At 43.7% G+C, this 121,896-nt stretch overlaps 1 protein-coding gene across 1 annotated transcript; it reads left to right on the forward strand.

Moving 5' to 3' along the window:
- The first annotated feature begins 4,094 nt into the window (after positions 1-4,094).
- On the forward strand, positions 4,095-120,500 carry snrkb (SNF related kinase b). The gene is made up of 6 exons (XM_078544114.1): positions 4,095-4,463; positions 4,897-5,601; positions 85,627-85,768; positions 111,605-111,817; positions 116,182-116,325; positions 118,708-120,500. Exons 2-6 carry the CDS (start codon positions 5,013-5,015, stop codon positions 119,795-119,797), a joined length of 2,178 nt encoding a protein of 725 aa, XP_078400240.1. The 5' UTR covers positions 4,095-4,463; positions 4,897-5,012; the 3' UTR covers positions 119,798-120,500.
- Positions 120,501-121,896: the final 1,396 nt, after the last annotated feature.

Here is a 121,896-nt window from a genome sequence, read left to right on the forward strand (position 1 = left end):
ACGCCATATTGTCCCATTTCCGGTGTGCCCGTCTCATTAATAATTCATTCGCGGGAAACATGCCGGGCCGCTGGCGGGGCCGCCTCTGATTCCCCCACACCACCGTCACCTCAGCCCTTCAGTAAACCGGGCGCCATATTTGAAGGCCACCCCTGCAAAGAGCTAGCACTCTTCAAGGGATAGGAAGATGCTGGGAACTGATGGCTGCCAAATGGAGGAAACATGCTGCCCCCAGATTTAGCAGTGCCTCCCTTGAGCACCTACTGGATGCAGTGGAGGCCACCACAATGTCCTCCACCCCCACTCTGGGCAAGGCCAGCTAGCAAGGACGTGGACCGTGCATGTGGTAAAAGTGAGGTCAGTGGCGAACACCGACGTGAGGATCTTGCACCACGTCATCCTTCTCTCAATGCAGCTGTGAGTGCTCTCTCTCCTGCTTTGACCCTGCTGCTATGCACTAATTATTTCTACTTTGGTTCACAGGGAGCTCTGCCAACACCCTCAGCCAGCCAGTCCCTCAGCTCCACCAGGTCCCCATCTCCAGCCAAGGGGACACTTCCAGTGAAGAGCTGGAAATAAGCAGCCAGGAAGACCTGTCACAGCGCTTACCCACACCCTCCTCCAGCGCAGAGACACACACCACGGTGGGACTTAGATCTAGAGCAGGCTTGAGTTCACAATCTGGTGGTCACCGCACAGACATATGTCCACAGCAGCAGGAGGCAGGTGCCGCCGAGCTCCCCGGCACTCGGAGGACTGCTGGAGAAGAGGCATCTGTGAGGTCCGAGTCAGATGACGAGCCTTTGGATTCAGCCTTCCAACTCATCCTGGAGAGTAAGCAGGAGGCGGCGGAACATCACGCAGAGCTGTTGGAAACCCTCAGAGTGGCACGCAAGTCGGAAGAGTGCGTCTGCCTGCTCTCTGATGAAGTGGCCCATCTGTGCACGTATGGAGATCTCCATGGGGAAGATAGCGGTTGCCATGGAGACCCTGGCAGACCTGCACTCCATCGTGGGAGCCAAGGATGAGTTCCTGCAATGGCAACACAAGAGGGAAACGGGGCACCTCGACGTCCCTCCAGGTGCTCTTTCCCCTCAAAGAGTCAGGCCGGGGCCCTCAGGCATTTGAAGGGAGGAGCAGCAGCAGCAGCTGGACACTCCTGGGTCATCCACTCAGGAATCTCAGAGGCTGCCCGCACCCTCAGAGTCCCCTTTGCCTGTGATCCCCTCAACCTCATCCTCTGTCACCACAAAGGCAGTAGCTGGCCCACAGGAGGAGAGCCAAAGCAAGCCGGGGCCCCTAAGGCTTCAGCTCTCCAGAGGACGCATGCTGAAGTCATCAGAGGTAAAAGGGGAAACCATTGCACAGGCTGTCTCCACCCCTGCTGCGGATGTCAGGGCAGCACCTAGAAGATGTGGTAGGCCTAGAAAAGGTAAGAAATTCTGATCTCAAGTGGTTGCACGGGTGAACATATTTTGTCACTTTATAACCTGAAAATGTATTAACTTTCACTGAATAATGTGGAATGGTGTCTTTCAGCATCATTCACAGACTTCGCGAATCCTCGCCCTACATCCCCTCCCCCACCACGAGCAGTTCAGCTGCACACAGCCGGACCATGAGTGACTCTGGAGGGAGAAGCAAATGTGTGGCAGGGCGTTTGGAGCCTCATATAAGCATTCTTCCACAAACGTGGAGCCTTCCTCCATCACACTCATCTCAATGTCCCGAGCATTTTCAATGCTGCCTGCTGGGGTTCTCTTTCAGTTGTCCATCTGAGCTGACCTGCATCTCCACCCACCCACTGATCACACTCCCATGCAGCACCCATGCCCGTCCAACACAAGGCTCTGCTTACTTTCGATTTCAGAAGCATGGTTGTTGTAAGGTTTGTTTTCAGCTTCCCTGTCCTTCCCCTCCCCCATATTCTTTCCCCCATCACTGCCGACCCCCCGCCATTACCTTTCACCTCCCCACTGTCACCAACCAACCAGAACACTTTTCTTTCCAGGATGTCCAGGTGAATGTGCACCTTCCCTACCTTCCTGAAAATCCCACCCCCATCCACATTTACCTCCCTGACCCACTCCTTCTCACCCCCACAGTCCCTGTCTGCATCAAAGTCCCTGCTGTCCCTTCTACCGATACCATTGCACCCTCACCCTCCCACCCTACCGGCTCACTCTGTCCTCTCTCATTCTCACCATTCCCTCCTACCACACCCGCCCTCATTTTGCTCCCCAGGAGGCAGTCATTGAGTCCACAGACCCCTCCCTTGCATGTTCAAATGGACATTCCCACTCTTACTCCCTCCTCCACCTGAACTCCCTCCCCCCTCTGGATTCCTTCCTCCCCCTGGACTCCTGACACCCTCCAAACTCCTCCCCTTACACCTACCTCCCCAGTTGCCGCATTCTCCCCCATTACACCCTCCTCTTCCCGTGCTCCCTCCCTCCCTCCCTCCCTCCCAACCTCACATCCCCTTCCCCAGTACACCTTCCTCTTCCACTCACAGCTGGACCTTCCCCTCCCCACCCTTGAAGATCCTCCGTTACAGACCATGGCCAAGACATTGATAACCCAAGGCAGACCCCAGACATCAATGGTGCCCTCCCACCTTCCATGAGCTGCTTCACAGTGGTTCCATGTCCAAAAGAATCCACCCAGCATGCGATGGACGTTCCTCCAGGATCCCATTGCTGTAGGACTCCAGCGTCTTCTTCTCCTCAGATGTCCATGATGTGAAGAAGGCCCTAACGGTAAGGTTTGACTTCTGTATGCCACACTTGTCAGGATGTGTTCTGGGCCATTGTGTTTTCCTGCCAATGTGGGCAGTAAATTTGGTGTTGTGGGGTGGCAGGGGGGATGGTGGGGGGGTGGTGTTGGTGGGGATGATTCTGGTGAGTAGGGCTTATAATTATATGCAGATGTATTAAAATAACATTCCTGATGCACAGTGGCGGGAAACGCGGCCCGCCATTGACGGGTACAGCGGATGATCGCAAACTATTTTTGGCCTTCTCACCATATTGTCTGCTCACACCCACCATCGATGGGGATGGAAAATTCCAGCCAACATCTCTAGCAGTGCAGCACTCCCACAGAATACTCCACACTGGAGTATTAGCCTTGACTTTTTTTGTAGGCAGTTGTCTGGAGTGGGTCTTGAACTCACAGCCTTCTGATTCAGACTCACTGAGCCACAAGGAAATATAAATGCCAAGTGGTGACCAAAAGCTTGATCACAGAGGTGGGCTTTGAGGCCAGCATTAAAGCAAGGATGTCAAGCAATGGCATTGTTTCCTTTGTACAGCAAAGCATACAGGCAGCTAAGGGCAACAGGCAAGCTAGAAAAACTGGGCAGTCCCATCAAAAGCAGACAATTCACCTCTCCTTCAATGTGGAAAGCCATTTGGGTCTGCAATCGAGCTCCACAGCCATGTTAGAATGAACAAAAAAACCGAAATAACGAAAAGGAACCTTGACAATGACTAAAGCGAGGAATTTCAGAGTGTAGAGCCAAGACATCTAGGAATGGTGAAGTGAAAGTTAAGACTGGAAAAGGCTTCAGAGATAGGGCGGGGTGGGGGGGGGGGGGGTGGGGGGTGTAGGGGGAGAAATGAAGGAAGTTTAACGAGGGGAAAAGGATTTACAAGGTGAGGAATTAATGAAGCAATGCATGCCCACGCGAAGGGCGAGTGGGACTCAGAATCATAAACTGATACAGCACAGTAGGAAGCCATTCGGCCCATCGTGCCTGTGCTGGGTCTCTGAAAGAGCTATCCAATTAATCCCACACGCCTGCTCTTTATCCGTGCCTGTACCAATGTTTTCTCTTCTTGGATTGGATACGGGCAGCAGAGTTTAAGATGAGCTGATATACACACACATCTGTGCACCACAAGGCTATAATAACACACGGCTTGCAGTTGGCCTGTCGCCTCTCCAGCAGTGGATATATCCCTGTAATGCAGCAGCTTTGGATGTGCCGCTGTGTGTGTGTGTGTGTGAATGTCACCTCCTGTCACGTACGGGTGGGGAGTGTAGAGGATGAGTGTTACCTTCTTGCCTCTCTGACAGGCAGCACCAGTGCTCTCGGCGAGGCTGTGTTCATGCAGTGTGCGGCTCGGAGAGCTGCTCCAACGCTAGTGGTCATTATCTTTGACGTCAATAGGGAGACGCAGATGTGGGGCTCGGATTTCCGCAAAGCAGCAAGAGAGAGGAGCTAGAGAGAGAGAGCTCTGCAGAGAGACAGCTCAATCCATAGGTTTGCTGTAGTTTAAGTAAATCACAGTCATGGCTAGAAGGAGTACGGGCTGAAACTCCCCCCTCCTCTGACTTCTTCGCAACTATCCGGAGCTCCTCTCACTGAATGTGAAAGCAGAGAAACACAGCGAGCTGCTGGGGGGGGGGGGGCGGGGGGAGAGACCCGAGAGCGACCAGTACCGAGCACCGCACTGCAGGTGAGTTGGGCTTTCACTTTTACATGATGTTCCTCTCATTACTGCTATTTTCACATCGGCATCTCCTCGTCTGCCCCTTTAAATTTGCAGCACCCACCAGAAGCCGGCTTGTTCCCCCTGCTTGTAAATATTGTCATATTTACACCCCGGTTCAAATTTCCGGAATGCATGTTTTGAAAAAAGTTACTTATTGCTCTAATGGGGAAGGGGAGGTTGGGGGGCACTGAGCCTGATGACGGAGCAGGTCTTAAGGAACGAGCTGCTTGGATTTAAATCCATGACATTGACCTGAAAAATGACAAACAGATTCCTAAGATAAGGCAGATAGTTCAGCCCTTTCAACCATCAGAGGAGGGCGGGCTGGGCTGGGCTGCATTTCGACATGTCACAGGGCTGCACACAAGTCTCTTTACATTTGCTGCATTCCCTTTAGATCCTGGGAAGGTGATTCTCCAGCTCTCTGTCCACTTCCTGCCATCTCCACGGATGATCAGAAACGCTCCTGCCGTGTGCGCTGTGCGAGCAGAATAAGAAACACCATCAACAAACATGGCAGGGCTGAGACACTGCTACGACGGCAAGATTGCCGGTCTTTACGACCTGGATAAGACCCTGGGGAAAGGCCACTATGCCGTGGTGAAGTTGGCCCGACACGTCTTCACCGGGGAGAAAGTTGCCGTCAAAGTGATCGACAAGACCAAGCTGGACAAGTCGGCCACTGGCCACCTGCTGCAGGAGGTAAGGTGCATGAAACTGGTCCAGCACCCGAACGTGGTGAGGCTGTACGAGGTGATCGACACCCAGACCAAACTCTACCTGATCCTGGAACTTGGGGACGGGGGCGACATGTTCGACTACATCATGAACCACGAGAAGGGGCTGTCCGAGGACCAAGCCAAGATCTACTTTGCCCAGATCGTGCATGCCATCTCCTACTGCCACAAGCTGCATGTGGTGCACCGGGACCTGAAGCCGGAGAATGTGGTGTTCTTCAAGGAGCAAGGGGTCGTCAAGTTGACCGACTTTGGGTTTAGTAACCGATTCCAACCCGGGAAGATGCTGACCACCAGCTGCGGCTCTCTGGCTTATTCAGCACCTGAGATCTTACTGGGAGACGAATATGATGCACCTGCAGTGGGTGAGTAAACACACCTGGCATTGCTAAGATTTGTTGCTGGAGGCCGTTTCGAATTGTATATTTTCGATAGCCTGGAAATTCGCATTTGTTCCGGAAATGTTTTTAAATTCCTTTAGAAAAGTGTGCAGGCGCAGCAGTGTTTGCTTGAAACACACCACAACCGGTTAACTATCAATATACAAACTTGATAACTGGTATGCAAACTGTGTACGTCTCAGTCACTTGGCGATGGTAACTCTTTAAAGCAGGCTGCTTAAATTAACCTAGCTACTCAAGAGCTGGAGTTGGAGCACGCAGAACCTAGATTTGCTCAGTGAGCATTCCTTTAATGACACACACAGGAATGTAGAAATATGAATGGGAAGCCATCTGCCAATCAGGTTTAACCAATCAAGAAACTGTATCCTTTGTAGTAAAATTGGAAGTTGAATGAAAATTCTGAACTGCTAGGCATTCGTTCTATGTGGGCTGATTAGCACTGGAGTGAAGAATGAAGGGGTTTCATGTCCCCTGAGGTGTCAGCTGTGGCTCAGTTCATAGCACCCTCGCCTTTGAATCAGAGGGTTGTGGGTTCATGTCCCACTCCCGGAAACCAAGAACTGTGATTGTACTCGAAAGAGTTGCAATCTGTGACTGTTGATATCTCGAAAGAGTTTCATGTCCCCTGATCTATTTTTGATATCGCACTTTTCAAGCAAACCTCCAGTCATCACATTTAAAAGGGACAACACCATCTTGAAAGAGTGCTTAGTGAAGCTTTTTCCCTTCATTTTACAGACACGTGACTGTAAGTTGCATCACTTTAGCATGCAATTGACATGAAAGTAATATCGGTATTCTGTTGTCTTCAACCCTCCAGCAAAGCAGCCCACTTTTCACAAAGCTGGTGTCTCTCTTAAAAAGTGCTGGTGAATATTTTGACATATCTGCTCCGATTGCAATGAGCTCCTTGACGAATGAGCATAGGTGCAACCCAGCTTTGTGCATGAGCAGCACTTCAGGGATAAGTGTTGAGAATCATGCAAGATTCCTCTTCATCCTTTCCATGCCCCTAATATGTAAGCATATTTAATGATGATCTTCAAGATTTTGTGCTGGTGGCCATTTACAGGCCTTTACTGAAACTTAGCGTAGAATCATATAATGCAGGAGGAGGTCATTTGGCCCATGGTACCTGTGCCAGAAAGAGCTATCCAATTAGTCCCACTCTCTGCTCTTCCTCTATTTAGCAGGTCATAGGAATTCCTAGTAAATTACTGTAAGTGGACTGACCAGCTGCAATAACACATAGGCTGGTGAAGCAAGGTCGCCGATTATGGTAGCATTTCCCTATGCATCATAATTTATTCACATTAATGGATAAGGATATATTTCTGTGCTGTACTTAAGAGATAATTACCTGACTTGGATTTTTCCCACTTGGATTTAGAAGATGCTGTATTATTATGCATTTATTTAATATCTGTAGCACAATTAATACATGGCAAAAGAGAAATTTCTTCTATGATGTGTTATGTCAAAAACAAATAATATGGAGTAACAGTCTGCAGTTGGAGATTGCAGTTTTCCTTTAGTACTGAGCAGCACTACATATGCTTTCATGCAGTGCATTCATAAAGTGCAAAAACTAGCTCTGCCTTGACACTCATGGGCTATGTTCATGCAGAAAGACCCTGGTGTGAAACAATCAAAGTAACACTGATGCATTCGGGGATATGTTAAGCGTACCTCTCTGAGGTTGGGACTAAGACATCATTTCTTGATCATCCTATACCTGCCCCTGAGAATACTGAATGCTCATTCTCAGTACAGTACCAGAAATAGGAAAGTGGGCCCTGACGCAGCTTGAACATCCCATAATTTGAACAGAAAATCTATCAAAAGCCAAATTTAGTAACAAAGTTGACGAATTGCCTATCTGTCAGTCTTTGTTCTTGATATCCTGCTTGGGAAATGACCATGAGCCCTACATCCCATGAGTCTATGGGCCAGGCTCCAACTGTTTAAATGCCTCTGACCGGCTGAGTCACTTCTCAGAAAATTCATCATTTTCAATTAGGGTTTTCTATAAATTTGTTATAAATTAGATTATTATAGACAATTCAGAAATCTTAAAACATTGGCATGCATGCAAATAAATACAAGGCTATACTTCTGATAAGTGCGACCTTCTTAACTGAGGGTTATTAAATGGCAGCAGGATGTCAGACAGGAAGATTTTATTCCCGTTCACAGGTTCAGGACATGCATCGTGACAGTCAGGAAGAGTGTCATTCTAATTTGATATTATTGTGTTGGCTTGAACCAGTATTAATAACATTACATAAAATAATTCTGAACTTATTACATATAAATGTACTTAATGGAAATTGTTATTTACATACAGAAATGATAAGGTTCCTAATTGTCCAAATAGAAAACATTGGAAATACTCAGCAGGTTAGACAGTATCTGTGGAGGCAGAAACAGAGTTTACCGTTCAGGCTCAATGACCTTTTGTCACAGCATCAGTCATCGACCTGAAATATTAACTCTGCTTCTCTCTTCACAGATGCAGCCTGGCCTGCTAAGGATTTCCAGCACTTTTTGGTTTTATTTCAGATTTCCAGCATCAACAGCATTTTGGATCTGGGTGTCCTCGTGCATGAATCTCAAAAAGCTAGTATGCAGGTATAGCAAGTCATTACGAAAGCTAATAGAAAGTTATCGTATCGTATATTGTGAGGGGAACCAATTACAGAAGTAGGAAGGTTGCACTTCAGTTGTCCAGGGCGCTGGCGAGACCACATCTGGAGTACTGTGTACTGTATTGGTCACCTTATTTAAGAAAAGATGTAAATGTGTTAGAAGCAGTTCATAGAAGGTTTACTAGACTAATACCAGGAATGGGCGGGTTGCCTTATGAAAAAAGAGTGGACAGATTAGGCTTGTATCCACTGGAGTTTAGAAGAGTAAGAAGTGACTTGATCAAAACTTTTAAGATTCTGAGGGCTCTTGACAGGGTGGATGTGGAGGGGATGTTTCCTCTTGTGGGAGAACCTAGAACTAGGGTTTACAGTTTAAAAATAAAGGGTTGCTCGTTTAAGATAGAGGTGAGGAGAATTTTTATCTCAGAGGGTCGTTAGTCTTTGGAACTCTTCCTCAAATGGCAGTAGAAGCAGAGTCTTTGAATATTTTTAAAGCAGAGCTAGATAGAATCTTGATTAACAAGGCGATGAAAGGCATGCGGGGGTAGGCAGGAATGTGGAGTTGAGGTTACAATCAGATCAGCCATGATCTTATTGAATGGCGGAGCAGGTTTGAAGGACCAAGTGACCTACTCCTGCTCCATGTTTATATGTTCGTAATTATCTACAAGATTTTACAAACTGGATCATTGCCTTTTAGGTGAACATGTGATTAGGCACTAAGGTTCACTCATTTTCTGCATGCGTCAAAATAGATAACGCTGAACTGTTGATGAATGTTACCTGCAGTAGTTTCTTTGGTGTTTACCATCAACCTGAACTGAGCTGGTTCAGCAATAGGGAAGGGGAGGGGTGGAAGGGAGTTTAATGCAGGCCCATAACAGAAGAGTCTGTGGCACTATCCCAGTGTCTCGTGGAGACAAATTAAATGCTTCCTTGTTGAACTGAGGATTCTGTGGCTAGCGGCTGCTCAATTTTACAATGCTCCCTGTTGTAGCTGCACAGCATGTACATGTGTTTTCTCCTCTCCTTTTAATTTTGAATTCCAGTCTATGGATGTATAAACATAACCTTGAGCTCATCCCAAACTCCACTACCCACATCCTAACTCGCACCAAGTCCCACTCACCCACCACCCCTATGCTCACTGACATACATGGCTCCCAGTCCGCCAGCACTTCAAATTTGAAATTCTCAGTCTTATGTTCAAATTCACTCCGTGGCCTTGCCCTTCCCAATCTCTGTAACTTCTTACAACCCTCCAATTCTGGCCTCTTGTGCATCGCAAATACTTTCATCCCAACATTGGTAGCTGCGCCTTAAGTTGTCTAGGTCCTAAGCTCCAGCGTTCCCTCCATAAACCTCTCCACCACTCCCTCCTTCTTTAAGAAATTCCTTGGTACCTACCTCTTTGACAAAGCTTTTGGTCACCAATCCTGATGCCTCCCTTTATGAATTGGTATTTTTTTTTTGACTGATTATGTTTCTGTCAAGCACCTTGTGACATTTTACCATGTTAAAGCTGCTACTTAAATGCTGCTTATTGGTGTTGTATAAGGTGATCTGAAACAGAGCAGCATTGTTTTGCAGGCTTATGCTGTATTTGCATGGAAACAGCTCTGCTAGAATCCAGTAGACTCATTTCTTTCTCAAGCGACGGGCAGTTATGTAATCAGCAATCTGGACTGGAGCCAGATTGTGGTGAGGCCTGGCTCACAATAGCTGCAAGTCTCTGTCCTCCTTTGTGCTGGATGCATAGTAATGATACCAATTACTTCCGCAACCTCCTTCAGTGTGATCACCATCTCTTTGTACTGCTGCTGAAATGCTTCTCACCTCCATACTTCTCCGCTAAGCCAATTTATCAGTGATCAGATGTAGTTCTAAAGTCCATATGACAAAAGCAATTGACTTACAGATCTATTTCTTTCAGAAGAATTGCCTTTTTCCTAGTCGGCCAGCTTGGAAATGATTTGGCCACTATGGACTTCGTTTTGACGTCTCCCATCTTCCATGTTTGATTTTGGTTTGTCTCAATGCACCATGAGGTGTGGTATTGTATTTTCTAGGATTCATTTTTCCTTAATATAGATGAGGCAGATGCATGAAGGTCAGCTTTGCTTTTTAGCTTTGTTAAAATTATCTCTGATGTGTGAAAGGAAACCATGAAACACACAGAACATTGAGAAGCATCAGCAAAAAAATTCAGCTCTGATTTCTCCCAGGCCTTGGCCTCATCCTGAGCTCAACCAGCTGACTCTGTGTCTTAGTGTAGTGTGGTGCCCAGCTGGGCTTCAGAGTGAGCGAGTGACATTTCTAAAAAAGAAACCAGGAAATAAATGACTATTGTGGCCTAAGCGGTAAATGCGTATACAAAAGCTATAGTGTGTCTGCATGTCACTCATACCACTCATGCTATGTACTTTAGTAATCACATAAGTGGTTGCAAGGCCCAGATTGTTTGACAGTAGTAAGCACATTCCTGTCTGCCTCACCCTAGGGTAGAGTGGCTGTCAGTGTTGTAAGCTTCCTTAGAAAGACTTACATTTCTATAGTGCTTTTCACAACTTCAGGATGCTCGATAGCCCTTATGGCCAATGAAGTATTTTTGAAGTGTAGTCACTGTTGTAACCCGAGCGTGGTTAGAATATGGAGCTTGCACAAGGAGTAGTTGAGGCATGACTGTATTTAAGAATTTAAATGTCTGCGTTAAAGAAGAAGCTACGTGAAGGAGAAAGGAATAGAAGGATATTCTGATAGGTTTAGATGAAGTAGGGTGAGAGGAAGCTCATGTGGAGCATAAACCATTTGGGCCACTCATCTGTTTCTGTGCCATAAATTCCATGTAAAACCCACAGGAGACAAGATGCGCCCCTTTCATCTGCTGAGTTTGTAAATATCTCATGTACTGTGTTGGTTTAAAGGGCAGTGCTGCCATATTAGAGAAAGCCCTGCTTAAGCCTTCCTGAGTTAACTGCATCTGCTTTGAGAAAGCAGTGATCAGGTTATTGCTGAGTAAGTGCCACTTGTTAACACTGTTGACAACTTCTCCCATCACTTCATGGTGCTGAGCCAATGTACCTGCTTTGTGCTGCATTGGCTGATTTAAGCCAAAGTGGCAAAAGAGGGTGATATAATTGGATGCCAATATTTCAGGGCTGGCGTGAAGAAAATAAAGTCAGAGCTCCTGCTGCTCACTATCCAGTGACACCTGCTAGAAAGTACACGTTGAGTGAAAATCAAATTGGGCTCTGCTGCCAAGAACTGCTAGTTGAAAGTTACTGTAGTTTCCGGCTTGCCGATTGAGGAAGTGCAAGGCCACTGGCGACTGAACTCCAGGGTGTTCATGAAAAGATGGGGGAAGCAGGTTCAATCATGGCTTTCAAAAGGGAATTGGATAAGCTCCTGAAGAGTAAGTGTTTGCAGGGCTGATGGGAAAGGGTGGGGGAGTGACTTGTTGTTGCAGAGCTAGTTCAGGCTTGATGGACTGAATGGTTACAGCACAGAAGCAGACCATTCTATGATTCCATAGGGAGCAGGAAAGCATAGGAAGAGGGAAAGGGTATTCAGTTCCAATTCCTAATTCAACCAGGGGATGGATTGCAACTCTGCTGCAATATTTTGACTTATACCATTTTGAAGAGTTTAATAGGTGAGGCATTTTTTTCCCAAGCATTTGACAATCTCCAATATCTTTTTCCCTTCAGGCAAATGATATGAAAATTGCAGTCAGTCTGACTATAGGGACTGTGCTTTGTATAACCAGGTGTTTTTTTATCACAATATCATTGCACCTCATTTCACTAAATTTCCATATCACTCTTTTCCAGTGGGCGTGAGTCCACACTTTGGAACAAATTGGGACTAAACTGGAAACTTGATTCCCAGTCCATAAGAGTGGCTGGTGTGGGAGATGGAAAATGCCTCACTGGTGCTACAAAGTTACCAATGAGTCATATTGTGCATCAGAAGTGAGGCAAAAGTTTTCTGCATCCAGCTATATTGTTCTGGACCTGAGAAATTGTGATTTGATGTTTAATGCATAAAGTCATATGATTTGTAAATTACATTTTGGAATCAATGTTTCACTGTGCTGAATGACCCTTGTTGCTTTTTTATGCTGATAGACACTAACGGTTGTTCAGTGTACGTCCTTTAAGTTCCAACTGATGAAACAATACTTTGATAGGGAGGGGTGGAGGGGTGTTAAATATTTACAGTGTCTACTGCTCTATTACAGCAATTGAGGCATCTCTACACTTGCCCAAGAAACAGACTGTGGCTTGGAGGTTTTGGCAATTGTGGGCACTTCAGTTCATTGACTTGCAGATATGTGGAGCTGCGAGTTCATTGATTGGCTGCTGGTTAGGTTTGGTTGACCCCTGATACAATGCTTATGCAGAAAATGCTAAAAAAAAATATTCAAACAGATGTCATTTTTGACTACCAGCGGAACTAAGACACTAACCATCTGGCTTATTCTCTTATCTATGCTTAACCACACTCTATTTTTTAACAATTTCCGCTTTAGTTCATGGTGCATTTCCACAGTTTTGCTATCTGAGAACACTGGCACATTTTAAGCCACAGTGCCCCATAGAATGTAAAATGATCTCCGGTTGTTGATACACAACGGTGGGAAGGATGTTCTGCATTCAGGATAAAGTGAACCAATAAAACTGGGATGCCACAATTGCTAGGATGGTTAACATTCATTGTTACGTGCATCAAATTATGTGCAATAATTCATCATTAGACTTGTCAGAAATGATCAGCTCCTCCAATGGAGTTGGTAATGATTTGTGACATTACAGATCTCAGTACCAGAGATTGAGCAAGGTATCCAAAGATAAACCCTACAGCTTGGTGCGACTGGATTTTTTTCTGATTTATTGCTCTTTCAAACACTTCCCACTCCACATTGTTTTAAATTTGTAAAAAATGTTCAGAATTTAGGAACAACAAGATTGCTATCTTTCAGCATGCACTGTCAAAGCCCTCAAGCAGATGTTAATGTTCTTGTAAAGTCTAAACAAGAGGTTGCCAAACTTCTTTTTTTTTCAAAGGATGTATATCTGTAGTGAATACATTTTTTTTTGATTTCTCTCTTTCTAGGCCTCCTTGGGTCAGCTTTTTCTTTTCTAAAGGAGTGTTGGACAGTTTAGGCAGCAAGCACCTCCATAGATGCTTATCTTTCCCTATGGATTAACCTCCAGGGGTAGATAGACCTTTTCTGTTACAACCAGCATTATACTCTCAAACTGAGCTCCTTGGACTACCCGGGATGAGAAAGTTCTTCGGTCAATACAGGGGGGAGCTCAGTAGGGTAAATATTAAAATATGATTTGACACTGTCAATGTGGCATTTCACACCTTGAGCACCACACACAATTGTCCACTTACAGCAGTCCCATGAAATCTAGAAATGTTCAACTCAAAACACGGGATCCTAACAATTAGCTCACAGCAGGAAGGACTTAGTGTCTAGTGCCAGTAGAATGGGAGTACCACCAAATGTGGGCAAGGAGTTTCCAAAGTGTTAGGCGGCTAATACACTGGGCATCTCATAACATTGATTGGAATCTGAAAGGGCTGGGAAAATGTGTGAAAAGTGGCTTTGCAAGCAAATAATCAAAACAATATATAAGTGCTGTCTGCGTTGAGTGATAACCTTGTAATGTCTGGATCATATCTCTCTCGCTCATGAGTGCAAACAAGTGCAAAGAATTCATAACAGTGAAGGGCATTCAGGTGACTGTTCTTCCTCTGCCAGCATCCCCTTTTTTCACTGATTTGTGAAGGGCGGGTGCAGGAAGCATCAATGCCCTAACCTTCTTGGGTGAGGTCGGATTCCATGCCCAGCTTGGCTTGATGATGCCCAGTGTTTTCTGCACAACGTGTAAACATGGCAGCTTTGAGCTATATGGTGGGTCTGATTCACACCCGCTCCTACAGGCCTGTTTGGTTTTTGCTTTACCTGCTGCAGCTTTTGGTGAACCCAACTGAGGCTGTGACTACTGTCACAATAGGCAAAAGGTAAAGCACCATCCACAAAGACGCTGAGTCTTATCTGCAATAATCCCTTTCCCTTGACTTTTGGAAGCTGTCCAGCAGCAGAATTACTGTAGTCAGGCAGGCTTCTGTCTAGCATTCCAAAATAAAATTGAGGGGAGGAGAACAGATGTAAAATTTCTTGAGCATGAGGTTTCAGTGTGAGTTAATTTTATTAGCTAGGTGATATTTATCCAAATTCTGGATGCCTGAAAAATCTTTTATAGTTTCTCTAACTGCTGCATTTGATTTTTGACTTCTTGATTATTAACTTTTTGCCCATTCCAGCTAACTGAAGTAACTGAAGTTTTACAGTATTTGTCAACAGTTCCAGTGTTTGACCTGAACATCATTGACTGGGGACCATTATATTGACATTTTCTGTGGTTAGTAAATGGTAGTTAATGTCAGGGAGTGGATGCGATCCCTTTGCTGGCTTTGATTGACTCCTTACCTTGCAGCTGTATTTAACAAAAAAGTTAATAAGTGCTCTTAATGGCAAAACTTGAACCAAATACCGGCTGAGAGTACACAAGACCATGATTTTTGCCTTCTCATGTCAGAGCACCTTTGGCATCATGTTCGTTTGGAGTACAGGAAAATTTACATGAATTAAATCTCACAGGTTTGGTTGAAGAGGCTGTGAGGATCCAGCTTGGGGTTCAATACTGAGCTTTTCACGCAGCACTGGGCCATTTATTAAGAGCCAAGATATCTTCTCACTGTGGGTTTCAGGTCCCTTATTCTACATTTCAGACTGTTGGACTATTTTGAGACACTTTCCCATCCCACTTCATTCTGCTGAAACGAGTATTGTCAGAAGCTGAGAATGATAAAAGTCATGAAAAAGAGGTTTTCTTCTTATGAGAAGAGGGAAGCAAAAAAATTGGCATTACCATAGTGTGCAGCTCCTGTTTGGTTACTTGAGTTGACTGAAAGACTAAGCGATGTATTTCTTTACTTGGAGCCTCGTTCACTTAGTGATACTAGATCCTGCTGAGAAGTGTCTGAGCAGTCCTCAGACTTCTGTTTCTTACTTTCCTGTTTGCCCAATTGCCATTTGTTTCAGGCAATATAAGGTGATTTTTGTTTCATTCTCTCACGGGATGTGGGTGCCGCTGGCTGGGCCAGCATTTTTATTGCCCATCCTTAATTGCCCTTGAGAAGGTAGTGGTGAGCCACCGCCTTGAGCCACTACAGTCCATGTGGTGTAGGTACCCACAGTGCTGCTAGGAAGGGAGTTCCAGGATTTTGATCCAGCGACAGTGGAACGGCGATATATTTCCAAGTCAGGACGGTGAGTGGCTGGATGTCTGGTGATGACAACTTTGTGCTTATGTTGTGTTTTTGTAGGGTGCAATTCACCTGAACAGCTGTTCAAAAGTGACCATTTTGTTTTGCAGCTATCTGTAAAGTGTGAGTCAGGTTGACAAACTTGCATTAGTTGCTTTGATCCAGGCAGACATTCCAACTGTTGGTGTAACTCAGATCAGTCATTCTACTGGCGCCAGTTGTCCCACAACCTTAAACAGTGCTAGATGTCTGACCTTTCTTTGCCCATGTGCATATATATGCAATTCCATGCCGTCACTCGGATGTGTATCTGATCATGGGCACTTCCTGCTAAACAGGTTAAGAACAACATAGCAAGGGATCAAAGGACTGTGCTACTTAGGGCACTGCATCTTGTCACCCACAGCCTGAAAATCCCTCAAATTAGTCTCCAGTGGCTGTGGCCTGGACAGCTGGAGGCTGGGATGTCTGGCGAGCAGACTTAAGTTCGTTTTGTCTCTCACGAGTTTAGTTGGATATGAGATAGTACGCAGCTGTCTTTTAGTTGTTGCTTTGAATTGAACCTTGGCAATCCGTGCCCTCCTCTCTGTGCACCCGCTCTGCTAATATGTTTCACACATAAAGGTTGGTGTTTGGAGTTTATATTTTAAGTATAACTTTTCTTTTCAAGAACAAACTTTAAATTGTCATGATAGGAACTGGATAAGTAATATTTTCTTTTTCTTGATGAATTGGGTCAAAGCTCAGGTTGAGGGGATTTTCCTCCGAGGCACTCACAAAATGATATTCCTGACCCCAGTCACAATAGGATCATTGTTTAACACTGTAAGGCCATGCTAACCTCTATCTTTGTAGAACTTGATGCAGATGGGGGAGTTCTGGGTTCTGATGTTAAATGAGTCCACGGGAGGGAAAATATTTTGATGAGAGCTCACTGCCTTTCCACTGCAACCAACCCTACCAGCCCCATCTCCCAGGGGTCCCACAACCCCCAGTCTCCCGAAGGCGGTGATTCCTGATGGGATATATCTCCAAGCGCAGCCCTCCAGTACCCCACCCCAGTTGGTCTCCTTTATGCATGAGCTTTAGTGGCAGCTACGGCTCATTATTTGCTCTCTCCTCTAAGTAGGAAGATTGTGGGTTCAAGTCCCACTCCAGAGACTTGAGCACTTATTCTAGATGGGCATTGTTGGTTAGTGATCAGTTTAGTTACTTGATTTCCTCCTCGCAGACCAGGGATTCTGAGGTCTGTCTTATTTTTTCCAGTTACTGAGCTGAGATCAGATTGAAGTTGCTTACTTCTCCTGGTGAATATATTGTTATGGACATTGTGCTATCATTTGATACGATTCTGTTCGAATTCAACAGGTGGCTTTGTGTTCCTATATCATCTCATCTTAGTAATATCAAATGGAGGCAAATGAAACCATTTAATAAAAGAAGTCCTTAGTGATTGGATGTAAGCTCACAAATATGACTTCTGTAACTTTTTCCAAAATCCTGTGTTTATTTTCCATAACAAAGCCCTAAAGTCCAACAAAGCTCTGTCTATTTATAATATGTGTCACTGCCAGCTTCTCCTTGTATAACGAACAATCTGCTCATGACATAGGCCCTTATTGTACCTCCCATCCTTACTGCAGCTGTCCCTGACATGCTTCTCTGTGGTAGTTTAACCAATTCGGTCATGTTTCCCTGATTGTGACAGAGGGGTCTTTGTAAAATTATCGACCACATGTTCTCTCACACGGGTCAGCCTTGCTGTCCTGCTGATTGTTTAGTAAATGCTCCTTTGTCAAATCAAGGCCACAAGCATCGATTGGTGTTGAACTCTTGTTTTTTTCCTCTCATGAATCAACAAAGTTGTAGCACCATGTACAGAGGAGCGATATCTCTCTGTGTGCCAGTTAGCTGATCTATTGCTGCCAGCCTGATTAGTTACAGTGGTAACAAAATGTTATAAAATGTCCCCTTATATGTGTCACAGAGCAATGTGAAAAGTTTGGGCTGTAATGAAAGACGCTGATAATTTGTATTTATTTATTTTTATTCATTCACAGGTTGCGGGAGAAGCTGGCAAGGTCAGCATTTATTATCTACCCCTAACTGTCCTTAAGAAGGTGGTCGTGAGCCACCTTCTTAAACCACTCCAGTTTGTGTGGTGAAAGTATTCTCAGAGAGTTCCAGGATTTTGACCCAGCAATGAAGGAATGGTGATATATTCCCAAGTCAGGATGGTGTGTAACTTGGTGGTGGTGGTGGTACTTCCATACATTTGCTGCCCTTGTTCTTCTAGGCAGTAGAGGTTGTAGATTAGGAGGTGCTATCGAAGAAGCCTTGGTGAGTTGCTTCAATGTATCTTGTAGATGACACACACTGCTCACACACTGCTTTCATTGTGCACCAGTGGTAGAGGGAATGACTGTTTAAAGTGGTGGGTGGAATGTCAGCCAAACTATTTGCTTTGTCCTGGTGTCAAGCTTCTTGTGTGTTGATGGACCTGCAGTTGTCCAGACAAATGCTGAGTGTTCCATCATACTCTTAACTTGTGCCTTGTAGATAGTGCAAAAGTTCTGGGAAACAATACCCAGCTTCTGACCTGCTCCTGCAATCACAATCATTATGTGGTTTGCCCAGTTAGATCTCTGGTCAGTGGTAAGTCCCCAGGACGCTGATGGTGGGGGAATTCAACATTGAAGTTGAAGGGGTTGTTGTTGTTTTTGGTAATGTCTTTCTACCTCAGCACCTACCAAATAATTTTACAGCCAATTAAGTACCTATTGAAATGTAGCTGCTGTTATCATGTAGGGAACGTGGCAACCACTTTGTGCACAGCAACATACACAAACAGCAAGGAAACAAATGACCAGATAATCTATTTTTGATTATTTGTTTGAGGGATAAATATTGGCCAGGATATGGGGAAGGACTCCTCTGCTCTTCTTTACAAAGTGCCAGGGACCTGGGTGTCCTTGTTCATGAGTCACTAAAAGCAGGCATGCAGGTGCAGTAAGCAATTCAGAAGGCAAATAGTATGCTGGCCTTCATTGCAAAGGGAATTTGAGTACAGGATTAAAAATGTCTTGCTGCGGTTATATAGAGCCTTGGTGAGACCTCACCTGGAGTATTTTGTACAGCTTTGGTTTCCTTAGCTAAGGAGGGATATACTTGCCATAGGAGGTGTGCAATGGTGGTTCACCAGATTAATCCCTGGGATGGTGGGATTATTTTATGAGGAGAGAGTGGGGAGACTGGCTCTGTATTCCCTAGAGTTTTGAAGAATGAGGGGTGACTTCATTGAAACTTACAAAATTCTTACAGGACATGACAGGGTGGATGTGGATAGGATGTTTCCCCTGGCTGGTGAGTCTAAAACCAGGGGACATAATCTCAGGACAAGGGGCAGGCCATTTAAGGTGAGAAGGAATTTCTTCACTCAGAGGGTGGTGAATCTTTGAAATTGTCTACCCCAGGGGGCTGTGGAAGCTCAATCATTGAGCATGTTTAAGACAGAAATCGATAGATTTCTGGAGACCAGCGACATCAAGGGATGTGGAGGTAGTGCAGGAAAGTGGTGTTGAGGTAAATGATCAGCCATGATCAGATTGACTGGCAGAGCAAGCTCGACAGACTGAATGGCCCACTCCTATTACTATGTTCAACTGAGAAGGTAGATGGGGCCTCAGTTTAGTGTCTCATGGATGACAGCACTCCCAACAGAGTAGCACTACCTCTGTATGACATAAAATGTCAGCCTAGGTTATCTGCTCAAGCCTTTGAAGTGGGGCTTCATGCATCGTCTTTGCTCAGAGGTTAGACTGCTACTACTGAGCCAAGGCTGATATTGTTGAATCTGAAGTGGAGCTGTGAAAAAATGGGCAAACCGTAGACAGATGTACATGCACATATACCCCTATACAAATGAACATGAGTGCTTCAGGCCTGTAACATGCTCTTGGGTTTGAATGACACCCACTCCTTGACCTTTATTAGCTTGTAATGCACTGCCATTTTTTAATAATTGAGGCCTATATTGCGGAACACCAGCTTACTTTTCAGGTACACAACCTCTCTAACTATCTTGAAGTTTACTTCTCATTTTATTTTTAAATGTTTCTTGCAAGCACTCTTTAGATAATACAAATTATACCCTTGTACCCAAAGGATAACAATCTTGTTTTTAGTTTAGCATGCATTTAAATTGACTCTATAAAATTAGTGGGTTTAACATGCATTATCTGTGACCTCAACTGTGTTGAATTTGTTCCATCTCTGAATTATTTATATCTTTGGCAGCGGAAAGCCTGTCTTCGTAATACTTCTAATGACTGTGTGTTACACAACCCTATAATACTGATGAACAACATCCTGGGGGTTTATCATTGACCAGAAACTGAACTGGACTAGTAATCTGAATATTGTGGCTACAAGAGCAGGTCAGAGGCTAGGAAACCTGTGGAGAGTAACTCACCACCTGACTCCCCAAAGGCTGTCCACCATGTACAAGGCACAAGTCAGGAATGTGATGGAATACTCCCCAATTGTCTGGATGAGTGCAGCTCCCACAACACTCAAGAAGCTCAGCACCACCCAGGTCAAAGCAGCCCACTTGATTGACAGCCCTTCTACAAACATTCACTCCCTCCACCACTGACAGATAGTGACAGCAGTTTGTACCATCAACAAGATGCACTGCAGGAATTCACCAAGGCTCCTTAGGCTGCACTTTACAAACCCACGACTGCTACCATCTAGAAGGACAAGGGCAGCAAATAGATGGGAACACCAATACCTGGGAAATCCCCTCGAAGCCACTCACCATCCTGACTTAGAAATATATCGCCGTTCCTTCACTGTCATTGAGTCAAAATCCTGGAACTCCCTTCCTAACAGCACTGTGGGTGTACCTACACCACAGGTACTGCAGCGGTTCAAGAAGGCAGCTCACCACCACCTTCTCAAGGGCAACTAGGGATGGGTAATAAATGCTGGCTCAGCCAGCAAAGCCCATATCCTGTAAATGAATTTTTAAAAAAACATTCTAAGGTTCAGCTTCTCTAATACTAGCTGTGGGAAGCACAAGATTCGAGTCTGTGTGGGGAATTGGTGAGCGCTCGAAATAGAGTTGCTGTGCACTTGAACTCTCAGCAAAGGTGGTTGATGGGCGAGGCCTGAGCGAACAGGAGATTGGGATCATTTTACTGTAGCAGCCTGATGCTAATCCCTTGCTTGGCAACCCCAAGCCATCTCCATTTTCCTTCTTTGTTGATATGTGTGGGAGTCTCTGCGTTAATCTGAGCCGCTGCAATCAGAGCACAAACACTTCGACAACATTCGCACATGACTGTTTAGTGCTTATTGGCTCTAGGTTTGCATGTGTGAACCTGTCGGAGTTTGATCCAGCAAGTGTGAGGATCAGCCACTGCTGGGAGAGTAAGCACGGCTCTGTCAGCTCCACACAGTTTTAGACAGGATCAGTTGTTGTGTTGCAACCAAATCCCAATCAATGTCCAAGTAATTGGTTAAATCAATTGTTAAAACAAATGCTTTCAACAGGACTGGAACAATCGCATGCCCAAAGTTTCTTTTCAGATGTCTAGCTATTGAATGGGCTTCCTAATGTAAACCTTCCATTTCTTAAAATAGGAGTTTTTACAGCATCATTAATATTATCAGAGCAAAACAAACCCCAGGACTGTGATCATGCCCACCTGTACTGGTACTGTTGTGTTTCTTATCTGGTTTTAAATGTTATAGAACATGTTAACCCCAGTGCAGCTCCCAGTGCCCAAATGCTCCACTGAAAGCAGCAAATGTTACGGGAAAGCAGGACAACCCAGGGGAAAGTGACAAAATGAGTTGCAAAGCCTCAACATGGAGGAAGCAAGAGCTCCCATTAAAAGAATTAAAGAAAGACATGCATTTAATGTCATGGCCTCAGGACATCCCAAAGCGCTTTAGAACCAATGAAGTGCTTTTGTGGTATAGTGACTATTGTAATGCAGGAAACATGAGAGCCAATTTTACACGTGGCTAGGATCCACTAACAGCAATGAGATAATGACCGGATGATCAATTTAAATGATAATACAGGAATAAATAATGGCCAGGACACCAGGAGAACCCTTGCCCTTCTTCAGATAGTGCTATATGGGATCCTTTATATCCACCTGAGAAGGCAGATAGGGCCTTGGCTTAACATCTGAAGGGCATCTCTCTCAGTAAAGTGCTGGAGGTTCAGCCTAGATTTTGCGCTCAAGTCTCTGGAGTTGGGGAGCTAGTCACTTTTGGGAATAGCATTTTTCTGTTACTTTTAAACTAAATACAGGCCTATCCAGAATCTACTGTACACATTATCTAAGCAGTTTGCTTGAATATGTGAGGATTTGAGAAGACAAAGTAACACCGGGTTTACAATATACCATCCTGTTTCAGACAGAACCAGCACTGTTTCTCTTGTAGCTTGAAGTGAATTCCGCAGCACAGCATAAAAAGATCAACAGTGTTGCCTTTTGAAAGCCATGACTATCAACTTACCTTCTGGCCTCCAGACCGTTCCCCACAGACAATGCAACAATTGTCCTTGGATAATATAAATTGGTGATAGGTTAGATAGTTGCACTGGTTGCGCTGCATCTGCAAAACCAGGTCTCCTGGTGATTCTCTGCTCCTCATGTGGCTGAAGTGACAGGCTGCCTATTGTTGCCAAGGTGTCCTCTGCAAAGTTATACACCTTTCTAAAATAATTGCTTTGTTATATCCCTTTAATTTCTCCGCATTCTCAGGACTCTGAGAAACATCCTCAATTGCTCGGTGAGAAGGTGAAAGCTGCTTTCAGTCCCATCTTATTGCTGCTGAATAACCACTTATTCTCTGCTGCTGTCTTCGTCAATATTTTTCCTACAACTAATACAACAAAAAACAGGTTAACTTGTTAATCATCGCCTTGCTGCTTGTGGGATCTTGCTGTGTACAAAATGTTTGCTTCCTTAGCAACAGTCTCTGGATTCCAGAGTATTTTATTGCATGTGACAAAGCTTTGCGATGCTTCTCGGATATGATAAGGCACTACATAGACTTTTCTGTCTTCGGATTTTTACTTGGCAATTTGTGCCGGAGAGCTGCTGTGCAGACCAGACTCTGTGTGTAGAGAATGGACAGTCTCTGGGATAGCACATTAGCTTCAATTTATCTAGTGCTTTTTGTGACCTCGGGACATTCCAAAGCACTCCATAGCAAATGAAGCATAGTCATTGATTTAAAGTAGGAAATTCTGAACATGTTTGTGCACAGCAAGATCCCATAAAAGCACAGAGATGATGCCCAGGAAATAAAAATGGGTGCGAAGTCAAGGTGCACGATTAACCTGTGTGTGTTGATTGCAATGCAGACAACATGTCAACTTTATACTGCCTGCTCATTTCAATGATCTGAGCATCCAGCCAGTGTTAACCATGTTGTTTATTGGCTGGGTGCATCATCAGGGGACCAATATCATCAGTGGCTAGCAGCACCTAAAGCTGGCTGCAGCTCTTAAAGGGATGATACATTGTGGCTGGAGCAGGTGCTGGCCGAAGTCATGGTTGAAGAGAATCTAACCTGGGGAAGAGTGAAGAATGGCACAACTAGGAAGACAACAGGCTCTTAGCTTTTCAGATGCTGCAGGAGAGATCTTGGTGCAGTTGGAGGTGGAAAAGAGGAGAGCTGTCCTGTATGCACAGGAGGTCAGAGGCCCTCCAGACAAAGAGTCAAAAGGTAATGCGAGCACATAGCCATGGAGGTTAATGCCATAAAGGTAGGACCCTCAGAGCTGGGTGCAGTATCCCAATAAGTTCCATAACCTCACACAAATTGTCAAGGTCATGAATGTATCTTCAATCACTATATCCTACCAACTGCAGCACTAACCCTAGGCACAGCTCAACTAGCCAGAGCCCCATCACTCAGTTCTTCCTTCGTATGGCTGGGTATAGAGCAACAACTATGATTTTACATCAAGGTGGTCAAGCCAGAGTATTACGTTAGGAGTGGTGGTGTGTATCGCTGGAATAACTCCTTCATATTTGAGTCGGACATTGAGTAGTTATGTATTCCATGATCTGTTCTGGCTGACCATAGTCTCGCACAGGAGAGTTTTTAATTTTCCATTTGAGCATCAGGTATCTGCATCTGCCATGGTTTGTACAGATGTGGTTAAGGGTCACTCACTTACCAACAATCTCTATCAATCAGAACTCAGACCTCACATTCATATCTTTACCCCACCTTCACACACTTAGCACTGCTGCAAACCTCACACCCACATCTCACAAGTTGCACACAATCCCAACTATTCAACCATGATGGCCATATTACCCATATATATTGCCAAGCAGACACTTACTGACACACCGCCCTTTCTCTCTTGCAGCCCAAGGTGGTGCACAGACAGAGGTGGTGCACAGACAGAGGCAGTAGGAACTAAGTGGAGGGGACAGCTGTGCCTGCATGTCCTAACCCCCATGGCCCGCCACTAATGGAACAACCATTGTTGAGGCTGTGGCCAGCGGCGGGCCTGAAACTATCAGAGATGACAGTCTCCTTATACCTAACCCTCCTTCTCACATCCCACTTCCCCCACCTCGTCCCACACTCATGGACAATTCAGGCAGAAAGGGATGGTCTTGGTTGCTGCCACATGTACCTGCTCGTTGTACAGCTGGTGGCATGGTCTGTCTTCTCATAAAAGTTCTGCATGCAGCAGATCGCCATGAATCTTGATGCCCACTCTGCAGGGCTCCTCCAGAACTGTGCATGTAGGCAACAGAAGCTTTATTTCAGCATGTCAATGGTCTATTCTATCATGTTTGTGTGGCAGCACAGCTTTCATTGTATGTGTGCTGGCCACTGGTGTGTGGATTGCACACAGGAATCATCGGCCATGTTGCCAGCGGATAGTTCTTGTCACCCTCTGGTTTGTAATGGTGGCTGAAAAGCAGCTGGCACAGTTGACTGCTGCAGGATGAAGAATCATGACTGCCCAGTATCCTGGCAGCAATGATGCACATAATTTGCTGTCTATGGTCATATACCAATTGGATGTTGAGGGGGTGAAATCCTTTTCAGTTCCAGTGTAGAGGTGGAGGTGATGCGCAGTGCCCGGAAAGCAATGGGCATGCAGTCAATGGCAGCCTGCACCATGGTGAAGCCTGCAATTGCACAAAGCTGTTTGCTTGCTCCACCTGCTTGTCTCTGGTAAGATAGAATGAAATGAAGTTAGCTCTCTGAATAGAGAACTTCTGTGACCTTCTTTGGACCACAGTCAATGGCAAATTATGAGGTATTATAAATATCTCCAGCTGCACCTAGAGGGAACAAGATGCATGAAAGTTCATCGCCAGAGTCACCTTCACAGCCACTGGCAGTGTGGCCCTTGCCCTACTTGATTGTGGCTGCAGCAAGTGGCAGATTTCAGTGTGGAGATCCTTATGTAAGTGCAGACATCTCACACACATTTCCCCAAGTGCCCTTGGTGGATATGCTGAGAGCCTTTTTCCCCTCCTCCTCTCATCCATCTTCTAGCAGCTTGTCCTGCTCTGTGTGACCTCTGTTCATTCTCCAGTCATACTGTATTCTAAGGGAAATGCCTTCTAGTGCCCGTATGCCTGGGAGCAACTGGTTTGTGTAGAAGCTATGAAGTCAGCAACAAGCCCTTCAGCATCTGCCACGCCACACTCGACTGACTTTTCCACTTGAAACAACTATAGAAAGCGCCAAGCACTCATAGAATCAAAGCAACGGCCAGAAAAATCAACCAGCAAGTAACCTATAAATAGTTGATGATCACTTTAATGGCACTGGTTTGGTGGGGATGTGTACCTTCCTGCTGCTAAACATGAGCTCAGCTATGTGAGGTTAAGAGAGGGCATTGGCTGGAGCATTAAGCTCCAAATGACAGTGCTGGCATCAAATCAACATTGCACACTGGTGGACATCATGATCTGCCTGCTCTGCATACATCCTGCAGGAGTTCACTGTGTGTACATAATCACCTGCACCAATATGGCACCTGGCTTGATTTACTCCGCAAGTTTGCGCATGCCCTGGATGCCGTTTTGAAGGGTCTCGAAAGGCTGTCATAGCACACAAAAAACAGAAACTGGTGAGCCTGACTTCTCACAGAATGTGCTGTTCGTGATGTTGGTTGAGCGATTAAATATTGGTCAGTACGCCAGAAAAGCTTCCCTGCTCTTCTTCAGAATAGTGCTATGGGATCTTTAACATCGACCTGAGAGAAAAGACTGAGCCTTATTTTAACGTCTCATCTGAAACCCTGCTCCTCCTATTAACACTCACTCGTCACTGCACTGGAGTACCAGCCAAGATTAGGTGCCCAAATCTCTGCCTGTGCTGACTTCTTTTGACTCAAAAACTAGAGTTCTACCCAACTGAGCCACATCTTGGATTTACCTCAAGTAAATGTCTCCACTTCCATAGTACATAGAACATAAACTTTCTTCTTTGCATCTTTTCATGGAAATAGAATCTGGAAAAGGATGGGCCAGCTGACAGACCTTTATGATGACCAATTGCCAACAACTTCTGGAGTCAGTCAAATGAAAGGGAAGTTGCAAAACTATTTAAGTTAAGCATGAAAATACATGCATGTCTCCTTGCATTACACCGGCTATATTTATGATCTTTCCAGGTTTTTAAGGCCTTTGTGTCATTGATGTATCAGCAACTCTGTTGTGTTTGGCCCTCAAGTGCTTTATAGTGTTATCCTGATGGTCTTTTGCTAAGGTTAATAACTTAATATAATGGCAAGCCTATTACAGCGACTTGCATCTCAGAAATTACAGCTGGACATCAGAGAGATTTTATTAGTATTTGTACACAATGCACTTGAACTGATTTAAAGCAGTTCCCCTTTATGAAGAACAGGTTTTGTAACACAGGCAGTGACGTACACACTTAGGGCTGAATCTTCGGCTCGGCGAGTGGAGGCGGGGCCCACTCGCCGAGGCGTAAAATGACGCGTGGTGACATTGGGCGTGCGTCCTGATGTCACAGCGCATCATTCAGACTTTCAGTTCGGCGGGCATGCACTGAAATCGGCTGCGCGTGGGTCGAACTGCCAAAGGCCTATTGAGGCCATTTAACTCTCAATTAGAATAATTAACATAGCTGCCCTTCCAACCTTAAGGTTGGCGGGCCAGGTGAAGAGCCCAGGCGGCCTTCGCATTTTTCATGGAGCCTCATCCACTGGTGGGATGAGGTTCCATGAATGATTTTAAATTTTGACAAAAATTTTTATTGAAATTAATGCACATGTCCCAGCTCATGTGACAGTTTCACATGAGGGGACATGTCATAAAAATTTCCTCGCCACTTTATTAAACTTTTTGGACATAAAACTAATCTTCCTGAAGCACAGAGGTGCTTCAGGGAGATTTCTGCGCTCTTTTGCGCACATTCACGAAAGAGCGCACTCCCAACTCAGGCAAACCCCACCCCGTCCGCACAGGGAGAGCACAGCGCATCCGGGCATGTGTCACACTGGGCGAGTCTTAATTGGCCCGCCCACATAAAATGGCGACACAGACCCAATTGGGGACACCGATCAGGTCCGCGCTCGCCTGCGTCCACGCCCGCAAAACGCCCCCAATGGGGAGAAAATTCTGCCCTTAATTTATTATACAACAGTAGCCATATCTATATAAACATTGCAGTTAGCAGCTCTTGTGTGTAAAAGGACAACTTTTTTTCAAATCACCATTTGTCTGTACTTGTAAAATGTGTTTCTTGGCTCATTTTCTTGTTGTGTTGTCCATCTTTCTCAAGAAACCTTACTAGCTTGGGTCTCATTCTTGGTTTTGTTTTCTCCAGACAGTTTTCATGTAATCCATGAGGAGATTTTATGTTTAAGCAGTGAGTTATGATGATCTAGAATGCAAAACCTGAAAGTGCTCTCATTTGTTGGCTTTCAAAATGGAATTGGATAAATACTTAAAAGAGAAAACAATTGCAGGGCTAAGAGGAAAAAGCAATGGTGTGGAATGAATTGGATGACTGTTCCAAAGAGCTGTCACATGGCATCCTTTTATGTCGTAACGTTCCATGATTCTTTGGGTCCTGGGCCACCTTGTCCTTACACTGACACCCCACCATTTCACAACATTGTGATCTTCTTCAACACAAAAACAGAAAATGCTGGAAAAACTCAGCAGGTCTGACAGCATCTGTGAAGAGAAAGACAGAGGTAACGTTTTGAGTCCGTGTTTCAGATTTCCAGCATCCGCAGTATTTTGCCTTTATATTGTGATCTTCTTCATCTGACTGAGAGTTTTCTGATTGAATAATTTCAATATTGAGAATTGTAGAAATTATTGATTTAACTTTTAAACATCTTTATGCCACGGAATGGCAAAGCCATGACATTGTTCACAGGTAGAGTTCTGGAGTGGGGTCATGATTGTTAACCTTGATCCCAGCCTGTCCTTTAAATATCACAGTCTAGGGATACCCTGAGATTATCTGGTGGGGGAGGATGAAAGCTGCTTGTAAGTGCCTGGCTCAGGGAGAGGAAGAGGGAGGGGCCTATTTATCTAGGTCATGAAAAGCCAGAGGAAATTTGGTCCTTCCTTTTATCCAAGAATACTGCTCTGCTTCTCAGTATTTACAGTTGGAGAGATTTTATTAGTGTTTGAACACAAAGCACTCAAACTGCTTTCCCCTGTGTGAAGAATAGGTTTGAAATACTTAATGCATACACTTAATTTCTTATGCAACACTAGCCACCTCTATATAAAGGTTTACAGAGGTGTATAAAGGAATGTACAATGTTTGAAGCTTATTAGAGTAAAGTAATGATTATTTACCCAGTGATATACGAATTGACACTTCAGGTAATGGGCCCTTTTAGCATCTCTTTAGGAAAACAAAGCTAACACACAGGACTGTAGTTTAGCAATGTTGCTGTTAATTTTAAGGTCTGGTGGCACAAAGCCCAGCTGCCCTTTGTCTCACTTGTACTTTCCGAAGAGCATCAATCCTCGACAAACCCAGTGTTGAAGGCACAATAAGTTCCTGATGTGTGACAGCGGAAGTCATCTGTCATCCAAACTCTTCGTCCAAATGTCCCATTGAATTAAGACCTGATTACTATCCAATCTCTGTTTTTGTTGCTAAGTGTGACTTTTTTTTTGTTGCCTTGCTTGCTGTAGAGATATGGTTGAAAGACTTGTCGTCCGGAGCAATCCATTAACCACTGACACAAAGTGCTGAAGTAATTTGTTTAGTTGAGACATCAGAGGGATCCAAGTTCTTCAGTGAGTTTTAAGTTGTGATTTAGTTTTAAACTTTCAGCTGGTGAGCATTTATGTGATTGTAGTAGCTTCTATCATAAGAACTGTATTGTACAAAGCAGAGCATTACTGGAAGGATTGCAATGGCTTTCCTCTTCTCTTGACACCTGGGATGCTGTAAGACTGTTGGCTGTTGCTGTAACTCCTTGTTTTGACCTCTCAGCCAAAAAATTGCACTGCTGGAATGCAAAATTGAAGCCCCCTGGAATGGGGCTTGAACACACAACCCACTGACTCCAAGAGGCTGAAGTGCTACTTACTGAGCCACATCTGACATCGGATGAGAACAGCATTGGCCTCCATGATCAAATATTCTGCCTAAGCCCACAGATGATAAATGATCACTTTGGATAAAATAGTGATGGACTATGGAACTTGTACCCCCGGACTGCTTTCAGCAAAGAAAAGAGAGAGGAACAATTGCTTTAAGATATGATTTGCTTTGCAGTCCATTGTTTGCAAAGTTGCTTGAGATTTGTGTATTCACATAACAATTGCTGGGTTTGGTGTCTAGTGAACATGCTACATGTGCTACACCTTAAAGTACTGTGCTTTTCTCTTTAATTTATACGTTACTATTTACTGAGCTGGAATACTATTCAGGTAAATCATGGGGCTGCGAGGTAAACAGCGAGTGGTCTTTGACCCTGGGAAGTCTTCAGTTCACACAGAATTGCAGGTTTTGAGATTCATTTGAGAAAGCCCAGTAAGAGAATGCTTACAGAAAAAAATCCATGTTTCTTCAGTCTTTTCACCCTTTGTTAAGCTGTCCTTACTTAGATTCAGCAGGAGTTTTTACTTCTGAGATTCTACTGAAGTGGGATCTGATTTGAATGGGAACTAGCTAAATTAAGTTCTTACACTGGAGTTTATTGATAAGGGCATTGACAATTTTTTTCTATTGGTGATAATTAAATTAGACAGACAGTGCGTCAGGGAGCTCTTCTGGCTCACGTCCTTTGTGTATAACCTACCTCTTGAGCTGTTCAAATCTGCATAAGAAGCAATCACATGATGTACTTATCAGGATGATGTTCTTTATACTATACAAAATAAAAACAGAATTACCTGGAAAAACTCAGCAAGTCTGGCAGCATCGGCGGAGAAGAAATCAGTCAACGTTTCGAGCCCTCATGGCCCTTCAGCAGAACTGAAGCATAGTTTCAACAAGGGAGAAATATAAATTGGTTTAAGGTGGGTGGGGGGGAAGAGACACATTGAGGGTGTGGTGTGAGCAGATAATCAAAAGATGTCAGAGACAAAAGGGTCAAAGAGGTGTTGAAGGTGGCGGTCTTTGTCTGAGAAAAGTGCTAATTAAGAATGCAAGACAGGATATTCAAAGTACAGCTCTAGTGGGGGTGGGGTGGAAGGACTAAAGGTTTTAGTTTTAGATTTAAAAATAATGGAAATAGGTGGGGAAAGAAGAATCTATATAAATTATTGAAAAAAAAGGCGGGTGGGGGGGGAAAAGAAACGGGGTGGGGATGGGGGGAGGGGGGTTTAAGATCTAAAGTTGTTGAATTCAATATTCAGCCCAGAAGGCTGTAAAGTGCCTAGTCGGAAGATGAGGTGCTGTTCCTCCAGTTTGCGTTGGGCTTCACTGGAACAATGCAGCAAGCCAAGGACAGACATGTGGGCAAGAGAACAGGGTGGAGTGTTAAAATGGCAAGCGACAGGGAGGTTTGGGTCTTTTTTGCGGACAGACCGCAGGTGTTCCGCAAAACGGTCGCCCAGTTTGCGTTTGGTCTCTCCAATGTAGAGGAGACCGCATTGGGAGCAACGAATGCAGTAGACTAAGTTAGGGGAAATGCAAGTGAAATGCTGCTTCACTTGAAAGGAGTGTTTGGGCCCTTGGACGGTGAGGAGAGAGGAAGTGAAGGGGCAGGTGTTGCATCTTCTGCGTGGGCATGGGGAGGTGCCATAAGTGGGGGTTGAGGAGTAGGGGGTGATGGAGGAGTGGACCAGGGTGTCCCGGAGGGAACGATCCCTACGGAATGCCGTCAAGGGGGGTGAAGGGAAGATGTGTTTGGTGGTGGCATCATGCTGGAGTTGGCGGAAATGGCGGAGGATGATCCTTTGAATGCGGAGGCTGGTGGGGTGATAAGTGAGGACAAGGGGGACCCTATCATGTTTCTGGGAAGGAGGAGAAGGCGTGAGGGAGGATGCGCGGGATATGGGCCGGACACGGTTGAGGGCCCTGTCAACGACCGTGGATTTCACTTGCATTTCCCCTAACTTAGTCTACTGCATTCGTTGCTCCCAATGCGGTCTCCTCTACATTGGAGAGACCAAACGCAAACTGGGCGACCGTTTTGCGGAACACCTGCGGTCTGTCCGCAAAAAAGACCCAAACCTCCCTGTCGCTTGCCATTTTAACACTCCACCCTGTTCTCTTGCCCACATGTCTGTCCTTGGCTTGCTGCATTGTTCCAGTGAAGCCCAACGCAAACTGGAGGAACAGCACCTCATCTTCCGACTAGGCACTTTACAGCCTTCTGGGCTGAATATTGAATTCAACAACTTTAGATCTTAAACCCCCCTCCCCCCATCCCCACCCCGTTTCTTTTCCCCCCCCACCCGCCTTTTTTTTCAATAATTTATATAGATTCTTCTTTCCCCACCTATTTCCATTATTTTTAAATCTAAAACTAAAACCTTTAGTCCTTCCACCCCACCCCCACTAGAGCTGTACTTTGAATATCCTGTCTTGCATTCTTAATTAGCACTTTTCTCAGACAAAGACCGCCACCTTCAACACCTCTTTGACCCTTTTGTCTCTGACATCTTTTGATTATCTGCTCACACCACACCCTCAATGTGTCTCTTCCCCCCCACCCACCTTAAACCAATTTATATTTCTCCCTTGTTGAAACTATGCTTCAGTTCTGCTGAAGGGCCATGAGGGCTCGAAACGTTGACTGATTTCTTCTCCGCCGATGCTGCCAGACTTGCTGAGTTTTTCCAGGTAATTCTGTTTTTATTTTGTTTTGGATTTCCAGCATCCGCAGTAGCTTTTAGCTTTTTGTTTTTTTCTTTATACTATACTCCGTTGACAATACTAACAATAAGAAGTGGGGGAAGGATCTGCCCATATTGCAAATGTTTGTGTTTAATACTGTGCAATTTCATCTAAGTTGACCGCTTTGATACAACAGGCCGTGGATAGAAATTATAAAATGGTTCCTGTGCAAGTAAGATGTTAAAAATAGCATGAAAACAACCTGCCCGTTAGAAAAATAAACATCTATTGCCCTTCAAGTATTACCAGAGCTATTTCTGAACTTTGTATTTATGCCTAGCACTCTGCAGAAATGACTTTAACAAGCTGTAGTCACCTGCACTCAGAAGGACAAGAACAACAGGTGCTTAGGAGCACCATCACCTCCAAGTCCCCTCCAAGTCTCTCTCAATCCTGACTTAGATATATATCCTTCGTTGATGCTGACATAAAGTCCTATAATTCCTTACTTAACAGCACTGTAGGAATAGCTTCAACACGTGCTGCTGCAGTGGTTCAAGAAAAGAGCCAACCACTACCTTCTTGAGGGCAACTTAAGTTCTGGGCATTAAATGCCAGCCTTGTCCACAACATTCATGTATCTAGAGAATAAATTTTTTAGAAAATCTTTTAAATCTATTGCTTTCTATCCAAGCCTCGGTGTCCAACAATTGAATGTGATTCAAAGGAGCAACTCTTAGCTAACTGAATAGTCTTGAGAATATTTTTCAGTATCCTTCTCAGTAGCCCATGTTGAATTGGCACGAAAAATACATTGCATTGATTTTGAAAAGTCTTTGTGTCTCAATTCAAACGAAGGCTGCTTTAATTTTTGTTCTGGGATTGTTTCCAGTGTGCGCTAGGGATATTGTAACCTGAGCAACACAAGCCGATATGGTTCACATAAGTTTGGTTCCTCCCTCTGCCATCTAAATACATCTGTCTCAACTTTATTAACCTGTTTAATCTGCTGAGGTTGTGTTGGTTGCGGCCAATAGTAAGAAAGAAATGCGATTCATTGCAGAGAGGAAAACCTGGTGATGGGGTTAACATACCTCGAACAGTACCCACCAGATTCTACCTACATTGAAATCAACGGAAGCAAAATCCAGAGCCTTCCACCATGGGGTTAGAATCCTTCCTATTGGGTTTTCCTCTCTTGCACTCCAACCCGGCAATATTTAAAGAGCAGACAGTAAAGATAAAAATCCACACATAAATGTTACAGGGTAATTTGATCTGTTGCACAGGAGTGAGAAACTTGTTTCAATTAAAATAAATTCATATTAGTGCGTCATGCTGAAGTGAGTGGTCACCCACCTGTAGCCAGACTTTGGGGGCTGAACCTAGTTCTGGCGGGGTTCCATCTCATTTTATTCTTTTTGTTTCAGCCATTACCTCAGTTGGTGGATCTTCCGCCCAAGCTCCCTTACATCAAAGGGACGTGTCTGCTCGGGGTGGGGAAGTGGTTCTCCCCAGGCCATCCCAGAAACTTTTCCCAGTACACATTTTATAAGGCCTCTTGTTAGTTGTGAGTTGGCCTGAGCCTGAGCTTTTGAAAGGCCCAAACCTTCCTAGGAAGGGCTCAATGGCCTGAAGCAGGTGCTCCCACTGGCTCCATTGGCAGGCCATTGCATACCCTGTCCATTTTCTTTTCCATTGAATTAAATAGGGTGTAGAATGGGCTTTGAATTTGCTATTGCCTGATTTGTACATACCAGCTGCAACCAATCTTGACGTGCATATGTCTCTGATTTGTTTGTGACAATGTGCTTTTTTTTGGGTAGATTATTTACAGTCATGGATTTCTGGCTTGCAAAGCATAACTTCTTAACTTTAACCAAACCTATTGCAGTGTTTGCAGTGGTGATATTTTTAAACTTTCTTCAACTAGCACAATCCTCAAATAGACACAAATAGGTAGATGACATTGGGGCCGGATTTTCACGGAGTTGGGAAGACTTGTAGGACCTATAAAAACAGCAGGCTGAACCCAGATGCGGAAATCCCACCTCCATTTCCAACAGATCCAACTTTTGCCAGTGGGGGAAGTGGGTGAGACATGATTCACACTAGCAGGAAGGCCTAACTCAGCAGGACCATTTGAATTTAATGCTGTGTTCAGACAGACCTCCATTTTGACTGTTGCAAGAACATTAACCAATTATGTGGGAGTCACGATTTGAAGGAGTGGACATTAGGTGCTCTTGAAGAGTGGATAATGTCGGTATGACTGTCATGATGTGAAGTTTTTTAAATACCCTGCTCTTCAAACTTTTTTGAAAAAAAACAGGCTGCAGCTGTCACTGAGAGTTTAAAAAAAATCCCTCTACTGGACTGCTTTGATAGACAAGCCAGCTGGTGCAGGTTAAAAAAAAGTCGCATCTGGTCATGCAGTTTCAGGAGAATTCTTTGATATTTCCCCATGAGCTATTATTATGTCATTATGAGTGCTTGGCTGAGTTTTAAAAGCTACAATTAACTCAGCAGGGCGAGTTCTGAGTTTACAGTTTGATTGAAAGTTTAAAGAGGTTACTAAAGGGTTATCTGTCTTTGTGGAGCCTGAATAGAAGTTTGTTTTATAAGAGATTAACCATTAACAACTTGAGACTTAAAAGCTTTGAATGGGTTCTATGAATAGGACTTTTTTCACTATAAAATGTGTTAGAGAGAGAGCTGTATTAGATTGTTAGAAGTTTCTTTTTTCATCTCCACATAGCTCCTGAGGTTTGCCCATGGTGGCTATTGGGTGAGCGGTTATGGAAGCGGCATGGATGATATGGGGACCATGGGGGTTTGGGTGGGGGAGTATGAGTTGGCATGGAGGGCATGAGGGGCCTGGGAGGTTATGAATGAGGGGCAATAAGGGGTGGGTGAGGGGGCATGAGAGGTGAGGACTAGTGAGCCTAATAGTGTCTGAAACAACTGGGGCAAAATCCCAGAGAACCAGTGCAGGCCTTTTAATCAGCCCACCTGTCCCCGTGGCCGCCTATGTTCTGCATCTGGGGTTGGTGGACTAGGTTACTCTCTACTGCACCTGCAGTACCCCTGGAGCAAAAAACACGTGATTGGGGTACCTTTTACTGGGGTGGATCAGGTGAGTCAGCGCTACCTGCCTCGGGAGTGAAAATCCAGTGCTAGGTTTCAAAGAGAGGATTTGGCTCCTCTCACTCTGCCAGGAGATTATACTTGCATTTAAGGAGTTATATGAATGCAAGTTGTTGTTGACTTGACACTCGTAAAACTGGGGACCAGGGACTTTCTTCCTGGCAGTTTATGGAGATTATGAGATCAATAGACAGGAAGAAACTAGCTAGCTCATCCAGCCTTCCCATACTTATGATGGCCAGAGCGTTGCAATTAAACACTTCCTCCCTCCCTCCCTCCTCCGCGCTCTCCCCCCCCCCCCCCCCCCCCCCCCCCCCCCCCCCCCCCACCCCCACTGTCCCACTGTCACTGTGTAAAGCTCCTGGGAGAGACAGAAAAAACAAACAAAGGCCAATAAGGGAAAAAAAAGGGAAAATTCCTCTCTGGCCCCAGGCACTCTTAACCAATCCCGGAGGTCACAAATTTCACTGTAGAGGACAACTATTTATGTTTATACAGTGCCTTTCAAAGTGAAGAACTCCCAGTGATCTTCATAAGTGGGCATATGGAAAACAGACACTGAGACAAGGGAGGGGATAGAAAGGATTACTGAAAGCTTTCAAAGAGATCTTCAGAGACCTTTAAAGGAGAGAGACACAAAGAGAGGGGGGGGTGGTTTAGGGAGGGAATCTCTGTAAATAGGGCCCCGGATGGCTGAAAACTGTATCACCAATAGAGAGTGAAAGGGGGGACTGCCCAAAGAATGGGGAATCAGAGGAATGCAGTTTGTGTGGGGCGAGAATGTTGCTATAGTGCTGGAGAAAAGTGAGATATAGGGTCCCAGATTTACAGATTTAAGTGCGGTAGCAGGTGGGTAAAATGTTTTACCCGCCAGCTGTAATGGCGACCTTTCACGCTGTATCATCCCAAACCCGCTGCATTCCCGGGAAACACATCCGTTTCCATGGCGGGCGGGCTCTCATTCGCCATCACCTCACTCCTTTGTCACGTCGGGCACCACATTTAATCCAGCTGCGTGCACACCTCCTCAATGCCTCCAGCCCAGGACAGCTGCACGGAAGGCAGGATGGCTCCAAAAGGCAAAAAGACTGCAGTGCCCAGGTCCAGTGATGCGTCCCTTGAGCGCCTTTTGGACACCATGGAGGCCCACTGTGATGTCCTCTACTCCCACTCTGGCCGCAGGAGGGACAGTGGCATCACCAATCCAGTATGAGAGGTGGTGGCAGCTGTGGCCAGTGCCAATGCGCTGCAAAAGAGGACAGCCACCCAATGCTGCTACGGGATGAATGGTTTCACCTGTTCTGCCGAGGTAACTCGCACTTCTCATCACTCTTAACTCTCACACTCTCAAACCCATCACACATCTACAGGGATCTCACACCTCAAGGGACAACACCACTAACTCTCACACACACCCTCACACCTCCATCAGGCTCATATCCTCATCCTGTCCATGTCTCCGCTCACCACACAAACATTCCAGGCAGTGCCATGGGTCCTGCTCACACTCTTGCCATCTGTCTTCATGCAGGAGAAGCCTGCTCACATTAGCAAGGAGAGGTCCCAGACAGGGGGTGGAGTGGCCCACATTAGGCCCCTCACTCACTTTAAGGAGCATGCCATCATGCTGACTGGTAAGGACGTGGACCATGCTTGCGGTGACGGTGAGGTCGGCGGCGAACACCCACGTGAGGATCCTGCACCACATCATCCTTCGCTCAATGCAAATGTGGGTGCTCTCTCTCCTGCTTTTGACTGTGCTGCCATGCACTAATTATCTTTACTTTGGTTCACAGGGAGCTCTGCCAATGGACCGACACCCTCAACCAGCCAATCCCTCAGCTCCATTTAGGTCCTCACCTCCAGCCAAGAGGACACCTCATCCATTGAAGAGCTGGAAATAAGCAGCCTGGGAGACCCATCACAGCGCTTACCCACACCCTGCACCAGCGCAGAGATACACACCTCAGTGGGACCTAGGCTCGGGTTCACAATCTGCTGGTCACCGCATGGACACGTGTCTACAGCAGGAGGAAGCAGGTGCAGCCGAGCTCCCTGGCACTCCGAGGACTGCTGGGTAAGAAGCATCTGTGAGGTCCAAGTCTGGTGACAAACCTCTTGGTTAGGGCTTCAAACTCATCGTGAAGAGTCAGCAGCAGGCGGGGGAACATCACGCAGAGCTGTTGAAGCCCTCAACATAGTGGCATGTGAGTCGGAGGAGTGCGTCCACCTGCCCTCTGATTAAGTGGAGCCCACATGTGCGTGTATGGAATTCTCCATGGGGATGATGGTGGATCCAATGTAGACCCTGGCAGAATGCGGAGGTGCATGCAGACCTGCACTCCATCATGGGAGCCATGGGTGAGTTCCTGCAGTGGCAACATGAGAGGGAAACAGGGCACCTTGACTTACCCCCAAGTGCTCCTTCCCCTCAAGGCTGGGGCCCCCGGGCACCTGAAGGAAGGAGGAGCAGGAGCTGGACACCGCTGGGCCATCCACTCAGGAATCTCAGAGGCTGTCCTCTCCCTCCGAGTCCCCTTTGCCTGCGACCCCCTCAGCCTCATCCTCTGTCACCGCAGGGAGAGCAGCTGGCTCACAGGTGATTCTGGATGGAGAATGTGTGTGGCAGGACCTTTCGGAGCCTTGTGCAAGCACTCTCACACACACACAGATCCTTCCTCCATCACACTCATCTCAATGTCCTGAGCATTTTTATTGCTGCCTGCTGGGGTTCACTTTCAGTTGTGCATCTGAGCAGACCTGAATCTCCGCCCACCCAAAGTTCACACTTCCAAGCAGCACCTGATCTCGCCCACCATGACTCTCGCTTCACTTTCGATTTGGACAGCATGGTACTAATTTGGTGTTACTTTCACTCCCCCATCCTTTGCCCTCTCCCAGTCACCCATTTCCTTTCCCCCATCACAGTTGACCCCCATCATCACCTTTCACCTCCCCTCCGTTACCTTCCAGCCACAACCTTTTTCCGTCGGGCATGCCCTGGCGAACGTGCATGTTCCCTTCCTTCCCAAAAATCCCAATCCCATCCACTTTAACCTCCCTGACCTCCTCCTTCCCACCCCCAGGGTCCGTGTCTGCCTCCGAGTCCCCACCAACTACCCTCGCCATCCCTTCTACCACCACCCTTACCCTTCCACCTTACTGCCTCACTCTGCCCTCAGTCATTCTCACTATTCTCTCATACCACGCCCACCCTCAGTTCACTCACTAAGAGGCAGTCATTGTCCCATCAGACCCCTCCCTTGCACGTTCACCTGTCCCCCTGTACTCCCTCCCCCATCCCAACCTCACATCCTGCTGACACTTTCATTCTCCCCCTCCCAACCTCATCCCCCCCATAACACGTCTTCCTCTCCCAGTCGATCCTAGACCTTCCTCTCCTACCCCCTCGACCATCATCCATTGTGAGCATCAACAATGACTATCCAACTGCCGTGAGCTGCTTCTCAGCAGAGCCTTGTCCATGAGAAACCACCCAGCATGCCATGGATGTTCCTTCAGGGTCCCGTTGCTGTCAGACTCCAGCGTCTTCTGCTCCTTGGATGTGATGTGAGCAAGGCCCTGGCGGTAAGTCCCGACTTCTGCACGTCACACTTGTCAAGACGTGTTCTGCTCTGGCGTGTTTTCCCACCAATGTGGGCGGAGAATCTAGCAGGGGAGGATGAGTCCAGCAGGCTGGCCTTATAATGACATGCTGATGTATTACAATGAGGTTCTCAATGTCCGATGGCGGAGAATGCCAAATGGAATTCACGACGTTGTGAAACCGATTTTTGGCCTTCTCGTCATATTGTCCGCTCATGCTACCGAACACACCCGACGCCAGTGGGCACGGATGATTCTGCCCACAGGCTGAGATGAGACCATGGAGGGAACTTATAGACAAGCATCGTAAATTTAAGGTCTCTGAAGAACATCCCAATTGCAGGGGAAGGAAATTGGCGGAAACCAGTGCTTTTCCACGGTTTTTCCCCTGTTGGTACCTTTCAAGTTATAACAAAAAAAACAAATGCTTGAGTTATAATTTGTAGGTAAGTGGCAGAGCCATGGTGACATTGTTTGATTTGATAGTTGACAATGTTGCCTCAAATGCGGAATTGAGCGTGAAGCTTCCTGTCCAACATTGTCACTCTGATAATCAGCTGTCTTGCTGCATTAGTTACCTTTTGACGGCTGACTTTTCCGATCTAATTTAGGATATTGGCAGGAAAACTTCCCACTCTCACTCTCTTCACATTTATGGGCAGCCTCACCTTTACAACATCAAATAAACTGGCAGCTCTGGAGATCCAACCTCCATAAATACGTGTATTTTTATAAAAGTAATTAAGGGCGTCAGAAAGACTGACAGAATTGGACACGTATGTGTGAAAGTGCTTCCAGGCATGTCCCTTTTCTGTTTAAGATGACTTCAAACTGTTACTGAAGAAGTTTCTACCACCGAAATCCCAATGCCCATGAGAGAGAAATCCACCTATCTCACTTCTTCTCAGAGATATCAGATGTTCAGATGCCTGGGCAGCACATTATGTACGTCAGATACACTCTTCAATGACCTTGACACTATATTGTATTCTCTGCTGCTTCTCTCAGATGCCATTTCACATTTCCCTTGCTTGTTTGCTGTGTGAAAGGTTGGCACTCCTGGTTGCCGTCCCTTTTTGCCTTCCTCATCAATTAGGGATTTCAAACAGAATCACCTTCCAGGAAGCAGTGCTGTCAGCTCTTGTTTTATCAGGTGCACGGCTATTGGTTTAACCCTGACTCCAGTAGCAAGGCTGGTATTTTATTTCCGTACTTTATTTTCAGCTTATTTCTAAGCCCTTTTGCTCATTTTCTTTTACATTAACTCGCAGGCTGAATGCCGGTTGGGTAAGTGGTTGAAAAGCTCCCTGTAGATTGAGTTGAGCATAATTAATATGAAAATAAATTAATATTTATGTATATATAAAGCAGAAACAATTGGACAAGGAATGAATTCATTGGCATAAGGGTACAGCAGCAAGCTGGATAAATGATTAGGAAGGGTAATGAGGAGTGATGGGTGAAAGTTCACTTAACTACCTGAACCCACAAGGTTTGTATAACTTGACCTTTATCATGCTGAGTATCATGGAAGGAACATAAAGATGAGCATTTTAAATTTAAGGTCTCTAGAGGCCATGACAATTGGAGGGTGTTGAAAGAAATTAGCACTTTTCCACAACCATGTTCCCCTATTAATGTCTTTTAATAATGATTTTAAAAATTACAAATAATTGTGTGGTGACACTTAACCATGCTGCGTTACTGGGAATATTGTACCATTATTATCACGGATATGGGAACTGGCATCTTTATTGCTGTTTTAAGGAATTTGCTTACTATGACTTGTGCAGATTGTAACTTTAAGCTATTCTGAAAAATGTTCCACACTTCCTCGAACACACTGAGTGGTAACTGGACAGCTGCACAGTGCAGTTTGAGGTTGCCTGGTATCTTTGGCTGTACATAACCATGAACTGCATTGTGTAACACAGCTCTGCCTCAGGCAAATTCATGCTTGTATTGACGGACGGTGAGAGGTCGGTCAGGACAGCATTAGAGTAATGTCTGGAGGTGACAATGATATGGATGAGGGCTTCAGTAGTAGAAGAGTTGAGGTGGGGTGGAGATGCGTGAAATTAGAGATGGAAGTAGGCAGATTATTGGGTCAGAAGCTAAGTTCAGGGTTGAGTATGCCAAGATTAGGAATACTCTGCTTCAGCCTGTAGGAATGGTTGGACGGGATAGGGAGCCTATTTTCAGGGCATGGACTCTGTGGCAGCCACTAAAGACAAGGACATTAGTCTTCCCAATGTATGGCTGGAGGAAACTGGAGCTCCTCCAAAACTAGATGTTGGCTTGTATAAAGGCAGTGAATGGGTCGAAAGAGATGGTGGAAAGTAAAGGTAGATGCAAGCAGAGTAACTGTGGATGCTGCTCCCCATGTCTTCTCAGGTCACCAAGGCAAAGTAGTTGAACTGAGGAAGGGGCTGAGAATGGATCCTTTGCGGACTCCTGAAGAAATTACATTGGAATTGAATGCCCTAGTTATATAGGTGATGGGGAAACTAAACAAGGGCAGTTTCTCCCTCCCCCCTCCTCAAGTTGGACAGCAGAACAGGGGCATTGCAGGAGGAATGCATACTCAACTGTGCTTAAGGCCATAAAGAAGACAAGGAAGTTTTATAAGAGACAGTGGCTGGGAGTGCTGTTCGTCACTTTGGTTGGCGCCATTTTGATGCTGTGAGAGAGGCAGCAGCCTGATTGGAGGGATTCAAACAGGGAATGATGGGAAGAGATCTAGGAGGTGCCATCACATTCAAGGACTTTGGAGAACAAAGGAAGGTTAGAGTTCGAATGATAGTTAACCAGGGCACTAGGTTTGAAGGTGGTGACAGTGATTTTAAAAAGGAAGTGGAGAGTACTTGAAGAGAGGGAAACATTTGTAGTGTCAGCTAGTTTGGAGACCAAGAAGGGATGTCAGGTGTTAAGACAGCATTTCACCTAACTTACTGTAAACAACATCACAGGAGATCCACTGTCTATATCTAGCATGTAAAAATTAGTTTTCAGAATGTTTGAGTGTCACACTTAGTGCCAGGCGACCTTGAAGTGTTTGATGCTTCTCACTACAACCTTAAACCAACCAACCCATTGTGATCTGTGAAATTCTTCATCAAATAATTAAACTCTGAGTGGCCTAAGGCTGTTTTCACATGGACTTTCTAGCCTTAATGGGATAGAGAAGCTTAAGCACATAAGCAGCAGAATAAAATATTGTACCTTAGGAAGTATAACACTGCAGGCCTTTTAAAACATCTAATTTCCCATTAGCAAAGCCAGGGGATATCTGCTACAATATAGATAAAAGCACTGAGTCCAGCCTATATCCATCGCGCTTCAATTTCCTGAAAGTGCACAAAAAAATGAGAAATAAAGCCAGTTGTTCCCTATTGATTTATCTGGCTTTAATAACCCAGCTTCTCCCCAAAACCAGGAGACAGGAATTGAAGACCAGCCACCAACATGGAGACATTTCCCTCACTAAGTATTTGTGACTGAGCGCAGGCTCTGCTTATTTGGATTACCTCCATACAGGGCACTCCCTGACCACTTAAACACTGCTTTATCTCAGTAACTAATTATTAATTAAGGTGCTAGCTATGCCTCTGTTGGTATCACTCTCATTTCAGAGTCAGAAGCCTGCGGGTTCCAGCCCCAAGCTAGAGACTTTCAAACACACCTTCTAGGCTGACACTACAGTGCAATACTGGGGGAGTGCTGCAAGTCTGGAGGTGCCATCTTTCAGATGTGACATTAAACTGAGGTCTTGCCTGCCCTCTCAGTCGATCCAATGGCACTATTCTGAAGGAGAACAGGGGAGTTCTCTCTCCTAGTCAATACTTATCCCTTAAACAACATCGCTAAAACAGATTATCTGGTTATTTTCACTTTGCTGTTTGTGGGAGCGTGCTGTAAGCAAATTGGCTGCCTCATTTCCTACATTACACCAATGAACACACTTCAAAAGTACTTCATTGGCGGCAAACTTTTTCAAATGTCATGAGATTGTGAAAGGCAGTATATAAATGCAAGTTCTTTCTGTCCTAAAACCACACTACCCATGACTAATGTCATTGAAGGCAGGCTGGTTAATGACGTACAATGTTACTCACATATGTGTTAAAGTATTTTTTAATAACTTTTTTATCCTTGAAAACTGCCTTTATTGCAACGCTCCTCCTCTGACTTATAAATCCTAACAGTTGTAAACAGTATAAAAGATGATGTATTTCCACAGGCTATTACCAAGTTTCGGTGCCTCTGTTCTTCCTACCAGTATGCAGCTACACATAACAATAAATGAGGAATGGAGCCAAGATTTTCTTGAGAAGATAGAATTTGCCAAATGAATCATGAATGGGGCTTAACCAGCTTGAATTAATTAGTGTTTACTCCAAGGCTTAAACAGATCCAGTTGTTAATTCCAATCTGCTTAATCCAAGGAGAAAAATATAACAAGAGTTTAGCTGCATGGAAGTCTGATGAACATTGTAGTCCATGTCATAGACCATGGACTATAAACTTTAAAGTTTAGTTTTGTTATTTACAAATGACAACAAAAAGTTCCTCCTGTAGATCATTCAGACAATAAGTTCAATATCAAAATGTACTCGTTGGGTTTATTGCACATGGGAAGTAGGGTAGGAACAGAAGCAGGCCATTCAGTCCCTTTATCCTGTTCCACCATTAAGTTAGATCATGGCTGAACTGTACCTCAATTCCATTTACCCACTTTGGCTCCATATCCCCTGACATTTCTACTTAACAAAACTCTATCCGTCTCAGTTTGAAATTTTCAACTGAATGTGAGTCTTAACATCTTTTTGAGGGAGAGAGATTTCATTACCCTTTAGACAGCAAAAAAAAAATGCTTTGTAACATCACCCCTTAATGATTTAGCTCCAATTTTTAAGGTTAAATCCCTGTGTTTGACCAGATGTAGCCTTAAGGTGAAGCGGGTTTATAAGAAAGTGCATCATTTGACTGGAGACAGCAGATAGATTTCAGTTTCCATTTCAATGCCATGCATTGTATTTTTGTTAACAAACTGTATTTACCCTCCTGCTACAGCACCCCCACTGGTAGAAGGGTGTACTTATAGCATGTCAAGTTTACTTCCGTAATTTAAGTTATAAAAATACCCAAAGGAATTTGCAGTGGAAAATTTGCCGGTAAGTTTTTGCAAATGTAAGATTTGTAACATATTAATCGATTATGCATTTTTTTTTTGCTTTAGTACAACAGTCATGATGGAGAAAAATAAAATTCACATGAATTTGTAAGAGAGAATTATTTTAGGAATCTTGGAGCTTACAGGGGTTCAAAAGTTTAAGGTGGTGAAAATAATGGCATAACAATGCTAAAATAAACATAGTGTTGACCAGTGCAAGTTCCACAGACTAGTTGGTGGCAGCTTTTGGTTTCCACTGAACAAGTGGGTTATATCTATCTGTTGTAGTTACTGGGATGGGACAGTGTTTAACAATGTGTCATTGTAACAGCTCCCTGTGATTCTACACTTGCAGTAAATACTGATTAACCTTGACCCTGTCATTAAAACTTTGTTTGGGAAAAGGAAAGTCTCCCTTATCTACTTGGGAATTACAGAAATAATTAAATGTATCAAGGTCACGAAAGTTCCAATTTCTTCCCACCCTTCCCTGTTTACAGCAATATAGTTTATTTGGTTTAGTGTGTTTAGTGTAACAGAAAAAAAAGTTAGGTAGAAAGAGAGACAAACAAGAAAGCCATGCTCATTCTTAAGCTTGTTTATAATGTGTGTGCATGGATAAGGTTATTTTCAATGTGCCCTGTTGTTCATCATATGAAACAGTATTTAATTCAGGTGAGAAATGGTCACAGAATCTTAGTTTTTACACAAAAAGAGTAGTTTTTTATCGGTATTTCCTTTATGCAACTACATTGTAGCCAGGTGCCATGCCTGCTGAAATGATGAGTACTCGCCACATGCTGTTGATTTGGATGGGTTCGGCTTGTAGATTATTTGTGTGCTAAGCAGCAATCTACTTCCAAACAGGGTCACTCTGGCATTATAAAATGGCATTATGCTGGTAGATGAGCAAATTTGCATCCATATTCTGATTTCTGTGCAGTGAGTAATTACCTTTTAGCAAGCAGGCATTGTGCGTGTATGTTTTGTCTAATATCCTTTTAGGGTAGTGATTTAGGCCCTCTGTCCATATACCCATGAGACAAGCATGTAAGTGTAGCCTGCTTGGCAGGAACAGGTAACTTTGGACCTATGGTTCCCAGAACTCTTCACTGGGATTTTCCTTGCTTCATGTCTGGGCCTAGTTGTAGACTAAATTGATAGATTGGTTGCTATGATTATTCAACAACTCCACTATTGTTCTATCATACAGCTACAAGGATGGTAAAAAAAACAAATTAACAGCTTGAGCCTTGGAAAGAGACTGACACATGCACCCGTTGGCTAATAATTTAAGTTCAACAGTCCAAGCTGGGACACTGACCGTTGAGAGCCTCATTGAAATGCATGGCCCTCTCCTCATTAGCAGCTTTCTACAAGATCATCTGAAGCGTGGGGGACAAGGAAGGAGCAGAAGATGTTTTTGTAATGACCATCCCATTGTCAGACATCTGAGGAAATGAGGTGGTGAAGTCAGTGACCAAAAAAAAGCTCTCTTAGATGTCAGCTGTGGTTCAATGATAGTCCTCTTACTTCAGATTCAGAAGTTTAAGTCCAACTCCAGAGACTTGAGTGCATAATGTAGGCTGATACATCAGTTAAGCACTGAAGGAGTGCTGCTGTGTCCCGGGGGGAAACCAAGGCCCTAATGGCCCTCTTAGATTTTCCACAAACATTCACTCCCTCCACTACCGATACACAGTGACAACAGTGTGTACCATCTACAAAATGCACTGAAGGAACTCACCAAGGCTCCTTGTACAGCACTTTCCAAACCCACGACCACTACCATCTAGAAGGACACGGGCAGCAGACACATGGGAACACCACCAGCTGGAAATTCCCCTCCAAGCCACTCACCATCCTGACTTGGAAATATATATTCACTGTCACTGGGTCAAAACCCTGGAACTCCCTTCCTAACAGCATTGTGGGTGTACCTATGCCACAGGGACTGCAGCAGTTCAAGAAGGCAGCTCACCACCACCTTCTCAAGGGCAATTAAGGGTGAACAATAAATGCTGGTCCAGCCAGTGAAGCACACATCCCATAAATGAATAAAACAATAATAAAAGACTGCATAGCATTGTTTGAAGATGATGCTTCTTCCTGGTCAATATTTGTCCCACAGCCAACATGACTAAAACAGATTATTTGGATATGATCTCCTTGCTATTTTTGTACTCTTGATGTGCAAAAGATTGATTGCCACATTTCCCTAATATTACAATAGTAACTATATTTCAAGGTAACCTCATTGACTGCAAAGTGCTGTGGTCATGGAAGGCTCTATAAACATGTAAGTTCTTTCTGCCTTAACCTCTTTCAAGCTTTTCCTATATCCCTAGTGATATCCATCAAAATCAGAATTGGACAATGGATCTATAATTGTACTGCTTGGTTTTTCTCACAGTTCATGTCGACACACAACAAAACTTTCACACGCTTAGCATAGTGTGCTACTGAATTTCTCCAGCCAATCCTGCACTCTCATACACCCCTGTACTGTATATCCAGAGGGTGAGGGAACAGTCGAAGGTGCTGGAGACATTGCAGCTTTTACTATGCCAAAAGTAATTTTACAGGTAAATTCTTGGGTTTGAGAACATTAAGGGCTGTTCACTGTACTTCAAGTTTAGATGGCCTGTATTTTTGATGCTAATTTGGGAGTGTAGTACTTTTAGATGGTTTTAATGAATGTTGGGTGTAACTTAGAACATCTGAAGCAATTCAGAAAATTGCTCAGCAGTCCGACCTGATCAATTAGTTCAACTGAGCTCCTTCAGACAGATGTACACCCATGGGAATCCTCTTATATTTCACATTTCAAAATCTATTTCTTTAAATCCCTGTGTTGGTGAGGTGGGCGTGTATCTTGATGTGATTATTTTTGACTGAACGGTCAATTCCCTGACATTACAGTCTTGGCTACACTTCAAAAGTAGCTCATTGGGTGTAAAAGACTTTGGGCCATCGCGAATGTTGTTGTATAAATGCAAGTTCTCTTTTTAGTTTCTCCAATTTTAGTGAAGTAATTCTTGTTATATCTGCTGGTGATGGCTTGTAGCTTACCTGATCATAAGCATTTCCACACTTGTTTGTGTCTTTATCTCTTTAGTCACAGCCTCTGCCTTGCTCCAGGTCATTGCCAGAGCTTTTCCCTTTCCCTTTCCTGCTGTCTGGGAAAACAATTCAGGATGATGTTTATTAAAATGCTCAGCATTCCCAGCATGCAAAGACCAAGAACAACAACTTGTATTTATATAGCGCCAAGGTGCTTCCCAGGACAAATACATTGGCACCAAGTCACATAAGGAGCTAGCAGGACAGGTGACTAAATGCTTGGTCAGAAAGATAGATTTTAAGGAGCATCCTTAAAGGAGGAGAAAGAGGTTTAGGGAAGGAATTGCAGAGTTTAGGAGCTAGGCAGCTGAAGGCATGCTGTCAAAGGTGGGATGGAAGAACTGGGGGAATGTACAAGCTGTCAGAATTGAAGGAACGTAGAGTTGCTGAGGGGTTGTACGACTGCATGGAGGAAGTTGCAGAGATAGGGGGCAGAATTTTCTGTTCCAGAGATGGAATCGTCCCAGAAATGTTTTACCCGCAGGCCACAATGGTGGGTTTTCGTGCTGTATCATCCCCTTCCCACCTCATTACATATGCAGCTACAGGAAACATGCCATCTCACTGGCAAGTGGCCTCTGAATCGCCCGCCATGCCGTTACCTCACTGTTTCTTCACTCCGGGTGCCATATCTAAACTGCAGCCATGCACACAGTTCTCAATGCTTGCAGCCCAGGGCTCCTTCAGTGAAGACATGGCCCCGAAAGCCAAGAAGAATTCAGTGACCCGCCACTGGAATGTATTTTGAAGGCCCACCGTAATGTACTGCACCCCAGCTCTGTCCACAGGAGGTCCAACAATCTCACCACTCTGGCTTGGACACAGTGGCAGACGTGGTCAGTGCCAACGTTGCACAGAAGAGATTGGCCATTCAGTGTAGAAAGAGGATGAATGACCTTATCTGTGCTGCCAGGGTAAGGCAACCATCTCATCACTCTAGACTCACAGACTCACAAGCCCATCACACATTCACTGGCATCTCACTCACTGCCAGCTCAAGGGACATCACCACTCACTCTCTCACACTCACCCTCACGTCACCATCTGGCTTCATCTTCTCTGGAGACTGCCTCCAGCCCTCACCATCTTGAGGCCACTTGCACAGATCAACATGTGCCCCCACACATGCCCTGGAATACTCCCCTTCCCCAGTACAGCCCTCGTCCTGCAGCCTCTTCCCTTGCCTGAGGCCACTTCTCCCCCTTCGTCAAGCAAGCCCTAGCCCCGCAGCCATTAAAAAGCCACCCCCACCTTGCGGCTGGCCTGCTAGTTAGAGACCTGCCCTTGAGCCCCCCTAAAAGTGATGTCGTGCTGCCTGTGAAGCCTGGTGCTGGTGACTGTGAGTGCTGCCCGAAGCAATTTGACAACCGCACCTCAAAGTCCCGAGCAAAGTGCAGCTCGCCAGGTGCACATCACTTATGTACAGTTGCGAAACACGTTGGTGTGCAATCACGTCAATGTGCCTGGATGATCCGGCGTGGGGGGATGTTTCCGGCGAGCAGGGCTTATAATGAGATGCTAAAGTATTGGTAGAGCAGATGATCTCAAACTGGTTTCATGACGGTGTAAACCTGATTTTTGGCCTTCTTGCCATATTGCCTGCTCTCTCCGCCAAACACGCCTGCTGCCAACGAGAGCGGAAAATTTCGCCCAGTGGCGGAAGCAAAAGTCGGAGTGACTTCCTCTAGAGAGCAGGGCAACTGGACACAAGATTTGCACTGTTTAGCTCATTAACTATGCCGCTGCAAGGAGCATGTTGAATCTTGTGGTGGGATGGGCAGGAAGTGGCCACCACCCCCCCCCCGCCATTACCCCCATAGGCTCCAAGCTCGGGGCGCCATATTTGAACGGCACCTGGACAGCCATTCACTCTTCCACTCTGCTCCTTGACTCCCACCCCAGTCCTGCCTCGATCTCACCCTTCCCCAGTGCCAAGACTTGGCACAGTGCGTGTGACAGGCAGCTGGTGTCCCTCAGTGATGGTGTGAAAGGAAGGCAAAATCAGAGTCTACTGACCTGAAAGCCCAGGAAGAAGCCTACCTCGCCAGGTGCATGCCATTTATGTACAGTTGTGAAAAAGAATGTTCTGAATTCCCGCTGGCGGGGTACTAAATTTGGAGTAGGGAGAAGACTCTGATGTGTTGGGCTTTTAATGGGTATTCGTGAGGTGCAAGTGGGGTTCCCAACATAGATCAGTGGGGCACTCAACCCACCTGTAACTCGCCATGAAAGTCGGGAGAACAATGTTCTTAACTAATTTCCCGATGTCTGGAAATTGATTTTTGACCACCTTCCAAACCTTGCCTCCCCCGCCCGCCATGATTCCTGTTGGCCTGGGGCTTGAGCAATACTGCCCAGGGAGTGGGTAAGGTTATGGAGGGATTTGAAAACAAAGAAGAGAATTTTAAATTTGAGTCATTGGTGAACTGGGAGCCAATGTAGCTCAGCAAGCACAGTGGTGATGGGTGAATACGACTTGGTGTGAGTTTGGATAGGCACAGTAGAGTTTTAAAGACCAAGCAAAAAATATCAACAGCCCTCTTAATATAGAGCAATCTAATAGGACAATCATTTGTTAGCTTTCTGCTCATGGGTAAACGCTACCGCTCCAGTTTGTAGCTGTCCGTAGGAGCTTACAGTGTAGGGATTCAGTCATGGGGCAGAACATGTCTCTTTGGATTGGTTTTCCATGAACTTAATGGTAATGATCAGCACTGGAGCAGCAACCATTTAAAGGGAATGGTAATTTTTAAAAATTGCAAATAATAACTTCTGTAAAAAAAAACCTCAGTAAGTTTCTAAAGGATATTTTATATACAAAGAGTGCCTTTGAGGTCCGTGTGCATTGTAAAGCAACTCACCAGTACAATTCTATTCTGTACGGTGGAAGGGAGGAGTGTTGCAGGGATTTCAGAAGGGAAGCTGGAATCACTGGTGCCTTTGCAAGAATTAGTTTGTACATTTATATGCTCTGCAGCTTTCCATCAGAGCCTGGTTTATTCAGACTTTAAGCTGGCCCCATTTGAATCGCACAAACATCTCAACTGAAGTTAAACTGAATACTCTTCACACGGTTAGGAAAACAAAAACCAGATACTGTACTCAAACCATACTTTCACTGCACTTGTGATGCAAATTGAAAGTTTTTTTAATATATACATATATATTGTCAGGTGCAGCAGAATTGAGGATTTCCTGAGAATGTGGTTCTTGTCTCTCTGACATGTACACATTCACTGCTGATCTCTAATCAGATAAACATTGTCACCATTTATATCAAAAGCAGATGTGTTGTCTGAGACAAACTGAGGAACTGCATGTGGGACAAGTTCATTTAGCTCCATCACTCTGCCTTTGCCAACCTGAGGCCGAGTTCTAACTTCAAAGCAGAAGCCATATCATACTGTGCAATGAAATGAAACTATAGCTGGTGAGGATTGGCTCTGCATGGTAATGACGTTCTGGCCTTTCTCATTTGATTCAAGGTTGTGAAACTCAAGAGGAAGATCAAAATAAATTCAGATAGCTCTGATTGAGACAAAACTGAAGTATCAACAATAGTACAACTCTGTCCAAATAACTGCATGACCAGCTCAGAAAGAACTAGTAATGGGATCAATGTTGAATTAGAAGTGCCAAAATTTGTGGCATAAATAAAAACTAATCATTGCACACCAAGTGATTCCTTCACATAGTGAAAAATTTACCGTTATTAACAAAAATGTGCACTTTTACACAACAATGATTTGATATTTAAAATGTGTTTTTTTTTGTCTGGAGCATGTTGGACAGGTTATTGACCAGATTTAACTCAGAATATAACGCAGTAGATAGATGAAGACCATATTCTTGGATCACAAAGCATGCACAATGGGAAGCAGCTTGGTCTATTGGAGTGGTATCCAATTAGAATGAGGGGAAGAGATTCAGTCCATTGGAATGTTATCCAGTTAAAATGAACGAGAAGTGATTTTGTCCAAATGGATGTTCATGTTTGGGATCAAATCTTGTGGAAGTCAACTATGGTGAGTTATTGTAGGCTTTGTGAATGTTACATAAAAATAAAGCAATAACTTATCAGTAAGGGAATCAAGGGTTATGGGGACAAGAGAGGAAAGTGGAGTTGAGGATTATCAGATCAGCCATGATTTCATTGAATGGCAGAGCAGACTCAATGGGCCGAATGGCCTACTTTTGCTCCTACGTCTTATACTTCATAATTCATATCAATGTATTTGTATCAGAAAGTATCATGGTATCAAAATATCATGAATGAGCAAATTACTGCATGAAGCTTCTTATCACTTAACAGAGTGGAGCTTGCTTCTAATGACACAACATCTAACAACTTAAAGTGCCTTAATTAATTTGTTAAGAATGGAATAATGCCCCTGATGGTCCAGTGAAATTGCTATCTCCATATGGTGATTTAGCAGAAATTCTGCACTGTATTTTGTGTCTTGTAGATCAGTGAAAGTTGGAACCTCATTTCTGCATACTAAAGTGACTCTCTTAATTATATCCTCCAAAATCATTCATTCCAGTTCAGCTCCAGGAAGCTGTCAGTGTCCCATTACAGTTCTTTCTGCAAAGTGCATAGTCGATGTTGATTGGGATGATGAGCTGAAAAATTCAGGAATGCAGCGGTTTTGTTGAATTAGCAAGTTTTTGACTGAATGTTGGGAAGACTGAACCTACTGTTTACTAATGACTCAGTTTCCCCATTTCTTCAAGTTGTCTGTAATTGGCAGTTATAGAAATGACAGCTATGTCAAATCTCCTGACGTAGCAAGACTATTTGTGCACAGGTTAGGTTTTGCTATAAAAGAACTCAGCTGCACATCACAGACCCATGATTAATGCAATTGCTCACTAATGACCTTGATTATGATTTTGTTTGAGCACCGACAATCAAGCATTACCAGAAGAAGCGTTGTTTAGTAATATGATTAGAAAAGCAATAAATATAAGCACAATAAAGGACTTGTGTCATCCATGTACCATTTAGTGAGTGCCATTCATTTGTAAAGTACGGGTTGGTATCAGAATAAAACATTAATGTTGGCAGCAGATCTGTTTCAGACCGTTCCCAGATTCAAGCCAGTGACCTGAAAATCGTGATGTTGGAGCATTGGGTGGTGGAGGGTGAATTGTCAGAAAAATAAAATCATTTTGACTGATGCTTTTTGTAGGACGGTTTAACCTTTTTTTCTAGCCTGAGCTAATTAAGAGGAAGGAGAGCAGAGTTGCCTTGTCCATGCTTGAGCATAATCTTGGGTGCAGCCATAGCTGAGTTAGCAACATTCTCACCTCTGAATCAGAAAGTTGCAGGTTCAAGTCCAACTCTAGAGATATGAGCACATAATCTAGGCTGACACACCAGTGCAGTGCAGAGGGCATGCTAAACCTTTGGGCATTCCATCTTTTAGATGAGATGTTAAACAAAAGCCTATACCTGCTTAGGTGAATGGCACTACTTGAAGAGCAAGAGTTCCTCTGTATGTGGCCAATATTTATCTCTCAGCCAACATCATTAAAAAACAGATTATCTGATCATTATTTCTTTGTTATTTTTATGGGTGCTTTCTGGTCTACAGTTTAGCTGCTGCATTTCTGATATTGCAGTGATAACTACACTTCAAATGGACTTCATTAAGTGCAAAATGCTTTGAGTGTCCTGATACTGGGAAAAGCACCATATAAATACAAGCCTCGCTTCCTCTCCTTTCTTTCTCTCTCGCCTTCTTTGCTTTCTCTTTCTATTTTCCTCCCTCTCTTTTGCAGTTTATCTCCTTGACTGTACCTTCAGTCCACAAATGTAAATTCCTCCACTTCCTGCTTCCCATTTATGTCCTTTGAGATGTTCTATAATATTGCACTTCTTATATAAAATGGAAGGTATTTCAGCTGTGAACAAGTGCTGTGATTAGTGACGATCATGAATCTGACTGAAGAAGAAGGAAGGTGTGATATGTATGTGGGGTAATGGGAATAAAACTGGGTTTTAATATTTCATCTTTAGCGGGCCTGAGAGTGCTGACATCAATTCCCACCATCTTCCCTTTGCTTTATTATTTATTAATGTTGGAATTCACTCAGCATAAAAGGGAAACAAAAAAAAGGGAAAGTGGTGTTTTCCAAAGTTAGTTTGTGTAGTGCATAGTTCACAAGAAACAGTCCAAACCAAACATAAAATGTTTGTTGTTCTAAGATGAAAGTCAGATCCAAGCAAAGGCTTCTGTCAGTGCTTGTATTCACTGCTGGATGAATCAAGCAGCGAAAGAATGTAAAGCACACATTTCTATAACTCTTTTCAATGCCCATAACTTGCCAAAGTGTTTTACAGCCAAGGAAGCATTTTTTGAAGTGTACTCACTTGTTGTAATATAGGAAACATGGCAAGCTCCCACAAACAGCAATGCGACAATGGCCAGGCCATCTGCTTTATTGGTTATTAGTACCCCTTAAAACATTGTGTTCACAATTACAGCCCCACAATTAAATGATACCACCATGCTCCAAGCCTTCATAGCTCACGAGCAAGTTCTGGTTCCAGCAATCCTGCACAACTGGACATGAGCACGCCATGATTGGAGCTTTCCCATTAGCTAAAAGAAGTTCAATTAAATAAAAAATGTAATACCCAAGGCAGTTCCTCATGTCAGAGCTCTGACACATCGTTCCCCGAAGGGATAGAAAGTGAATCAACTCCGCACCCTGCCCATCCCTGAACTGAGCCACGGTAGGTTGGGTTAAGTAGGATGTGTAGTTACCCATAGCAAGGGGCAAGATAGTGTCTGAATGATGGAGATGGGTGATATAGGGGTTAACTAATAGCAATTTCTTTTCTGCCAAATGAAACCCAGTGTGGAATACCTTTCCTGTTACCCTTTCCCCTCCCCTTTTTGAATATTGAATAGTCGCTATCTGACTTTTAAAACAAGCCTGACTATACATGAGACCCACTTTTGACTTTTAAGATTAGCATTTGATTCACAGTGTTAAACAATCTAGCAGAATCTTATTTGATTCCTCCACCCCTCCCCCCAACACCAACCTATATTTTGTAGGTCCTCAGTGTTTTATGGTTGTTTCCCACAACTACTCCCTTGCCATGAGGTTGGCAACTGCCAGCAATATCGCGAAGGTGTCTGTGAGATCAGACAGAGATTGACTCTGACTCTAACCGGGGACTGCCCACACTGGTGCTCTTCACAGGTGTACAAGATTCCAGGTTTGTACAGAAAGCATCATTTCAAAAGTTGCATTGCCAAATGAAGCTTGGACAGCTTGACCAGGAAATGAAGTGAGTCGTAAGATATCATTAAAATGATGGTTTAGTAATACTCTTTGGATAAGTGGCCTCACACAAGTAAAGATTCACATTGCCAATCTGCACAGAGGCTGCTCATTGCACTTTTAATTAAAAATATAAAGGATATGATTATGACCACATTGGTGTTATATGCTCTACATGGTTAGAATCCAAATTTTAAATGAGAAATGGAAGGGAAACAGTCCATTATCTTCCTCTGTGGCTTGTAGTAGATTTTCCAGATTTTTTTTTCTCAGCAAGAGATTCTCTTTTATTGAAGTAAACAGTGATCTTCCAATTCAAGTTAATTGCTTTCCTCTCTCCCTATCCCCCTCTCTATCTTTCTTAATCCATCTCTGTCACTCAACCTTTCTCTCACTCTCTCTCTTCAGGTCTCTTTGTTAAAATTAATTCTTGAGACGTGGACATTGCTGGCGAGACTGACATTTATTGACCATCCTTAGTTACTCTGAGTCACGGTTTGATACAACTGTTTGGCTTCCTAGGCCATTTCAGAGGACAGTTAAGAGTCAATCACATTAGTATGAGACTGGAATCACATATAAACCAGACCATGCAGCACACTAAACACTGGCCATCCAAGTGGTGGCCAGCACTCTCTGCGTTGCGTTAAGGAGCCTTCAGACTTAATCAAGACAGGTTCTTAGTACACCCATGCTAACCCTGCAGGAGGAGTACATCAGGAGCATGGAGCCTGGTGACCTAGCTGTCTGCCTCATGGCTTACAAAGAGCGAAGATGACGGAGAAGACAGCGACCGAGGCTCCTGGCTGTGGAAAGGGAGGAGCAGCACCCTCAGGAAGAAGGGGCAGCTGGGGCTTCTGCGCATGCTGCTGAAGAGCCACAGTGAGCCGTCGCTGGTCGGTGCCTAGCTAGACCCAGGGTCTATAGACACCGCCTTTCATTCCTGCAGATGATCGAGAACCAGTGTCACTGAAGACTGCGCATGTCTAGGGAACTGTTTGGCCACATCTGCCAGTTACTGCAGGATTTGGCGCCATGGAGGCACCGTGATGCTCAATTTCTATGCAATTGGCTCCATTCAAGGCTCCACAGGCGACCTCTGTGGGATATCGCAATTGTCCACCCACAAATGCATCCATGGTGTCACGGATGCCATCTTCCCGAGGGCACACAACTTTGTGCATTTCACCCGGGACCAGGACAGCCAGGATGCAAGAGCGATTGGATTCGCTCAAATCTCGGGTTTCCCATAGGTGCAGGGTGCCATCAACTGCACTCACGTGGCGCCCAGATCTCCGTCACAACATACGGTCAACTATGTCAACTACAAGAGATCCCATTCGCTGAATGTACAGCTGGTGTGCGACCACCACAAACGCATCCTGCAGGTGTGCGCATGGTTTCCAGGGAGTGTCCATGACTCCTACATTCTCAGTCAGTCACAGATCCCTGACGTCTTCCAGGGTCCACAGAAGTTGTAGGGATGGCTCCTCGGGGGCAAGGGCTACCCGCAGAGGACGTGGCTGATGACTCCCATGCAGCGGCCTCAGACTGCAGCAGAGCGATGATATAATGAGGCTCATGCTGCAACTCGCAACTTGGTGGAGCAAACCGTCATTGAAGATGAGGCTCCGGCGCCTGCACCAGACTGGTGGCTGCAATACAGTCCACAGAGGCTGTCACGCAACGTCGGCATCTGCGCCCTTTACAACCTGGCGCTGCAACAGGGAGACGAGCTGGCTGAGGAGGAGATGGAGGAACTGGAGGCCTCCTCTGATAAGGAGGACGCTGATGGGGATGAGGTTGAGGAGGCCCTCGAAGGCAACGATGATGAGGATGAGGCCTTCACACTGGCCAGACGAGGCAGGCATGCATGGGAGGCCCTCATAGTTGCTAGATTTGTGGAGGATGATGATGACATGCAGTGAGGAGACACCATAGATCGTCACAGTGCCTCTGTGAACGTTTGACTCCAGTCTGGCTTATGGCAGTGCATATACCCTCTGTGATAATTCTCCTGTCATGGAGACGCAGTGGATGCCCTAACAGTTGCAGGATCACAGGAAGATGATGACGACATGCACCTTAAAGATGCTGAGAGCATGGGGAGAATGACAGTACTCTTTGAGGCCTGCCCACAACATTCTGGCACCAATGACAAGCACCAGTAAGCTGCAGCCATCAGTAATGTGTCCAGGGAGTGTGAGGCTGGACCATCTCTGTGGTCTGAAGGCTGCACAGAGCACAGGGAAGAGGCCCTGGACTGAGACACCTGCCTTTATCTTGTGCAGAAAGGTTTCACATCTGAGTGACACGAACACTGCTCATCAGAACAAGGAGCCATAGGCAGGGAGACGTCCTTGGGAGTTTATTTACAATAATGAACAGTATGTACAAGTGATTAACACCCCGGCCCAGGCAACTACATCTTAACTTTCCTAACCCTGCTGCTATGTCTTGGTGCTCCCCTACCACCCACAGCGGAGATGGAGGCAGCCTGCTGACTGCTAAGCCCTATCTGTGATGACCTTGGCAGACGTCCTCTGGAGGGCCATGAACTGGAGTGCTTCGGTCTGCTTTTGGGATCCAATTGTGTGGCAGCGGTACCCTCCTCGGCCTGTGGAGCTAGAGCTCCTGAGGTCACAGGACGAGGGGATTCGGATGGGCCAGACACTCCTGGAGTCACCTGGATGAATGGGCCTGGAGTGTGCACCTGCTGATTTTCCTCCCTATGGGTGCCTGAGGGCCCCTGGCTGACTCCTTGAGGAAAAGGGATAGCTGGAGTGAGATCAAGCTGCCCCACACCCCTCTCGCGTACACACTGTTGGAGGCTCTTCAGAGGTTTCTTTGGGGCTTTATTGGAGGGTCTGGGCCATGGACTCCATCAGCTGTTTCCTAGACGTGCCTGATGAAGCAAGGGGAGAAAATTAGTGCATGGCAGTGGCCTGTGAAAGAGGACACATCACTCACAGCATGGTTGTCTGATGGATGTTGCACTGCTGGTCCTCACTTGACAGAGCAGCGCCGATCTCACCATTATCACAGGACCCATCCAGATCCTCGCTGGCCAGCAAGATGGCTCTGTTTTCAAAGTCTATGAGGACCTCGATTTCAGGCATTCCTCCACTTGTGACCTCTCCCTGTTGTTGTGTGCCAGCTTGTCCTGCATGAATAGAGATGGAGCGAGTGTGAGCAGGACGCCTGCCAGGCCAGATGATAAGTATGCCTGGCCTGTGTGGGTGGTAAATGGTCCCATGGACAGGATGAGCACAATGAAGGTGTGTGTGAGAGAGGGAATGGTTATGTCCCTTGAGCTGGCAGGAAGTCAGGGCCCTGTGGATCTGTGATGGGTTTGTGAGTGAGAGTTGAGAGTGGTGCAAAGAGTGACTTACCCTGGCGGAACGGAAGAGATCATTCATCCTCTTGCAGCACTGGGTGGCTGTCCTCTTTTGAAGGGCGTTGGCACTAACCACTGCTGTCACTGCCTCCTAAGCCAGATTAGTGAGGTTACTGCCCATCCTGGCGCCAGAATGGGGGTTGAGGACTTCACAGCGAACCTCCACTGCATCCAAAAGGCACTTGAGGGCCATGTCATTGAACCTAGGGGTTGCAGTCTTTTTTGCCTTTTAGGACCGTGTCTTCTTTGCAGCAGGCGTGGGCTAGAAGCACCGAGAGGCGTGCGTGCGGCTGCACTTTAAATTTGGTCCCCGGCATGATGAAGTGGCGAGGTGATGGCATGGCAGGCGAATGAGGGCCAGCCCGCCTGCAACAGCACTTAGTGCAAATCTGGGACAATACCATCCTTCACTTTTTGCAACTGCACAAAAATATATTCATTATTTAAGAAAAGATGCACACTCCCACTATCTTAGATGCTGTGAATTACTTCAATAACATGAAAGGATCCTGTCTTTTTAAGATGAGCCTTTCTCCTCTTAAAGTTGATCACCATGAGGTAAAGATGCATAAATATTTGCAGTGGCCTTCCGGACAGAAATTGGTTCCAATGCCTGTTTCATGAAGCGTGTCCCTTGAATGTTTATGAAAAGAAATAAACTTTCAAACTACAGTTGCCCATTTCTGAAGTTCATGTGGAACTCTATCCAGTGAATTATATGTGGAGGAAATTTCCTATGTTGCTTCAAGCATTTAAGCAGCTTATCCTAGCAATTTGCTTTTGGTATAAGCAACCATGAAAATGGATTAAATAATTCTCATGCAACAATGCTCCACTATTTTAAAGTTCTACACTGTCTGGGGTCAGCCAGAGGAAGTGTGTCTGTGTAAATAATGAAGTTATTAATCGGTTTCTGATCATTTGGTTTCCAATATGATTAATTATTTTTGTGTTTCTTCCTGTTTGGCTCTTTTCCCCTCTAGTTTGACTCATTTAGTTCTGAGAAAGTTTGCAGAGTGCTGGGATTTTAATTTTTATTTCTTGAACAAAAACATTGAACATTTTTGGAACATTTTTGTAGCTCTTACAAAAATAAGACGTACAATTGTTAAATTCTTGACCCATCCAGGAGATTCCATCTGGATTTCCTCTTCTTTGGGTCATGTTCCAGTTGCAGATGTTTGAAGGCCCTGTATGAGTTTGTTCTTTGTTAGTGTCGATCTGTGCCTCTGTCACACAATAAAAAAACCCATCAGATTGAAGAAGGAAGAACGTTCAGAGTATTGCCGAAAGAAGATTTTTTTTGTCGAAGCATGCATTCTTCATGGCAACGCCTCTACCAATCAGAGTCCACTTGCCAACCATTTAGCACCCTCTCTCATGCAGTATAAATTGTTCTTCCCTTTACATTTGATATTCTTGCGAATTGCCCTGATGAGTGCAAGACGAAAAGCGTTGACAAAAATAGTCTCTTTTTTCAGCAGTACTCAAGTTCTGTACTACCAAACAACAAAAGTTTAGAGTCTTATTTAGGCTCAATGGTTGAAAGAGGGGCTTCACCTCATTTCAGGACATTCTTGGAGTCAGTTTGTCACTTTTCCAGCTGTAATCCCAATTCCCATCTTCTTCTGCAACGACGTCTGTGTGGGTTAGGCTAACAAAGGAATATTTAATTGGTTGGATCTTCCTGGTAGTCTTCTCTATGGGCAGAGACAAATCTAGCTTGTGACTCCTTTAGATCCTTCAAAAGGGATTATACTAGTTGCTGTTATACAATTGAAGATTAACGTAGAGGACAAGCCATTGACAGATGTGCATTTACTAATCTCATATTTACAATACCAAAATTAAAAAGCAGAGCACAGAAGCTGCTCCACTGCTTCACGACTTGCGATTAGAATACTGAAGGGGTGGAGATGTGTTAGTTTAAGAATATATCTCCAGTCATGCAGTCAAATTTAGCTAGAGTAGACTCCGATGGAGAGAAGTCCTGAAATGAGAGTTGCAGGATGTTCTGGTTTGAGGGACAAGAGGTGGTAAGAATCCAAACTTTTGGAGCATATTCTGAAATGGTTGGTTCTAAATACACACTCTTTAAATGTCCATCGGCTAAGAGTGTGTGATGAGCAGATATTAGGCCAGTCTGGCTAAAATTTGAACACTAGATTTTACTTGATCATTATGTGTGAAAAGGGGATGTCATGTCCCCATGTGTACTCCTGACAAAGAGCTTGGAATTGTGTAGTCATGTTGTGAGATCAGAGAGGATAGGCCAGGAAATGACTCCCTTCTGAATGGATAGAGGGGTGGGGATGTATTAAAATGAGGTTTGTAAGCAGCTATCTCAATTTCATCTATTTTTTGTTACTGTACAGTCCACATATATAATGAAGTGAAGTGCCCTTAATCCATAGTTGTGGTGTTCAGGTAATTATTGGACGTCTAGTTAACCAGCTCATCTGGTACAAAGTGCAGGAAATACTAGGCAACTTTATGAGAGTAGATAATCCCAGGTGGCCCTGTTACTTCTCTGTTGGGCAATTTGTAGTGAAAGTGTACATCACGTGTTGCTGAAAAACTCTGTGGCAGCTCTAGATTGGTCGCAGCGTCTTGAAAACCAGCACTTAAGTCAATGCTTCGGTTATTGGGTGAGCTCAATTCTTGACTGTAACAGCCTTTAGGTGAAGAGAAAGTTGAATGTGTTTTCACCTTTGAGCAGTTTGCCAAAGAACGGGTTGATTGTAAATATCTTTCAATTACAAGCCTGTGGAGAGAATGGCAGATAGATGGACAAGCAAAGCCTGATTACAGATATATATCAACTGTTAAATGGTATAGAAAAGGGTAAGCTGAGAGCAAAGCTTCAAATTAAACTAAAGTCAACCATGAAGCAGAAGGTCAAATCAGTAAAAGACTGAATTAGGAGTGATGTCAGGAAGGTCTTTCTCACACAATGACAATGCAGCACATGAAAGGAATTGCAGGGAAGGGGAGGGTTGTGAAATTAAGTTAAAAATTCTGGAAGTTATTTAACAAACAATTGAATGCTCTGACTAGGAGACTGAGGGTCCTCCTAGATAAATTGGCCCAATGATTCTCCACCTTTGTCTGACACAAAATCGTAGAATTGAAACAATCTAAAAACATATGTACTCCAGAACAGGAATATATACCCTGCTGATTTAACAGTCAGTATTTTTACATCTTTGAGAGCAGCGATTCTTTCTGGGTACAGTTTTGCAAAGCCTCTTTGAGTGGATGTTGCTGGCGTATGTTGGTAAACTATTTGTTCATGTAAGATCTCACAGCTGAGCCTGATCCTACACTCATTTGATATCTACGTGCATGCACTCTCCAGTTAGGGTCACTAACTAACTAGCTAACCTGCATGTAAGGATTAGTAGAAATCTGGAATTCTCTTTCCTGGAAGGCTAAAGCAATGGAGCTTTCAAGGCTGAGATCAATAGACCTCTGGTGAGACTATAGAGGGATTTAGAGTAAAGGTGGGAAAACAGTGTTGAAGTGAAGATCAGTCACGATCTAATTGAATGGTGGAGCAGGCTTGAGGGGCTGAATGGCCCACTCCTGCTTCAATGCATCCTTACTCCTACCAGCTAACTTGGTAGAGTCCACTTTCTTGGCTGATGTGACTCTGTTCTGCATCGGGCAACAGGGACTTAATTGTGCTGTTGGAGAAATAGCAAACCTTTAGTTTTAATCACATTTTTGCACTTATGGTCAGAATTATACTTCAAGAATGTTCAAATTGAGATGTTTAGAGAAATTAATACTAAAGCTCATTAAGGCATATATTTTAAAAAGCGAAAAGGACATTTTCTGCTTAGAGGGTGAAACATAAATGCATTTTATTGTGGTTGGTCATTTTTTAACAGGCGACTGTTAGCAATGTTTTGATTCAGTTTTGCTTCGTAACAGTGCCCCAATAAAATTAAAACTATATCTGCCTGAACAATCTTTATTATGAATAGAGCAGTGTCTGAAGTAGGCTTTTGATCTAGGGGAATTGGGCCTTGAAACCACAACATGCAATATTTCATGTTCTATATAAAGCTAAATAAATATTAATCTATGCTGTCCAAATGTTTTATAGTGATAGGGAATGGCAGCCTGCTTTTGTGTTTGCGTTATTTCCTTTCTGAGAATGTGCAGACTTAAACTCTGTCAGAGACTTCACAATGTAAACATAAACCAGAGTGGAAGCCTGAGCTAGAATATACTGGAATGTTTTTAAAAACTGATCTTCTTAAATATTGTAGGAATGAAAGCCTGAGAGGGGAAAGTAAGCAGTTCTCATTTAAAACACTATTTATAGAATGTACATGCACTGGGTAGAGCCATTCCTTAGAAGGACGTGACCCAATTGTAATGTGCAGACAAAAGGCTTTTGGGATTAGCAGACTACAGGAGGTATCAGTTAATAGACACAAAAGTTAATTGGAGCATCCTTCTAAAAGGAACAGTTTCCAAGCACTAATTCATTCTCTCTGCATTCCAAAAGGAAAATAACCTACTGGTTTGTAATAAAATAAAATTGTAATGAACAAAATATTCTTGTTAACCCTTGGCAAAAATGAGGCATGGGAATACTGAGGAATGTAAACTGTTCCATGTGGATTTGTGCTTGTAAATGGATCAGCCTTGACTGTCAATTTCATGCCAAGTATTCTGTGATCTTCTTCCTCCCCACATCTTCAATATGTTAGATCCATTAGACCATCTCCCGCCCTAACTCATTTCCTCAGGATCTTAAGGTTTCAGTGCAACTCACGTCCCTCAGCCTCCGCCATTCTTCTTCCAATCTTTAGGCTTTTAAAATGTAGCCACCACTTGGGTGACCTCACTTCGGTGATGTGCTGCACAATGGCCCTTAGCCCAATTGCTGGGTACAAGCTTCATAGTCGCTTGATTTGAATGTGGAAATGTGCTGCGCAGGTGGGGTAAAGACCTTTTTGTAACTAGCATTTTGTCAGTGGATCTTTGCAGCTTTAGATTTTGAGGTGGCTATCCAAACTTACCCATCATGCTGTGCTCTTCAAAATGTGCTTTTTCAATGGGCCCCCTGTGATTTCTGTTTATAAAAGAAAAAAATAAACTCGACGTGGTGGAACTTCTCTCTCTCAGAGCTGTGGTGATTGTAACTAGTTTCTATTTCAGCACATTTGTCCAACTGAACTCATGTAAGTAATGATGTGGGTCTCATGTATTTGGATATTCTTCTTTGGCTGTGGCCTCCTTGGCAGGTAGCTAATTGAAATTGGAAACTAGTTCAAGGTATTGGTGATCAAAGCTAAGTTACTCCATAAATTACAACCCATTGGACTATTGAACTCCCAGCAGAAGAAAAAATAACAATTTTGAGAGAAAATTTTGAAATAATGAAACAGAAAAGCTCTTTATTCAGTCCTCATGGATTATGCTTTCCTTGGCAATAGGAGACCACGTCTGTTTGAGGTAGATGAGGAAGTTGGCTGAGGAGATCTTCTGTTGAAGGTTAATTTTAAACTCTGCATTTTTCTAAACTGGAACCTGTAGCTCCTTCATCCTTCCTTGTCTCCATGTGCAAGGATCAGCTAGTGATTCCAGCCAAAGCCAAGGAAGGTGCACACAAATGTTTCGGATGAGACTCCTTCGTGTAGCACACTAATACCCTCAAGAAGTCACCTGTAGTACAGATTCTTAACATTAAACCAAAAAGATTTATTGTAGCATCCTTGAACTACTGTTTTTTTCCTTTCATAGGATTTGGGTGTTGCTGGCAAGGCCAGTGATTGTTGCCTATCCTTAATTGCCCTTGAACTAAGTGGCTTGCTAGGCCATTTCAGAGTTAACCACATTGCTTTGGGTCTGGAGTTCAGTGTAGGCTAGAAGATGTCCTTTCCTAAAGTGAACCAGACAGGCTTTTACAACAATCAACGATGGTTTCTAATGCATCTACAATTATCATTGATGGCTAGCTTTATATTCCAGATGTATTAATTAAATTTAAATTCCACTAGCTGCTGTGGTGAGATTTGAAGCTCTGTCCCCTGAGCATTAGCCTGGGCATCTGGGTTACTAATCCAGCGACATTACCACTACACCACTATCTCCCCCGTAAGATGCCTCTGCCAGATGATACTACTAGATACATCTGATTGAATTAGTAGCAGGAGTAGGCCACGCGGCCCTTTGAGCCTGCTCTGCCTTTCAATAAGATAATTACTGACCTGATTGTAACCTCAACCCCACATTCCTGCCTACCCCCGATAACCTTATTAAGAATCGATTTACCTCTGCCTTAAAAATATTTAAAGACTCTGCTTCCACTGCCTTTTGAGTAAGAGTGTTCCAAAGACTCACTACCCTTTGAGAGAAAAAAATTTCTCCTCATTTCTGTTTTAAATGAGCAACCCCTTATTTTTAAATAGTGACCCCTAGTTCTAGATTCTTTCACAAGAGGAAACATCCTCTCCACATTCGCCCTGTCAAGACCCCTCAGGATCTAAAAGTTTCAATCAAGTTGCCTCTTACTCTTTTAAACTCCAGTGGGTACAAACCTAACCTGTCCAACCTTTCCTCATAAGACAACCCGCCCAATCCTGTTGTTAATTTAGTAAACCTTCTCGGAACTGCTTCTAATGCATCTACATACTTTCTTAAATAAGGAGACCAATATGTCTCCAACACGTCAAAAAGTATTCCTTGTAGAAACTGGCACCAACTAGTGGTAGAAAATATGTGCATAATTATTCTAGCAAAAGCCAAAGGAAATCTCTCTAGATCCAATCCTGCTTAAGGTCAGCTTTCATCTCAGTTGGAATCGGTCCTTGGGGAGAGTTTTCATGCTGTATTTGGAATTCATACCATTTTTTGAAGGTTATCCCATCCATACACTTTGCATCAGGCGAGAGATTGATTAAAAAAATATGTCCAGGATGGTTGGTTGTTTTGTGTGCTATCTCTGGACACTTATAAAGGTAATTTTAATGACCCATTAAATAAAAACCATGGAGGGGCTGGTCTGATGTAGCGATAATCTTCCCTTGTTACTTCCACTGTGTTGCTGACTCACTAAAACAAGCTAAAAATTGGTTGAACGTGCCATCAGCTTGTATCCTTGCTCAGATTAGAGAGCTAGGCCAGGTGACTGTGCTCACAGACTAAGCAAGACTGGGCAATTAATGCGGAGGAATAATAGTCGGCTATTTATAGGGCTTTTAACTGTTACTAATGTTTGATCTACAAAAAAATTAATGAGAGAATACATTAGCTCGAGAGTGCTGCAGTGCACTCACTTTACCTTGTGAAAGTGATGTGCTGTGATGGATAGCTTTGTTGGCAAACATTAATTAGATCTATTGCATTGATGCTTTTAAAATGCAACACGACACGCCACTACAGCTCTGCTCATCCAGTCAAAATTGAGCCTTTGGACCACCTGTAGGGGCAGAAAGTATTAGCCCTGCAAAAGAAAAGCTAAAGGTGGAGCATTTCTTTTCTCCACTGGAGAGCTTTTTGAAATCCACCCCCTGTGGATGAGATAAAATTGTCCTCTCTCTGCTGACTCAGTAAGCTCTACATGGCATGAATTTCCAAAATGTCAAACAAGCTCCTTGAGGTTAATAGTCCGCAGCAGTAAAGTGGCCATAATTTTGGCACAAATTAGCACCAAATTGGTAATCAGGCTCGAGAGCGGGTAGTAGATGAATTGGGGGTTTTTCACAGTTCAGTGGAGCAGCATGTTTTTCTAATGTTAGGACTAAAGTACATTGACGTGCAAGGTGTTTTCTCCTCCTTTGTTAATGCTTGGGGAAGGGTGTGCTGATACTGCATCCATGGATTGAGTATACGTTCCACCTCTCAACATCCCTGACCTGCTGAGCAGACAAATTAACCTCCAATAAAGCAAGCAAGCAAAGCTGGATCTGAATTCTTGATCTGGTCACTTCAATGCTTGGAGAGCTTATAGTGGTCTTTATTCAAAGTGGACAAAACCAGAACCATCTCCTATAACAGAACTCAAAACCTACAATCTCTAACTTCCTATTATCTCTTCAAATCTCTGGAATGAAGGAATTCACATTTTAGAAGATCAAAATATGATAATTGCATGCTTCAGCTTGGCTTGATTGGTGAATTCTGATTCTGAAGCAACACTTTGGAACTGGAGCATTTAGCCAAGACACAATATTGGGGCTAAAAGAGTTAAATTCTAAGCACAGATTTCATAGACTAGACTTATCTTTCCTTCTGTATAGAAGATTAAGGAGTGATTTAATTGAGATGCTTAAGATGATTAAAGGATTTGATATGGTAGATAAGAGAGAAGCTATTTACTCTGGTGGGCGAGCCTAGAACCAGGAGACATAACTTTAAAATCAAGGTGAGGAAGCATTGCTTCATTTAAAAAGGGTGGTGGAAATTCCCTGCCTGCCCAAAAGAAAAGCTGATGAGGCTGGATCAATTGAAAATTTCAAAACTGAGATTAATGAATTTTTGTTAAACAAGGTTAATAGGATTTAAAAAAACCTTATTAATTCATGGATTTTTGTCCATCCTTAATTGTCCTTGAGAGAGTGGCAAGCTGTATAGGATTTGTCCTGCATTTTGTGGACAGGACACACATGGGCAATTTTCCACATTGTCAGGTAGATGCCAGTATTGTAGCTGTACTGGAACAGCTTGGCTAAGGCTGCAGCAAGTTCTGGAGCCAGGCTGATGTTGGGGCTCATAGACTTTGCTGTATCCAGTGTGCTCCATTAGCTCCCTACTTGAACTGCTACAGTCTGTGTGCTGAAGGTATTACCTCAGTGCTGTTAGGGAGTTCCAGGATTTTGACCTTGCCCTTCTAGGTGGTAGAGGTGGTGGGTTTGGGAGATGTTGAGGAAGCCTTGGCTGGTGCTGCAGTGCCTTTTGTAGATGGCGGCCATCGTGCATTGGTAGCCGAAGTAGTTTATATTTAAGGAGGTGGATGGGGCGCTGATCACTTTGTCCTAGATGATGTTAAGCTTTTGAATGTTGTTGGAGCTGCATTCAACCAGGCAAGTGGAGAATATTCCACCACACTCCTAACTTGTGCCTTGTAGATGGTGGACAGGCTTTAAGGAGTCAGGAGATGAGCCACTTGCAGCAGAACACCCAGCCCTTAATGCACTCTTATAGCCACAGTAATTGAATACCAAGGATAGCCTTAAGGGACTGAATGGCCTACATCAGTTCCTATGTTCCGATTAGTGCTACATTGTGGGAGATGTTAAAATGAGACCCATCCTATTTGTTCCATCGGTTCAGATGGACACTAAAGGATCCATTGTACGATTCAAAGAAGAGCAGTGAGTTCTACTATGTGTTACCAACATGTCTCCCTTGACCAACACTGTCAATATAAACATCGAATCCATTATGGTTTGTGGGATCTGGTTACCTGCCTACATAACAGCAGTCACTGTAGTCCAAAGTGATTAATTGTCTATGAATGGCTTTGAGATGAGTTTGAGAGACATGATAAGGGGTTATTTAATATGTCCTTTGGTTGACGGGACTAGGGTGTTGTATAGATCGGGGTGGAATCAGTGGACAAGGTACATCTTTGTCAGGTATGAAATAAGGCAGGCTTTGGGAATGAAATGTCTATTGGAGATACAAGGAGTTATATTTTAACTGAATCTGCCTGGTGGGAAACTAGCAATAGCAGGTCACTTCCACCCCAGTAATTTCTGACCCTGATTTCATGCCTCATTCAAAACCAAATAACCACATGGTTGATATGTGAATTTCTGAAAGAGGAACTTAGATTGACAGCAGAGTCTTCAGCGGGCTTCTGCAAAGCCACATTACCTTTTACATACAGCTACCTGAATGATTCTGACCTTCAGCTTTGCAAACATTCAGCAACGTTCTTGTTTTCCATTGATTGCTTCTCAAATCTAATGACTGGTTGTGTGGTGAGGGTTGGAGGGTGGGGGGCAGTGAGCGGAGCAGAACAGTCTAATCATTATTCTTTTGGAGGGAAATTTTCCATTGCATTGTTGAATCTTTCCTGTAACTGCTAATGCACAGGCAGAGTGCCCGCACCAGACTATTTTTAGCTGTGTTCCTGCAGGCTGCATTTGCAGAGGCAGTTCAAAACTATCATTAATTGATTCCTGATGCACTTGCAACCCTGAAATGTGGAACAAAGCACGACTCCATTGGGATGTGGCTATCCCAGAATGTGTCCCCATTACCTCAAACTCCTTATTTCAGCAATCTTGCCCAATCTTTGTCAAATTGTTTTATAATTATCAATTTAAATTCTCTTCTCTGCAATATTGTCATTCTTTTCCCATTTTTCCCATCAAACGCATCTGGCAGGGCAAGATGATAGGCTTTTAAATGGTCTATTTTAACTGCATCAATGCACTCTTCTGCATCATCACAAAATAATAAATTCTCCAGGATCACATGGCCCACTGGAAGTTTCCAGAATTTACAGGGACATTATCTTATGGAAGATGCTAATTGGTATGAGTTGGCTGCGACAGGTCACAGTTGTTCATGTAACTTCGTGGCCAGCTTCAAAGTGACACCTTTGCAGTGAAGGGAATGACTTTGGCATCCCGTAGCAACACCACCTGGTGGACGGATCTGAATTTTGCAGATGACATTGCCTTGCTAGCCAAAGAATTGCGAGCTCCATGGTATGACCACCAGTCTTGATAATAGCAGTGCAAAGGTTGGTCTACGCATCAGCTGCGAGAAGACCAAGACAGTGACAGCGACAAGGCTATCCCATCACCACTGGGAGACAGAGCATCAAGGATGTCAACTACTTCCCCTACCTAGGAAGCAACATCTCCAGGGAGGGCGATGTAGAGATCGACATTCAAACAAGAATTGGCAAAGCAGCATAGATCTTCCAGCGGCTCCACATAATCTAGACATCCAACACCATCAACACGCCCATGAAACTGTGACTCCACATGTCCATAGCAGTACCAACTCCAATCTGTGCCAGTGAGACGTGGAAAAGAACAGCAAAGGTGTCACATAAGTTGGATATCTTTCACCAGCGCTGCCTACATAAGATCCTGAACTTCACTTGTAGAGACAACATCACCAAATAAAAAGTGCTACAGAGGACAGGTCTGAGGCGTCTGCAGGATATTGGGGTACAGTGACGACTGATGCTGGCAGGCACATCCTTCTCCTTCCAGGCGTACACTCTGCCAGAGTGGCAATAGAGTGGACACCACCAGATGGATGGAGAAGACAGGGCCAACCAAAGAAGACCTGGTGAAGTACATTTAAGGAGGACTTTCAAGAGCAGGACACCACCTTGGAGTGAAGGAGATAGCAACAGACCAGGGCTGGGTGGTGGAGTCTTGCTGGCTGTTGTCCCACCTGGGACTGGAGGATCTAAATCTAAAACTATCTCAAGACTCACGACCTGATTTCCAAGATGTCAGTCTTGGTTCAGTGAAGCACTCTTGTCTCTGAGTTGAAGATCGTGGCTCTAAGTTCCACTTTAGAAACTTGACACATTATCTAGGTTGGCACTAAACAGTGCTACACTGGTGGTGCTGTCTTACAGATGGGACATTAAACTGAGGTCCCATCTGGTATCTTGGCTGGAAATAAAAGATCCCATGGCACTAATCAAAGAAGAGCAGGGGAGTTCTCCCATTGTCCTTGGCAATATTTATCCCTCAACCAAAACCTAAATCTTATAATGTGGTCGTTTACTTCATTGCTGTTTGTGAGATCTTGCTGTGCAAAAATCGGCTGCTGTGTTTCTTACATTACAACCATGATTACAGTCAACAGTACATCGTTGGCTGTAAAACACTTTAAACATGCTAAGCTCCTGGAAAATGCTAAATAAATGCAACTTCTTGCTTTAAACAAAGTTGATACCTGCTCAGTCTGCTGGTATAAGCAAGTTTGTGGTCTGTATGCCATAACCTGGAATTCAATCGCTAAACCTCTGCATCTCTCTCCTCCTTTAAGACACTCCTTAAAACCTAGGATAAAAGCAAAATACTGCAGATGCTAGAGATCTAAAATTAAAAACAGAAAATGCTAGAAAAACTCAGCAGGTCTGAGAGCATCTGTGGAGAGAGAAACAGAGTTAATGTTTTGAGTCTGTGCGACCCTTCTTCAGAGCTAAAGAAAAGTAGAAATGTGATTAAATTTATACTGTTTAAGGGGTGTGGAGCGGGATAGAAGGCCAACTTCTACTTCTCTTTAGCTCTGAAGGTGGGTCATACAGACTCAAAATGTTAACTCTGTTCCTCGCTCTACAGTTGCTGAGTTTTTCCAGCATTTTCTGTCTTTATTGCTCCTTAAAACCTACCTCTTTGACCCAGCCTTTGATCATCTGTCCTAATATCTATGTGGTAATGTGGTTTGGTGTCAAATTTAGTTTGATTACATTCCTATGAAGTTTCTTGGGATGCTTTACTACATTAAGGAGGGTATATGAATGCAAGTTTATGTTGCCAAGTAGTGGCTCCTCAACTTGAGGAAAGCATGAAAAATTGCAATTTAACCATAAGCTGCCAAAATTAATTCACAAATTATTATTTACTCAGTAAACCTAGATTAGAATAATAAAGAGAAACATTTTCTAACAATGTTAAATAATGTAACAATAATTGCTGGGGAACTTGCTTTGCTTCTCTTAAATTAAATGGAAAAGTGGCAAATACTAGACAGCTGAAATTTTAAAAAAACCTAACCACCAGGCTCCTCCTCTTACAGATACTGGCTGAATCGCTTTGTATTTTCAATGGTTTCATTTCTTAATTTCCTCTCCTGACTGTTGAATATCAAATCCAACTTTATTAGGAACTAATATTCAAATGGAATAAGTTCAAAACTTAAATATGTGTGGCACAAATAAACAAAAACTTCGGTCTTTCTGTCTAGTAACCTTTAAAGCCACCAGCCAGCCCTTGGAAAAGCACCAAATTTTTCTTTGCTTTGGATGATCCTCAATGTGTGCTTTTCTTCTTCAAAGTAAGGTCCTGTGCACTCTTCCATTTTCCAGTATCTTTGCTGTGTTGAAGTCACAACGCTCCACAGTGTTTATTCCTCTAGCGAGTACTCCTTAAATTGAGGAACCCTTTCTCTTGTTTTCCTTTCCATCCTACAGGCTTGTGAAACCCAAATTTGGTGTAATCTAACCACTTCTTTCTGATTTACTTTGTCTTCCCTCCTTTTGACCTTTTTGCTCTCCAGTACCATGAGCCTTTGTCCATCACTCAGATTTCCAAATAAATAAAGAAAAGTTCATCCCCTACAACAAAATGTCGGCTAAGAATCTTGTTGGCTCTTAAAATATGGTGTATGCAGTAGTCCACAGAGGTACACTGGAATAGATTGACACCATCTCCTAAATATTGGGGGATGACATTTCCCAAATTGGGTTTGGTTCAGTTTGAAGGAAAGAAGATGGCAACAGTAGCTAAGGGATGTCAATAACTCAAACAGCAAAGGGCTTAGGCAGAAGCTGATGGTGGCTGGAGGGAATTTGGCAGTGATACAGCTACCTTGCGTAAATCGCAGAGGAATCCAGCAGCAGAGTGGTAGCTGTGAGTTCCAGCCATATGCAACACTGCCCCCCAAATCAATAAAATTCAGACTTTTTACATGGTCATTCAGTGCATGCAAATCAGGATGTAATAATGACAACAAAGAAAGCTTTTTTTGGAATTTGATGAGTGTTATTTCTCCAGATGGTGTTGGCAGCAAACAGTCAAAATCTTTTGACCACCCGATGGGTTAAGAGTAATTATCATTAGGAGCTAACGTGAAAGCAGTGTTGATTGAAAGATACACAGGCTGCTACGAGTAAATCGCCATTTGTGCATTCATCATCAAAATCATTAGACATTTCTGCATTCAAATTTTTTTTTCTGGAAATACTAATACGCAGTATTGGAAATTAGGTGACTGGAAATGACCCACTGGGACTCAGAATTGGAGTTTGAACTAGACTTGGCATTGGCATCCATCATTATTCCAGTTGGAATAATTGGAACCTAGGATTGCCAGCTGTAGCAGCATGAATAATCGCCTGATCTGCAAAATCTTTGATTATTCTTGTGCATTTTGATATTATTAAAGGTTTATTTTACATTATGTAACTCCATCAAAATGACTGTTAATCGCAGGTGCTGCATCTTACTGTGAAGTTTATCAGTGAAGATCTTTAAAGTGCGTTGAAGATCAAGGATGAGGGCTCAGATTCGTTCAGGTTTTTGGCTCCCCATTTTGCTCCTGTGGCAAAAAAATTGATGGAATGGCATTGGATCAGAAGTAAATAAAAGCTGAAAAGATGAGAAGAGAACTAGAGGGAATCATGGAGGAAACCATTTCCTCAGATGGGATTCCTCCTTCCTTTAAAAAATGCTTCAACATTTGTCATACTAATGTGAGTCTGTCTATGGAGCTATCGTAGTAGAACTGGACATTTTTTTTTAGGATGAGTCAATTTGGACATGATGCCAATTTGGAGCAGATCCAGGTGGGCACTCATTGCATCTTACAAACTTGGGCTGTGAAAACTCCTGTGAGGTGACGAGCCTCAAGTGCAGTAAACAACTGAATGAAAGGAGTTGTAGTTTCAGCTCCCTGATGTTTACAGTGCACTGGTAGCAGGTGGCTGATCCAAAGTAAGTAACTGCTGTAACATTGCAAATGTGGTGCTGAGGATTTCTTTAGTAATAAAATTATGCAGAGTTCCACTGAGTAATTGTCCCAGTTTCATCCGGATATGCATAACTTTGACGCAGTCATTATGGGACATAACATAAAAGGAAAGACTTGCATTTATTTAGCCCCTTTCACAACCTCAGGATGTTTCAAAGTGCTTTACAGCCAATGAAGTATTTTTGACCTGTAGTCGCTGTTGTAATGTAGGAAACGAGGTAGCCAGAATTGTGCACAGGAGGCATCAACAAGCATCATTGTAATAATAGCTAAATAATTTGTTTTATTGAATGCCGGTAGGAGAATGAATGCTGATCTCCACATCCCAAATGATTTCAGTACATGCGTTGTGCATAAAAAGCACAGAATGATCAACAAGCTGCTTTACAAAGGAAAATTCCATTTCTCCATCTTTTGCCTGTCCAGGTTTCAGCAGCGGAGTAGGGCCTGTGTACCTCAAAAAGTTTTGCTCCTTATTATCAGATTCAGTTCTCAAAGTGAACAGTTTATCCAGCTCATGTGGTTTTAAAAATTTATCACTTGGCAACATTTCCACATTAAATAGGGCAAAGGTTTATTTTTAAAAATAATTCTGCAGACAGTGCTGGTAAATAATTTTCTTTATTTTACTGCATTATTTGAAGTTGAATGTTGTAGCTAATTGGCAAACCCATGGAGACCGGATGCTGCTGTTCCTGGGCTTGGTGCCAGCTTTACATTTCTCATGCACACCCACGGTCTGAACTGATTGACTCGCTGGTACAGATAGAAACCCCTGTTCTAACACAGGAAGACTTTTGCTGCTCTTCGTGACAACTGGGCTCATTGGAACTGGGTTTGACCCTGTGTTACTGACTGATGCAAGGAACTGATTGGATTTAAATATTTTCACTGAGCTCTCTGTTTGGCCCCATTTGAAGTAATTTGTATTTATGTGATGTCCTCTAATAAATGGCAGAACTGAGGCACAAACCATCTTGGCATTTTGGCCACTGTTATTGCACCAAAACACTACTATTAACCCAAGAGGTGGGAGAAGGGTACATGGAAGATTGGCTCTGAACCTTATGTATCTAAATTATTAAAAAAGAATGTGTGCATAGTTTTGCTATTTGTAGAAAACCAGGGCAAATGTTCCCATCTGTTTGCTGCATGTGTGTTACAGAGCCACTTCATGTAGAAGTAGCTTGTTGTGGAGTTCACAGCACCGATATCAATAGACAAATGATTGCGTGTACCATCAGATGAAAATGATAGATAGTAAAAGACCTACTGGTCCGTCTAGCCTGTCCCATATAGTTGTGCTCCTTTGTGCATGTACAAGTTTTGTTTGTGTGTGCTTGTTTCTAGGCTTGAATGTGGCTCTTCATCAGACTTTACCTAATGGCTGAGGAGAGTCCGAGGGGGTCAGTGAGTGATGGAAAATTTGCATTGCTGGTCTGTGTGGAAGGGCTGATTGCTCAGACTGCCCGTGACTGGGGCAGGTTAGCATTCACATTGAATGACTTCAGAAACCGCAGGAGAAGCGCAGTCCTCTGGGGCTTGGGAGGTGGGATGGGGCAACCTCTGCACTTCCAGAGGCAGTAAAATTTTGTGTTTCTAGCCCAGCGTGAGAATGACAAGTCAACCTCTGCTGATCAAATACAACCCGTAGCTGCTGGAGTTGAGACTTGCTGACAGCTGATTTACCGTATTACTTAATGCATTTAATCAGTGGAGGTTTTGCTGGTAAGTATCCACTTCCCTTGACCGACAGGTTGGGCATGTAGCTGAATTCCAAGGATCAAGGATTAGGGAATGTGCATTCAATTTCCTGGGTCATTGGTGCACTTGAGAAGGATTAAAGCAACAAATCATCAGAAATTTATTGGGTGCGTGAGGAGATGCTGATTCTTGCAAATCTAATGCTAGTGTGGAGAAAATAATTAACATTTGAACTCCACTCCTCCACCACCAGCACCAACACCCCCCGCCCCCTGCCCTCACACCCACCCCCCACCCACCCCCGCTGGCGATCTTGTTGGGTATGTATGTGATCCCTGGCAGTAACTATATTCCAGCTATTCTAGTGGGGAGCTTTAGTTGGAGAGAAGGGTGGAATATAACACTTACATTCCTTGTACTCTGATACTTTGAAAAACTAGATGTGGTTTGGAACATTTGCCACAAGACCCTGTTTACAGTTCCATGGGCAGTTTTTAAAAAGGCTAGTTCTCTGCTTAAAATGAGTGTTGTTAAAGTGAGTTTCTTACCCACTCAAAATGTGCAGTACAGACGAATGTGTAGAGAAATTGCTGAAAATTGATTACAACACAGTTAAGAGGAATGCAGCGCACAGGGAACTGTGCCAAGGACCAAAACTTTGGAATGTGTCCATGAATTCTTTCAGCTGGAGAATGAGATTTGAGTGAAATACATAAAGGAAATGTAGAAAAAAGAGAAAAATTAATGAAGGATTTGATATAAAATCAGTTCTTGCACCTGATATCCCATTAGGTTGTGCAGATTAGTTTCATGTATTACATCTTTTCCCTGTTTCAGTGGCTAAACTGTGACATTTTCTCCACAGTGGCTACTATTCAGAGTCTCTGTGTGTATGTGTGTGTATATGCAGCATCTGTTTCCTATTAAACAGCCTTTTAGTTTCTGAATGCTGGAAAAGAGAGTGGATTATGTGAATGGAAACCAAAGCTCTCTTTGTGATATTTATCTAGCTGCACCACACTCTCATTCCAGCAAAGTGGGGTGGGGAGTTAGATAGTCCAGTCACACGCAAGCCTCCGTGAGATAAGTGAATGGCTGGCAGATGTCTTGGCGCCACCAGGCAGGATGACAGACGTATGGCAGAAAGAAGCACGAAGCGAGATGTGTTAAATGGTTCAGATTAAAATGCAAAGGGTCCTCAGTCTTGGTCAGAACAATCTGTCAGCTCCCAGGGCAGTATGTTGTGATTAAGGGCTTTACTTGTATCGATCTTTTCATTGGGAAGATGGGTTGTGTGGCCACGTACAGAACATTCAACCTTTCCAGTTTGGTTGTGGGAAATTATTTTTCCATCCAATGGACCCTTGAGTGAGCAGTTTCCACTTCATTCTAATAGCTAAAGTGTTATTTTGTGACTAGGTTTGAAATGATGCATGTCGAACACATTAACATATAGAGCATCTTATATGTTTTCCTTCTTAGAAATTACAATTAATGACGACCCTCATGGAATTGAGCTTTTATTTAAATAAGATTTGAACTACCAATCTAACCTCTATGGCTGAGATTGGTTTGAAACCCATTGGATATCGTAAAGAAAGAAAAAACTTGCATTTATACAGTGCCTTTAACAAACTTAGAACATCCTAGAGTGCTTTACAATCAGTGTAGTATGTTTGCTGAAGTGTAGCCAATATTATAACGTGGGAAACGCAGCAGCCAATTTGTACACAGTAAGCTCCCACAAACGGCAATGTGATAATGACCAGATAATCTATTTTAGTGATGCTGATAGAAGGGTAAATATTGGCCATGACACTGGGGCTAACTTCCCTGCTCGTCTTCAAAATAGTGCCACGTGATCTTTACGTCTGCTAGAGAGGGCAGGTGGGACTGTGGTTTAATGTCTCATTTGCAAAATGGCATCTTCAACAGTGCAGCGCCCCTTTCATACTGCCCTCCCATGCTCCCTACCATTCCTCCCCGCCCCCCCTCTCAAAATTTGTCAGACCTGCCTGACATCTGCTCCCCAGCCACTTTACTACCCGACAGGCAGTTAGCTCATCAAACTGTCAGACGGGTAACCTATTGAAAACATTTAAACGATGTCCTGCGATTTAATTAATTTCTGTAGGACATCCAGGAGGAAACCCTTACAGCCGGGATTGCTGTCAGAAAAGTCTCCCCAGCCCCACTTTCTTCCTGGCTCTAAGTAAATAGCGGGACCTTGACTATAGTCACCATGACGAAGACCAGTTTTTTTATTTCAGGTTTTATTTCATGAATTGAATTTAAATTCCGCAGTTGTTGTGATGGGACTTGAACCCCTATTTCTGGATCAAGCCTCTAGAGTACTCGTCCAGTAACAAAAAGGATTGTAAAGGAGTAAGATTTCCGTTGAGTCAGATCTTGGGAATAATGGATGCGAAACTGGACCTGGGCCATTCTGTGGCAAAGAATGAAAGCACCTTAACAGACCGGGGAATGGCTCAGCTCTTTGGATCTTTTAGATAACAGGGGCAAGTCAGCACTAAAACAGCGCAATGGGACAATGCATTTTATTTTCCATTTGAGAATATTGCAAGTTCAGAAAAAGTCAACCCTTTTTGTTGTTTTATTTCAGATGAATTACTTAGCGATATTCCCCAGAAGGTAAAATGCTTTTTTTTGTTGCAGATATCCCCAGCATGGAGACAGTGAATGTTTTCCAAGCTATGTAGGCTATCTGTTCAAAGTGAGAAATGCAGAAGAGGGAATTTCCTGAAGCCTTAGAGAGGAAGTTGCCATAGCACTGGTTTGGGAATTTAATTTTAATGTTTAATGTAATCAGAGTTTTTGAGCTATGAAATAAAAATATGCATATGGAATACAAAGGGAAGGGAAGTACCCCAACCCCCAACTTTACAAGGCATCAAGTTAATCATTGGCTAAACTGGAAATCATTTGGTACTACTACAGATTGCTGCAGTTGTGGATTTTATTCCTATTCTGATCCACGCTTTAATCTAATCTGTCAAACAGAGGTTAGTTTTTGCTTGAGGTGAGGGAAAAGAGAGCAATCTCATTCATGAATGAGCTGCTAGGAGTAACATTGAACCTCCCCATTTATTCAATGGATGGTTAACAATCCTGTAGGACTTTGGAAAGCATTTAGGAGACTCAACTGCTTTATATTATTAAAATTAACTTTGCTTAGGGAATGCACTTCCTGTCCACAGACCTTTGATTTCTGTTGCCTAAAGCCTGTCACGCACTTGTATCACTGTTTACCATCATAAACTGTTAAGTCAACATTTCCTACTCCGTTTTGTTATTCCAACTGTCATTTTATTTTTATTATTCTTTCACGCGATGTGGCGTTCGCTGGCAATGCCAGCATTTTATTGCCCATCTCTAATTGCCCTTGAGAAGGTGGTGAACTGCCTTTTTGAATACAACCGAGTGGTTTGCTAGGCTATTTAGATGGCAGTTAAGGATCAACTGCATTGCTGTGGATCTGGAACCACATGTAGATCAGACTGGGTCAAGATGGCAGCTTTCCTTCATTTGAAAGACATTAGGAACCAGACGTGTTTTACAATAATCCAGTAGCTTTATGGTCACGAGTACAGGTAGTAGTTTTTTTATTGCAGGTTTACTAATTAATTGAATTTAAATTCTCCATCTCCCATGGTGGGATTTGAACTGCCCTCTGAAATGACCCAGCAAGCTCTTCAGTCATCTGAATTAATAGTCCAGTAACATAGGCCAGAATTTTACGCTCCCCACTTTTTAGGCGGGGTGGGGGGGAGCGTGAAATTGTAGGGACGGATTCCCTCTGGGTTCCTGCCCGCGCCATCTACACAGCGATTTTACGCTGGGGCGGGCAAGGTCTCAGACGGGAATTCCGTCCTTGCCCCAATCGAGGCCCTTAACCCTGCCATCCGAAAAATTCAGGCCATAATCACATGACCATATCCTGTTTCATAACATGATGTTGTTGTAGGCTTTGGCCACTCGGAGGCTTTACAAAGCAAGTTTCTGCAGTATCTCTTCCAACTCCTTCAATTACCATTTTGTTTACTTAAAAAAAAGTTCAACAGTCCATAGGGAATTTATAGGAATACATGTGAGAACATAAGAAATAAGAGCTAGAGTAGGCCATTTGTCCCTTCAAGCCTGTCCACCATTCAATAAGCTCATGTATCTCCACTTTCCCACACTATCTCATATCCCTTAATTCTCTTAGTATCCAAAAATCTATCGACCACTGTCTCAAAAATGCTGAATGACTGAACAACCACAGCTCTCTGAGGTAGAAAATTCCAAAGAATTCTAACCTTTTGAGTGAAGAAATTTCTCCTCATCTCAATCCTAAATGGTTGACCCCGTATTCAAGACTCCCCAACCAGGGGAAACATTTTCTCATCATCTGCCCTGTCAAGCTCTTAATAATTTTATATGTTTCAATTAGACCATCTTTCACTCTTCTAAACTACAGGGAAATGGGCCTAGTCTACTCAATCTCTCCTCACAAGACAAATCCTTCATCCCAGGAACGAGTTTTGGGATCTTTCATTGCACTGCTTCTGGGGGAAATATGTCCTTCCTTAGGTAAGGGGATCAAAACTGTACACAGTACTCCGGGTGTACCTCATCAATGCCCTGTACAATTGTAGTAAAACTTTCTTTTGTGCTCTAATCCCTTTGTAATGTAAGCTAACATACCATTTGCCTTCGTAAATGCTTGCTGTGCCTTCATATTAACTTCTTGTGAGTCATGCACTAGAACATCCAGGTCCCTCGGACCACTTTCAGTCTCTCACCACTCAAAAAATAGTCTGTTTTTAAAAAATTTTTCCTACCACTGTGGATAACTTCACACTTTGTCACATTTTATTCCATCTGCCATATTCTTGCCCACTCAACCAACCTGCCTAAATCTCTTTGGTGGTGTATTCATGTGATATCACTAGATCTCACTAGCACAATTAGGAATCGCTAAACAATGTATTTACTTGTTAAAGTAACTCCCTCCATTTTTCTTCCTACCTCTATTGTCGTTCTGCCGGCCACTCTCAGTATCTTGACCGGGTAGCTATTATCCGAGGTGACAAGTGTCTGTCTAAGCTTATGTGTCATCTTGCACATCTTAGACCAGACATGTATTTTACTGTAATTGTTATCTATGTGAAACATTAAATTACAAGAAGAGGGAGTGAGAGAGAGAGGAATATGCTACAGAAAGAGGGAAAGAGATGTGCTGTACAAGGAGAAAAAGGATTACATTACAGGGAAAGGGAGAGAAAGAGGAATGATCTACAAGGAGAGGGCTGAGTGGAAAGGTGAGACAACAATTCATCCACAGACGTGGGAATGGGAGGAAGCTGTGAGTTGACTTGTCCTGTACATCTATACTGCCCCTTTGCAACGGCCGGATGCCTGATTACATGCAAGTGCAAACAGAGCAAGTAAAGCTTGGCAGAATAAAATATTTCTCACGCAGCCAAAACTTTGTTCCAACATGGTAATATTTCTAATTCAGTGCTTTGAGATCATTAGTCAGATGTTTCCTGTAACCTTTGCAGTCAACCTTTCCTGGGAACATTTCTTGTTGCTGCTCTGAAATGGGCTGCTCGGATCGGTGCAGTGTGACAACAGCCCGTTCTGAATCTTCAGGCCCACAAAATTCCAACCAGCTGAAGCAGCCAGTAATAAGCAAGTCTGTGGAGCTCCCTTCCCCGTGCAAAGAGTGGTAGAGCCAGGGTCATTGAGTATTTTTCAGGCAGAGCTAGATAGATTCTTGACTGACAAGACAATCAAACGGTATTGGGGTAGGCAGGATAGTGGCATCGAGGCCACAAACAGATCAGCCATGATCTTATTTGAATATCAGAGCAGGCTCAAGGGGCTGAGTGGCCTCCTCCTCCTCACTCGTGTGTTTGTACGCTCATAAACCTGATGGCAGACTCTGTGAGATTGGAGTTGCAGCTGGGACAACCCTAGATGAAAAAAGCAGACGAGGCACCAAAAATGAATAACCAAATGAGTACTGTTCTCTGCTTTGAATGCAATTCCAAAATGGGGCCACCTTCACATTTTCTGACACAGATTTCCTCTTGGACGATGGATTGTTTTGAAAGCTGCAGAGCTAGTACAGGATTTGTAATCCAACCCACTTTCCAGGCACCCAGGGGAGCAAGTGGGCAGATATTAAGGGCTGTCGGTTTTGAAGGGTTTTTTTTTTAACATATGTGATGCACTTAGCAAGAGAGAGCTGTTCTCACATGAAGCAAAATCTCTTGAGGGTTCCAGTTTCAGGTTAGTCAGAGACTGTTGGCAGAGCCTTCAGAGCCGCACCAGCCTTCCAAGGATTCCCTAATGGAGCCTTTGCAAAACAGCCTGAGCAGTGGAGAACGACTGCAGAGTAATCTGATAGCCTGGACCACCACCAGTATTACATTAATCATAGAGCTTTTATCACTGACTAAAATTGGCATGTAACAAATCAATAACAATCCTATCGTTTCAGCAGAACATAACTGCACAATATCTAAATATTTGATACACTTTTAATAATTAATGAGCAGTAGGGTCAGCCGTTTTCATTTCTTCCATAAAGTATTATCAAAGTAAAGAATTAAACAAGAACATAAGAACATAAGAAATAGGAGCAGGAGTAGGCCATTCGGCCCTTCGAGCCTGCTCTGCCATTCAGTAAGATCACGGCTGATCTGATTGTGTCTTGAATTCCACATTCCCATCTACCCCCAATAACCTTTGATTCCCTTGCCTAACAAGAATCTATCTACCTATGCCTTAAAAATATTCAGTGATCCCACCTCCAACGCCTTCTGAGGCAGAGTCCCAAAGTCGGACAATGCTCTGAGAGAAAAAACTTCTCATCTCTGTCCTAAGAGGGCAACCCCTAATTTTAAAACAGTGCCCGCTAGCTCAGGACTCACCCACAGGAGGAAACATCCTTTACATGTCCACCTTGTCATGACCGTTCAGGACCTTATATACTTAAATCGTGTGACCCCTCACTCTTCTAAACTCCAGTGGAAACAAGCCCAATCTGTCTAACTTTTCCTCATAAGACAACCTGTTCATTCCAGGTATCAATCTAGTAAACCTCCTTTGAACCGCCTCCAATGCAATTACATCCTTCCTTAAATAAAGAGACCAAATCTGCACATAGTATTCGAGGTGCGGTCTCACCAATGCCCTGTATAACTGAAGCATAACATCTTTACTTTTATGTTCAATTCCTCTCGTAATAAAGGATAGCATTCCATTAGCATTCTTAATTACTTGCTGTACCTGCATACTAACTTTTTGTGACTCATACTAGAACATCTAGATCCCTCTGCACCTCAGAATTCTGCAATCGTTCTCCATTTAGGTAATACTCTTTTTTTTTATTCTCCCTGCCATAGTGAACAACTTCACATTTTCTCACACTACACTCCATTTGCCAGATTTTTGCCCACTCAATCATACTATCTATACCCATCTGCAACCTCCACATGTCCTCTTCACAACATACTTTATTACCTATCTTTTTGTCATCTGCAAATTTAGCTACCATGCCATCTTTCCCCTCAACTAAGTCATTGATGTAAATTGTAACAAGTTAAGGCTCGAACATAGACCCCTGGGGGACTCCACTTGTCACATCCTGCCAATCAGAAAAAGACCCATTTATGCATACTCTCTGTTTTCTGCCAGCTAGCCAATCTTCTATCCGTGCTAATATGTTACCCCCTACGCTATGAGCTTTTATTTTCTGTAATAACCTTTGATGTGGCACCTTAGCAAATACCTTCTGGAAATCCAAGTACATTATATCTACAAGCTCCCCTCTATCCACAGCACATACTACTCCTTCAAAAAAACTCCAATAAATTGGTTAAACATGATTTCCCTTTCACAAAACTATGCTGATTCGTCTGATTACCTTGAGTTTTTCTAAGTGTCCAGTTATAACCACCTTAATGATCGATGTTAACAACTTTCCCATGTCAGACATCAAGCTAAAATTGTTGAAAGCGCAAGTCTTTTTCTCTCTGTGGCACTGTTCAATGTAAGCAATTAATAGCCTTCTAAAGATCACAGCTCTAGTCAGTTCTGTTTTGAACATGGTTTTGAGTTGAAGTTTCAGTGACACAGTAGAGATGTTGGAGCTGCCTCTACACTAAGGCTATCTCTTAGTGGTGCCTGATAATGGTGAGGTTTGTTGTCACTTCATCCATGTGCCCATGCACTCCTTCCCTTAAATACATATACATCACTCACAAAACCTTCCACATGGGAACAGCCACTCTTTGTTAACAGAAATATATGTATGTTAATAACACTCTGCATGTCCATACGTTCATGTATACCCAATCCTCCATATGTCCATGTACACCCAATCCTCCATGTGTCCATGTACACCCAATCCTCTATACGTCCATGTACACCCAATCCTCTATATGTCCATGTACACCCAATCCTCCGTACGTCCATATACAGCCAATCCTCCGTACGTCCATGTACAGCCAATCCTCCATGTATACCCAACCCTTTCCTATATCTATGCATCCATGTACACCCAACCTCTCCCCCACATCCATACATACTTGTACATCCAACCCTCTCAGCATCCAGATGTGTACACTCAACCCTTCCCACAAGTATACATATGCACACCACCTAACCCTCCCCTACCTATGCACATTTGATACACCTTCCTCTCACACCACCATTATGGTTTTCTATTGGGTGCTTCACCTGTGCACTGTGACCTTCCTGGGTAAATAGTTTGGTGAGATCGCATGGTGTGAATGCTATGTGACAAGTTGAGGGGTCCAAGCTCCAGACTATCTTATACTTCGACATTGCACCATCATCTGTACTTGTAGAATTTCAGGATCCTAACTGCTCAAAGCTTTTTTAAGAATTAAGAAGGAACAAATATTTGCTTCTATTATTTTGCAAAAAAGCTAAATCTCTTTTAACCTCTGAGGGGCATTTGGTTTTACAAAAGATTACTAGGGCAACAAAAATGCAGCCTTTTTCATTCCATTCTTTGTTATTTATATCCACTAAATAAAAGTGTAAGACACAGGAACATTGTAGAGTTGGATGGGCTTCTAGCTTTGATGAGTAACATGTTGCACATTAAAGCAGAAACATAAAGCTTTAGGAACTGATTAACTTTATTATGAGACTGAACCCGATAAAATGCTTACAGTTAACTTGTACATGCATGTGAGCACGAATGTGCGTGCCCTTGTGCATTTTTGCTGTCTGTCTGTGTGCCCATGTTTGTTTTCTGGCTCCAGGACAATCTTTCCTGTCACTGCATCAACAATAGACAGGATACGCAGCAAAGGAAGCCACCAGGTGTTGCTTAGCAACAAGGCAGCAATAGGCAACAGCAGCAAAAGTTCATTTCCTAAGTTATCTCCTTCCAATTACATTAGTAAATAGTTTTCTGGGACATCTATATTTTTATTTAATCCAGTGAAGTATTGTTGGTTCTGGGTGAGTGAATATATCATTTGGTATCTCCTCGTTTTGACAGTTACTGACGGATGTTATGAAATAGATGTTGCTATTTCTAGGCTGGCAAACCAGAATAAAATGATAAATATCTGGAAAGCAAGGCTGTGAGCTTGGAATTCAGAAGTAGTTGCTGCAAATTCGTAGAGAGAAACGATTGAATTATGGACTCTGTCAGAACAAGTGGGACTCCATACCTGAAACCCATCTTCTCTCTTTATGGATGCTGAAGGGCCTGCTGTGTATTTCCAGAATGTTCTGTTTAAATAGATATCTGGTAGTGGTTACATACCTTTTATATCTCTCTTATGGTCAAACTAATGAGGAGGGATTGAAACCTGAATCCATTATGGTCATTCATTAACTCCCTGTCCAAAATGACCCTTCCCCTCTATTTGTCCATCATTTGGAAATCTCAGGAGTCAATTAGGTTAACATAAGACCATGAGAAATAGCAGGAGTGAGAAATCCACCCCCCTGAGCCTGCTCCATCATTGAATAAGATCGTGGTTAATCTTCCACCTCAATTCCCCTTGATCCCCATCCCTTGACTCCCTTAGAGTTCAACAGTCTATCAATCTCAGCCTTGAATATGTTCAATGGTGGAGCATCTGTGGAGTAGAGAATTCCAAAGATTCACAACCCCTTGAGCGAAGAAATGTCTCCTCATCTCAGTCCTAAGTGATTGGCCCCTTATCCTGAGACTGTGCCCATGTTCTAGATTTCCCAGTCAGAAGATACGACATCTGTGTCTACCCTGCTAAATCCTCTCAGATTCTTATATTTTAATGAAATCACATGGGGCAGTACCTGCCTTCTAATTACTGCATCCCTTAAGATGGCTGTCTTTGGCACTTCAAAGGCTGAGGGATGGTGGGCATGAAGTCGAGGACTCAGTTCTTGCCCGGTGCTCAGTATCCAAATAATTCTACCTTCATAACTTGTGGAACACAAGAGTTACTCTTTTCATGCAGGCAATGAATCTGGGACAAAGAAGTTTTTGTTAGTTTGTAAATATTTTGTAACCCTGGCGCTGGGTCGCTATCTTTTATCCTGTCCTGTTATGTTGTTATTAGTTATATTTTTTTTGTTGATTTGTGAATTAAAATTAAAATGTGCCTTCACTGAGCTGTACCACTGTGGGACAGCCATGTTCTGCATTGTGCACTAATAGGATCACCTGACTCACAAAGAAGCATTATCATTTTTCCTGATATAACCACTGAGGATGCAAGAAGGTCACTTTTCCAGTAGATTTCAGGATTATTTACTATACAGCATTCCATGGCATTTACTTTTGGTTAGCTACTACACAGTAATTGGCAATTTACCAATTGAACAGCTGCTCACCTAAAGTGTTTTTAAGAATGTACCTAATTTTTATAATCAGCTTGCTTTCTGGCCTGCCACATAGAAACATCCCCAGGACAAAAAGCTGCTTTTAATGAGAGGGAAACTGTTACGGGTAATGTTAAGATCACCTGGGCCTCATGCACTGAGGGGGCCAAGCAAATTGCTGCCTATTCCGGGCCCTGTACCTGTGATTCTCCACAAATCGACACTATAGAGGGCCTGTCTTGGCCACTAGTTCTGACCGGATGCCCCACCTAATAAGAACATCCTTTGACAAGCTGTGTCAGGCTGCAAACAGATTAGTCAGCTTTGACTGTTTTACTGCAAGTTCCTCTTTTAGTAATGCAGGCACACAGATTAGATTCAGTAAAGCCAGAAAGAAACACAATCACAGGCAGAATCTATTGTGAGCCAGAATGCCTTAGACAGTCTGTGCACTGTAAACACACTGCAAAATTGATAGTCCACAAAGTGTTTCTTATTAGCAAATTATTAAAGCAGGTGTATGGTGTGACAGGGGATCATTGGTCATTTAGGACATAAGCAAGCATTTAATTCAGCATAACAATAAATAAAATCAAAATATCTGCAGAAAGAGGTTTGGAATTTATGCAGCTTTAACAAACAGGATTGTAACTGTGACTGTCACCTTTGCTCTGCCCTAGATATCTGGAGCCTGGGAGTGATCCTCTATATGCTGGTGTGTGGATACCCACCATTCCACGAGGTTAATGATAGCGAGACTCTCACCATGATCATGGACTGTCGCTACACAGTCCCACAGCACATCTCTGCTGACTGCAGGAAGTAAGTACTGCGTTCCTCTGGGATTGCGCATTCGATGTTTTCTCTGTTTACTGTTGCTGCTTTACCATGGTCTCTTGTCATGCCATTGAATGGCAACTTCCCCAGGGAGGGATGGTAGTGCCCAAATAACCATTCTAATCACTGTGCCTGGAAGCTGCACTGCCTTTGTCTCAGATCTTTCCCCTCAGTCATGTACTACCACTCCTGGGAGTAAATGCTGGGGATGCAATGTGCTGGTCCATCTCAGAAGACTGTTTTAGCTGCATTTATGTGTGACAGAGACCTGCTCCTTGGCTTCCATTGGAGACACTTTCTGACTGCTGCCTGACCCAAAGTGACTCTTCCTCTGATTTCTCCTGGAGGTGAGTTACTCACCACAGAATTCCCCACCTTTGACCTGCCCTTGAAGTGTTTATATAGCTGGTCCATTTAAATTTCTGGTCAATGGTATCCCACAGGATGTTGATAGTGGGGGATTCAGGATGGCAATGCCATCAAACGTCAAGGAGAGGGATGACAAGATTGTCTCTTGTTGGAGGTGGTCATTACCTGACATTTGTGTGGCGCGAATGTTACTTGCCGCGAATCAGCCCAAGCCCAAATGTTGTGCAGGTCTTGCTGCTTGTGGGCACGGACTGCTTCAGCATCTGAGGAATTGTAAATGGAATTGAACACTGCAATAATCAGCAAAGCCCCCACCACCCTCCCCCCTAATTCTGAACTAATGATGGAGAGAAAGTAATTGATGAAGCATTTGAAGATGATTTATGCTAGTCCCACCATTGCATATTGCTTTTCAATTGGGGAAAGTATTTAGTTAATTCATTATCAATGAAACAATGTTATAAAATAGTGAACCCAGGTGAGTATTTTTAAATATGTGCTAAGCTGCGAGAGGCTTTGTTATGTTTACTTACTATTGTGGCGGTGATGGGATTGCCAAACCTTCAACATTGTCCTGGAATGTCCAGGAACTAAGGATTCATCTCTTGGGCACTGAGTGAATGACCCAGGAAGAAAACCAAAAGGACACTGGAAAAATGTGTTTTGTTCACTTTGTTTTGTTAATTAGTAATTGGAGATGGAGGACAAGCTTGTTTGCATGGGCCGTTGGAGATGGGAAGTCATGTGATGAAGCCGCCAGTAATTCTTCCAGCCAGAGTTGGCAACCTGACATCGTTGCTTGGTCCGTTTCACCTTTGCTGATTCCTTCATGTTGGCTGTTTCCCAGTCTTACTTAGAATCAGTTCTTCAGAATTGGCTGTGCTGAGTCAAATTGTTCAAAGCTATTTTGCACCACTCAGTGATTCGGTAACGCTAGGTCCTTGACCTGCTAGAAACATCAACACAGACAGATGGAGCTTCCAATTTCTGCTATTTTTTTTGCTTTTGCACCAGATCCAAAATTAGCTAGGCCAAGATGAACCAAAATTCTGTATAAAATCCAATTGATGCTTGCCGATAGTGGAGACATTTATTTTTTTTCCCCCAATTTCTGAATTTTTATTTTTTTCTGAAATGTTTCTTCAGAGGCTTTTCTTAATGGCTATTTCACTGCTTGCTGTATTAGGTCTGACATTTGTACCTTCAGGACTCATCACAAGGGAAGTCAGGCGTAGTGATGTGACATAAGCTATCAAGGCACCCACCGTTAGTGTTCTGATGGTTACATTGTGTACTCTATATCGTGTACAAATCAGGTTCAAGGTACCTCCCATCATGTAGAATTCAGGCATCAGTGCCCCTTTAAGATTGGTGGACTCGCCACCCTTTCCGCATGCCTTCCCCTGCGTGCATGACTGGGTCAAAGTCCTTAAATAACATAATAGAAACCAGCTGTCCGGTTGAATTGTAAGACAAAACTAATATAAGGCGGGGATTGGGGGGGGAGGTGAATGAAACCCTGTCTACAACACACTTGGCATTGACATGGTGGAAGCTCATTAAACTGCATTAGGCCCTAATATTGTCAATTATGTCCGGCTGGAGACTCTTTAAAGAGGGGTTATTAGGGATGCTGCAAAGCCCATGTGATTCTGCGGCCTTGCTCCCAGCCTGTTTGGAGTGTTCAGAAACAGTCAGTAAATGTCCAGAAGCATTCTTGCACTGTTCCTATGGCAACCATGACTCGCTGTTTCACGGAGTGCATTCATCCTTGCTAATTTTAACAGGTTAGTTCAAATAACTTAACATGGCAATTGTTTAGAATAATGTGTGGGTTAAGTGAGCCACCCCTGACCCTCTAAAAGGAGAGGCAAATCTAAAGTGCGATTGTACATTAAAATTTTCATCTGCAGTTACTTCCTTGGCTGCAATACATGAGATTTCTAGAGCTCTGTGTATCCAGTGATTGCTTGTCTACCTTTTTTATCTCCCCTTTACACATGCCGAGGCCTGCTTTGAAATAAGGAAACAATGATTGAAGTTAATTCTTGATTAGGTGTGTCAGTGAGGGTAGCCCACAGGTTGGCAATACTCAGCTTCCCTCGCCCTCCCCGCACCTCCGTTCTGCCCCATCTCCGAACCTGCTCCCAAAACCATGCGGTAATCCTCGCCTGTCTAGGAAATTTAGAGACCTGTCTCCAACCTGTTGTGGCATGTTTTTGAGTTTATGTTCATGAGGTGTCAGCTTTCATTCAGTGGTAGCACTCCTACCTCTGATTCAGAAGGTTGTGTATTCAGGCCCCATTCTAGATACTTAATCACATAATCTAAACTGATATTCCAGTGCAGCACTGAGGGAGTGCTGTACTGTCAGAGGTGCCATATTTCGGATGAGGCATTGAGTCTGCCCTCTTAAGTGGACATAGGGGATTCCACCACACTACTTGAAGGAGAGCAGGGAAGTTCTCCCAAGGATCCAGCCAACATTTATCCCTCAGCCAACTCCACATGAAAAGCAGGTTATCTGATCATCAATGTAGGAGATTGCTGCGTGCAAATTGGCTGCCATGGTTCCTACATTACAACAGTGATTAATTGGTTATGAAGTGATTTGCGACTTATGGAAAGGTGCTATATAAATACTTGTTTCTCTTTAGGTTAATGTGTGCCTATCAGAAGATTCTATACCTATTTCTGACTCGACTTTTCAAGGAGAATTTCAGACCACCTGTTCAAACCTGAATGGATTTGCTGTAGTTCAATGGTAGTGACCAGTGCAGTCACAATCAGTGCAGAATGAACTCTTAAAAAGTGGGAATTAAAGGTCCAGTTATATGACAGAACTGACACAGCAGAGTGCCACAGGTAGCACTGGTAGTTCCAGTGCCACTGCCCACTGATGGCACTGTTTCGAATGCGGATGAATGTTTAATATTAGGAGGGCACAGCATTGGCTGTTTGCTAACACAAAAAATAAATTGAAAATTTGCAGCTGGTCCAATGCCCCTTTATAAACTTAGTTTGCACTGGACTTTAGTTATACCATAGTGAGTGCCTGGCTCAAGTGATGTAACAGCGTCTCCTGGTGCCAATCACAAACCCTGAGTCATGCTGCTAGGTTTGCACTGATGTGCGCATGTTGGCAAAAAAACAAATCTTCAACTGGCCCAAGGATTTTTTAGGGTCTTGGTGGACTTGTGCTGAATTACTGCTTAGCCTTTTTTGACTTGGCTTAACCAGGCTGTAATGTCCGGCTTCTGAGCTCTCTATATCCAATTCTCTCTCTCCTAATTGTTAAGCTGCTGCTTTGAGCAACAAAAACAGAATATGGCAGATAGACTGTTAACAAAAGCCGCAGACTTTTCACATTTCATCGAATGCCCCATCAGATCCCAGAGTGCAGCATATCTGGGTTGCTTGGTTACCTGCACCACAGTCCAGGGTGGTTGAATTGCTCTGGTGTGTTCTAAGAGTGAAGCAACCAGTGGCAGTCATGGCTGGTTATTGGTACTGTAACATGTTTTAAACACTCACTGCCTGACCTGTGAGAGTACATGTGCAACAGGGCCTGGAAATCCAATCAATTTGCTGTAAATGGGGGCAATAGAGAGTGGCCCTTCAGTTCACTGTAAAATGATAGTCTTAGTCTGGATGTTAAACTGCCCTAAACATCAGAGTGCTCTGGAGTTGAGGGGATGTGACTGAGCCCTGTCTAGTTTTATAGTATGGTATGGATTAAAGATGATCCGCAATGGAACTGAAACTCAACATAGAATTGGAGTATGAAGTAAGCTTCTCAAATGTTGCACCATGCCTGTGAGGTCTGCAGATCCTTTTCCTTACTGCACCTGTTGATATTTCTTCTGTCATCAGTTGCAGCCGTGCTAACCTGACCCCCCTTCTGATTCCTACAGTGAGACACGGTAGCCTACTCATACCAGATAGAATATTCCTCTCAACCCTCTTCACTTTGGACAGATAGTAAAATAGGGCTGGGGACAGAAACCTGAGCAATCCTATACTTGGACAGGAGGTTTGTCCACACATTAGGTTTGATTTGAATAGGAGTTAGAGTTATTTTTAAAAAGCAGGGCTGACACTCCATTGCCGTGCTGAGGGAAAGCTGCATTGTCGGCGGTGCTGTCTTTTGGATGAGATGTTACACTGAGGTCCTGTCTGCTCACTCAGCTGGTTGAAAAAGATCCCATGGCACTATTTCGATGAAGGGCAGCGGCGTTATCCCCGGTGTCCTGGCTAATACCTCAATCAACGTCACTAAAACAGATTATCTGCTAATTATCACATTGCTGTTTGTGGGAGTTTGCTGTGCACAAATTGGCTGCTACATTTCCTACGTTATAACAGTGACTACACTTCAATAGTACTACATTGGCTGTAAAGCACTTTGAGACACCTGGTGGTCATGAAAGGTGCTATATAAATTGAAGCCTTTCTTCTTTAGAGGACGAGACTGAGTTCTAGCTAAAGTACTTTGCAGGAAAACCACTGTTTATTAACCTGAGGGAAAAAGAATCTGATCATAAATCTTCCTCATGATCGATTCTGTTCTTCTACGCTCAAGAATTCAGACCTGTGGCAAAGTAAAGCTTGAGTAAGACTCGAAGAGGGACTAACTTTACTGCTAACTTTCCTACTTTTCCCTGCTCTTTCCCTGTCATCATTCCTTTCGAAGGAGTTGCCTTGTACGGTGCTGCATAGTGCCGGCTGTGGCTGCTTTTGCTGTACTTCCTGGCTGTGGTGTAGTTAAAGTTGGCAATTTCCCTGTTTGTGTTCAGCTTCCTACACCAGAAGAAGTTGGCTGTGTGAGGGCTAACCTAACGGTGTGTACTGAGCAAGCAGTTCCGCTGATTGACAGTCTACAGAGTCGTGAGGTGTGAACCACAGTTTGGTTGCCTTAGTAACAGAGTTCCAGGCATCTCAGCCAACATTATGTCAAACTTGAAATAAGGTAACAACTATAAACCTTGGGGGCGGGGGGTGGGGGGTGGTGTGTGGGGGTGGGTGGGTCGGGGGGGTGGGAGGGGGCCCTAAGTGTTCACTTCATATCGATGACCAACATATGGCTGGATTAGTAATTGGCCTAGCATCAAGTGACCGGTTTCAGCCCTGAGAAAGTGATAGATGTTTTGCTATGTTCTTTGAAGCTTTAATAATTAATGGCTTTATAAAAATGACATGCACTTTATTTTATTTCTGAGCCACTACTTCCATGTGTTTTATGTCTTGTTCTAAAAATACATCATTGCCCACTCTCTCAGAACTTTAAAATAATGGTTCAAGGGGGAGTGGAGCAAGGGGAATCAATTTTAAATGGTTATATTTTTAATAGATCCTGGACCCCCACAAGGACTTCCTAATCTCAGCTGGGCTGTAGCTGAATAGAAATATCTGATGCAGAAGGAAAACAAGTCCTCACAGGCTCAAGGACGCGCCCTAGTGGTCGGTTGCAGGATGTGGCAGTAGGCCTGTTCCATCACATCAGCCTCCTCTACTGTTTATCTAGAAAATGGAACAGAAATAAGTGGAGAAAATGTGTAGGTTTTTTTTGGTTATTGAGTAATAAAATGGTGAGCCTACAATTTCTCTTGAAATCCAAGCGCTCTGCCAGCACTAAACAATTCTTACAAAAATCCCAACCCAACACAATTTATTTATGGAGTCACCTGATCAGAAGTGCCAGATGACAATAAATGTCTGATTGCTCACACAACAGCTTTTCTGTCAGGAGTTGATAGTACTATGTGTGGGAATTGAAACTCTCAGCTATTTACTGTAAAAGACTGATCTCCATTCACATATCGTAGAGTTCCGGAATGGTCTCTGAGGATTGGGACTGAAATTGACTGTGAGAGAAGCTCTAATTTCAGAGAAAATGAAACAGCAGCCTGCTGTGTTTCTAACCATTTTCTGGTCATGGTAGGGAATATACATCAGAAAAACAAGTGAAGGTTACCCAGTTCTAACAGAAAGGAAAAGAATAGAAAAACCTGGCACAATATGTTTGTGGTTAGACCTCACCTACCTAATGATTGCTAGATGTGGAGAATAGCTGTCAGTAAATGACATTGATCCGTAGATACCAATCAATTCATCACATTAAATTCCTGCATCCCTGTGGCTGAAATTTGCTGGGTGGCATCTATGGGGTTACTGACAGGTAACTACATTCCTTGAAGCGCTGATCCTTCCTGGAGTATGGTTCCATGGGTGCCAGCTACTCTCCTGTGTCTCATCCGAGCAGCCATTCATTGTACCCAAGCCTCAGTGGCAAGTGCGGGTACATTATTCAACTGTGCATCATGCCTGAGCTCGCCACTGTCCTTGCTCAATATTAACCTATGAGTGCTTTCCCTCAGGATTCCTTGCAGCAAGCACTAAACTCATCCCTATTTTTTCCCCATTGTCCACCCCTATTCCTAACCAGGGAAATGACAGACAATGGTAGCTCCCCTGTTGTAACTGAGCTCAGCTAACCTGATATAGACTAGGCCTCAAACCTGGGACGTTCCTGGTTCATCCAGTTCAGTACTACACCAGGCAGCGTCTCTCCCCACTGAACCATCATTATATCAAAAGTGGGGATGTTCACTGATAATTGAACAACGTTCAGCACCATTCGCGACTCCTCAGATGCAGAAGCAGTCCATGTCTAAATGCAACAAGACCTGGACAATATCCAGGCTTGGGCTGACATGTGGCAAATAACATACATGCCACACAAGTGCCAGGCAATGACCAAATCCAACAAGAGAAAATCTAACCATCACCCATTGACACTCAATGGCATTACCATCGCTGAATCCCCTATATCAGCATTCTGGGGATTACCATTGACCAGAAACTGAACTGGGCTAGCCATATAAATACTGTGGCTACAAAAGCAGGTCAGAGGCTAGGAATCTTGTGGTGAGTAACTCACCTCCTGACTTCCCAAAGCCTTTCCACCAGCTACAAGGCACAAGTCAGGAGTGTGATGGAATACTCCCCACTTGTCTGGATGAGTGCAGCTCCCACAACACTCAAGAAGCTTGACATCATCCAGGACAAAGCAGCCCACTTGATTGGCACCACATCCACAAACATTGACTCCCCCCACCACTGACACACAGTAGCAGCAGTGTGTACCATCTACAAGATGCACTGCAGAAACTCACCAAGGCCCCTTAGATACCTTCCAAACCCATGGCCACTATCGTCTAGAAGGATAAGGGCAGCAGACACATGGGAACATTACCACTTGCAAGTTCCCCTCCAAGTCACTCACCATCCTGACCTAGAACTATATCGCTGTTCCTTCACTGTCGCTGGGTCAAAATCCTGGAACATCCTTCCTAACAGTACCTACACCACATGGACTGCAGTGGTTCAAGAAGGCAGCTCACCACCACTTTCTCAAGGGCAATTAGGAATGGGCAATAAATGCAGGCCCAGCCAGTGAAGCCCACGTCCCATGAATGAATTAAATTTGCTTAAGACAGCAAATAGCTTTGAGCAGTAGCCAGTTAGAAATTATGTAGACACTTGGAGAAGGGCAATCTGTCGCTCCTGAACAAACCCACTGTTTAGTGGCTTCCTGTGTTGATAGCCACAGAATAGATGGAAACGTTTTGCTGCTGTGCTCTGTGGAGTTGAGAAGAAATTGTCACTGGAAGTGTAAACTGATGGGACTCATGTGAGTTAGCTTCGTGGCGTTGACTTGCATCCTATGGAGGAAGAAAAGCTGTTGGCAGAAAAGAAAAACTGCATTTATATAGTGCCTTTCACAACCTCTGGATGTCCCAAAGCGATTTACAGCCAATGAAGTATTTTTTAAGTGTAGTTGATGTTGTAATGTAGGAAACGCGGTGGCCAATTTGCGCACAGTAAGCTCTCACAAACAGCAATGTGACCATGACCAGATAATGTGTTTTTTTGGTGATCTTTTTTGAGGGATAAATATTGGCCAAGACAATGGGGTAGCTCCTCTGCTCCTCTTCGAAATATTGCCGTACACATTTTTATGTCCACCTGAGAGATCAGACAGGGTTTTACGTCTCATCCAATAGACAATATTCCATATGATTCACAGTGACAGCTAACTAAAATAATTTCAGCATGAAGACGATGCCTTTTACCACTGACATGAATAGACAGCGTGAAGGCTGAGTTGAAAGCCTGGATCATGAGATTGAGTCAGCAATTGACTCGCACTAATCTGACAGGCTGCTATTTGAGGGGCTTAAAGCACTTTGAAAAGGACCTGCAGCTCACCACAAACTGCTTTTGTACCTTCTGATAGCCCACTGAATGTGATTTTAAATTGAATCACATGACAGGCTGATTAAATGCCAGATCTGATCTTCTGTCCTGCAAGTCCGTCGCGGACTGCCTTTCGACATTCAGATCATGAATCTGTCATGTGTGAGGTCTTGAATCATTACTGCAGCTGTGCCAGGGCAATGATCAGGTTTAAAGCAGTTCTGAGGAGCAGGGCAGGGAGGCTATTTTTACCAATGGCACTGAGGCATTGGTAAAGGATTATTGAGATTGAGCGAGTAGTCCAAGACATTGAGATAAGGAATGGATTTCTGATTCTCAGCACTCCAGCAAAGGGAAGGCAACATTTAGGTCTTTCCTAGTTGACTTAAGCAGTCAATCTGTGAAGCAATAGATAGCACCTATTGTGCTGGTGTCAATGGTCACAAAGCTTACTACTCCCAAGGTCTTGTGTTGTCAAAGTGCAACAGCTGAAGCACAAGGGAAGCATTACAATCAATTGGAATGTGAAGGGTCTGTGACAAGCAGGATGTCCTAATACTAGAAAGCAGTAGAAGCTACCTTGTTAGCAGAGGGTGAATTCTCGGCCGGAGTAATGTTGCATGTAAGGCAAAAATCAGCCTCCAGGTTCTGTCCTGATAGTGGCACTAGTGGAAGTGTCCTCGAACATAAATATTACATAAATCTTCCTGTCCTGGCCAACCATCCGTCAACCAACATCAATAAAACAAATCACTGGGTCATTATCTCATTTGAACCTCCAAGGTATTATACACCACACTGCACAGTGTCAGCCGATTCATGTTGTTTTTCTGTTCAAGCCTATTCGTCCACTATGGCCCTAACAGGATCCCCTCCCTCTCCCAGGTAATAGCCTATGGTCCTTGATGGGACCCTCTATCCACACTACACCCTGACATAATCCTTCCCTAACTGGCTACTTGTTATCAAGAAAGGCAGCCAGCAGGGACACCTACCCACCTCGCCATGCCACTCCCCAGTCTGTGTATTTATCATGCCTATGCGTAATTTTGCAGCCCATTGCCAACTGGTATAAGCTCTGGGAATTTTTATGAGCTGCAGCTTGCTTGAGGGTGGAGCTGTGTTGATGGTTTTGGCAGCGGTTTGGTCAAATCAGTGTTGAAGGTTTGAAAAAGCTGGGAGTGGCATAAAAACGAGTGTAACAAAAACTGGCATAACTTACACCATTTTTTAATACCACGCCAAGAAGTTGTTGATCGTCAATGGTGAAAATCGACATTTCCCCATACTTACGCTGCCATTTTGTTACAAGTTTCAATGGAGTTCTGGGCCAGTGTTCACTAATTCCATCACTCAATGGGCAGAATTTTCTGCCTGTCGGGCGGGTGGGCCTGACCCAATCTCTGGCAGGCGGGGAATCGATCCCTGCTGGAGAAGTGGGCCCCGCCGCCATTTTACGTGGGCGAGCCAATTAAGGCCTGCCCAGCATGATGCCCGGTGGGAAGTGCTATGCGCTTCCTGTGCGGGCGGGGGGGCGATTCCCTAAAAGCGAGAGTGTGCTCTTTCGCGCATGCGCACGAAAGAGCGCACTCATCTCCCTGAGGCTAAGCGCTGCCTCAGGGAGATCGCTTACACTTTGAAAAATATTAAAAATAGAAAAAAAAAATTCCCTAACATGTCCCCCTCATGTGACAATGTCACGTGAGATGGGACATGTTCATAATTTACTTAATAACTTTATTAAAATTTTTAAAACCTTACATGGAACCTCATCCCGCTGGTGGATGAGGTTTCATGTCTTCTCTATTTGCCGCCAGGGCTCCTGGCCTGCCCGTCCAACCTTAAGGTTGGACCGGCATGTCCTTTAATTGGTTAAATGATCCTGCCAATGGCCTCAATTGGCCATTGACAGGTCGGCAGGCGGACAGCTGATTTTGCTGTGTCCCCGCCTTCCTGAAAATTTAAATGGGGCAGGATGATGTCATCCCGCATCATTTTACGCGTCAGCGAGCGGGCCCCGCCCCCTGCTCGCCGACGGCAAAATTCTGCCCAATGTCTTCTTTTTTTACATTTTATTTAAGTGGTTCTTACTTCTTGTAACTTACTAAAAAGTCTGGGCTTTTAAATTTTAGTAACGTATAGAAGTGAACTATTTAATACAAATCCATGCATTGAATTGAAGCCATCACACTGTCAATGTTCATTGGTCTAGATTATGGGACTATTTAAAGATGGCTCACTCCTGTAGGGGACTTTAGTGGGCAGTAGTGTCATTGATGTGTACAATCTGAAAAGGTAGCTTGCCTAGATATGAATAGAATAAATCCCTCGCTGGGGGAAAAGCCTATTTTTGTCGGCGTGTTATGGAGATAGGATAAAAACATCAAAGGGTTCACTGATTCATTCTTACTCACTTGGTGAGTAAGGCATCCTGTGTAATTAAGGCTGCAGCATTCAGGGGATCTGATACAATATTAGCAGTGAAGGTCCAAAGAGTCTGTTGCATGATATAGGAATAACTCTGAGACATATTATTTTTTAAAAAAATATTGATTGGGTTCTTGGAGGTATAATGAAATTCCAAAACTGCAGAGGACCTAGATAAGCCCTGCTGTGGCTTAAAACATAACAGAAACTGTGACTGAGCAGCAATAATGAATAGGGAATTGAAAAGAATAAAACAAAGCAACTCTGTGCAGTCGTCCTTCAGACTGACCTACTAATCCCTGGCGCTGTGTGTTGTTCAATCAATCGCACCAGAATTTATGGCCACATCAGGGATCTTCTGCTGCCCATCGGTGGCTTAGCACTTAGAGGTGAGGTGCCAGTCTTGTAGCAGATCACTGCAATTAAGAAGCTGTTCAGAGGGCCACTCTTCTCACATTGGAAGTACAAGACTGCTCATTGTGACCGTGCTATATGACCTTTTTGGGAGGGAAGCCATTGAAAATGGAAAGATATCAGATAAAAATAAGATTCATTGCTGCAGACATGAGTAATGGGCCTTAATATGCGTTGGATTCTTCAGTACCCTATCCTGTAGGAATAGCCCAGATTTTAATGCCCTGTTCCTCAGTCTGAAAGTGACTGAAGCTGGTTTATAAATTGGTCTTCAAGTTTTTAATTGAGGGTGGGGAAGCACACTCTTAACAAACTTAATATGACCCCAAGATAAATCATGTACACAGTTTGAAGTCAAGGATCCAGTGCTGTCAGTTTTCATTCATTAGGGTCTTACACTAAGGTACTTGGGTAATAGGCCTTCATGGGATTGCTGATTTCTGTGTGCCCGCCATTGGATTTCAGAATTTGGTTTAGTATTGAATTATTTCTATTGCTGAGTAGAAATAAAACCTATTTTCTAACTTTTTTCATTTTGGGTAGCAAGTTACCCAAAGACACAATGAGGGTTTTTCCGGGGTGCAATGAGTTATACTGTACCTGGGTGCCCGGGAGGACATGTATAGTAGGGGTGCCCTGTGCAGAAAAGTTTGAAAAAATAGTCTTAGAGAATTTGTCTACCATTTCCTCCCTAACATACACTTATACTTTGGGGAGGCCGATGAGAATGTGTCACAGTTTGCTATAAATTAGGATCCTGATATTAATTGGGCATAACTTTTTGCCTGATATTACTAAATCAAATCCTTTTTTGTACCCAGGGTGAATCATGCAATAGGACTTCATGTTGGTCGTTCTCCTTGTATTCTTAGTACAAATGTTGTTTAGCCTCTAAAATGAAGAAAGCCCATTAACTTCGTAGAAGCTTCCACTTACAGTGAGGGCTGAAAATCCCATTGATATTCAGGTAGCGAGTGTGCACATTGCAGGCGGTGTCCTATTCCCAATCCCCATCAATGTATTTTGTTTTTTGAAAGCCCCTATCTGGAATTTACTGGGAAGGGTCAGTAAGTTAGCAATCTCTCTGGTTAAGAACATATTATCAGTTTTTGGCTCTGCTGATCTAACTACAGATTACTTATCTTTGCACAGGAAAAAAAGCACCCAAAAAAAGCATTAAACATGCCAATAAGCGGAAGATTTACCTTTTTATACAAGCCAGAGTTTTCAATAAAAATAAGTCTTAGCTCTCTCAAGCTCAGTCTCTATGAAAGTAAGTTTCCAACTAGTTCAGTTTGTTAGTGTATTGGCCACTTACCATGCAAGAGAATCCCATATTCAATACCTAGTCTGTGTTGAGTCAGCTAGATTCAGCTGAGGTGCTCCCGAGAAACAAAAAGAGTGAAAATGTCAGCCAGGCATCTTGTTTTTAATTGTTACCCTGCCTCAGTTGATAGGACTCCTTTTGCTGAGTTATGGGTTCAAGTTGAAGGATGTAAATGCTTAAGAAATAGGATCAGGAGTAGATTGTTTTTGGCCCCTTGAGCCTGCTCTGACGTTCAAAAAGATCATGCTGATCTGAGCATGGCCTTAGCTCCATTTTACAGACTGCCCCAATTCCAGAACTTGGATAGGATTATGTAGAATTTCCCACATCAAACATTCCCACATTCAGCTCATCCAGTTCCCACTGTTTATCCTCCATGAGTGGTGATCTCAATCCCATTCTCTGTTCCCATTTCCCTATATCCCCCAACCTTCAACCACTTATCCAGCAGCTTCTTAAAAATGGACATGGCCCCTGTCATTAACTCTGCTAGCTCACTCTGCAACCTCATGATTCTCTATGGGGAAAGAAATCTCCCCCCGTCCTAAACCTCTTGCATTTAACCTTATCTCTATATTCCCTGTTCTACACTTCTCAACTGAAACAGCCTGTTTCTATTTAATCTGTCCCATTCTTTCATAACGTTGAACACCTCAATTAGATCATCCCTCTATCTAATCTCTACAAAAGCAAAATACTGCAAAAGCTGGAAATCTGAAATAAAAACCAAGAATGGTTAAAATGCTCAGCTAGTCCGACAACATCTGTGGCGAGAAGCAGAGTTAATATTTTAGCTTGATGACCTTTCTCTCCGCAGATGTTGCCAGACGTGCTGAGCATTTCCAGCATTTTCTGTTTTCATTTTGTAATCTCCTCTGTTCTAACAAAAAGCAGGCAATATTTCAAATGTTTCCTCATTGTTTCAAACCAGGCAGCATTCCACAGGTTGAGTATCCTTTCTCAAAACCCTCAGTGCTGATTGCATTTTGGATTCTAGATAAATTTGGTTTTCGGATCCTGCGTATAAACTCACATTACAATAGCATAAGTCTAGGCTAGCTACAGTCTAAAATAAATAAAATGGCTAGTAAAGTAAGATGTATCACTGAATAATAAATACAGGATACCTGGAATAAGTTTCTTTTTGACATGTTCACCACAGAAATCGCAAGGTCAACAGTGCAGACAAACAACTAGACTTCCCGCACCAAAGATTGATGAGGTTCAAAAAAAGTGCGGTTTTTGGATGTGTCCAGTTTTCAGATTTACGGATAAAGGATACTCAACCTGTGATGAATCAGCACTATACCATCTCTATTCCCTCGACATCCTTCCTAAAATCTGAATTCCAGAACTGAACTTGTTACTCCAACTGTGGACTTAAAGGATCACCAATATGGTTCTACTTTCATGTTCCATTTCAGATATAATCATTACTTCCATTTTTTTAACCAAAATGTACCACCTCACACTTGCTGACATTGAATTCCATCTGCCACTTTTTGTGCAGTTCACCATTTTATCAATATCCACTTGGAGTTTCTTTCGATTTATTTATCATGCTTCTTGTTTTAGTATTGCCTGAAAATTTGAGCATTGCTTCCTCTGGCCCTGTGTCCAAGTAATTGACATTCAGATTAGACAGAAGCGGTGGCAGAACAGAATGATGCAGGACACATTTACTTTCTCCTAATATTCTAGGAAACTGTCCTTTACTTCTACTCTCTTTTCTATCTTCTGGCCAGCTTTTAATTCCGATTTGGTATGCTCCCCTTAATTCCGTACCTCTTATTTTTCTCAGTAGTCTTGTGTGCGGTCTTGTCAAAGGCTTTCTGAAAATCCATGACCATTGCATTCCCCCACCCGCCATATCTGTTACCACCTACAGGAACTCTCCCTTTCTGAAATCCATGTTGATTGCCTCTCAATTTTCTTATGAATTAGATATTTAGTCATTTCATCTTTAACTGAGCTCCTTGAGCTCATAATCAAAGTCAAATTTCAGCACGATATGGAGGGAATGTTACATTGTAAATTAATTGTCTCAGATGTGATGTTACACTGAGCTTTGATCCATCTATTCCAGTGATTCAAACAATGTGAAAGATTCCACATAATTATTTAGAAGATGAACAGGGCGGGGTTCTCCCTGGTGTGCTGGCCAATGTTTATCCCTCAATCATCATTGGTGAAACAACTAATACGGTCATTTATCTCATTGCTGTTTGTGGAAACAAATTGTCCTCAGCATTTCCTACATTACAACAGTCAGTGCACTACAAAAGTACTTCATTAGCTGTAAAGTGCTAGTCATAAAAGGTGCTATATAAATGCAATTCTTTATATTCATCCTTTACCATTTTGTTTCTCCTACTGGAAAGTTGGGGTGAAGATAGAACCTGGATCAACACTTTACTCTGTTGCCTGACCCCCCCTAACACTGGTTATCTGCGTGTGCCCCAGACGCTACCTGAAGCCATGGAATGGCATGCAGGGTCGGGGGAGGTCAGCCCTTTAAAGTTATAGTAGCGACAACGGAACTGGTTGGTTCCACTAACCTATACAGGAAATTTAGCAGATTACTATAATCACAGGTCCTTTTTGTGGAATATATCCCCATCTCAGTCACTGACAGAGCAGACTGACAATCTCACTGCTCGGCATCTGGAAGACATAATGAATAATTAGGGCTACAGTCATGTTTCATACAGTTAAAAACATTGTAGAACTGGATTCAGTTTATTTCACTCAGTGTATAATGATTATGTCCATCGATGATTGCCTTCAACATATTTTGAGGGGGTGCCATGGTTAATTGCTTAAATCCCCCTGAGACATTAACACTGAGTCATTAACAGATCAAACCATTTTGAAGTCATTCTTAGAATTGTGCACTGGCTATTAAAAACCATTTCATAATACCGCAGCAGTTATTCTAGGAATGCTGGCTTTTATTAGGTGTTATGGCTGGCTGGTGTGCACTGACTCGGTTTAACCTGTAGTATAAGCTGGGCCTTGCTTTCTTACTTTTCAGCTTTCTTGCTTCTATTTTTTTTTTGGAACAATTTATCATCAATGTGACAGGGTGGGGGAGGGGTGTATCTGTCAGCCTTGCCTGACGTGTGCCAACTGTTCTTTTCCACTGGAGCCTAGCAGGGCAGCAGTGAGTGGCACAAAGACCAGAAGGTTGCCAGCTGGAGCTTTATGGGCAGGAACATGCTCATCTGTGCTTGGATACCAAAGAAGCAGCGTGTCCTTTCCCATGGGACTTCAATAGTCGAGAAAAGCTGTTCTTGTAAAGAAGGAGATTGTGATACAAGACCTGGGTCTTCATCTCAGCTATTTATAATATTATATATAAGCCAGGCAGTAAAAATTTGGATCTTTTTTTTGGTTCATAGTGAATTTTTAAAAATCAGTCACTGAGTCTTGCAGGGATACTTGCTCCATAGAGACCAGTTGTCTGGCCATACCTCAGCAAAGTGGCTAATCTTCATGAGTGGGCTGAATGCTCAGTCTTTAAAAACTATTTGACCATGGGGAGCATCTCAGTCAAGTCTGATTGTGGCCTCAGCTGTCCAGTACCAGTGATTGTGGTGAGAGTCCTCATTGATTTCTTACAGTTCTAGTCCAGGGGGCACAAGATCGATTGCATCATCTTTTTCCACCATTACTGCTGAGACCAGTTAACTGAACATAGACCAAACCTGGGACCCTCCTGTCTGTATAATGTACCAGAACATTGATATGGAGGGTGTAGGAGAACCACTTTTAACAGCAAAGTGTAAAAGAAGTAGAGATGAACCCAGTGGATTTATTAATGTCATCAGGAAGTTCTTGAAGAATTGTGTTAAAACTACTGAAGCTATCTGGTGAAACAAAAAATACCTCAACAACATTAAAGGTCCAACACATTTCTCTTATTTGTTCTAATATTTACAGAGAATACTTTAGAGAATGGTATATGGGACACAGTCATGCCTTGTAGGTAGATGCTCAGCTGACTAAATGGTTACAATTGATATGAATGCATTTGGTTTTACAAGGATGTGTCTGTTTGGAGCTACAGTATTGTATTTTACCAGGTTATAACTTAACTAGAGGTTGTGCTGCATATAAACAATATAAGAGGATGGCCGATCAATGATTCAGGATGAAAAGGGAAGATGTGTTGGACACTGGTCTTTCACAAGTGGGATCAGGGTTCACCTTCAGCCCAGACACATAAGAGAGTTGACTCTGTTAGATTCTGGGCTCTGTGTGTTACCAGTATGAGCACTCTATTCAGCTTCAGATATAAGGGAGAAGAAAAACCCAATTCAGAAGGGTTGAGGTTGAGATCTAAAGTTGCAGGTGGAAAAGTAAATGTACCATGGTGTAAATGAAAACATCTCAAAAGTAAATTCAGCCTTCTGGAACTGTCAATAGCATGTGCTGCCTGAGTGGCTAAGACACATAGAGTATTATAACTGAAGGACTGATGAATAACACTTGCTTCAGTCAGTATTTTAGAGAGCTGTTGTGCATTTTTAGTTCCTAATTTTATCATTGCTACTTGACAGGTGCCACAGACAGCTGCAGTGAAATGTTGTGGGAATGCAGTAGAAGTATTCTACTGGCACTGTATCACCGACTGTGGTTATCGATGTGCATCTTATTTGGTTCCTGTCTGCACAATGTGAAGTACTGGGGGGTATAGAGGCAGAGGAGAGTGCGATGAGCGAATCATTCAGTAAAGATGTGGTAGAGCGGGGTGGAATAGTCTCTGGGGCAAGGGTCTCGTGTTCAACAGTCTGTAGATTACAATTTCAAAACAGCTATATGCTCCTGTACCAAAATACTGTACATAAACACTGTCTGTTTTTAATTGTCCCTTCAACATATGTTTAAAAAGTTGCAATGGCAACTCAAGGAGTGTAGGGTTGAATCTAATACCCATTATGCTTACCAAGCTCAGTCCAATTGGGGAAGGAGGGACTGAATGTACAATTGATAGATTTTTGTTTGGCCCTTGCATTCAAGGTTACAGGAGCAAGTCGGGTAGATTGAGTTGTTACAGATCAGCCATTATGTAATCGAATGATGGAACAGGCTCCAGGCATTCCTGTTCCTAGGTTCCTTATGGCCAGACAAAGGAGAGAAAATGACGACCCTGGGCTCTTTTCGAGTACCTCATCGTATGAGGCCCTAAAAGCTGCTCCCTTGCCTGTTCACTTGTCTGGAAAGTGATGCGTGGGAAACGGAGATCTTAAAGTAGGGGGGGAAATTGTCTGTTTTCAAAAACTGCAAACCAAAAAATCTAAACTGTTCCAATTTTTAAACTTTTGAAGTATCGACAGTCTGTGTGTGGCTGGCCGCTGGTGAGAAAATAAAGGTTCAAACCCTTTCTGAGGAACATCCCATTTTCCTCTTACAGGGGGAATGTTTTGAAATGATTTTTAAAAAATCCTTTGAAATACTTCCCATCCAAAAGAGACAGGAAAGAAGCTTCCATCAGAGGTTTTGATCAAGTAGTCCAGAGACTACCTTCTCCCATTGGCTCAAGTGGCTGGAATATTCTAGAAGAGTGTTGGACCCATGTCCTCATTGGACAAGATGTAGCAGCTGGTTGGAACTAGTGGGCAAGAAGCATCTGTATTAGATTCATGCCAACTCCCCACCCTGTAGTGGGACCCTCTACCTGGACAGGAAGTACCAACAGCCAATTCCAGGCATGTTATGGAGAATCAGCTGCACTTTCAGAGCTGCCAATAAATATTCCAAAATCAGAAGATGCACATGACAATTTGTCTTGGATAACATTGATCAATTCCTATAGTTTGTTCTATTTGTATTCATTCATGGATTGTGGGCTTCGCTGGCTAGACCAGTATTTATTGCCCATTCCTAATTGTCCTTGAGAAGGTGGTGGTGAGCTGCCATCTTGAACCACTGCAGTCCATGTAGTGTAGGTACACCACAGTGCTGTTAGGGAGGGAGTTACAGGATTTTGACCCAGCGACAATGAAAAAACAGTGATTTTTTTCCAAGTCAGGATGGTGAGTGGCTTGGAAGGGAAATTCCAGGTGGGTATGTTCCTATGTGTCTGCTGCCCTTGTCCTTCTAGATGGTAGTGGTCGTGGGTTTGGAAGGTGCTGTCTAAGGAGGATTGGTGATTTCCTGCAGTGCACCTTGCAGATGGTACACACTGCTGCTGTGCGTTGGTGGTGGAGGAAGTGAATGTTTGTGGATGTGGTGCCAATCAAATAGGCTGCTTTGTCCTGAATGGTGTCAAGCTTCTGAGTGTTGTTGGAGCTGTGTTCATCCAGGCAAGTGGAGAATATTCCATCACACGCCTGACTTGTGCCTTGTAGATGGTGGACAGGCTTTGGGGAATCAGGAGGAGAGTTACTCGTCGCACGATTCCTAGTCTCTGACCTGATCTTGTAGCCACAGTATTAATATGGCTGACCCAGTTCAGTTTCTGGTCAATCATAACCCCCAGGATGTTGATAATGGAGGATTCAGCGATGGTAATGTCATTGAATGTCAAGGGTTAGATTCTCTTGCTGGAGATGGTCATTGCCTGGCACTTGTGTGGTGCGAAGGTTACTTGCCACCTGTCAAGCCCAAGCCTGGATATTGTCCAGGTCTTGCTGCATTTGGACATGGACTGCTTCAGTATCTGAGGAGACATGAATGGTGCTGAACATTATGCAATCATCAGCAAACATCCCCACTTCTGACCTTTTGATGGAAGGAAAATCATTGATGAAGCAGCTGAAGATGGTTGGGCCTAGGACACTAACCTGAGGAACTCCTACAGTGATGCCCTGGAGCTGGGATGATTGATCTCCAACAACCACAGCCATCTTCCTTTGTGCTAGGTATGACTCCAACTAGCAGAGAGTTTTCCCCTGATTCCCACTGATTCCAGTTTTGCTAGGGCTCCTTGATGCCACACTCTATCAAATGCTGCATCAAATGATGTTAAGGGCATCACTCTCACCTTACCTCTGGAGTTCAGCTTTTTTGTCCATGTTTGAATGAAGGCTGTAATGAGATCAGGAGCTGAGTGGCCCTGGCAGAGCCCAAACTGAGCATCAGTGAATGTGTTATTGTTAAGCAAGTGCTGCTTGGTAGCCCTGTTAATGAATCCTTCCATCACTTTACTGATGATGGAGAGTAGACTGATGGGCAATAATTGACCGGGTTGAATTTGTCCTGCTTTTTGTGGATGGGACATACTTGGGCAATTTTCCACGTTGTCGGGTAGATGCCAGTGTTGTAGCTTTACTGGAACAGCTTGGCTAGGAGCGCGGCAAGTACAGACCACAGGTGTCTCGTCGTATTGTCGGAATTTTATCAGGGCCCATAGCCTTTGCAGTATCCAGTGCCTTCAGCCATCTCTTGATATCACATGGAGTGAATCAAATTGGCTGAGGACTGGCATCTGTGATGCTGGGGACCTCCGGAGGAGGCCGAGATGAATCGTCGACTTGGCATTTCTGACTGAGGATTGTTACGAATGTTTCAGCGTTATCTTTTTCGCTAATGTGCTGGGCTCCTCCATCGTTGAGGATGGGGATATTTGTGGAGCCTCTTCCTCCAGTGAGTTGTTTAATTGACCACCACCATTCACGACTGGATGTGGCAGGATTGCAGAGCTTTGATCTCATCTGTTGGTTGTAGGATCACTTGGCTCTGTCTATCAGTTTCTGCTTATGCTGGCATGTGTTGTACCTTCACCAGGTTGACACCTCATTTTTAGGTATGCCTGGTGCTCCTTCTGGCATGCAAGGGAGATGGTGTAGTGATAATGATGCTGGACTAGTAATCCAGAGATCCAGACTAATGCTCTGGGGATATGGGTTCAAATCTCATGGCAACTGGTAGAATTTGAATTGAGTTAATAAATCTGGATAATGACCATGAAACTCTCATCAATTGTCATTAAAAATCCATCTGGTTCACTAATTCCCTTTATGGAAGGAAATCTGCTGTCCTCACCTAGTCTGGCCTACATGTGACTCCAGACCCACAGCAATGTGGTTGGCTCTTAACTGCCCTCTGAAAAGACCTAGTAAGGCCAGTTGAAGGGCAATTCGGGATGGGCAACAAATGTTGGTCTTGCCAGCGATGCCCACAACTCATGAAAGAATTTTTAAAAATGCCCTCCTGGCTTGGTGGTAATGGTAGAGTTGGGGATATGCTGGGCCATGAGGTTACTGATTGTGATTGAGTACAATTCTCCTGCTGCTGATGACCCATAGCACCTCATGGTTGCTAGATCTGTTCAAAACCTATCCCATTTAGCATGGTGGTAGTGCCACACAACACGATGGAGGATATTCTTAATGTGAAGATGGGACTTCATCTCCTCAAGGGCTGTGCGGTGGTCACTCTTACCGATGTTGTCATGAACAGATGCACCTGCGGTAGGCAGGTTGGTGAGGATGAGATCAAGTATGTTCTCTTGTTGGTTCCCTCACCACCTGCCGCAGACCCAGTGTAGCAGCTATGTCCTTTAGGGCTCGGTCAGTAGTGGTCCTACCAAGCCACTCTTTGTGATGGACATTGAAGTCCCCCAACCAGAGTACGTGGTAATCAGCAGGAGATTTCCTTGCCCATGTTTGATCTGATGCCATGAGACTTCATGAGCTCCAGAGTCGATGTTGAGGATTCCCAAGGCAACTCCCTCCCGACTGTATGCCACTGTGCCGCCACCTCTGCTCGTACTGTCCTGCCGAGGGACCAGACATACCCAGGGATGATGATGTTGGAGTCTGGGACATTACCTGTGAGGTATGATTCCGTGAGGATGACTATGTCCGGCTGTTGCTTGACTAGTCTGTAAGACAGCTCTCCCAATTTTGGCACTAGACCCCAGATGTTTGCAGGGTCAATAGGGCTGACTTTGGCATTGTGGTTTCTGGTGCCTAGGTCAATGCTCGGTGGTTCGATGGTTCCATTCCTTTTAAACCTTTTAGTGGATTGATACAACTGAGTGGCTGAGGGCAGCTAAGAGTCAACCACATTGTTGTGGGCCTGGAGTCACATGTAGTCCAGGTGAGTACAGCAGATTTACTTCCCTAAAGGGCATTTGTGGTTCCATGGTGGTTTCATGATCATTATTAGACTTTTAATTCCAGATTTTTATTGGATTCAACTGTTGTCTGCCACAATGGGATTTGAACCCAGAGCATTACTCTGGGTCTCTGGGTTACTAGTTCAGCGACAATACCACTGCTTCCCCTTTGCTAGCCATTACCAAAGTTTCAAAAAGTTAATGAGAATTGATACCATGCCAAAATGGTGGGTTTTTAAATGTGAACCAGCGGCTGTCCTGAATTACTTTGATATGTCCTTGCTTCTCCTCATCTAATGTATTTTTCCATGCAGCAGAATTCACAACACTACGTGATCCCAAATCAACAGGTTAAATCAATGTGTTCATACAGATCACAGATAGAGTTTCAGCAGAGATTCTTTGATGAACGTTGGAAGAGCTGTACAGCAATCTCACGAAGGCTGGTTTCCTTGCAACATCTCACCCATTCTGAACATGTGCTTACACTTAGCTGGCTGAAAGCAGTTGCAGCACACTGTTAATATCCTGACTGGAATTATCTAAATGGCAGAGCTATGTGTCAGCCTTGACTCAGTGGTGGCTCTGTTGCCCGTGAGTCAGAAGGCTGTGAGTTCATCCCCCTATGCAGAGACCTGACAGGATAATCTAAGCTTGCACTGTTGGAAATGCTGATTTTTAAAAAATTAATTTGAAGCCCTGTCAGGTAGACATAAAAGATCCCATGTTATTATTTGACGACGAGCAGGGGAGTTCTCCTCGTGTCCTGATCAATTCTGATTCCTCACTCAACATCACTGAGAAATAGACAGTCATTTTTATCTTCTTGCTGTTTATGGGACCTTACTGTGTGTAAAGTGGCTGTCATATTTACCTCCATTACAACACTGATTAGACTGTACTCGCTGGGCAGCATTTTGGGAAATTGAGGATGTAAAAGGTGCTATATAAATACAAGTTTCATTTGTTCTTTCCTTCCCTCAGAGACCACGGATTGAACCTGTGGCCTTCCTGTACAAGTACTTCAGAACTTTACTTTTTTAATCATATGGAACTTTTTCAGTATCTATTATTAATGGGTTACTGTTACATTGGCAGGAAAATATCATGGTCCTAGATCAGTGGCGTCCAAGCAATAGCCTGTGGGCTATTTGGGCCTATGAAGCCTGAAAGCCCAAACCAATGGGGTAAAGGCAATTCAATCCTATTCATATCTCCGTTTTTTCTTGCTGGCTCATTCTGTTTTAATTTAGTGGATCTGGTGATTTTTAAATTAAAGCACTGAATCTATCTGTTAGCATCAGTACATGGAGATTCATGAAGATTTATGGCAATTTGAATTTGATCTAAATTTGATTTAAACTTGACTTGTGACCCATAGGGCTCCCTGCTGTGCATGTGAACAGCCAACAAAATCTTAAAGCTTGGACGATCCTGTTTCAGATCTTTGAGGATGGGAAGATTCCTGCTCTTCCAACTTTTATCATTCTCACAGTTCCTAGAAAGGAAAGGGCTGGTATTCCTGCAGCATTGGCAATAACCTCAGGGCATCCCAAAGTGCTTTACGGCTAATTAAGTAATTTTTGCAGTGTGGTCACTGATGTAATGTAGGAAATGTAGAAGCCAATTTGCGCACAGCAAGCTCCCACAAAGAGCAATGCAGTAATGATCAGATAAGTTGCCTGGTGATGTTGGTTGAGGGATAAGTACTAACTAGGACATCAGGGCGAACTACCTAGCTCTTTGTTGAAATAGCATGGTGGGATCTTTAACATCCACCTGGGAGAGCAGACGGAGCCACGATTTAACACTTCATTGGAAAAGGCAGCATCTCTGACAGTGCAGCACTGAAGTGTCAGCCTGGATTGTATGCTCTACTCTCTGAGTGGGACTTGAACTCTCAACCTTGTGACTGAGATGAGAGTGCAGCCATGAGCCACTTCTAACGCTATAAAGGTAGAAGTCAAATGTCCTCATTTTCACAGGTTTACTGAACGTACAACAGATGCTAAAATAATTGGAAAAATAACCTAATCCACTGTTTAACTTCCTGCTTCATTCAAAAATAATTTATGTAGGCCTTTAGTCTTCCCACACAAAACCAAAAATAACTGTGGCTGGGTCTGCCTGTGTTACTGAGGACCTGGTATTCACATGGGAGATGTATTTGAAGTACGTTGTTTGTGGGTCCACTTAAGCGAGTCCAGCTGCTGGCACTGCACATCAGAAAATGGAAACTGCAGTCAAAAGGTCAATATTTAATGATTAGCGACTGTAAAGCTTACAACTTCACTAATTCAACGGCTGACTTATTAACCCTGAGAGATGCATTGAGCAATTTCCAGTCCTGGGTCGAAATACATATTGTGTTGACAAATTAGCACGAGGACACCTGCGAAAGCTCTTAAAAGCCTATTGTTTGCTACTCTGTAACTGGGTGGTAGGGAAGCTTTTCTTCACAGCTGAGATCTAGAGGGAATAGCAGCTGAAACATGATCTTGTTTTGGGCATGTTAACACATTCTTCTAGTACAGTGCATCATCCATTGCTCCATTACTGTGTGTAGTTGTGGGACATTTCTGTTGCTGTGTAGAATGCAGTACTGTGTGTGTGATGCATTTCTGTGCATTGATATTTAACAATGCCTCACATTCCTGTCACAGTCTATAGCTGATTCTTACATCCAATAACACATTTCTATATTGTGAAGCACCTTCCTATATTATGCACTGAGAGGGCAGTGGTGTAACTGATGGGATTAAATTTCACTTGCTAGTTGACTCTTGAGTTGTGATGTGCAAACTTGTGGGTGCGAAATTCCAGCGGTTTGATTGGGTGCGAACCTGGTGGGTTTATTAATGGGGAGGGTAGGTTGGTGGTGGGGGAGGGGGGCAGTCCTGGGGTAAGGGGTGGTCTTGTGTGGAGGATGCATTAGAACTTGGAGAGGACACAAAGGTTTAAGTTCTGCTGGGAGCGATGGAGGGTTTTTAATGCGCTTGCCATAATTTTGGATTGGTCTTTATTTAGGAAACTCTGACATTCATCTGGAATTCTCCCCACGCGACTGTTTCTGGGGACCTTCCCTCAAATGAAGGAGAAGGCTGCAAAGTACCCTGAAAGTGGTGGTGGCAGGGTGGGGTGGGATTCATTTACGATTTATTTATCAGATCCAGTAACTTTGGAAGCCAGGTTTATAATGCACCATCAGAGAAGACCCAGGCCTCCTGCAGATACCCAACCTCCAAGGTGCCTAAATCCAGAACATCATTCCCCACTAAACCCATGGAGTTATGTGTCACGGGAGTGCTGTGTTGTGTGGGCCACCTGCAGAAGTTTCTGGAACTGAAGTACAGCTACATAAATGACAGGTCTGCACCAGTCCGAAATTATGAATCCAAACCTCTGACATTTATACCCCAGGGTCCAGACAACCGCTGCACTTTTACTCTGCATTGTAGAGGGACCCCTTTGGCGATAGTGCTGCAGAGGGTGAAATTCTAACCTGGCACCAGCCCGGCCATTTGCTAACACATGTTCAGCATCTTAGAAGTGCCTTCATACTGTTCTGGTACTTCAAGTATTAATTTCTTCATGGCAAGACTCCTGAAATCATCATCTGTTATGCTGGCATAAATCATGAACTCAAATCATTTTTAGCACTGATGATAGATCAACTGAAGAGAGGTTAGGTTCAGCCATTAAAGATATAACCATTGTCACTGCAGTTCCAGTTAGTTTGTGGATATTTCTTGGAAGGTCTAAAGCCTCTTCACAACAAAATTCAACCTACACAAAGCAGGTTTTCTTCCAGTTGAGCTTTGCTGGACTGAAATTGCAGGAGGAGGAGTGTGCTCTTGCGGGATTAGCATGAACTGAGCAGTAAAAAACTCACTGTAATCTTTGGTTCGGGAATCTCTTCGACTGGTAAAGCTTTTGTTTGTTCGTTCTGTTGTTGCAGTTTGATCTCAAGGATGTTACAGAGGGATCCGAAGAAGCGGGCATCTCTGGAAGAGATCGAAGGCCATCCGTGGCTCCAAGGCATTGACCCATCACCAGCCAAGAAGCTGAGCCTGCCCCTCACGTCTTACAAGAGCCTCTCTGAGGAAGAGCATGAAATAATTATCCAGGCCATGGAATGTGGCAACATCGCACAAAGGGAGTTGATCCAAGAGTGAGTATTGTCAGTGCCTTTATTTCCTTGTGGGCATTCGTTTGGAGGGGTCAGTGTTTATAACCGGTGAAACAGTTTAGAATGTATCTTTCCCACCCCAACAGGGAGGCGGTGGTGTAGTGGTATTGTCACTGGACTGGTAATCCAGAGACCCAGGGTAATGCTCTGGGGACTTAGGTTCAAATCCCGGATGGTGGAATTTGAATTTGGTAAAAAATCTGCAATTAAAAGTTTAATGATAACCAGGAAACCATTGTCGATTGTTGTAAAAATTCATCTGGTTCACTAATGTCCTTTAGGGAAGGAAATCTGCTGTCCTTACCTGGTCTGGCCTACATGTGACTCCAAACCCACAGCAATGTGGTTGACTCTTTAAAAAATGCCCTCTGAACAAGGGCAATTAAGAATGGGCAATAAATGCTAGCCTAGCCAGCGATGCCCACATCCTGTGAATGAATTTTAAATAAGCCCTCTGGATATCTTCAATTCAACGAAGCCTGTAACTGGGTTTACAAATAAACGTTTCTTCTGCCTATTGTTTAGACTTTTGAGTTTTTACAGTTCAAATTCGTGAGAGATATCCTTCTTGTTTAAATCCTCGGCCATGATATCTGTCCAGCTGTATACCCTTCGCTCTTCTCACTGGGAAAGCCAGATGAGCAGATTCTTATGCTTTACAGGGAACTCTGCCAGTGGTTAGGTTTATGTTGGCCTGCATGTTCTGGCAGGTTGGACCCTTGAGTTGCATTTAGCAGCCAGGTTGAGTTCCGTGCAAACATACCTGTTGGAGAGAGACCAAATTACGTGGGTGGGGTGGGAGGGGAGGAGCTACAGTTCAAAGCCTTGGATCTGATTGGAGCTCAGAGTCACTGAGTCATCCTCTTTCGCTCAGCCTGCTCGCAGTGTAATCAAATATCTTCTGTGATAGTGAGTGGTGTGCAGACTGGTTTGTCTTTGAATGCAGCATGAAGTTTACCAGGACAAGGCTGGGAACCAGCATCCAGGGCAGTCAAACTGAGAGCTTTATAATGAGGTTGTCATGTTATTATTGAGAACAACCAACATATTCCTAAAGTAACCCCTAAAAGAAATTGTTCGTCCTGGTATTAGCAAAGCCTGGAGCTGATGGGTAGTTAAGCTAAATTTTCAGCAGGTTTCTCTGCAAAGTGAAGAATGGTTATGAATCAACTTCTTAGGCAGAAGTTGCTCTTATTGATCCCCAGATTTTTATGAAATGGGAGGTGGGGGTGTGACAGAAGTAACTAAATATGAATAAACCTAACCACTTAAATGAGATATACACAACTGAGATATACACAATTGGTTATAAAGGTAATGGGGGTAAATGGGATATATCTGTTTCAGTGAGATTTGTGGAATGAAATGGTTAGATATTAAGGGTCACTGCCAGCTTCAGGTGGCCTTGAGGTTGGTTGTATTTAAATGGATTCCTGCACTGGTTCTCAGTTATGTGTAAATTGCATTACCATCTGTCTCTCTTCAGTCTACTGCAGGAGAGGTGAGAGTTTGAGTGCTTGCTGCTGCTTGAATTGTGATGATCTGGCAGATGGCTGCGAATTGCATCAACCATTAGACCTCACTATTAGAAACAATAAAGGATTGATAATGCTGGACCATCTCTTGGGCCTTATTAGTGTCTGTAACATTAGTCTCACTTTACAGCTCTGTAACCAAGGACTCCTGATAGCTTCTCAGGATGATATCATTCCTTTTGGGAAGGAGAAAGCAAAGATTTATTTCAGTTTTATATAATTTATTTGCCGTCTTCCCCAGAAATCACGACCTTGTCACTTAATCTTTACTAGATATTACACCATCAGTGAGGATGATATCATCGCTAATTTTAGCTCATGATGCCACCTGGTGCTTTCAGAGAGTACTGCAGGGTTAAGCTTAAGCAATTCCCAATGCTCTTCTTGTTCAATGGTAGTAATGGTATTATATTCAAGAAACATGTTTACAGCCTGAATTTCAGTGTAATTTGCATTGAAAAATGCATATAGACCAGGTATTCAGGTTTAAAAACATGTAACAGTTCACAACAAAAACAAAAAGTGCTGGAAAAACTCAGCAGGCCTAGCAGCACCTGTGGAGAGAGAAATCGAGTTAACGTTTCAAGTCTGTATGACCCTACTTCAGAGCCCACACATTGTGTGATGCAACAATTTAATTTTTACTGAAAGTAAGTGTGGCTAATGTTCAAATTCATCAGATTAAGGGAAGTGCAGCATTTGTTGTTAGGTTAGTGGGTGGTGCTGATGTAGTGATTTAATATTGCCCACCTCAGCCTTGCCTCACTTCTGTATTCCTGCTTTTGCCACCTCCAGGTTCCACCATTCCAATGGTCTCTTCACCAACCTCTAGTACTGTACCTAAAACTCCACTACTTGCAGCCTACCTCACACCAAACCCTAAGATATTTTGCCACCTAGTTCCAAAGAGGAGCAAGTTCCAAATTTCATAGAATTTTAGTAGTACTTTAATTAGCTGTGCTCATATTTGCAAAGTAAGAGTTATTTTGCAGTGTTTTTCTTGTTACTTTTAGTAGCAGTAGATTACTTGAACCTTTGACCAGTAGGGTACTGGAGCTGATTCTGTACTGCAAGCAGGCAGCTATAATCGCGGGTGGCATGTTCTGGGAATTTGCGGGTGATTTCCCTTTTTGCAGTTCCTGCTCCCTCCAACTCTCTTGTGGACCTTTCCTCCTCCCAGCATCCTATTGAGTTGAAATCACGTCTGAAGACTTTTTTTTATTCTTTCATGGGATGTGAGAATTGCTGGCAGGGCCAGCAATTGTTGCCCATCCTTAATTACCCTTGCGAGCAGTGCAATTAAGAGTCAGCTGTATTGGTTAGGTCTGGCCTGGAGTCACATGTAGCCAGACTAGGTAAGGACAACGGATTTTCTTCCCTAGAAGACATTAGTGAATGAGACGGGTTTTTATGACAATTGATGATAGTTTCATGGTCATCATTACTGAAACTAGGGGCAGAATTTTACAGCCCCATCGTGGCGAGGGCAGGGCCTTAAATACGGCAAACTGTTCAAAAGTCCATTGGCGGGACCATAAAATCCTGCTGGTATAAAATTCTGCCCTATTTTTCAATTCCAGACTATTAATTAATTGAAATTAAATTCCACCAGCTGCCATGGTGGGATTTGAGCATTAGCCTGGGCCTCTGGATTACCAATTCAGTCACATTACCACTACACCACCATCTCCCTATTGTCAATCGCATCCTTACTTCAACTGACAGCAGATAGGTGGGAACACCACCACCTGGAAGTTCCTCTCCAAGCCACTCACCATCCTGACTTGGAAATATATTGCCGTTCCTACACACAGGGATTGAAGAAGTTCAAGAAGACAGCTCACCACCACCTTCTAAAGGGCAATTAGGGATAGGCAACAAATGCTGGCCTAGCCAGCAATGCCCACATCCCATGAATGAATTTTTTAAAAAGTGAGGGATCAGCCCTTTGGCATGTGGTATATGATCTCCATGTTGGCTCGAATCAGCATTTTCTTAAGTGAAAAGAATAGGCCCATAATTTAGGACAACACCAGAGTTTAATACAGCAGACGAGGCAAATCAAGTATTGGATGTTATTACGCGTTGGCTTTAAAAGCTGGATGATTAGCAGAGAAGAGAAAGTTGAAATGAAGGGCTTCCACAGTTTAGGAGAAGGTGATGCACTCAGCCTTAACTTCAACACAGGGAGGAGGACGAGCATCTGTGAAGCCTTGGAGCGAGGGGAAGGAAAACTTTGTAGAATAATAGTAATTGAATCAGAAGCGGACAAGTTAGGATGGAGATGAGGAGAGGTTGGAGGTTATTTGTGCATGATCATATTTATTTGGAAGATAAAGTTACGAGCCAGTTTTCCCCGAGTGTATTTTTAACAATTTGTTCTCGGAATTTTGGTGACACTGGTAAGACCCCACATTTATTGTCAATCCTAGTTGCCCTGGGGAGGTGTTGGGTCCATTTCAAAGGCCGTGTAAAATCCACCATGTACTGTGAGACTGAAGTCTCATGTTAGGCCTGGCTGCATTGTTGTGGCCAGTTCTTTTCCTTGAAAGGACACTAATGAACCAATTAGGTTTTTGTGATAACAATATCTTTTCATCGTCTGGTGCTAGTTTACAAATTTATTTCATAACTTACCATGGTGGGTTTCGAGCTCACAACCTCATGATAACCAGAATGGCCACCGTTCCCATTTGTTAATTTGCTGACCTTAAGTCTTTTTGGAAAAACAACCTGAAGTGAGGGTGAGGCTTTGTTATTGTTTGGATCGGCCATTTCACTCAGCAGTCTTTGGATTTTATTTTGATGTAGAGCTCTGGAAGCAGACAAGTACAATCACATCACGGCCAGCTATTTCCTGCTGGCAGAGAGGATTTTGAGGGAGAAGCAGGAAAAACAGACCCAGAGTCGGAACCTTAATCTGGACTACAACTGGACCACCCACGTACAATGCAGGTAATGAATAGTTCACAACAGGAAAACCCCTTAACAACAGCTGGAAAATTTGTGCACTCAAGTTTGCAGGGCAAGGCGGCTAATGGATATTTGACCAATGCTATTGACCCATTAGCAGGCAAATAAGCAATGATGCAACCAGTTTCCTGGCCCAGCCTGGCAAGCTCACCCCACAGGGTAGCAATGCCCACGTGTTTTATTTATGTGGGCAGCACTGCTGCACACCATAGTCTGTCACAGTCACTTATACAGTTTAAATCCATTATCCCCTTGCTTTGCATATAATTAACAGGCATTTGGATTTATTCACCCATTAGACAACAGAGCTAAGAACAGCCATTTCCAAACCTTCCAATTCATGGATTCATCAAGTGAGTAAGAAATGAGCAAGACTAGTGCTGAGTTGCCTGACCTTGATAGTGGGATCTAAAGGCTGTATGTAGCCTACAGAACAGAGCTTGAAAGCCCCTGGCCTGGGAGAGGCCTAAGTATGGCTGTGAATGGGCCTTTCTATCAGCACTTCTTATCTGTGTGGCTGCATCAAGCGGTGCGTAGACCCTCAGTACGCAAACACCAAGTGTCACTACGTGCTGAGGTTCTACCTGTCCCCGGTGTTGCGAAGGATGGGTCTGGCCACGCTGCCGCGGAACGCTTCAAGTAGTTGGACCGTGCCGTACCACCTGTCCCTGGTGGAAAAATTTATGCAGAAAAACACCTTTGACCACAAGTCCATCAGGCAGTGGTCAGCACGTAACGTCCTAGAGGCCCTGAGGGAAAAGGAGAGGGTGGACCCTGTGGGATGGTTCCCCGAGCAGACTGTCAAAGTCATTTGGCAGAATGCCTCATCGCCAGAACTTTCCAACAAGCACCAAGACGTAGCTTGGCTGGTGGTGAGAAAGGCCCTCCCCGTCAGATCCTTCCTACACGCCAGGAGGCTCACCCCCTCTGCACGTTGCCCTCGAGGTGGCTGTGGTGGGGAAGAGACCGTCGTTCACCTCCTTGTGGATTGTGCCTTTGCAAAGAAAGTCTGGAGAGAGATGCAGTGGTTGCTGTCGAGGTTCATCCCGAGCAGTTCTGTGACACAGGACTCTGTGCTCTACGGGCTGTTCCCAGGGACACACACCGAGACAAACATCAACTGTAGCTGGAGGATCATCAACTCGGTGAAAGACGCGCTTTGGTCTGCCCGAAACTTGTTGGTCTTCCAGCACAAAGAGTTGTCCCCGACCGATTGTTGCGGACTGGCACAATCCAAAGTCCAGGACTACGTGCTGAGGGACGCACTAAAGCTTGGGGCAGCTGCCGCAAAGGCGCAATGGGGAAGGGTCGCTGTCTAAGACCTTTCTACCACAGCGCACCGAGAGACTGGGAACTGTTTAGAGCCCCTCGGGCTGTACAGATCAAAATGAAAGGCTGTAAATGATTGTAATATTGTTTGTACTGATGCACCTGGTGATACATTTTGTAAAAGTTTAACGTGGATTGTACCCTTGTAATGTTGTTTTTGAAATGGTTTGGAATGTGATTGAAGATATTTTATGAATAAAGTATATTTTTACAAAAAAAAAATCAGCACTTCTTATCTAGACTCCAGATCTTTAGTATTGAAAAGTAGCCTGTTTCCCTTTGACAAAGTTGTATTGAATATTGCTAGTATATATATCTGTGTTGGTAATTAATTGTACCTCGGTTTAAAAGGTTTCTATTTAAATTATCACCTAATCTGTTGAAGGTGATTTATTTTCCCTTTAGCAAACTAACCAATAGCAAAAAGTTATTGTCTTACCAAATCAAAAGGAAGGTCCACAACCAAACTTGCTGTATAACCATGAGATAATTGTTTATTCATCAGGGGTGATTGGGCACTAAGAGGACATTGATATACTGTCCTCTCACCCAGTGACTCAGGTTTGAAGCTAGGTCAGATCAATGTTCTGAAAGTCTCCTCTCTCTGCCAATGTGAAGGCTCACTTAAAATAAGTTTGGCAATCTCAACTGAGTTTCACAAGACAAGACCATCCACAATTCAGCTACAGGCTGCAAATGATCATATGGATGGTTGGCATGGGCAGTGAGACATTTTGTATTGGTGCTGTGGGAGGCATTCATTTGATTTTAAAGTCTATTGAATAAGAGGGAGCTTCACTCTGAATCTGGCAAGGCTGAAAATGACCTGAGTGTATCTCACGCTGACAGTATCCAGAATGGAAAAGTTTTAATTCCCCAACTCTGACATCCTCATTGAGCTGCAGAATGCACCCAATAGCCAATTGCAACTTAAACTGAGAGATTTCAGGCACTACACATTTCAGAGGGTGTATGACTTGTGGTTTATTACTGGCTCCATAAAGCATCTCAATCTATGCTCTCTCTCTCTTTCAGGCCATCTCTGTCCGCACCAGAAAACAGCTTTGTGGATGCCACTGATAATAGCCCCTTGCCTGAAGTACACAATGGGTTTTCAATAAAGCACTCTACTAACACGAAAGGCCCAACAAAACAGCCAGAGGCTGTGCGGAAGGACATAGAGAAGACGGAAACGAGTAACATAAAAGATATTGTGAAAATTGTGAATAATGCCCAGGACAGTCCTGCATCTCCTTCGCCAATGAGAATTCTACTTCGATCTTCACTGGAAACATCTGTCATGCCAAAGAACGTGCCTGTCCTCCAACAGATATGTGAAGAAGATGAAGAGGAGGAGGAAGAAGACATTGCAGAAATGGAGGTCAAAGCCACACCTTTGCCAAGCGTGATGCCAGCTCCGTGTAGTGGTGCTAACCAGCAGGTCAAAAGTGTCACCCCCTTGAGCTGCCCCAACAAAGACTCCGATAAGGGTGATGGCAACAAACTGTTTCGTGAGATGTGGAACTGTCAGCGTGAAAATGGGGCGATGAGCTCCTCTGTTAAAGTCCAAGGATCAGTGGGACCACTTTGTTGCAGCAGGTGGGCTGAGAAAAGTGAGCAGGTTTCAAATTACTTTGGAAATAGACCAATCAACCTGATGAACGAGAGCAACAACAACAGCACCAGCAAAGGTGTCATCAGAGCTCCGGTAGACATTAGCGCCATCAGTGTTGAGAAGGCACCCCCTTGTTTGTATGCTCACCAATGTCTGACCAGTCTAGAGCCCAAAGTTACAGAGCCCACAGTGTCCACACAGACAAGCACTGACTTAGCAAAGGAAAAACTGCAGATGCTTAAGAAGTGTGAGGGGCCGAGTGTGGAAAGTCCAAAGCACTTGATTGATCGAATGGCTGAGAACAGTGGATTAGCAAACGACAGTGCATGCTTTGAGAGCAGTGCAGACCCTGTGAATAAATTTGACCCTGCTCGGTCGAAAAATGTAAATATCAGGGACAGGATTCTGCAGATCCCACTCTGTGAGAAAGCCCTTTCTTTTAAGATAAAACCTAACTCTAAGGAAAATCTCCTCTCTTTTGGACAGTTCAACTGTTGTCATGTAATTTAGTTTTTTTAAAAGAATTATATACTTTGTGCGTGTCTACACACACTCGTTGTAAATATGTATCATCTTTTACAGACAAGGGGTACGGCATTAGAAAGGCAAGACATTTGAGGTCACTTTCTGACTTTGCACTCCCAGAGGGGGAGCCTCGTCTGTCGTGAATGCATATTGGAAAGCAGGACATGCACTGTGTGTGATTTTCTGACCGTTCAGTTAAATAGTGGGACACACACCATTAGTGATGCATAGACCAAGCTGCCCACCTGAAGTGCAAAGTTGGGAAAATAGCCCTTTAATTCTCATAACTGAATAACGGGTATAAGCTAAATACAATTTGGTGCTTCTGTCTGGGTTGTAAGAAGGTTCAAAGTGGTTCTCCATATTTTATAATATATTTTAGAACATCTAACTTAGAAAAACTTTCACTGTTCTACCATGTTGGAACATAAGTGGGTAGTCCTGTGGTGTTTGTACCCTTTTAGGCACAGACCCTGTATCCCACCTTAAACTTCCAGATTAGTTCACCATTATCTTGACAACCCATTAGTTGATGGAGAGGTGGTGTTTGGGGGATTTATTTGTGTACATTCTATGACAGCATACTGTAGCCATCTACTGCCCTGGTGCAGTTAACTGCAATGTGTACATATTAAATGTACCTCTTTCATTGTCACCTTTATATTAAAAAATCTAGAGTGTTCGCAGATTAATTTTCATGGGTCTGTTTTATTACCCAAATTATAAGTGCAATTTTTCTTATAAGTGTACAATGTGTGTCCCTCTCCCTTATATTGTAAATGCTAATTTCTGGAAGCTGCCCCCATGCTAACAGGTAAAAATGAAATTGCACTTTTCACAAAATGGTGCAAGTTTTTAATACCGTACTATATTACCCTTTGTATGTCCTCATCCCGAGCCTATGGTCCAGGTAAGCACATGAAAGATTGTGGGAAATTAAGTATCTGCTTATTGGGCATGTACTGCCCTAAAGTAGGCCTGTGCAGCATCAGTGTTTGTTAACTGCTCTAACACATACCTGTACACTAACAGTGTGGCAAAGTTCCCAAATGGTCTGATTAAATCATGAAATATTTAATGCCTTTGGTAACCCACTCACCACCCTCCAGCTAATTATGACAAATTTGATGCGTTCCCCAGTTATTATTTTAAACTAATTAATAAAGAATAATGGTCTCTTATTTCCTACAGTTCTTTCTAGAATGACCAAGACACTGTCTTGGTGAATTTGGTTCTGGCTTCTTTGTTAACGCTGGTTATAAGGGGTTTCAGCAGGGAGAGCCTGAGGAGCTGGAGTGTCTCCCAACTGACCATTCCTAACTGACTATCTGCCAATACTGGGGTGGAAAGGGCACACATTAAAATGGAAATATCCCATCCACTGCCTGGCTGAACTGGTTCTTTCATTGAAGAATTTCCTCTTTAACCTGTCTCACTTCCTCCAAATAAAAGGTGTTGCTGTGGGCACCTGCATGGATCCTAGTTATGCCTGCCTTTTTGTGGGATATATGGATCATTTCTTGTTCCAGTCCTACTCAGGCCTCATCCCCAATTCTTTTTCCGGTACATCGATGACTGTATCGGTACTATTTCCTGCTCTCATCCAGAATTGGAAAACATCATCAACTTTGCCTCTGATTTCCACCCTCTCTCACCCTCACATTTTCCATCTCTGACACTTCCCTTCCCTTCCTCAACTTCTCTGTCTCCATTTCTGGGGATGGACTATCTACTAGTATTCATTATAAACCTACCAACTCCCACAGCTGCCTTGACCACACTTCCTCACAGCTTGCTTCCTGTAAGGACTATTCTGGGCGAGATGGTGGCATAGTAGTAATGTCACTGGACTAGTAATCCAGAAGCTCAGGATAATGCTCTGGGGACATGGGTTCAAATCCCACCAGGGCAGCTGGTGGAATTTGAACTCAAAAGCTAGTCTCAGTAACGGTGACCATGAAACCATTGTCAATTGTTGTAAAAACCCACCTGGTTCACTAAAGGAAATCTGTTATCCATACCTGGTCTGGCCTACATGTGACTCCAGACCCACAGCAATGTGGTTGACTCTGAAATGGCCTAGC

The sequence above is a fragment of the Cetorhinus maximus genome, chromosome 6, assembly GCF_964194155.1.
Source record: "Cetorhinus maximus chromosome 6, sCetMax3.hap1.1, whole genome shotgun sequence".
Taxonomy (NCBI): Eukaryota; Metazoa; Chordata; class Chondrichthyes; order Lamniformes; family Cetorhinidae; genus Cetorhinus; species Cetorhinus maximus.

Coding starts and splice junctions, on each gene's coding strand:
- snrkb (XM_078544114.1), top strand. CDS start 5,013: ATGGCAGGGCTGAGACACTGCTACGACGGCAAGATTGCCGGTCTTTAC. Junction 111,818..116,181: donor CAAAGGGAGTTGATCCAAGA/GTGAGTATTGTC, acceptor ATTTTGATGTAG/AGCTCTGGAAGCAGACAAGT. Junction 116,326..118,707: donor ACCACCCACGTACAATGCAG/GTAATGAATAGT, acceptor TCTCTCTTTCAG/GCCATCTCTGTCCGCACCAG.